The sequence below is a fragment of the Mirounga leonina genome, unplaced genomic scaffold (genome assembly GCF_011800145.1).
Source record: "Mirounga leonina isolate KUSES-001 unplaced genomic scaffold, KU_Mleo_1.0 Mir_166, whole genome shotgun sequence".
NCBI lineage: Eukaryota > Metazoa > Chordata > Mammalia > Carnivora > Phocidae > Mirounga > Mirounga leonina.
Window position 1 is genome coordinate 35,764,768 of NW_023270418.1, and position 135,008 is coordinate 35,899,775.

General features: G+C 60.0%; 3 protein-coding genes across 8 annotated transcripts in view; all 3 read left to right on the top strand.

Moving 5' to 3' along the window:
• The first annotated feature begins 31,101 nt into the window (after positions 1–31,101).
• OSBPL5 (oxysterol binding protein like 5) lies at positions 31,102–82,298 on the top strand. The gene is made up of 22 exons (XM_035013509.1): positions 31,102–31,210; positions 58,292–58,448; positions 60,640–60,722; positions 65,474–65,554; positions 65,830–65,931; positions 66,912–67,115; positions 67,803–67,887; positions 69,600–69,771; positions 70,029–70,224; positions 71,334–71,518; positions 72,144–72,225; positions 73,540–73,638; positions 74,009–74,105; positions 74,708–74,806; positions 76,567–76,664; positions 77,099–77,188; positions 77,288–77,424; positions 77,850–78,035; positions 78,236–78,362; positions 79,269–79,389; positions 80,008–80,125; positions 81,075–82,298. The coding sequence occupies exons 2-22, from the start codon at positions 58,313–58,315 to the stop codon at positions 81,211–81,213; spliced, it is 2,637 nt and encodes an 878-aa protein (XP_034869400.1). The 5' UTR covers positions 31,102–31,210; positions 58,292–58,312; the 3' UTR covers positions 81,214–82,298.
• A 5,509-nt stretch (positions 82,299–87,807) lies between these two features.
• Positions 87,808–106,606, top strand: LOC118016176 (tumor necrosis factor receptor superfamily member 1A-like). Of its 5 annotated transcripts, none has more exons than XM_035013512.1 (11): positions 87,809–87,937; positions 94,721–94,808; positions 96,041–96,169; positions 98,454–98,568; positions 99,767–99,846; positions 100,912–101,025; positions 101,203–101,412; positions 101,511–101,536; positions 102,653–102,943; positions 104,768–104,810; positions 105,729–106,606. In XM_035013512.1, the coding sequence occupies exons 1-11, from the start codon at positions 87,854–87,856 to the stop codon at positions 106,025–106,027; spliced, it is 1,479 nt and encodes a 492-aa protein (XP_034869403.1). In that variant the 5' UTR covers positions 87,809–87,853; the 3' UTR covers positions 106,028–106,606. The 5 variants fall into 5 exon arrangements, with proteins under 5 accessions (XP_034869401.1, XP_034869403.1, XP_034869404.1 ...); XM_035013513.1 differs by having other exon boundaries at positions 87,810–87,937; positions 101,371–101,412; XM_035013514.1 differs by having other exon boundaries at positions 87,810–87,937; positions 101,374–101,412.
• A 1,592-nt stretch (positions 106,607–108,198) lies between these two features.
• Positions 108,199–135,008, top strand: part of CARS1 (cysteinyl-tRNA synthetase 1) — a 45,295-nt gene continuing 18,485 nt past the window's right edge. Inside the window, exons 1-10 of one of the 2 annotated variants that reach the window (XM_035013516.1) lie at positions 108,199–108,281; positions 117,635–117,883; positions 121,784–121,875; positions 122,580–122,668; positions 123,146–123,242; positions 123,654–123,752; positions 124,562–124,711; positions 131,773–131,913; positions 132,142–132,230; positions 134,088–134,209. In XM_035013516.1, coding sequence (XP_034869407.1) covers positions 108,257–108,281; positions 117,635–117,883; positions 121,784–121,875; positions 122,580–122,668; positions 123,146–123,242; positions 123,654–123,752; positions 124,562–124,711; positions 131,773–131,913; positions 132,142–132,230; positions 134,088–134,209 — 1,153 coding nt within the window. In that variant the 5' untranslated portion in view covers positions 108,199–108,256. The remainder of the gene's footprint in view (positions 108,282–117,634; positions 117,884–121,783; positions 121,876–122,579; positions 122,669–123,145; positions 123,243–123,653; positions 123,753–124,561; positions 124,712–131,772; positions 131,914–132,141; positions 132,231–134,087; positions 134,210–135,008) is intronic. The other variant, XM_035013517.1, reaches the window with a different exon arrangement.

Consider the following 135,008-nt stretch of genomic DNA (forward strand, 5'->3'; position numbering starts at 1 on the left):
CACCATCATCACCATCATCACCACCACCATCATCACCATCATCACCATCACCACCATCATCACCATCACCACCATCACCGCCATCATTGTCACAATTATAACTATCACCATCTTCTGCACCATCACTCCTCCTCCTCCTCAAGGCACCCCCAACTCCCTGCCAAGGATGAAGGAAAGAAGAAGGAAGAAAACCATCCCACACCTCCACGCTCTACATCTCAGCTCATGACCTGCCCTACATCACCTCTGTGTGCCTCAACTCCCTCCCCGACCCCGTGCACACACATAGTCTACTCCATTGGGCCAGCCTCTGAATTCCCTGGATTTGACCTCAGCCATCTCTAAATCCTAATCTGATACTAGCCTACTCAGCAGGTATACTCACCTGTTTGCAAGCTCAGATGAGCATGGGCATCAGGAGCCATGTTCTAATTTGATATTCCCTATTTCGGGCAAAGGCCTGTTAGGTGCTCAGTAAACACCAACAGAAGGGGTGGAGGGTGGGGAAAGGGAGGGGAGAGCAGAAGAGAAGGGAGAGGAAGGAGGAGAAAAATGGGGGAAGGAAGGACACAGAGGGGGGAGAGGGAAGGAGGGATAGCTAAAGAATAGATCAAACTTTCCCTCTTGGCTGAGACTCACAAATTCCCTGGAAAATGAAAGCTTTCCAAGCCACACACAGCTTAAGGGCCTCTGCCAAACCCTATGGTTCTGAGAAGTTCCCTTCCTCAGAAAGGACAAAATGTTTGCCCTTTGTAATAAAAGGAAACCAAAATGAAAACACCTCACCTTGCCCCTCCTGTTTATCAGACTGGCAGTTTCCCTCTGCTCCTCTGTAAACAGATGTGCATCAGAGCAAGGCCACTTGAACTCTACTCCAAAGACTCTCGGCTCCTGGGTCCACATCACAACAAGGCGTGGGTCCCAGAGAAGGCCTTGGATGTCCACAGATTTCTGATGGCTGCAGGGAGCTTGAGAGGGCATGCACCTGGGCCACTCATCTGTGCTCCAGCCCAAGGAGCAGAGGTTCAGACCCCTGCCCCCACATCTGCTTGGGGTGCCCCCCTCCCTTGGTGGGAGTGGACCATCAGATGGCCCTATGCCTCGCATTGTCACTGGGACATCTGGAAGGTTCTAGCTGGCTCCTCCCAGCCTCTATTTGGCAGAGTCAGGGTTTCTACCCTGGGATCTACAAGGAGCTCTCAGGGGCAAATGCTGGGAGCCCCTGGCTCCAGCTGATGTGTACAGAATATCCTAGAATACCAAGAGCCCCCTAGATGGACGAGACAGACATGAACATGACAGGTACACCCACAGGTGAGCATCTCTGAAGCTAGGACAGTGCTGCTTGGTGTCTATTTGGGAGTTAAGACGTCATGGGCCCGGCCGGGGGGATTGTCAGCCTTCACTTCTCAGGGTTGGGTGTGGGGTGCTCCCCCCCACTCCTGTGATTTCAAGCCGCCATGATGTCAGGGTGTTCCAGGGGTCCTGCAACTCAGCCTGGTGCTTCCGGGCATCACCTTTCATCAGAGGGGCTGTAGGGCAGGTCCCAGTAGAGACCAGGGCTTGGAGGCTGAGGGCAGGGCAGCCCGCAGAGCCTCGCCTTCACTGGAGCCTGTCCTGGGTCTGAGAGGCCACACTGCGCAGCCCTGAGGCCGAGCCAGGGCTGGGGGCTCATAGCACAGACGTGTGGGGACAGGCTGGGGTTCTACTTCTGGAAAGGACTCAGCTCCAAAACGTCTTTGCTTGTGTGGGAGAGGGAGCTCGTGGCTTGTGTTCCAACTCACTTCCCCACTCCCGCCTCTGCCAAGCTGCCCCCCTCCCAGAGGGGTCCTGGTCCACAGGCTACCTCCAGCCTCACTGGTCTCCAAATGGGAAGTCACCTGCCTGGCCTACCTCATCTCAGCCACATCTCCTGGCAGCCCCTCCGAGTGCACACACACACACGTACACACACGTGTATGCACCCTCTCCCTGCACCCCACACACCGAAGGTCCCCACGAGCCTCCTTCGGCCACCGCTGCCGCTGCCCTCAGGGGACATCGGACACGAGGCTGAGGCTCACCTTCATCTGAGACATGCTCTCAGTGACCCGGGATAATTCAGGGAGCCTCGTAGGAACTCCGTGTCCACATCTGTGAAATGGGAGCTTGCAGCCAGCCAGGAAGCATTCTCATGAGGATCAAATGAGAGAAAGAATGCTTCACAGTGTGTTTATTGAGCACTTACTACAGACCATGAGCTTGAATACAACTCCCTAAAGAGATTCACTCCACATCCCCACGAGGTCAGGTAAACTGAGGCACGGGGAGGCTGAGGGACATGCCCAGAGGGTGGCAAAGTATGTCAACAAAGCCCAGGCCTTGGACCCCAAGGTTTTCTGCCTCCACCTCAATGTGATAAGTTTGGGCAAAGGAGCAGACCAGGCAGGGCAGAGGCGGACAGGAGAAGCTCCAGCCGCCCGGGCCAGCCGTCTGAGCCCACCACCCACCCCAAGCCCTGAACCCTGCAGCCCATAGGCCACTCTGGGCCAGCAGCAGAGCTGAGCATGTTAAAGAGAGGCTGGCCCCGGGAGGCAGAGACACCCATAGCCGGGACCCAGGGGTGGCATTGCTGACACATTCCAGATGAAGACTGTGCCCCATCGCCCCCTTCCCTAGCTCCCACGAGGAGTCGCCTGTATGTTGGGGACCTGCTGCTCTCCCACCCAGCTTCCCAAAAGAGACTTGTGAATTATTGCTCCCCCACAATGCTGCAGGCCTTCCCTTGGGCCCAGCTGGGCAGGGGAGGGGTGGCAGAGCAGGACTGGGCTGAGATGGACGGGCTGGCCCAGGGAGGGTGGACAGGGCGGGGATGAGCGGGACCCACCTGGGCTGGCCTGGCTGTGGTGCTGGGAAGGAGCGGGATGCCCAAGGGGATGGGGAGTTACACTAGAATGCAGGAAGACTCTCCGGTGCCCCTGACCTGCTGTGTGACCCGGGCAGTCACCCACCCTCTCTATGCCTGGTCTCTGCCCCAGGAGGTCATGTGGGCGCCTGTCGGGAGGGTCTTCTGGGCATTTCCCTGTGTCATCCCTAAGCAAACCTGCCAAAGAGAAGGCAGGACTGCGGGGCGGAGGGGGGGAGTGTTAGGTAACACCCCAGTGTGTCCCTCTGGCACCTCAGAAGGACGCAGCCAGAGCTGGAACCAGATCTGCCCGGCGCCCGGGAGTGGCTTCAGTGGCTGGTCCTGCTGGTGGCTGGGGCTGCAGGCTCCGGAGGGTGCACGCGGAGCAGCTGTGAGCCCAGCTCGGGTGCTGCTCCCCTCCACAACCCCTGGGAGCGGAGGGCCCCTGCAGTGACCCCCTGACCCTGCCCGGCCACCGGCCACGCACCCTGCTGCGCAGCCCCCAAAACGCCTGCCTGTGGCCCCATCCCCGGCCACCAAGCCGACACTCAGGAGCTGCAGGGCCCCCCGCCAAGAAGAGCCCCGACTGGGGCACCGGGGTCCGTGGCCCCGGGCGAGCCTTCTGCAGGCTGCCACAGCCCGGGGACAGGCGCTGGAGCTGAGGAGCCTCGGGAGGACCAGCCTGGAGCGGGGAGTGAGCCGGCGCCCACATGCCCTGCTGCACGGTGAGTGCCGCCCGGGGAGGAGGCTCCCCTGGGCCCGCGGGGAAGGGGCTTGCGGCAGGCGGGGGTGGTGGGCGCTGTGGATGCTAGACTTGGGGATCTGGAGCCGCGTGGGGAGGGGGCCAGGGAGCGGCAGGTGGCGGGAGCGCCGGGTGTTCTGCTGACTTCTTCCAAGTTCCTGGCGGCTGGCTCTCCGGCCAGGCTGGTACGAGCTCTGCCCGTGGCCCCCAGCAGTGCCCAGCGGGCGGGGACCTGCGGGCGGAGCCGAGTGGGCAGCGGGGCCGGGCGGCCCTGCGGTGCTGCATTGCGCCCACAGCCCGGGCGCTCGCTGGGACCAGCGCCACCTCCAGGGCGCCTCGGCCGGCCGGCCCCCTCCCCGGGCAGGGAAACCCGCGGGATGCGAGCTTGGCGACTTGTCAGCAGACACGCGCCCCCTTCGTGGTCACTTGTGAAGCAGCGCGCTCTCCCCTCCTCAGTGCCCGCGACTTTCCGCTTCTTTTGCTCTCACCAAATTCTTTTTAAAAAACCAAATTTGGGGCGCCTGGGTGGCTCAGTTGGTTAAGCGACTGCCTTCGGCTCAGGTCATGATCCTGGAGTCCCGGGATCGAGTCCCACATCGGGCTTCCTGCTTGGCAGGGAGCCTACTTCTCCCTCTGACCCTCCTCCCTCTCATGCTGTCTCTCATTCTCGCTCTCAAATAAATAAAATCTTTAAAAAAACAACAACAACAACAACCAAATTTGGAAAGGGCATTGGGCAGAATGGAGGACGAGGCTGAGGGGTGCTCAGGGTGGTGGGGGGAGTTCCTCTGGACCTGGGAGCACATCATGGGGTCCACAACCCCAGCTCCCCTGGTCCCCGAGGCCGGCAGGGGCAAGGCGTTTGTAAAGAGCTGAGCTCTGGGGACACAGTGCTGGGCCCAGACACCCCTCGCCCTGGAGGAAGCCTGGCCTCGGGCCTAAGATCTTCGGGAGAGCTGCCCCTCAGCCTGAGGTCCAGCCCCACCCCCCCGCATCATGGGGGGACAGTGTCACCTGAAGGCTCCTGTGTGGGGCAGCCGTGGGTCACTTGCAGGTGCTCAGAAGGAGCAGGTGCAGGTGCAAACCCAGCTCCCTCCCAGCTCCGTCTTTGGGTGAGCCCCTCACTTTTCTGAATTCTAGCCCCAGATCGCTCGCCCCGTGACATCACCAGCTGCCCAGGACGGTGGGTGCCTGCGCCTCGGAGCTGGCCCAATGCTGCACTCTCTTCTGCGTTACGCAACGAGAGGTGGCTGCAGCCCAGGGCCCGCGGTCGCAGCAGCCGGGAGAGGAGAGCACCGTTAGCGCTCACAGGGGCAGCAGGGCCAGCTCAGGCCCTCGGCGGGCCCTCGGGGGGAGGCTTCGGGCTGGAGCTCTGGGTTCCCCGGAGAAGAGCTAGTTGGACTGGGCTGGGCCGGCACTGGGCCTGGTGGGGCCTGGGCCTCAGTCTGGCTTCTTCCCCGCCGTGTGTCCTCAGCAGGTGCCCACACCCTCTCTCTCTGCCTTGCTTTCCCAGTCTGCCAAATGGGGGACAGTGGTAGTAATCATTGTGCCCAGCTGGCCGTCCTTGTGAGAACTGAATGAGCCCCTGTGTGGGGGGTGGGGGATGGCTGGCACGTCCCGACACAATGCTTCACGTGTGCTGGCCGCTGTTACCGGATATTTAACTCAACAGTCATTAGCTGCGATGCGTGTCTTCTACTCATCTTTGCGGGCAAACGAATTTATGTCTCAGGCAGTTATGGGGCAAGACAGGCTTATAGGGGTGAGATACAGTGCCCCCAGGCCAGGGGCTTAAAGCCCCTGTGCTCAGTGAAATGCCCCCTAAATGCAGGGCTACACAGAAGGCTCTCTGTAGGTACGCGGTGTCTCTCTGGGCTCTGCCCCCAGGGCGGCTGACCCCGTGGCCATGCTCTGCAGCCGCCAGCCGGGTCTGAGCCTCTGATCCCAGCAGGTAAGATCCCTCCACCACCAGAGGCCAGCAGGGGAGCCACCCGGACTTTCCCATAGGAGCTTCCCGGCCTCCACAGCAAGGGGATGTCAGGTCTGCTCAGCATCCCCGTCCCCTGAAGGAGCCCCAGGCTGGGTGGTCTCCGGTCACCCTCCCAGGAGTCGCTGTGTGCAGGTCCCAGGGCTGGTCCCCACCTGCAGCCCCTCAGGGGACGCGGCTCCCAGTTCCTCGACATTCCCACTGCCTCTGGCTGCTCCTCACGCTGGCTGCCTGCGTGGAGGAGGTGAGGAGAGGAATACTAAGTAGCAACCGCACATCCTCAAGCTCTGCCCCCGCAGCCAGGGAAGGAGGAGAGCGGCCCAGGATGCAGGGCGCTGTGCACACAGCCCGGCTGAGGCAGAGGCGGCAGGCGCTGGTCCTGGGCCCCTCCCCAGATGTTGGCCCCTCCCTGCCTCTTCCCCTGCACAGAACCCACCCGTGGTGATGGGCGGGTTGGGGGGCCTGGGAGCTGACAGGAGCCAGAGAAGGAGGTGAAGGTACTAGATACTGGAGGGGGGGGCCTGTGTGAGTGATGAGAGGGGGCTGGACAGCCCCAGGCTAAGCCTCCTGGCTGGGCTCCTGCCTCCATTCCCAAGGAGCCCTCCGGGTCCCACACAGGCCCTGATGCCCAGACCTCCCCCCACCCCCTCGCTGCCTCCTGCCTCCCTCCTGCCCCCCGGGGCGGGCTCTGGCAGGGCTGCCTCCTCTTCACCCTCCCCTGGGCAAGGCTGGGGCAGACAAGGATGCCCAGACCCTGCCAGTCAAGGAGCCCGCTCGCTGTCAAGCACGAGGGCGACCCGGGATGTGTCCCAGGGACCTTCTGGGCCTTGATTCCCAGTTGACGACCTTCACATCTCAGCTGGCTGACTGAGTCAGAAGCCAGCATCTTCCAGATGGCCGTCCTCGGCTGGCCCATCCATCCTTGTCACACACATGCCCGTCTTCCAGACCCCTGCCCTCCCCGGAGCCCTGGGTCCCCGGCTCTCCCTCTCCCATCCCTCGGGCTGCCCTGGCTCCTTCCCCAGGCCCGGCTGGGCCCCGAGGACTGGCTCAGCAGGAGGGTGGCTCTCAGGCTGGGGAAGGAGCCCCCACCTCACAACAGAACGACCTGAGAGACTGGCCCTTTCCCTCAGTCAGGCTTGCTCGGCGCATTAACAGCGAGGGCGTGCCAGACGCCACGTGGGACCCACACCCTTTCTCTGACCAGCAGCTCCTCTGTCTGTCCAGCCATGAATATTGTCACCAAACACTTACGGGCCCTATTCCCGTGTAAGGTCCTTCGGGGCCAGGAGACGCAGGCAAGAGCTACACAGGGAGCCCCGGCGGAAAGACTCAGGGCAGATGGGTAACGAATCAGTGGGGTTTGCAGTCTCTACCGCCCCAGCCAAGCCCAGGGCCAGCAGGGTGCAGGGCGCTGTCATGATCACAGTTCCTGAGTCCACTGTCCCCCGGGGCCCCTCCTTCAATCCCCACAACCACCTGTGAGTAAGGTCCTCAATGACCCCATTTTACAGGTGGGGAAACTGAGGCACGAGGCAGTTTGTATTAGCTAGTGCTGTGTAACAAATTGCCCCAAACTTAGCAGCTTAAAATGACCCCCAGCTACTATTTCCTGTGGGCTGATAGTTCCGGCAGACCTGCTGGGTCCTGAGCTCGGAGGCTCACAGACAGAAATCAGGGTGCCGGCCCAGGGCTCTCCTTCTGCAGGCTCGGGGGAGGAATCTGTGTCCATGCTCCTCTGGGTGGTTGGCCAGATTCAGTTCCTTGCAGCTGTAGGACTGAGGTCCCGTTTCCTTCCTGGCTGCCCGCGGGTCCACCCGAGGCCCCCTGCCACGTGGCCTCTCCATCTGTAAGCCAACCACAGACAGCCTCACACGTTCAGGAGCCCCGCTCCTCAGTCTCCGACCCCAACCCCCAGACCCAGCTGTAAGGCCCACCCGGAAAGTTTCCCTCATGAACCCAAAGTCAACCAACCAGGGACCTCAATCTGCAAAGATCCCTTCTTCGAGTCACGTGATGCCATCTCGGGAGCAGCTGTTTCTACTCTCCTACTCACCTGTTCCCACACCCAAGGCGGGGTCGTCCGGTCCTGGAAATCTGCCGGCCCCAGAGGTTCGGTCACTTTCAAGGTCAAACAGCTCATCCTGTGGTCACCAACGGAGGAGGCCGGGCTCTGGGGAACCAGCCCACCAGGGAGGGAGTGCCAAGCCCAGGCGGGCAGGCGCCAGGAGGCACATGCGTGTGGGAAGCCCGGGGGCCGCGTCAGAGCACAGAGTGTGGCCTGGAGAGCCAAGGAGGAGGCCAGGAGTGCGGCGAGCAAACACCCTGGCCGCAGAAGGGGGGGACGCAGGGCCTTTGGGCTCACACCCGCCTCCAGACCCAGCATGTGGCTGTCCAGACAGGGGGCCAGCCAAAGATCCTGGGAGGTGCCGGGCAGAACCCCTGCTTCCTAGGCCCCCATCTGCAGCGGTTCGTGGCGAGGCCAGGCCATTGAGAAGAGGCCCGGCTGCCTCTGCTGCTGAGGAAGTTTGGGAGCAAGGGGGTGGGGGTGGGGGGGCTGCTGGGAGAGGGTCTCCACGTTGACGTGACCTTGGGAGAGCTGCTGTCCTTCCGTCCACGTGTTTCCTGTCTGTCTGCCCAAATGGCCGCCCAGGAGGTGGGACCTCTCTGCTTTGCTCCCCGCGGGGCTTGGGGCTCGCAAGGTGCACACAGTGCTTGGTCCAGGGCAGCGTGGTAATGATACTGGGACTGACCAACTTCGAGGCCACTACCTGCCAGCCCACCTGCAGAGCAGACCGTGCTCCCAGGGCCCCTCCGGAGAGAGGCAGGCCAGCAGATGGGGCCAGGCCCACGCAGGCCAGCCTTGTCCTGGACCCGAGCTCCAAAAGTCCCCGTACCCTGGGCAGTGGAGGCCACAGCTGCAGGGCTCGCAGCCTCCTGCCAAGAGGCCAGGGTGGGGGGGAGCCGCCCCCGTCGCTCTCCTGACCCCCTGCAGCTTGCGGTAGCCACAGGCCTCCACCAGCTGTCCTTGTCAGGTGTGTGAAGGAGAAGGCAGGTGGCGCGGGCCTCCTGGCACAGATGGGGCCTGTCAGCTGCCTTAAATTACAGCTCGCCCCCCTAGCCTGCAAGGCTGTCTCCTCCCTCTCTCCTTGTGCAGGCTCTCACTCATTTCCCTCTGCCCCGCCGGGGTTCTCTGCAACATCCAGAGGGCACAGGACTCGCGGGTGGGCGCGGGCAGGGATTGCTACGGCCAGGGCATCAGCAAGGAGGCCTTTCCAGGTGCCAGGCCCCGGGTTCAGGGCTTCCTGCAAATGCCGTCGCCGAACACTGGTTGGACCACCTTGGAACGCCCCCCACCCCCTCGCCAGCCCCCAGCTGTGAAACACTCGAGGGGTCTGGAGAACAGCATGGGCACCGCCCCCTCTGGAGGGGCTCCCTCCCGGTCAAGCCGGAAAATCAACAGTCAGGAGAGCTGGACGGGTGGGGAGCAGCGGTGGGGTGGGGGTGCAAACAGGTGTGAGCAGGGGGCCAGGAGCTCAGGAAGCTACCAGAGGAGGTGGGGAGGACCTGGGGCCCAAGGCTGGGCGGGATCCTTGAGCTGGTGAGCCCCCCGCCTAGCCCATCTCCTCTCCAGCACCTGAGACGTTTCCTCCTTTCTCCAAGACGGGGAAGGGCCACGTTTAGTTTGGCCAATCACAGGCCACGTGATCACAACCTGGCATCAGGGCTCTTCCCACACCTGCTTGTCACCTGTCCCCCCGCTCGTGAGCCCCCCCCGAGAGCCTTGCCAGGGCCCCGGGATGCCTCTGTCTTCCACCTGGGCAGCAGCTGCGGATCCGCGTCCTGGGGCGGCTATAACCAAGCACCACAGACGGGGGGCTACCCGTCGGGCATCCAGTCCCTTCCAGACCTGGGGACTGCAAGTCTGAGATCTGGTGTCCGCAGGGCTGGTTCCTCCTCGGGGCTGAGCGGGAGTCCGATCTAGCCGTCTGTCCTGGCTCCTGGTGTCCCAGGCCGGCCGCTTGCCGCAGGGGAGCTGATCACCTCCCTCGCCAGGCCCCTCTGCCAGCCCCAGCTCCACATGCCCACAGGGAGACTTCCTGCCGGTTGTGACCCGTTTGAGAAGTCCCTGGGTGGCCCTGGCCTGCCGGGCAGGGGCAGATTCCAAGCTGGCCTGTTCTTGCCCCTGAGCAGGTGTGAGGAGGCTTTTCCTCCCCACTTGTCCCCAGAGCAACTTCCCTTCTTCCCAGCAGAAGTCGCTGTGGGGTAGGGTTTGCTAACCCGGTCCCTGGAGGTTCCGTTGGGGCCGCGCAGGGAAGAGGTGGGCGAGGGAGGAGCAGGTGCAGGTGGGAGGAGGTGCAGGTGGGCGGGGCTGAGAGCCGCGCAGAGCTCTGCTGGAGCCAGAGGCTACCATGTTCACCAGGCCCGTGCCTGCGGACAGGGAGCCCAGGGGGCAACTCTGAGCTGACACACCAATGAGGACTGTTGTGCTGGACCAGAGCCATTGTCAACACCGCTACCCACCCATCCTGACCACTGAGACGCGCGGAGCATTAATGGAGCGCCTACTGCATGCCAGGCACAGGGCCCTGCTGTTCACGAGCATTCTCTCATTGAACTCTCCTAAAAGCCTGGCCGAGGAAGTGGTGTTCAAACTTCCCTTTTATGGGACGGGAAGGCTGGGGCTCAGCACGATAACCCGCTGAGCTGTCTGCTGGAATGAAGCCTCAGACAGCTGATGATTGCTCCACACCTTTCTCCGCCCCCTCGCTCAAAAGCTATTCTCCGAGGGAAGAGATGCTTATCATACATCTCCTTTGGATCAAGATGATTGAGGTTTTGCCTCCCGGGGAGAATACAGAGCTTCTTAGTGAAAGACTCCAGATAAGCTACTGGCAATCACACGCTTAGTGTGAATGAGCAGGTAGCATGAGGAGCTGTTGGGACCAGGTCCGCAGAGCCCTGGGTGTCCAGGAGCCATCAAGCATACACAGAGAACCTCATACCGGACTTCAGGGGAGCTCCCTAAGTACGGGGGTGCACCCCGCAAGAGAGCCCCAGAAGGCAGCAAAAGGCTGGCTGGCCCTTCAGAAAGAGGAGCATCCACCCCCAACACTGCCCACCGTGGGACTAGGGGCTAACCGGCAGGGATGCCGAGATGAGCCCCTGGTTCTGCCTGAGCGTTCCCTATGCTCCTGTCCCATCAGGGGCGCCTGGTCAGCCTGGAGGCAGGGGAGGGGACTGAGGGTTGGGGTTGGGGAGGTGAGGAGGGTGCAGCAGAGAGACCAGGGCCCTACAGACACGTGGAGCCCACTGGGCCGGCCAAGAAGGCCGTCTCCGTCCCCAGAGGCCCTGCGGGAGGGTCCCCTTTCTGCCACTCCTCTCTCTAGCCAGGAAAGGGTGGCCTAACCTGGGTGGGGGAGGGCAGGGGTAACAGTTCCGGGACTGCCCCCCATCTTCCCTCAGCCTCCTGTTTGTCAGGAAGGATCTGACCAAGGGTCCCTAAAGACCTACATGGGCCAGGAGGCCAGAAAGTGCCAGAAAGAATACACGGGCCAGTGGGAAAGAGTAGGGCTGTCTGCAGGCCTGGGGCACTTCCCGGCCAGTCGTCCTGCCCGATCCCTGGCCACACCCCTCGTCTGTGGGGCTCCGTATCAGCTGCACCCCGAGTGTGTGTCCCCGGGGCTGGGGGCTCCTGCTCACTGTGTGCAGGGCCGACAGCAGACGCCACCATCCTCCCCAGAGGCCAGCTCTCAGACACACCAGCCTCCCCCCTCCTTTCTGGGTGCCAAGGGGGCCCTGGTGACTTTCTGGGGTAACAGAGCCCTGGCGGGTCCCCCCTACTCCTCCCTTGCATCCCCCCACCCCGAGCCCAGCGCTGAAATCCCAGCAGCCCACAGGGGTGGGGGGAGACGACCACTCGCAGTGCTTTGCTCCAAGTGACCTATTTCTAAAATAGAGAGGCGTTTGTGCATGCGTTGGGGGGGGGGGGGGTCATGTGCCCGCACCCACCAGGCCTCCCGCTTCTGTAAAAGGAAGTAGCCAAGTCCAGCCAGGCTGTCCCTCCCTCCCCGTTCCTTTCCATTCTGCGATCCTCCAAGGGTGGGGGAGACCTTCATGCCCCAGAACCTGGGGGTCTGGCCTTCAGTGCCCTGGGCCCTGGCTCAGCAAAAGAGCCAGCTGCTTGTGGCCACCTGCTGTGTTTGGGGCTGGGGGCTGCCCCAAGGACCCGATTCATCTGCCCGGCGGTGCATCCACATTACCTGGGGCGCTTGCACAACTCCCGAGGCCTGGACCCGCCCTGCCCTGCCACCAGTTACAAGGACTCCCTGGGGGGGCCCTTGGGGGGTCTGGGTGAGGCTCATAGGCTGCCAGGGAGGGGCTTTATGGGAGGGGTAGGGACTCCAGAGCTCAGGAGGCCAATGACCTGACTTGGAAAACAGGTTGGAAATGAGGAGGAGGGGGCTGAGTGACCACAGCGGGGCCGTCTGGGGAGCCACCCACAGAGAGCAGACTCAGCCACACGGATAAACAGAGCCAAACCTCCCTGACCAGGACCAAAGGAGAGTACAACATCCCAGGACCAAGGACATCGGAATCCCCTCTGACTCACCTGCTGGACATGGAGCCCTGCTGAGCCCCCCCACCCAGTCCTCTCGAGAACCTGACAGATGGGGGTGCCGCCCCCCTGGGGCTCGCAGCCAAGGGACTCCGGGGAGGCGAATGAGCCAGGGGATGCCTGGGAGGGCTTCCAGGAGGAAGTGAGGCCAGAGCCCAGAGCTGCAGTGGAAGCCGTGCAGGCTGGGAACAGCGGGTCCCAGTGGAGGGAGGATGCCAGGCGCACGCCAGGCTGAAGGACGTGCCTTTCCGTCGCTTTATTGTTTTCCCCTTAATATTCTTGGCCCACGTGCAGTCAAGTCCTGGCGTCAGCTCCCACATTCACACCCCTTGGCTTCATTGAGAAGCTGCGGGTTCCCGAACAGCTCTCGGCTCTCCAGGCCTGCTCCCTTCCTCGCTGGGAGCCCCCCCTCTGCACCTTCCGCTTCCAGCATAGACGTCCTCAGGAGCCCCGTTCCCAGGTTGAGTGAGCGTAAGAATCATCTGCCAGCCAAAAATGCCCACCCCCTGGCCCCTCCAGGAATGAGTGGGTCTCGCCCAGGACCCTGGAATCTGCATTCGGAGCTCTATGCTGATGAGCCCCCAGATCCTGGTAGCAGAGGCCGCCTCTCTGTGGGCACATCTGGGGCCCAACCAGCCCTGCAGACAAAGCCAGGCCGGTGAGCGGACACACCTCTGCTCCACCAGCCCTCTGCCCACGCGTGGGTATTTAGCGAGGACCTGCTGCTATGCAGGTGTGCACAGACCCCCCCCACACACAGCCCCCACGGCTGAGCATGGACACGCGGTAGGGCCCGGGGCTTCCGGACGCTTCTCCCGGGGATCAGACACTCGCCTTCACGCGAAGCAATGACCCAACGAATAAAAACGGTGATAGTCTGGTTGCAGCATGAGTCCCGTTCTGTCCCTCCTACAGCCGACGCTTTTAACCACGAACGCAGCAGACGAGCTACTTCTCTGTGTGACTTGCCTGCACTCAGGAAATCGCATTCCACTGCGCCTTTTTTTAGGCCTGATGCTCCTATTTACATTGACATCAACTACACCATGTAAATTCCTAAATCTGAACGCTTTGAAATCCATGGTTCCATTTCAAGCCAAGTTTATTTTCATTAATAAAAATCTTCAGAAAAAAAGTCTTCAGTGAAGAAAGTCCCCCTTGCACACACCTTCAACGTAGAATCCTGGAGCTGGAAGGATGCGCGGTCACGTCCCACCTTCCCGCCCCAGACGGCAACGTCGCCTGCGCGGGAGGCTGAAACGCCGGCTCGCCCACATAGACTCAGGAGTCAGTAGTCGAACTCTTACCCACTGAGCTGGCTGCAGCCTCTGAATCCTTTTAGAGAATGCACTGTGCCCTGGTTCTGCCCCTGGGGTTGCTCACAACAGGGCAGCACCTTCAAGCATTCCACTTCCCCACACACAGCCCACCCCTAGGGCTCTCTTCTAGGTCCACTCCTATTTGTGTCTTTCTTTGTGCCCACTGGTGATCTCAAGAGCTCAGGTGGGCTTAAGCAGGTTACAATACATCGGTATCATCACCTCCTATGATACACGCACTATACCTCAGTTAATGTGGCCTAAGAGTGTGTGTGTGTGTGTGTGTGGCATCTGTATCACGTGCCCCAGTAACAAATTAACGAGATTCTCCTTCAGACAATATTTGGATTTATTAAAGGCCCTGGGTAAGTCCTAGCCTGAGGGTCAGTGTCTGGGGAATTTGGGAGCTCACAGACACCAGCACCCAGGCTTCTCAGCTCACCTGTTCCCATCACAATGTTCATACTCACCTGTGCACATGCAGGGTCAGCTGCCCCCACGCCTGGGAAAGGCACCCCTCAGACACATAAGGAATTGAATCCTTCCTTTGTCACTGGGGCTGTGAGACCTCAGGCAAGTCACTGAACCTCTCTGAGCTTCAAGTCCTCATTCATGAGCTAGCAAATGGGTGCCATGGTGACAGCCCCCAGCTGGTGGGCACACAGGTAACTCCCCATAAGTAGCCTGTCCCTCCTGCCTCCCAGGCTGTTTCATTCCCGTAGACTTGGCCACTCATCAATTCTCAGTAGCTATGGGGTCCCAGGGATGACCCAGCTGTAAGCAGAAGGCAGGTGTCCCCTCCACTGTTGATGGAAAGGGGGAGGCTAGAGAGAGAGAGACCCCAGGCAGATTAGGTGCATATCGTGGGCCGTGGGACAGCACCTCCAGGAGCTGAGTTGATTGAGGATTTCCAAGCTATGAAATCATGTCTCCCTGGGCCAGGGTTAGTGAGCATTTTAATTGGATTTCCAAGCCCACCCACCCTCAACCAAGATGAATGGCACCGCCTGGTCCACCAGCACTTGTCCACTGACACGACAGAGAATCACTTACCCACTGGCCCTACAAACCACAGATCAGACTCAGAGATAGCAAACCGGGCCACAGCAGGTGGCAGCTCCTCCTCCCCATGAAACTCAGCGGCAAGTTGGCCTGTCGTGGGGCCAGCCAGGCTGGGGGGCTCCTCCCCAGTTCCCTGAAAGGACCTTGCCAAGGACCACCCTGCTGGACGTCCCTGCCCAGCCTGAGACCTGAGCACGGAGGTGCATTGCTCTGGGTGACCTTTCACTTCCCTGGGACACCCCACTGGCTCCCCTCCAGGCTCCCCCGCACGGGGTGTTATGCGCGTACTAGCCAGGGGTCTCTAGAGAAGCAGAATCAGTGGGGTGTCGAGAGGTCTATACAAGAGGAGACTTGTCGTAGGAATTCGCTCACGCAGTTGTGGAGGCCGAGAAGTCCCCTGATCTGTCGTCTGCAAGCTGGGAAGCCGGTGGTGTGATTCAGTCTGAGTCTAAAGGCCTGAGAACTAGGGGGTCACAGGTGTAAGTCCCAGAGTCCGGAAGCCCAAGAACCAGGAGCTCCAACCACCGAGGGCAAGGGAAGATGGATGCCTCAGCTCCAGAAGAAAGAAAGGGGCGCCTGGGTGGCTCAGTTGGTTGGGCAGCTGCCTTCGGCTCAGGTCATGATCCTGGAGTCCCGGGATCGAGTCCCGCATCGGGCTCCCTGCTCGGCGGGGAGTCTGCTTCTCCCTCTGACCCTCCCCCCTCTCATGTGCTCTCTCTCATTCTCTCTCTTTCAAATAAATAAATAAAATCTTAAAAAAAAAAAAAGAAGAAGAAAGAAGGAATTCGCCTTCCTTCACCCCGTTTGTCCCACTTGGGCTCCCGATGGACTGGATGATGCCCACCCTACTGGTGAGGGCCGGTCCTTTACTCGGTCTGCTGAATCCAATGCTGGTCTCTCAGAAACACCCTCCCAGACACACCCAGAATAGCATTGTGCCACCTGTCTGGACGTCCCTTAGACCAGTCAAGTTGACACATAAAATAGGCCATCACAATGGGCTTTTGTGAACATTTGTTTCTTCCCTGTCTGCCCTGGCCTAAGAATGAACGTGTGAGTAATGAAGATGCCCTGATGGTTCACGTGCTCCGTGGACGTGCGCGGGGACTCAGGGCAAGCTGCTCCTGCTCCTGGTGAGGGCGCCACTCCTCTGACAGTTGCCGTCCATCCTGGTGGGCGTGAAGTGGTCTCTCCCTATGGCCCTGATTTGCATGGCCCCGAGGATCAGTGATGTGCAGCATCTTTCCGTGTGCTTATTGGCCATTTGTATGTCTTCTTTGGAGAAGTGTCTCCTCGAGTCCTTTGCCCATTTTTGAATCTCATTTATTGTTGTTGAGTTGTAGGAGATCTTTATATATGCTAGATATCAACCCCTTACCAGATATGTGATTTGCAGATATTTGCTCCTTCAGTGGGTCGCCTTCTCCCTCCGGGGATGGTGATCTGTGATGCACAAAAGTTTTCAGTCTTAATCAAGTCCACTTTATCTATTTTTTTCTTTTGTTGCCTGTGCCTTGGCATCACATCCAAGAAATCACTGCCCAACACGGTGTCACGAAGCTCTTCCTCTGTGTTTTCCTCTGGAGGTTCTATAGTTTCAGCTCTTACATTTAGGGCTTTGATCCATTTTGAGTTCATTTCTGTATATGGTGTGAGGTAGGGTCCAACTTCACTCTTTTGCATGTGCATGTTTGGTTCTCCCAACACCATATCCTGATAATCCCCCCATTGAGTGGTCTTGGCAGTCTTGTTGCAAATCGTTTAACCAGATATATGAGGGTTTATCTCTGGGCTCTCTACTCCATTGGTCTGTACATCTGTCTTTATGTCAGGACCACGCTGTTTGAGATAAAGTAGCTTTGTAGTAAGTTTTGAAATCGGGAAGCATAAATCCTCCAGCTTTGTTCTTCTTTTTTAATATCGTTTTGCATGTTGGGGGGCCCTCATGATTTCATATGAATTTTTGGATGGATTTTTCTATTTTCTGCAAAGAAGTCATTGGGATTTTGCTAGAGATTGCGTTGCATCTGTAGATGACTTTGAGTTGTATTGACATCTTAATGGGCAGTTCCTTTTTGCCCTGGACCCTTTCCACCTGCTAACCAGGTATAGAGTCCTAAGGGAGAGAGGACACGGCAGAAAAGCAGAGAAACTACTTTTCTGAGTCTCGACCTGCACAGTCCATTACAGCAGCCGCTAGTCACACTGGCCCACTCAAACAGACACCAAATTCATTAAAAGTTATTTCCCCGTCACACAAGCCATATTCTGAGAGCTCGGCAACCACACGTGGCTGCTGGCCACCAAACCGGGTCACGTGGCTTCCCAGACATTTCCATCACTTCAGAAAGTTGGGTTGAATGGTGTCATCCTAGACTTTTTGTTTGTTTTCTCTCTTTATTCCAGCAAAGGAACAATAAAAAAATACATGAAATCATCCTGTCACCAAGTCTGAGAGTAAAAACCAAATACGACCATTTTCTCCCTTTTAAGGCAGAACTAGGAGACGATTTTTAAAAAAGAGCATTTCCAGTTCAATTGTATCTAAATACACTTTATTACCTGAACACATCGAGATTTACAAGGGTTAGAAGGGCTGGCTAATTGTCGTTACATACAGTGACTCGTGCAGTCCGTTTGCCCAGAATTAATCTTCTGCCGAGCATCTCCCGCCTGGGCTCATGTGACATTGATTGTGTGTTCTGTGTGGAGCTGGAATCGATAACTGGGAAAACAGGTCAATTCAGGGGCCAGAGAGCTACCACAGAAGAGGTGTTTGCATTAATTTCAGGGACTTGGGCCTTGTGTGCTCTTCTTTCAGTTATGTGTGATAAGTGAATCCACCAGATTCGACTGAGTTGTTTCTGTTTGAAGAGCACTTGCCTTCATCCCATGGGACACATAGAGTTGAGCAGTTGGGTTTCCCATTTCAGGTGACCCTACATTGGAGAACACTGGGCTGAAGCAAGACATTTGATAAAAATACACAGTAGGGAAGAAATGGCGTCGACCAAAGAGAAATAGATGATCAGTTACCAATAATTTAAGACTGAGACTTCAAACGGTTACCAGCATATTCCTTTTTCAAGCGTAAGTGATGCACATTATCCTCTTAGTTTCAGGAGTTCGTCATCATGATGCGCTCTGGCAAACACCGGTTATTTCTGTGGTCTGTTTCTGTGTTAGGTTGTTTGTTTGTTTTTGTTTTGAGTCTACATGGAAGTGAGACCGTGCAGTGTTTGTCTTTCTCTGACCTATTTCACTTGTCATAATACCCTCTGGGTCTGTGCATGTTGTTGAAGATGACAGGACTCCATTCTCTGTTATGACTGAATGATATTCCATCTCGTGTGTGTGTGTTTGTATACCACTTCTTCTTTATCCATTCATCTGTCCATGGACAATTAGATTGTTTCCAAATCTTGCCTGTTGTAAATAATGTTGCAATAAATAGGGCTGCAGATATTTTTGCAAATTAGTGTTTTCTATTCTTTTTATTTTTCAGATAAATACCCAGTAGTGTGATTACTGGATCATAGGGTAGCTCTATTTTTAACTTTCTGAGGAACTTCCATGTTGTTTTCCAGAGTGGCTGCACCAGCTTGCATTCCCACCAGCCATGCAAGAGGGGTCCAGTTTCTCCGCATCCTCGCCAAAACTTGTTGTTTCTTGTGTTTTTGATTTTAGCCATTCTGACTGGTGTGAGGTGGTATCCTATTGTGGTGTCGATTTGCATGGCCCTGGTGGTGAGGGATGTTGAGCATCGTTTCCTGTGCCTGTTGATCATCTGTGAGTCTTTGGAGAGAAGTCTGTTCATGTCTTCTGCCCATTTTTAAATCACGTTGGTTTTTTTCATGATATTAAGCTGCAGGGAGTTCTTTATATAGTTTGGCTACTAGCCCCTGTTGGATGTATGATTTGCAAAGATCTTCTTCCATGCAGTAGGTGGCCTTGTTGTTTTGCTGGTTGTTTCCTTTGCTGTGCAGAAGCTTTGGTTTGCTGTAGTCCCGCTTGTTAATTTTAGCTCTCGTTGCCCCTGCCTGAGGAGACCGGCCTGAAAACGCATCGCCAAGACCGATGTCAGAGAAGTTGCTGCCTCTGTTCTCTTGTAGGAGTTCTCAGGCTCCTGGTCTCACCTTTGGGTCTGCCACCCACTTGGAGCTGATTGGTGCATGCTGGGAGGTAGGGGTCCAGTTCTGTTCCCTGCAGGGACTGTCCAGGCTGGACTTCAGTAAGGCGCAAGAGGCCCAAAGTGGAAATATAAAAATCCGCAGTCTGAACAGGCTGAGATTCTTTCCACAAAGTAGGGCCTCAAATAAAAATCAAGGCAATTATGGTCAGTTGTTGGAAGGCAGAGTTACAATTCTGACGGAGGGTGTGGACGTCGAGGAACTGGTTTTCATTAGGAAGCAGGAAGGAAGGAGGGGGAGTGGTGGACACTGTTGGTGCCCACGGAGGACTTCTCTGGAGTCCACCTCTCACCCCAAGGAGCTGCAGGAGCTGCGGGCTCAGCCTGGCCCTGTGTGCACCCAGGGACAGGAGACCCAGACCCCGTTCTCTCCTTGCAAAGACCATCCTCGACAGCCCCAACTGTGTCTCCCCTACCTTCAGCGAATGGATGAGGATCCCCCTGTCCTCCTGTGGTCAGCACCAGGGGCCTGCACCCACTGCCCCTGCCCCCTCCAAAGCGGAGCCTCCTGCAGCAGCCCCCTCCCCCCAAGTCTGCCACATGCCCTTTCTTCTTAGGCCGACAATATAAGGTGTGAGCTGCAGGGCTGTGGCTCACTGGCCTGTCCCCGGATACTCCCAGGCCCTGACAGCTCAGGGGAAAAATGACGGCGAAGGGCCTGACTGCAGCACACACGCACGTCTGGGGACAGTGCCAGGTCCCCCGCCAGGAGCTGTGTCTGGGAGGACTGCCCCACACTCGCGGGCAAACTCCTCCGGAGAGGGCCAGATGGAGGGCCCCTCAGGCCTACAGTGACAGACACCGCTTCTCTCCCAGCCCAGACGAGGCCGTGGTCATTCCCTGGCCGGGCACACAACGGGTTCTAGGTACACTTTCAAAGACTTTGAAGGCACCGACGTTCATGCTCGTCCAGCTTCTGCCCTGCTCTCTGCAGTCCCATGGGCAGCCTGAGCATCCGCGGCTCCCTTGTCCTGAGCTGGACCCACGGGGCTGTCACTCCGGCCTCAGCGGATGACCTATGTCCAGAGGCATCCCCGTGTTCTGGGAGCCGTACCTCTGAGGGCTTGTGTCCCCTGGCCTGGCCCTGGCAATAAGACCTCAGGTAACCAGGACTGGAAGCATCTCTGAAAAGGGCTGGAGCTGATCCTGCACACGCTGGGCCCTCTCCAGAGCACTTACAAGGCCTGGCGCACGTCTCTGTGCAGGCCAAGCCAGTCCGGTCCCCACTCACTTCTTTCTGATGTGCAGACCATACTTACTTACTTTCAAATTGTTACTTACCAATTATGCGTATACACTTTTTCATTGTTCCACTGACACGCTTTTTGAAGTGTAATTGTATTCTGTGAAGTCCATCCTTTTCAGGGGATAGCTGTAAGAGTTTTGACAAATGTATAGAGTTGTGTAACCACCACCACAACTGAGGTGAAGAACCTTTGCGGCAATCCCCAGGATCTTCCTGGTGTCTCCCCGTATGGTCACTCCGTCCCCAACCCCAGGCCCTGGCAAAAACCAACGTGTTTCCTGTCCCTACACTTGGCCTTTCCCAGAACGTCACCTGAATCACACCATACGTAGATGTTCACATCTGGCTTCGTCCCCTTGGAGTGCATTTGGGATTCATCCATGTTGTTGAGTGTGTCTATGGTTTGCTCCTTTGATGGTTGGCTAGTTTTCCACCGAAGGGACGTGCCACACTTTTTTGACCCCCTCATGTTGAAGGACATTCGGTTGTTTCAGTCTCGGATGATTACGAATCAAGCCGCTGTAAGCATTTTCATGCAGGCTTTGTGTGGGCATAGGTTTTCATTCCACTTGGGTAAATACCCAGAAGTGGAACGGGCGGGTCCATGGTCAGCGTATGCTTTCCTGTATGTGGAACCATCAAACTGTCATTCCGGCTGGCTGCACCACTTTGCACCGCGTGCCCCCCCCACCCCCCCACCCCCCGCCGGCAACGTGGGAGGGCTCCTTTACTGCCCACCCTGGCCAGCCCACCCCGGCCAGCCCTGGGGCGTTCCAGCCATTCTAACGGGTGTGCATTGCTATCTCATCATGCCTTTTTTTTTTTTTTTAAGATTTTATTTATTTATTTGAGAGAGAGAATGAGAGACAGAGAGCACGAGAGGGAAGAGGGTCAGAGGGAGAAGCAGACCCCCAGCTGAGCAGGGAGCCCGATGTGGGACTCGATTCCGGGACTCCAGGATCATGACCTGAGCTGAAGGCATTCACTTAACCAACTGAGCCACCCAGGTGCCCCTCTCATCATGCCTTTTATCTGCAATTCCCTAATGACCAAAGCTGTCCCCTGTGCTTATTTGCCTCAGGTGTACCTTCTTTGGTAAAATGGTCACTCAAATGTTTTGCCCATTTTTTATTGGGCTGTTTGATTTTCTTGTTGAGTCTTGACAATTCTTCATAGATTCTGATCAGTCCTTTATCAGATACGTGTTTTACAAACATGTTCTCTTAGCCTGTGGCTTGTCTTCTTGTTCTCCCAACAGTGTCTTTGAAAGAGAAGTTCTTAATTTTTTTAAAAAAAGACTTTATTTGTTTATTTGTCAGAGAGAGAGAGAGCATGAGCAGGGAGAGAGGCAAGCAGAGGAAGAAGCAGGCTCCTTGCCCCGCAAGGTGCCTGACGTGGGGCTCCATCCCAGGACCCTGAGATCATGACCTGAGCCGAAGGCAGACGCTTCACCGATTGAGCCACCCAGGTGTCCCGAGAAGTTTTTAATTTTGATGAAGAGCTGAAGTCTCATTTATCATTTTATTCTGGTACAGATTGTGCTTTTGGTATTAGAGCTAAGAAACCACAGCCCAACACAAAGTCACAGAGATTTTCTCCTATGTTTTTCCTAGAAGTTGTAGTTTTATGTCTCACATTTAGGTCTATGATCCATTTCGAGCTAATCTTTGGTTAAGTGCAAGGCTTATGTATTTGTCCACATATATGTGTGTTTACTTTTGCATGTGGATATCCAACTGTTTCAACACCATTTGCTAGAAAGATTCTCCTTTCTCCATTGAATTGCTTTGGCATCTTTGTCAAAAGTTGATTGACCATATATGTGTGGGTCTGTTCCTGTCCCACTGATCTCTGTGTCTGTTCTTCTGCCAATACTGCACAAGATTGATTTCTTTAACTTTAGAGTGAGTCTTGAAATCAAGCAGTGTGAGTTTTCCAATTTTTTTTTTTTAAACAGTTTTGGCTATTCTAGTTACTTTGATTTTCCATATAAATTTTAGAATCAGCTTGTAACTTTCTATACCAAAAAATCCTGCCAGAATTTGGATTGAGATTGCATTGAACCTATTGACCAGTTTGAGGCAAATTAACATACAGTATTGAGTTTTTCTAATTCATGAACATGGTATGTCTCCATTTGTTTATGTCTTTTTAAAAAAGATTTATTTATTTATTTGAGAGAGTGCGTGTGGGTGCCTGAAAGTGGGGGGGGGGGGCAGAGGAAGAAAATCTCAAGCAGACTTCCCGCTAAGTCCAAGGGGGGTCGGGGGAGCTCAATCTCACGACCCTGAGATCATGACCTGAGCCAAAATCAAGAGTCAGAGATTTAACTGACTGAGCCACCCAGACACCCCTGTTTATGCCTTATTTGGTGTTTTTTCATCAGTGTTTTGTATTTCCAGCAGATAGACTTTTTGCGTATTTTGTTAGATTACATTTAAGATTTTATTTATTTATTTTTTTTAGAGAGCAAGCGAGAGAGAAACAGCATGAGAGGGGAGAGGGTCAGAGGGAGAAGCAGGCTCCCTGCTGAGCTGGGAGCCCGATGTGGGACTCAATCCCAGGACCCTGGGATCATGACCTGAGCCGAAGGCAGACGCTTAACCATCTGAGCCACCCAGGCGCCCCTAGATTACATTTAAATGTTTCATGTACTTTGGTGTACCAAGGGTAGATGGTGATTTTGACAATAATGGTGGCAGAGGGGATGATGGTGATGATGATGGTGGTGATGGGGATGATGGGGATATTGATGTTTGTGATGATGATGGTGGTGATGATGGTGATGAAGATAATGGTAGTAAGAGAGGAGTGAGTGAGGGGGGCCAACCCTGGATTCACACCCTGTTCTGACTCCAAAGCCCAAGCTCATTCCAGCATATCATACTGAAATCTTTATAATCCACCTTCCAGCATTCTCTATATCAGTGGCTTTCAACCTTTTAACCTCAGGATCCTCTGCATTTAAAAAAAAAATTATTGGGACCACAAAGAACATTTGCTTCTGTAGATTAGTCTTTCAGTGTTTACTCTAATTTTTAAAAAATATACTTAAAATCAAAACCACATTGAGATACCACCTTACACCAGTTAGAATGGCAAAAATGGACAGGGAAAGAAACAACAAATGTTGGAGAGGTTGTGGAGAAAGGGGAACCCTCTTACACTGTTGGTGGGAATGCAAGTTGGTACAGCCACTTTGGAAAACAGTGTGGAGGTTCCTCAAAAATTTAAAAATAGAGCTACCCTATGACCCAGCAATTGCACTCCTGGGTATTTACCCCAAAGACACAGATGTAGTGAAGAGAAGGGCCATATGCACCCCAATGTTCATAGCAGCAATGTCCGCAATAGCCAGACTGTGGAAAGAGCCGAGATGCCCTTCAACAGATGAATGGATAAAGAAGATGGGGTCCAGGGGCACCTGGGTGGCTCAGTTGGTTAAGCGACTGCCTTTGGCTCAGGTCATGATCCCAGAGTCCTGGGATCGAGTCCCGCATCGGGCTCCCTGCTCAGCAGGGAGTCTGCTTCTCCCTCTGACCCTCCTCCCTCTCATGTGCTCTCTCTCTCTCAAATAAATAAATAAATAAATAAAATCTCTAAAAAAAAAAAAAAGAAGATGGGGTCCATATATACAATGGAATATTACTCAGCCATCAGAAAAGATGAATACCCAACTTTTACATCAACATGGATGGGACTGGAGGAGATTATGCTAAGCGAAATAAGTCAGGCAGAGAAAGTCATTTATCATATGGTTTCACTTATTTGTGGAACATAAGGAATAGCATGGAGGACATTAGGAGAAGGAAGGGAAAAAAGGGGGGGGAATTGGAGGGAGAGATGAACCATGAGAGACTATGGACTCTGAGAAACAAACAGGGTTTTAGAAGGGAGGGAGGAGGGAGATGGGTTAGCCCGGTGATGGGTATTAAGGAAGGCACGTACTGCATGGAGCACTAGGTGTTATATGAAAACAATGGATCGTGGATCACTACGTCAAAAACTAATGATGTATTGTATGGTGACTAACATAACATAATAAAATTTAAAAAATATATATATATTTAATCATTCATTTAAAAATAACAATGGCAAACCCATTATGTTAATATAAATAATGCATTCTTTATGAAAACTAACTATATTTTCCAAAATAAAAGTATTTAGTGGAAAGAGTGGCATTGTTTTACATTATGTGAGAGACTTTTTAATGTCTGGCTTAATGGAAGCCAGCTAGATTCTCCCATCTGCCTCCACGTTCCATCTATTGCAGTATCACATGGTTGTAACCTCTGGAAAACTCCCCTGTAGGTTGTAAGAGAATAAAGGTGAGAAAGGCAAATAGCATCCTGGAAGTATAATAATTGCCATCGTGGGAGCGCCTGGGTGGCTCATTCGGTTAAGCATCTGCCTTCCGCTCAGGTCATGATCCCAGCGTCCTGGGATCGAGCCCAGCGTCCGGCTCCCTGCTCAACAGAGGCTGCTTCTCCCTCTGTCCCTCCCCCACCCCCTGCTGTGCTCTCTCGCTCTCTCTGTCAGATAAATAAATAAAATCTTTTTTAAAAAATCGCTTTCATGTTTTGGGCCCCTGGAAGGTCTCAGAGACCCCCGGGAGGGTTCCAAGCGCACACTTTGAGAACTCCTGCTCTAGATCCCCCAAAGCGAGTCAGACATTCGCAGCGGTGGGGTGTCCTGGTGCTTCTGCAGGAGCAGCAAAAGCACCCCAGGGCTGTGCGTTCTCGGTTACCTTCCCAGAACGTTGCTGGGCTTCTCGTCTGCCTCTCAGTGGACAAGTTATGTCTGCAAACCAAAACCGAGCCCTACAAGAGAGTGGCTGGTGAGCGGCGTCCCGCTGAGGGGAGCGGCGAGTGAGCCCACCACGAGAGCCGCACCGCGAATCTGCAAAGCCACCCTCCCCGGGACAGGTGTCCACATCCCAAGAGGAAAGGGCAGCACCCCGCTCAGTCACATACACCCAGCAACCGCTCCGCCCGCAGAGTCCCAAAGACAGGTCCTGCCTTGGACACTCTGCTTTCAGTGCTCACTGTCCGCATGTCACCAGGCAGCAGCCCCAGGCCCCCCCCGGACACGGAAGAGAGGATGTGCCACATTCGCCATGGGTCTCCCAAAGGCAGGCTGTAGAAAGCCGGCCCTCGGCCCCAGAGCGGGCTTGCCAAAACCCGTGCCTTGGGACGTTGGGTCACCCCCAGCGGAGCAGGGCTCACCAGACAGAGGGGGCAGCCCCCAGGGAAGGCTCAGGCCTTCGGGGCTCCAGGGAGACCCTCCCTGCTCATTCTATCCTATCACTGGGCAGTGAGGGCAGGGGATGGGCGTCCTGTCTGGATCTGCCTCGTCAGGGGCTTCCAGGACCCTGACGCTGTGTCCTCGCGTGAAGACTCCCAGCAAAAGCGTTCAGAACAGGAAAGAAGCCCCGCGTACCACAGACTAGCTCAGCAGCACAAGCACTGCAGGTGCTCACGGTTACCTGCCGTGCTGGGGTGACGTGCGCCCCCGGAAAGACACGTCCACATCTGGACCCCAGTACCTGGGAACGTGACCTTATTCGGACCTAAGGTGTAATTGCAAGTGCAGTTAAGGGTTGCCGGATGAAATCATGCTGGATGATCTTGGTGGACCCTAAACCAATGACTGTGTCCTTATAAGAGACAGGAGAGGGAGGTTCGAGACGCTGACCCAGGAGGTGGGCGGGGAGAAGGTCGTGGCCGACAGAGGCAGAGGTCGGAGGGATGCATCCACAGGCCGGGAGTCGCCAAGGACTGCCAGCATCTCTTCCAGGTGCATCCCAGCTTCTGAAGGCTGCTCTTTTTTTTTTTTTTTTAAAGATTTTATTTATTTATTTGACAGAGAGAGAGATGAGGAGAGAGGGAACACAAGCAGGGGGAGTGGGAGAGGGAGAAGCAGGCTTCCTGCCGAGCAGGGAGCCCGATGTGGGGCTCGATCCCAGGACCCTGGGATCATGACCTGAGCCGAATGCAGACGCTTAACGACTGAGCCACCCAGGCGCCCTCTGAAGGCTGCTCTTGCTGGGGGAAGAGGTCTCTAACAGGCAGTAGAAGTCCCCGCTCAGCTGCAGGTGGGCCCTGTGGGAGCCCGCGGCTGCAGGTGAGTGAGCTGGCCCTGCCCCTCCAGGCACCATCCACCCTCAGGGCATTTCCCCATGCACGCCACCCCACCTTGCAGCTGTGCCCGCCGTGGTCCAGCTCCCTTCTCAATGCCGACTGCTCCGGAGGATGCTGCAGGCACTGACCCCACGCAGGAGGGCCAGAGGACGTGTCTGCCGGCCCGGATTTGCACCTGCCAAGAACCGACCATTAGGTGCGCGCAGGGGTCCAGGCATGGGTACGTCAGCACGTCCACTGGCACTCGGCACCGCCTGTTCCTCATGAGCCCCAAAGCCACGCCAGCTTCCCCAGAGTCTGGACATGGGGGTGTGCCCTATAAATAGCACCTTCTCGTCCCCCCAGGTAGGAGAATGAGTACTGTCAGCAAGAGAGTGGGAAATTACCATCAGGTGTTTGCCTGGACCCTGGGCTCGGATGTGTCTTTCTGGAGGATGGGTACGTGTGTAAGAGAGACAGAGGAGAGGGAGGGCACGTGTGAGGGCCACGCAGGCAGCAGGCCTGTTCAGGGAGCCCCAGTGCAGTGGCAGCGCCCCCCCTCCCAGCCTTCCGAAGGGAGGTTCTGCTGCTGGACTTCCCAGGCTTCCCCGAGAGAACAGAAAACAGCCCCTGCTTAGTTAGCCCTGACACCTGCTGGGTGACTCAGCTCCTGAAGACATCAGCATACCGTGTCTCCGTGGGGAGAAGGAGAGCCACGTCAGGGGACACGGAGCCTTCCTGCTCCTCCCCGGGCCCCCACCTCCTGCTCCACCTTCCACCGTGGGACTTGAAGCCGTGGACACCAGTCCCGCCCAGTCTGGAGGAGTGGAGAGGGAGAGCCTGCCTCCTGCCCTGGGGGGGGGGGGGGGACACGACGCCAGGGGGCCAGCCTCAGCCTGTTCCCAGTTGCCTGGCCCGAGCTGATGGCCTACCCTCCCTGCTGCTGGGAGAATGGTGACCCCCAGCTACAGGGAGCGGGGGGTGCAGTGGGGTCACACGCGGAAAATGGGAACATGGTGCCAGGCACAGAGTGAGAGACGGATAAATGCCACAGTTGTTTTTATGATTAGCTGCCATGTTCTGGAGACCATGTAGGCTCCACATTCAACATAACACACTGGCTGTGGGCCCCAGGGCCCAGGTGAGGAAACAGACTAGGAAGTGAGGGGTCTCACAGCAGAGACGCTTCCAGAGCTTCCCTGAGTGGCCGGTAAGTTCTGCAGGCCACGCCCCGGGGGTGGACCTGCCCTTGGGGAGCAGGGAGGGCCGCTGGGCCCAGGCTCACCTGCCCCGCCCAAACCTCCAGGTTGTTCCACTGCTGCCCAGAGTAACAGGATCAGGGCCCAGCTAGGAGTAGGGGATCCCACGCATACCCGCATGACTTGGGCCTCAGTCTCCTCAGCTGAGAAATGGGGAGAAATCGTACTGCAGCCCCTGCTGGCTCAGAAAGCAAAGGTAAGGATGCGTCGGCACCGCACCTGGCTCAGCTCTCCTCCCCCCCGGGCCCTTGGCCCATCAGCGCCTGGCCCTGCAGAGGCCGGAGCGCCCGGCAGCCCCTCCCTGCACGCACCTGCTCTGAAACGCGCCCAGGTGTGTTCTGTCGTGTCTGGCTACCCTAACCCTCGCCAGGGAGTTAGTCAGGTATAGCGGGAGGGGTGGGGGCTTGCGAGAGTTGCTCCCTGAGCCTGACTAACCAGGCCACAGGGTGTAGAGGCTGGGAGTGAATCCTCACTCACTGTGAGAGCTTGGTGACTCACGTCCCTGCTCTGTGCCTCAGTTTCTCCCATTTGTCAAACAGAGCCGATCACGACAGCGCCTGCCCCATAAAGTGGCTGGGTGGTTTAACTGAGTCAATGTGTCTAGAGCCCCTCAGCATGGAACATGAGATAGGGTGGGGGTCTGTCAAAGGAGATCTTGGGGGGCTGAGCAATCCCCAAGGACCGGCCAACCACCCAGAACGAAGGCCTGACCCCAACAGTTAAAAGTTTCTTCATTCCAGAGCAGGGATTCTGGGACCAGATCGTCCCCGTTACGGGATGCAGTCCCGCGTGGCGACGGGTGCCTAGCGGCATCCCTGGCCTCCACCTACTAGAGGCCAGCAGTACCTGCCCCCCCAGGTTGTGACAACCAAGGACGTCCCCAGACATCGCCAGCGCCACCTCGAGGGGAGGCTGACATTGCATCAGACTTAACTTTCAGCTGTACCCTCCTTGCCCAGGAGTGAGGTCCACCTGTGCAAAGGCGCTGTACACGTCTTGCTTCTCACGGGCAGATCCGTCTGACCCTAAAACCAGAAGTGAGTAAGAAGCCAGTGGCTCTTGTGCAGAGACACTGCAAGTTCTTCCGGGGGTCAGCTCAGAAGTCTGTTCCCGCCCTGGCGACGCGGGGACGTGGGGACGCTCGGCCGGCGAGGAAGGGAAGCCACTCCTGTTGGCCCCATTTCTAGGTGAGGAAAGCAAGGCAGAGCATTGCAGGGCCTTGCCCACACCCCCGCGGCTCCTAGGCAGCTAGCCCCCCGCTCTGCTCAGCCCCGAGCCCCTCCTCAGTGTCGTTTCCTGCACGGACCACAACACACATACACCACCTCCATTTGACAGGTGGGTAAGCTGAGGCCCAGAGGAACAGGTCACCTGCCCAGGGACTGAGCTGCTTTCTGGAGCATGCTGTCCCTCCAAAACCAGGCAAGAACCCGGAAGGGGGGCTTTCTGGAAGAGTCCAGTGCTGTGTCCAGCAGGGTGGCACCTTCCTTGCTTCCCATGCAGCCACCTGCTGATCCATCCCAGCTGATCCGGCTCCACCCTCTGACCCACTCCCCCCTTTGTCATCTTGGGCTGGGGTCATTTGACCAGGTGTCCCTTTGACCTCTGCCCTCAGCAGTCCCATTTCGTGAAATCACGCTGGCTTCACGTAGCCAGCCACACCAGTGACCGGAAACTTTCCCTACGTTGGCCCCTGAGACCTCCGCCCCAGGGGAGAACAGCTTTGTTTTATTCCTCGGTCCCCTGTGCACTGGCCCGGCAACCAGCAATTTGCCGGGCTCCAGGCCACCACAGCCCAGCTTTGTGCAGAGGCTTCGGAGAGTGAAGAGTAGTCCCGGCCAGTGCCCGTCAGCCCCGCACAGGGCACGGAGCAGACCCTCTCCTGAAGGGGGAGCCGCTTGTCACAGGCCACTGAGCTGGGGCGGGGAGGGGGGGGGGCACTGTGGCCCTGAGCATCTTCTCTGACCAGTTCTGCATCCGAAGGCCTTGCAAGGTGACTCTAGGGTGGGAGCAGGCTTGTCCTGGGGATGAGCTCAGAGCTCAGGCAGGCACCCCACCTCCGCCCATGGCCCCTCTGATAACCATCAGTGGCTGGTGCTTCTATGCCCCCGGGGGGACCACCACCTGGTCTAAAGGGTGTGCATGGTGCTGAGGCTGGGGGAAGGGGTTTGGTCCAGGCCACCCACCTGGCTGGTTGGGGGCAGAGCCAAGGTAGACAATGGCTCCCCCCCAGTGCCCTCTCCAGTCCCAGGGCCTGAAGGGGACCCCACTGGGCAGCCAAATATCCCGGGCTTGTCCCACAGTCCTGCCTGGTGGTCCTGCTGCATCCCCCTGACCATCAGGCTTAGCGGCTACTCTTGGGGCACTCTTGGCCCAACATAAAATGAAAAGGTGGAAATGCACCTGTGGGCCAGAAGCTTCAGACGTGGGAAAGGAGGCTGGGGCTCAGCTGAGGGTCAATCCCATCCCTCGGAAGGGAAGGGACTGAGTGAGGGTTTCCTTTTGGAAAAGGCTCTGCGCCCTTGCATGTCCTACCTCGTCTGGGGATGCCTGGAAGGGGCCCAGTTCACCCCGTCTTGGCCTCCGAGGGATAGATGCTATCCAGAGGCCCCTGGCAGTTCTGAAGACTGAGGTCCTAGAGCACCTCAGCCTGGGGGGCCAGGGCTGGAGAGACCCTGGGGCCAGCGAGGAGCTCACACCACTTTAGGGCCTATAGGTGAGGGGCTGGGGAAGACCCCCACCTCCTCAGCTTCCACCCACATAATGAGTGTCTTTTCTTTCTTTTTTTTTTTTTTTAAAGATTTTTATTTATTTATTTGAGAGAGAGAGAATGAGAGACAGAGAGCATGAGAGGGAGGAGGGTCAGAGGGAGAAGCAGACTCCCCGCCGAGCAGGAAGCCCGATGTGGGACTCGATCCCGGGACTCCAGGATCATGACCTGAGCCAAAGGCAGTCGCCCAACCAACTGAGCCACCCAGGTGCCCAGAATGAGTGTCTTTTCTATACAAGAGGGCCTCAGGGTCTAAAAAGGCCTCTGGGAACAGAAGGATGAGGGGGCGTACACAGAAGGAAATCTGCAGGAGGGTGGGTTCCCAGCAAGAGTCCCGAGGAGGAGGTGCGGTTAGAAACATGAGGTGTGACCTAGGGGTCCTGTTTAGCATACCTGTAGGACAAGGACAAAGGGCTCCGGTTTCCGGGGTAACTCATGTTCTGGTGGCTTCTGTCCCCAGAGGAAAACTGATGACAGTTTCTGGGTCCCAGGAAGAGAGAGGGGGCACCCTGGACTGTGGCTAGGGTGGGCTGGAGGCCACCAGGCATCCGTGACTGTGGCACTCTCTCGCACCCGTAAATGGGAGGACCCCTCCAGGCTGCCCCCGACCCCACCTCGGCTCAGCACCATCAACCCTGCCCAGCGGCCCGAGCTGCGGCAGCGGGAGCAGCCCCCGGACCGGCTAGGGAGAAGGGGAGCAGTGGAAGCCTGGGGTCCCTGTGCCCCGCTCCAGCGCCGGGGATCCCGCCCGGGTTTTGTGGCCGCCGAGCCCTCCCTCCTCCGCTCCCCGCTGCGGCCCCCTCCCTCCTCCTCCCTGCTCCTCCCTGGCTCCTTCCTCCAGCGCCCTCCCTCCTCCCCGCCCCCTCCCCTCCCCTCCCATCCCTCCTCCCTCTGCCGCCGCTCCCTCCCAGGGCTCCGCGGTTGGATCAGTCCTCTGGCATTTCCTGCAGCCGGGCCGCGCCGCCAGCTGAGCCCCGCGCGCCCGGCCCGCCGGCACCGAGTCGCGGCACGGTAGGGGCAGGGGCGCGGCGGCCGGGGGGGCCGGGGTCGGCCGGGGAGGCGGCCGGGAGGGCCCGCGGAGGGGCCCGGCGGGGCCGCGGCCGAGAGGGCCCGGAGCGTCCGGCGGGCCGCTGGCGGCCGGCTGGGGGAGTCGGGGAGCCCCAAGCCGCGGCCCGCGGGGGCCGGGGGACTGGGGCGCAGCCCGGCGCGCCCCGACAGCGGCCTGGCGGGGAGCCCCCGGGGGGCGCAGGGCGCGTCCCAGGCTCGGGCGGGCGGGCCGGGGCGCTGGTGGGGCCCGCTTCCCGCTTGTCAGGACCTGGAGGAGCCGGGCCTCGGAGGTGGGGGGCCTGGCCGTGCACGCCCCCGGCCCGACCAACCCTGGGTCGGGTCTGCATCCCGCGACTGGCATCGAGCGCCGCTGTAGGCTCCTAAGGCGGGCGGCGGTGTCTGGGCCCACAGAGTGAGAGGCTGCCTGGGCTGAGGGAGGACCCCTGCCTCACCCACCACCACAGCCACCATCTCTAGGCCACTGACACCCTAAAGATGGGGTCGTCGCAAGTGTTGGGGGGCGGCAGGCATGAGTCTACAGGAGGGTCCTGTGCACCTGAGGATCCTCGGGAGGGTGGGAGGTGGGGGGGTGCGCTGTGAGCAGCCCCCAGGGGCCACTCACCAACCTGGGCTCCCCAGGCACTGCCCCTCCCCCTTGTGGGCTGCCTGCCGGCAGGAGCCAGCTGGACTTGGGATTTGGAGTGTCTGGGGATGTGGCCAGGTCCTCCGGTGAGGTAGGCTTCTCTGCCCCACACGTCCTTGAGCGGAGCCAGGCCAGGCCTTGCTGCCCCAGCTGGTTGGATTTCTGCTCTTTTGCCATCTTGGGATTTTACGAACTTGCTAGTCTGTCTACACAAGAATCTAGGTACGTGTCTGCCCTTCTGCCCGAACCCCTTCAAAATGCCTTTGACAGGCGGGCCGCTGGGATCGTCCCCAGGTGCAGCCCCCAGGCCAGGGACAGGCTCGGGGTGTCACAGCTAGGGACGTGGGCACAGCCTCTGGGTTAGATGTGTGTGTCCTTGGATCTGCGTGCACGGTGTGGATCCAGGTCCCAGAGCGCAAAAACCCTGCCCTCAGCAAGAGCAGGCTGAGTGGTCTTTCAGCTGTGTTTTTACCCCCGTTCCTTGGTTTTGCGGGGCCCTGAGGCTCCTCGAACTTGACAGGCTTTGCAAGCGGCAGGCAGTCCAGTCTGACGGCCCCCCTTCAGGCTTCAAGCTCCCAAGCTGCGGATCCTATTGTGTGTGGCACGTGTGCGGGGCAGGGGCCGCGGGGTGCCGGGGAGGAGGCATCCAGTGGGTCTGTCTGCTGTGTCTTACCAGGCTGGATTTAGAAAAGGTGACAAAGCAGATGGGCCAGGCGAGGGCCCTCTGACCCGCCTCGCCGTGGGGAGTTGCGGGGGTGGGGGGCTGTGCAGAGGCCTGGGCAGGGCGTCCTGGAAGCCAACCGAAAGCTCCTCCTTCCTGGGCCCCAGGGTTCGGGGTCTGCAACGAATCTGTTGTCTTCAAAGCTCTGCTTCTGGCTCTTGACAGAACGCCGAATGCAGCCCTTCCCCCTTTGCGTGGTATTTACTATGCTGGGAATGTCCGGGATCCATGTCCGTCTGAAAGCTCTCTTCCCGGAAGCTTCCTGAGCCGGGAGAGCAACCTGACAGGCTCCGCTCTCGAGGGTCTGCCCTCTGTGAGGAGCCGCTGGTTTGAAGACCCCTGTGCGTCTCTGACAGCTGTGCTCTGGGGGCTTGTGCTGTCTGCCGGTTCCGTGGTTGAGCCAGCGTGAATGTGCATGCACGCACATTGCGGTGTGCAGGTGGAGGGGATCTCACCCAAGGGGACAGAAGCACGCCCCGCCCCCTTTCCCATTCGTTGTCCCAGCGACAGGTGTGCGGCTGCAGCTGAGAAACCGTGCAGACCCAGCCCCCAGTTGTAGGGGTGAGGCCTGAACCCCAGGATGGGGGCTGCAGAGGGCCGAGCACAGGGTTGCACAGTGTGCGACAGGAGGACCCAGACATCCCGACACTAAGGGAACTGTCGGATGTGGTTCCCCCGTGGGGTCCCTGGGTCGGGTGGGAGTGGCAGGGTTGCGGTGGTGCAGAAGGACAGTGCTGTGACCTCCCAGTGGTGGCCAGGCGTGCTGCCCAGGAAGGTCCTCGAGCTGCTCACAGCCGCCCCGAAGGGGGCCGGATTTGCCCCGTGACCTACCAAGCCTACAGGTCTAGGAAACAGAACTTACCACCGAAGGATGAGCCCTCTGAGGCTTTGCACTGGCCTGGGCTGGGTTGGTGACCCTCACGGGGCCGGCTGCTCGTCTGGGGAGATGTCTAAGCAGATAGTGGATCTTCTGCATGGCAGGGTAGTGATGGTTGAATACAAAGAACTTGGACTTGGGAGCGGGTGGTTCCGAGCCAGGGCCCTGGGAGCGTGTGCGGGCGGGTGTGAATTTGGCTTCTGCTGGCCTGGCGTCTCTGCCAAGGGGAGTGGGCACCAGCCGTGTGGTCAGGACCTGCCCATCGGGGAAGCAGGGCTCGGGCAGGGCCGGGGGCAGAACAATGGGTCCGGCCTAGAGTTCTTTGTCTAGCAAGGTAGCTGGGGAATAAGCCGCCCAGCGCAAGGAATGTTGCGGGCCCAAGGTGTGGGGCAGCCAGCAAGAGCTTTAGGGATCCATCGAGAGGGACTCCCCACAACCGGGATCACAGATCTAGGAGATGCGGGAGCAGGGGGGTGTGCGATGACCCCTGGGAAGGGTCTCAGAGCTGTCCGGCCTGGCCCTGGGGAAGCCCAGGGCCACCGAAGGACTAGCAACATTATCTAGGCCATCAGGCCAGGGAGAGACAGTCCCCACCACTCAGGACAGGAGCTGGTTGGGTGGCTCTAGGGACTCTAGGACCCCAGGGGGCCTTTGTCGTGACTCTCCAAACCAGTGGTTCGCTAGCCTCCGGAGGCCACCTGACGGCCTCTCTTCTGTCCTGGGCTCTCCTCCAGCAGCTCAGACCGCACCAGCCACCCAGCAGGCTCCAGTCTTGCCCCTCTGGTCCTCCAGCCAACAGCCAGCATGATCTAAAATATAGACTGCATCACATAGCCTACCTGCTTAGAGTCCTCTGTGATTCTCACTGATCTCCGAATAATTCCAGACTCCCTTCTGGGCCCCACGAGGCCCTGAGCAGCCCGGTCCCTGCCTGCCTGTTAGCCCCCCCACACCCGTGCTCCTGTGCATGGGCATCGAGCCCCAGGCCCAGCCTCTGTTACTCTGGGGCCTTTGCATTCCCTGTTCCCTCTGCCCTGGGTGCTAATGCAGCCCTCAGCTCGGGTGTCACGAGCCCCTCTGTCCCTGACAAGGTGCCCATTCCGAGGCAGCTGTGCTTTGTTTTCTTAGCAACACTGATCCATGTCCGAATTACCTCCATTCTGTGTTTGTTTCATTGAATGACTAGATGTGGAGAAGGCAGTCGGCCCAGAGCCAGGCCTACGGCGGGCGCTGTTAGCATGTGTGGTCATCATGCCCTGTTGCCTGACTGTTTGCTCAGGGCCTGGCACGTAGTAGGTGCTCTGTGCTCATGTGAAGCCATAGGATTGTCCTTGTCCAGGGAGCCAGCGTCTTGAGCATGATGCTCGTTCTGCATCTCCCGTCCCGGTCCCCTGGCTTCCCCAAATGGCTCACATTCGAAAGGCCCAGCTTGCCGCCCTGCCCAGGGCGCCTGTCCTTCCGGAATTATAAATAGAGTGCATGCAGTGGCTCACCTGGGAGGGATGTCTGCTAGTGAGGAGGATTGACCTGCCCGGGCCCCCTCTGCTCCTGATGGGGATGAAGGACTCAGGGGGAAGATGAGGCCCCCACAACTGAACAGAGTCCACCCCATGATGGGGAGTTTTATGAGGCGTAATGAGACCGGGAAGAGGGATCTGGGAATACCCCGTCCCACAGGTTACTTCCCTGTCTAAGGCCACGGGAGTCTGGAAACCAGGCACAGGCCATGCTCTGTTGTGGAGACAGGCAGGTCCCCAGGAAGGCAGAGGGAGCGGGGCCCCCGCGGGCCAGCAGGCGGGCTGGGTGGCGCCTTTGTCCCTTGGCCACAGCCACACTGGGAACCGCGGCTTGCACACAGGGAAGGGCGTCCAGGCCCAGGGGAGGGAGCTCCTGTGGTGGCGTGGTCCTGCTGCCTCCTGGGGTGAACGGGCGCCAGGAGGTCGCTTAAAGGGCCAGCTGGTGCCGAGAAGGTGGAGGGGAGGGACGCCCATGGGATTTTCCTGCCTGCCTATCGGGGCAAATCCGGCAGAGGGCCCCTTAGAGGGCCCGCGGCTGCACATCAGGTTCCCTGGGCCACAGCGGCCTGAGGGGACCAGTGAGCAGCAGAACAGCTAAATGGGAAGGCCAGATCTGCCCTGTGGGACGGCCCCCACCCCACTTGTCCGGAAGACCCCCAAATCCAGAGCCTGGGCCAGGGGGCTAGACGGCCACACTCAGACCTGAAGTCCCCACGCTGTGGGACGAGAACCATCACCAGGGGCCCGTCAGGGAAGAGCCCTCCTTCCGTCACTTACGGTGTCAGCGGAATGTGGGTTTCTGCGCCTCCGCTTCGGGAGGCCGCTCCTTCGCCGTGGAGTGGGGGTGGGCTTCCGGCTCTTCTCGTCTGTACCCTGGAGGTGGGGAGGCCTTCGGGACGCCCAGGGGTCTGGGGCCCTTGCCAGCATGGCCCTCCCATGGACCTTGGGGCCGTGGGCTCCTCACCCCAGCCCCGGGAGTCGGGATGGGCGCTGCCCTACCCTCCCGCTTGGACCCTAAAGACCAGAGCGGCTGTTTGGGTTTGGAGGACTGTTTCCACCTCTCTGCAGTGGCCCCTTGAACAAAGCCCTCTCGGGGGCCCCTGGGCTAGCAGCATAATCCTGGATCCCCGCCCCCCACCCCGCCCCGACCCCGCTGGGCTGCTGCGCTGGGCTGAGCAGGGCCGTCAGGTGGCTCAGCAGCCTGGGTGTGGAGCCACAGAGATGCGTGGACCTGGGGCGTCCGGGTGGGGGCGAAGCTGGGCAGGGGGCTGAGGCGTCGATGGTGTCAGGGCCCACGGTGGATTTGGAGGCCTGGCCAAGGAAGTTTTGGCTCAGGGATTCTTAACCCCAGTGCTGGGGCAGGAGTCTCTTCATTAACCCAAGGCCAACTGCACAGTGGGACCGCGGGGGTGCTGGGGAGGGGAGGGAAGCTGGGACTGTGCATGGAAGCCGAAAGCTGAGCCATAGGTGTGGGGAGGTGGGAGGGGGAGAGGCCTGTCACCTGCACCTCTCTGCCTTAGCATATGCTGTTCCCTTGCCCAGAAAGCTCTTCCGACCCTAGGACAGACCAGATGTTTGGGGAAGCTCAGGCCCGGCCTGGCACCTTCTCTGTGGAGCCCGTGGTCTTCGGGGTGACCTTGCAGGAGTCCACCTCACCCCCTCTGTCCTTTCCCTTCTTATGTGTCGGGCCTCCTGCTCCCGGTCTGACCCCCTCCCATCAGAGCCCCCCCGGCTCCCGCTTCCCACTCGCTGGGAAAATGTCATTTGCTTTTTTCCTGGCCAGTCAGTGAACTGCTGTTTCTGTTTACTTGGTTTGGGTGTTTTGTTTTACGCAGATAGCTGGGAGCTCATTAAGCCGGATACCCTGGTCTTGTAAACACGGCCTCTGCAGAAGGTGCTCCCGACCTCCCATGGGGGCTCTGTGGATGCCCAGAGCCTGCTGGTTAGGATGTGGGCTCCACGGTCCACACTGGCTGGGAGTCCCTGCTCCTCCTCTGACACGTCTCCGGCCAGAGGGCCCCTGGGCAAGCCCCTGGAGCTCCAGGCCTTGGTTTTCTCATCTGTGAAACGGGCGTCTCAGTGGTGAGAACCGTGCGGGAAGTGCAGGGCTGGCCCACAGTGAGCACAGGACCCAGCCCGCCCTCCTCCGGGTTCAGGTGCTGCCAAGCCGCTGGGCTTTGGAACAGGGAGAGACCGACTCCTTATCATCAATTAAAACTTTGATTAATGGCTAATGCTTGTGAAATGTTTAAACACAGGGACCACACAAAAGAATACACCCAACCCCCACTCGACCAAGGTCGTGCTGTCTGGCTCTGTTTGCTTGGGGTCTAAGGCCTGGCAGGATGAGCAGAGCACAGAGCCCTGCTCCCCGGAGGCTTTCCCAGCCGACCGCCCAGCGGTGTTTTTATGTTTTGACTATATATGGATGCATCCGCAAACAAACGCAGGCTCCTCTGGCTGGTGTCCCCTTCATATCCTCTCATTCCCCGTCATTCTGGAGTTGCAGAGAACTTGCAAAAACACATGTACGCAGCCTTTTGCAACTTCTTTTGGGCGGTGCAGTCGCAAGCCGTGAGTCCCTGCTCATCTTCCTTGCTCTGTGTAAGGAAGGCACAGTTGATTTCCATTCTCCCGTCCAGGGACGTTCAGCTTGTTTCCATTTTATTCCGTTTTATCCCAGGAGCGTGTTTTGTGTTCTGGTCTCATTGAGCACATGGGTGGGAGCTGCTCTGGGCCATTGGCCTGAAGTGGGGTCTCGGGGTCGGAGGGTGGCCACCCGAGCAGCCCAGCTGGATGTGGCCAAGTGGCCACTGGTGATGCTGTTGGGAGAGGGGGGAAGGGTCGGCCTCCCCCCCCGCCAGCAGCTGGGGCAAAGGACACATAGCAAGTGTGGAGCTTACGTCACAAAGCTTTGTGCATCTGGGGTCTTCCCAGGGCCCAGGCCCAGGGTGGGTGAGCAGGGGCTGCGTCTCCTAGTAGGGCGAGGGTCCTGGGCTCAAGGCGTACTTTCTTAGCAAGTCTGCTCACTCTGCTGGCCCTGGGGTCCCACCCGGCGCACCTGTCCCCGTGGGAAGACCAGGGGCTCTCCCATCCCATTGGAGGGAGATGCCATCCCCCCGCCCTGCCCTCCGCACGGGGCTGCAGGTTGAATGGCTCTTCCCAGGGGGCACACGTGACAAAGATGTTTGCCAGGGTCCCCCAAGGGGTCTCTCAGTGACCAGCACGCCCTGTTAATCAGAAACAGCAGATATATGTAACATGATGACTCCAGTAGATGACACTATTGTAGACTTAAAATATGATAAGAGAGTAGAACTTAAACCTTCTCACCTCCACAAAAAAGATGAATACGCAAGGTGACAGATATATTAACTGGATGGAGGGAGTCCTTTTAGAACACGTGTGGATGTGGAGTCATCATGATGTGCGCTTTAAATATTACAATTTTATTTGCTGATTATACCTCGATAAAGCTGGGAGCAAAAGTAACCTGACCCAGAGCCGACCAGGGTCCAGGGAGCTGAGGTCCAGCTGAGTTCCGCTCCGAGCCGGTCAGAGCACCGAGGCCCCCAGGTGGAAACAAACGTGGCCACCAGCCAAAGGTGCGCGATGAGGGGCACGTGGGGGCCACACCCCAGACCACGGTGTTCCCCTCCCTCCACAGTGGCCCTTTTGAAACCAAACGTGGCCTTTCCTCCAGGCTGGGTGTAGACGATGCACCAGTGGGCCTCGCGTGCCCATGTTCGCTGACCTTTCTCTAGGGCAGCTGTGTGCGGAGTCCTCGGGGCCCCCAGGCTCGGCCCTCCTGCCCTGCGCTCTAGAACTCTGGCGGGGGCGGGGGGTCTTCCAGGTCCCCTGCCCCTCCCTGTGATCATGCCGCATGGGCGGCTGCCGCATTGCATCCTTGGCCCGGCGGTGTGGGGCAGGCGGAGACCCCCCCCCCCCACTCAGAGGAGGAGGAGGCACTCAGCTGCAGTGCCCGCGGTACCTGAGTGGGGCCGACCGCGGGAGCTTCCTAAGTGGGGCCTCTACTCCGCAGAGCCCTGCCCAGAACCCCAAGGGCAGCAAAAAAGGGGGAAAGACGTCGTCCAACCAAAGCGGACGTGGGTCCATCCCTCCTGGTGCACCGGCTGGGGGTCCCTCTGGTGCGTCCCCCACGCGGGCCCACCGCTGACACCTGCCGCGGGGCCCCCGTCAGCCTGCCCTCCCCCCGCCTGCCAGAGGGCCGCCCCGGCCGGCGGGCAGTTTTTACACCACGATGGAACGCATGGCAGGGGAAAGACACGCAGGCAAATGACTGTCCTCCCAACCCGATCATTATTTTGAACTGTGTCTGCTTCTCAGTTATTTTTAAATCTCGAAAGCACAAGGAATGCGCTGTTTATCTCCGGTGCGCCTGCTTCCCCCAGCGTGGCCATCCATCACGTCCCAGCCTCGGGCCCTTGGGGACCCACTCCTGCGGGGCTGGAGGGGGTTTGCCCCGCTGAGCAGCAGACCTTTGAACACAGTCAGTGGAAATCTTTCCAGAATGAGTTAACACCCACAGGATGCCTGGCAGCCTTAAGGTGTGGGAAGTCATTTAACCCTTTCCCGGCAACAATTCATTTTACAAGTGATGAACGATTTTTGAAGGGTTTGAGATGAACTCTCTTTTAACCCTTTGAACACGCCGATACAGCAAGCCCTCCTAGCATCCCTGTTTGATAGATGGGCACACCCGGACTCGAAGAGGCAAGAAAACCTGCCCGAGACCACCCAGCGATGGTGCCGAGGCGGCTGGGAAGCACCCGGCCACGTGCCCCCCCACCCCACCCCGACAACGCGGCCGGGACTGACCGTCTCTCTACTAAATGGCTGCAGACTCCTTTTCTTATGCTTCTTGTTGGAGGGTTGTTGGTTATTTTATTTTCTTCTTTAAAAAGCCTGTTTCTGCTTCTAGCCTGCTCTTGTCGAGGCAATGAGATAAATAAGATTGTCGGAAACGTGTGCAGACCACGAGAGCGAGGGGGTGCTGCGAGACAGCCTGAGATCTGTCTGCGAGTCGTGAGCGAGGCCGCGAGCGGAGATACTGACTTAGTGGCTGAGAGGCTTTGTTCTTGGCATGCTCCTCATTCTCGCCAGGGCCTAGCGGGGACCCTCACGGTTGTTAGCAGCAGCTGACAGGTGTGCAGTGCTCGCTCGGACGCAGCCCTTCGGTGTGATGCACAGGTGTCCGCTCCGTTCAAGCTCGGGAGAGGCCCGGGGGCTGCCGTTTTCCGGTGCAAAACCAGGGCTCAGGCGGTCCGCCCCTTGCCCACCCGGCCAGCCAGTGAGCGCCAGAGCCCTGGCTTGTCCAGAAGCTTCTCAGTCCGACGCCGGCGGCTTCGCGTAAAATGTGGGCCAGGGAGGGGACTGCAGAACAGAGGTGTGGAAGGCCAGCGTTTCCAAGCAGGCAGGACTCAAGCTTGGACCCTACAGGTGCAGCGTGCATGGTGGGCCTGGTTGGTCCGGGAGGGTGGGCGGGGCCCCGCCTGGGACTGGCACCCCGGCGGCCCCGGGTTCGGACCCAGGTGACGGGTACGGTGCTTGTCCGGAAAAGCTCATGGAGCCGAACGTCTGTGTGGTTTTCTGTATTTACATTATGTTTTATGGCTGAGACCCCGGGAATCGAGGCTGGGTCGGCTCCGGTGGAGGGAGCACAGGCCCCCGGCCAGGCGGGGACCCCACACTCTGAGCGGCTCCTGGCATTTTCAGGACAGCTTCCGGGGGCTTTCTGTGGCTTAATCTGTCCACCGCCGCCTCTACGGCTCTGTGAATCCACTCACTTCTTTTTACATAAGCAATTTGTATCTAGAAAGAACCTTTCAGTTGTTGCTGCAGCTAGGAAATCCTGTCACTTGTAATACAGAGCAGAGGACGGAACGAAGCCAGCAGCTGGCCGTGTCCACTGCAGGAGCCCAGCGCCCCAGCGGCCTGGCCCCCCTGACACAGAGGTCGGCAGGACAAAGACCAGACTCTCCTCCTTGCCATGGTCAGGAGCTGGAAAGAGAATGTGAAGAGAGGGACGCCGTCCCCAAGGCCAGCGAGGAGCAGTGTGGCCGCTGTCTCCAGCTTCGTCGGCTGTCTGCGCACGTTTCGGGGCGCGCAGGTGATGAGCGCATTTGGAGTCTGGCTCCGGGGGCAGAGGGGGCCCTCAGTGGCCCATTCCAGGGGCTTCCAGGGGCTGGCCTAGTGGGACAGACGGGCTGCCGCTCGGACAGCGGGAGGTGGCCCCAGCCGTGGGGCCGCGGTGTTGCTGCGTTGCCTGGAGACCCCTCCCCAGGTGACAGGCTGGCATCTGTGGAGTCATGGGCCGGTTTTCTGCTGGGTTTCAGCTGGGACGGTGCCTCGGCTGCACGGGGCTGGGAGGCGCGTGTGAGGGGCTCGCGGTGGGGGGCGCAGAGCAAGGGGCTGATTTGGACGTGACTCAGACGGGGAGCAGGGAAGGTGGTTGCGTTTAAGCAGAGCTGCCTGCTCTGTGGAGTGGTCACTCTCCTCCCGTCTGGATAGTGTCCGGCGGCAGAGGGGCCTCGGCCTCGTCCTTGGGGCAGAGGAAGGAAGCACCCACTCAGCTTCTGTTCACGCCGTCCTTGCTCACAGCTTTGACCTTGAACTGAGGGCCTGTGTGCTGCCAGGGGCTACTGTAACAAAGGACCACACCCTGGGCGGGGGCCTAAAACCACAGAAACTTAGTCTCTCCCAGTTCTGGAGCCAGGAGTCCAAAATCCAGGTGTGGGCAGGGCCCTCTTCTTCTGGAGGCTCCAGGAGAGGACCCTTCCTGCCTCGTCCGGCTTCCGAGGCTGCAGGCGTCCCTGGGCTGGTGGCCACATGGCCCCAGCCTCTCCCCTGTCTTCACGGGGCCCCTCCCGTGTCTCTCTGTGTCCCGTTCTCATGCAAGAGCATAGTCATTGGGTTGGGCCCACCCTCCTCCTGTGTGGCCTCGTCTTCACTTGGTCCCATCTGCCAAGACCCTATTTCCAAAGTTGGCCGCATGCACGGGTCCCAGGGCTAGGATGTGGACATATCTTTGAGGGGGGACACCATTCAACCCGGGAGAGAGTGGCCACAGCGGGCAGCAACCAGAAGCTCGCTGCGACCTGGAGAAGGGAGAGTAAGAGCTGGGCTCAGCTGACCGGGGTGGTGGAGAGGAGACAGATGGTTCCGGAATCACGGAGGTGACACAGGTCGGGTCACACCGTCTTCCCAGCATTCTTGGGTGTGGGCCCAGGGGCTGCCTTGTTTTACACACGAGAGGCAAGGAGCCAAGCAGGTGCCCAGAGCTGAGCTGGGAATGAACAGAGGGTGTGACCGCTGGGGGGACGTCCCACAACAAGGGAGGGGCTGTGCCCCGCTTCCCCTGCACCAGCGTGTCCAGTGGGTTTGCACAGCACCCACCCCCGCTGGGCACAGGCCACTGGCCCCGGCACCAGGGTGCGGGAGACTGCGGTCTTTGGCCTCCTGGCCCCTGACCCGCCCCGAGACACGAGCCCCTCCCAGCTCCCAGCTCCCCGCGTCCTGCTGCAGCAGCCGGCCGGGCCTGGGCGCGTTGGCCATGCCCACATCTGGGCGGCATCACAGTTCTGCCCCCAAGCCTCCGAGGCCAGGAGGGGGAACCCGAGGGCAGGGCAGCTGTGACCAGGGCGCTGGGGACCAGAGCACATCCTTCAAAGAGAGCCACCTCCAAACAGAAAAGGAGAAAACAGTGCCGTCTGCCCTGGGGCCCTGGGGCTCTGAGCCCTGAGAACAACTCCTCAGTGCCCCTCTGCTGGGGGGGCTGTTTCGGGCACACGCACACACAGATGCGCGCACACACGCACATGCACACAGTCTCGTAGTCCCGAAGCCCTTCCTGCCCAGATCCGGAGCGCTGACACCGGGGTGGCCGGGCTAGCGGGGGGCATGGCGGCTGGTCGGGTCACTCCAGATTAGCTGAGGGTGCGTGGCCCCGTGCACACACGCTGTGCGTGCCTGCGTGTGGGTGTGCGTGTTTGGGGAAGGGGCGGGTGCACAAGGGAGCGTGAGGACCCCACACTCCTGTGCGCCAGCACCTGGCCCCCAGAGCGCACAGATAGTGTCCAAGGACCAGGCTGGCCGGCTCCCCAAGCTGCCGGGCGCCTGGCCGGGGCAGTGGCTGCCGGTGGACACGTCAGGTCAGGGAGGGGTGGTGATGATCAGACAGGGAGGAAGGGAGAGGAGGCTGCCCTCGCCTGGGGGGAGCTCCGACGTGTGCTGGGCAGGGGTGCTCGGTGGCACTGATGACCTGCGGGGGGTGGGGGCACTGTTGGAAATCGCACCTGCCCTGGGCAGCCAGGCGACCGAGTGTTAGGGCCGGGGCCTCGGAAGGGGGCTAAGCTGAAGGCCTGGGGGGTCCTGCCGGTGGTTCTGCAGCAGGACCCTGGCTGGGCTGGGTTCCCAGCCACTGGGGGGGTCCACGCCGTCGGGGGGCTGCAGGCCACAGAGTGGCAGGCCACTGGGACGCTCAGTGGTGGCCACTTGCTCCTCTTCCCCGTCGTGGTTACGCCAGCTTTGGCTCTTCAGCACCTCCCCCGTCTCGGGGAGGGTAGGGGGCCCTTCACCTGGCTGGCTGTCACCTTTTCGGCAGAGGTGCCTGGCTCCTTTTTAGTCTTTGAAACTCTGAGCCTTCCTGGAGGGGAGGGACTCCAATGTGCTCATTTCTTCTCTTGCTTTAAGCCTTTTAAGAAATTCTCCCTTTACGCCTTCAAGAGAAAGCTTTCAGCGTCTCCTCTTTCACTGTAGAGCATGGAAAATGTCAGATACACACAGAAGCAGAGGGGACGGCGGAACGGAGGCCCCCTCGGCACCCCACTGTCGCTGACGCCAACCCCAAAGGCGGCTGCATCTCATCCACCTGAATGTGGTTTAAAATAGCCCTCTGTGCTCACCCCCCCAGCTCTCCCTCCACCCCCATGTTGCCCTTCTTGTGCCACCTGCCTTTATCCCCGCCGGCAGGGAGCGAGGCGTCCGAGGAGCACAGCCTGTGTCGCAGGAGGGGTGGGAGGGCGCGGGCCCCGCAAGGCTCCCCTCCAGGTCTGCACCCCGTTCCCAGGACAGGGCCCCGAGGCCATCCACACCCAATGCTGCAGAGCACAAGACAGCGGGGAAGGTTCTGGAGGTCACACCCCAGAGACCCCTCATGAGCTTGAGGAGCTCCCGGTGGGGTCGAGCCCATCCTCCCAGAAGACGCCGTTTCCTCCCTCCCAGAGCGGTGGGCTTGTGGGGCCAGGGCCCCCAGCCTCTGCTTCCTCTGGTGCCCCCCCCGGCATACCCCCAGTCTGTTCTTGGCCACTCAGGCGAAAGAGAGGTCAGTGGTTCAGCCCAGTGTGGATACTAAGCGCCTAATGTATACACATCCCGGTGGGCTGGACAGCCCCCCCAGGAAGCAGTCATTCGCACCTGCTATGTGTCCAGTGCTGGCTGGGCACTGGGCGCCCAACGGGCGGGACCTGCCCCCGGGCCCTCCCGCACCCTCGGGCCCCCTGCCAGGCCTTCCCTCCCATGTCCCCCGCGTCCCCCGCGTCTCCTGCAGGATACAGCGCCTCCACTTCTCCTGACTTATTTTCGGCCTGGTGATGGCTCCGCTGGGGGCGTTTTCCTACTGTAAAGCCACACGCGCTCATTGTGGGGCCCGCACAGATGGGGGGGCCCCTTGTCACACACACTAGTTTACACACAGACGGATGGCGACAGGCCTCGTCATCGGGGGCCCCCCGGTGCTGTGCGCAGCCTGCTCCTCACACTTGGCGCCCCTCCGAGCCCCCCGTTGCAGACGCCGATCCCGCTGCCCTCCTGTGGCCACGTTAGTGTCCTCGGCACGACGCTCCTTCAGTTGCTAGCACCCACCTGTGCGTGGTGTTTTCCCTCTGAAAATAACACCGCAGAGCACGTCCCTCAGGCAGATCGAGGGGATGGGATTTTATTCCCGATGCTAAATCTCTGGAAGTCGGATCACTGGCTTAAAGGATCCGAGCGCGTGATGGTTTGCCTCACGTTTACAAACGGTCCTTCCTCTCTCCCTCCATCTGTCCGTCATCCGCCGTCCACAGCGCCTACCTATGAGCTGGGCCAGCGCTCAATGCACTGGGCTGACCTGCAGGGTACAAGGGGGGGGTCCCCAAAGCGGAATGCTTCCCACCGACCAGCAGACCGTGATCTGTCACTGGGGTCGGGCCTCAGTCCGTGACGAGCCCCCCCACCCCCACCCCCAGGCAGCTCAGGGTCAAGGGCAGCCCCTCACCAGGCCCTCTGGGGACACACAGTATTAGACACGTCCAGCCTGAGGGCTGCCTCTGAGCAACCCCGCTCCAGCCTCTGCCAGGCTCCGCTCGGCCCTCAGGACCCCCCGTCCGGCCCCCGGCCCCAGGCAGGTGCCCAAGGCTCCGCAGCCAGGACGACACCCACCCCTGGTGCCCTCAGGACTGGGCGAGGCGTGCAGCTGGTCACTCGTGTGTGTTGGTGGGAAAGCCGCCTCTGCCAGGATCCGCCGTCTCTTCCCATTTTGGAGCTGGAGGAAGACTCGAGCTCATCAAGTCCAGCTGCCTGGATTTGCCTTGGGGAAAACTGAAGCCTGGGGGTCGTGTGAGTGGGCAGACTCCCCAGGAGCCGTGCTGGGGCCCAAACCCTCGCTGGTCTCGCCCAGCCTCGCCCAGCCACACTCGCCGTCCCCACCCCGAGGAGGTGCGATCTGTGTATTCATCATGGGAGACAAGGCAGGGGGCACCTCTGTCCTCCGCTGAGCCACGTCTGAAATCCCAGCCCCTGCGCGCTGGGTGTGGTGGGAAGGAGCGCGGGAGGCACGTGAGTGAACAGAGGTGCTGACCCCCTACGGTGAGGGGGGCTCCACGCGGCCTGATGCTCGTGCGGTCTGTGCTTCTCTGTGCCAGACGCTATTTCCCAAGCCCTGCAGGTGCCCCCAGGCTCACCCCACCTCCCGAAAAGAAATCCGCCCGCTCCCAGGAACCCCGGCATGTGGCCGGTGCCCACCAGCAGCTGAGCAGTCCCGCCGGAGACGCATGGCCAAAAGTATAGTGGAAACCCAGTGTGGAAACAGACAGGGCCAGCCCCGACACCCTGTCTCGGGGGTCCAGCCTCCGTGCCCATGGGGCCTCCTGGCCTCCTCCCAGGCTGGACGCTCTCCTTGCATCTTCTCTCACCCCTACTCTCAAGGGCCCCCCAGGTCCACTTCTAAGGCCCCCTTCCACCCTCCCACAGAGAGCACCCTGGCTCCCCTCCCTCCACGAGCTCCAGATGACGGCCCAGAGAGAGGTGACGGTTGGCTCTCTGGGCTCCTGGGGCCGAGGCGCTCGGGCTGTTGTGGCCCAGGCCGGGCAGTGGGCGGGCCTCTCTCTGGGAGGCCCGGTTCACAGGTGCAGCTGCACCCAGGGACTGTGTTTGGAGCGTGTTTTCTAGCTGATCCCTGGATAGCTCCCAGCCCACCCAGTCCCCTGAGTATGCTGGCGGTTGGCACGACCTTCCTCCGGTGACAGGTAAAGGCGTGTGATGAACCAGCACCCATTCCAGAAGGTCCTGGGCCCCCTCCCTTGCCCAGCCTTGGTGTTCTCACCAGTAAGTGCAATTGCTCTCAATGGCACTCGATTCTTGCTGGTTTGGGCAGGGTCTAAGGGCTCGAGTCTGGGATACTGCAGAAGTTCGCTTCCACCTGGCACCAACCCCCAGGATGCACCGACCCCCAGGATGCACAGGCCCCGATGAGCATGGCCGTTCCCAGCTGCAGGGTCCCGAGCTGGTCCTGGGCGGACGGAGACAGCCAGGCTCGGCACCCAGGGGCTTCATGCAGGGGATGGTTGGAGCCCTGAGGAGGTTAGTCAAGGGGGCAAGGGGGTAAAAGTTGGCTCTGCTGAGGGTGATCGGGGGCAGTGAGGGGAACTAGTGGGTCATTGGCCTAACCCAGGTGAGCACGGGGGGCCTGCACAGGTGGAAACGGGGTGAGGGCCAGGTAGGGTTCCTGCAAGCAAAGGGGAGCAGCGCGTACCTGCCCGTGGTGGTTGCATCATGGCAAGCCCCCTTCACCCCATCCCGAAGGTCTCCACTGGGCTGGGCGACCCTGAAGCCCTGCAGGGAGTTGAATGGTGACCTCCAAAAAAGATAGGTCATAGTCCTAACCCCAGGACCCATGAATGTTACCTTACTTGGAATTTGGAACTTACAGATGAACCGAAGTGAAGGGTCTTGGTATGAGGTCATCCTGGATTATCTGGTGGACCCTAAATCTAGTGACTTTTTTTTTTTTTTTAAAGATTTTATTTGAGAGCGAGAATGAGAGAGAGAGAGCATGAGAGGGGGAGGATCAGAGGGAGAAGCAGACTCCCTGCTGAGCAGGGAGCCCGATGCGGGACTCGATCCTGGGACTCCAGGATCATGACCTGAGCCGAAGGCAGTCGCTTAACCAACTGAGCCACCCAGGCGCCCAAATCTAGTGACTTTTAAGAGTTAGAAGAGGGAGTCTAAGACAGACACATAGGAGAGGGGCCACGTGACCTCCAGAGGCTGGAGGGACACGGCCACAGCCTAGGGACATGTGGGGCCCCAGGTGCTGGAAGAGGCAGGAAAGACCCTCCCCTAGAGCCTCCAGCAAGCGCGGGGTCCTGCCCACACCTGCGGTTTGGACTTTCAGCCTCCAGAACTAGGGCAGAATAAACTACTGCAGCCAAGCCGCCCAGCGTGTGGCCATCTGTCACGGCGGCCCCAGCACTCGCGTGCACCCCCTCTTTGGGGACACTTGTTAGTTCTCTTCCAAAAGCCTCGAGACCCAGTGGAGCCACCTCCCCCACCGGCCTCCTGTATTGTCAGCGGCTGACACGGGGCCCGGGACTTGGGGTTTGCCGCGGGGCTTCTCACCTGGAGGAGGAGGAGGGGGCCCAGGCCCTCTGGTGGAGCCCACCGGGCCTGACGCCTCACCTCCACTGGCCATCATTGGCTCTGGGGGGATGTCCAACATTCTGCCCCGGTTAGAGGGGAGAGCCTGGAGGGGTGGCCATGCGCTCTCCCCATGGGGGGCCCTTCCACACACCAGATGACCCAGGAGTCTGACCCCATGTGGGGCGGGGGAACCACTGGGAAGCTCCCCCTCCCCGAGCACCACCCCCAGGGGCTGGGACACGCTGCCCCTTGACACCGAGCTGAGGCTCTTCCGGACTGATGCAGGTCCCCAGGGCTGGGTTCCCTGGGGCGTCCCCGAAGGCAGGTGTAGATGGAGGGACCGACCTGGCAGGCAGGTGTCCGTAAAGCCCATCCTGACCCAAAAGGACATGTCATGACCCGGGGCCAGCCTCCTATCACTCTTGGTGTCGTTTTTAGCTGTCACCTGCTGCTCATGAGGTGCCTGTTGGTGCTTCATGCCTTGGAACTTGTCATCTCCTAGTGTGAGCAGTGTGTCCAGGAACAGACCCGAAATGTAGGGCTCAGAACGTTGGGGAGAAACCTTGCCTTCTCATCTCCCCTGGGGGTGGTTTCTTAGCCCTGACAGCTAGGGGGGGCCCAGCCTTGGGGACCCGGCTCTCCAGGGGTCTCTGGACCCTTCTCCGCGTCTCAGTGACTCCACCAGACTGCTCACAGGCGGCAGGATTTGGGGCTGGGTGGCCGCCGCTTCAGCATCTGTAAAATGGGCTCAGCATGCCCACCGCGCTCCCAGAGACAGGGTGGTGGGTCCTGGGTCAGCGCCACACAGCTTGGGGTTAGCCAGGGTCCCGCAGAGATGATGCTCAGTCGTGAAATTCAGCTTCTTAAAGAAGACACAGCGCCCCTCACCAAAAACTGCCGATGCCATGTTCCTGCACACCGCCCCCCACCCCCCCACGGCCCCGTGGAGTGATGGGGTTTCGTACTGTATCGCTTTCGTGGTTGAGTACACGTCCCCATGTGGACGGACCGCTGTGCGCTTCCCCATCCATCAGCCCGTGGGGAGCTGGGCTGCGACCACGCTTTGGCTATCTCGAACATGTGTGTTCACGTTGCTGTGGGGACCTATGTTTTCATTTCTCTCTTGGCCTCTTTGGGGACCCTCGGCATGCCCCCACCAGGTTTCATGGGTCGGGCTGTGACACTTTCTCAGCGGGAAGCTGGGCGCCCTCATGCGGGCTTTGCTCAGGGCTGGGGACGGTAGGCTCCTGGGTCCGAGGAGCGAGGGGTCTGGTGGCCGGGCCTGGGGGCCTGCGGGCTTGGCCACCACATCCTGGAGACGCCAGGTCACCTTTCTGGACCGCCCCCTACCATGGCAGGTCAGGAAGAGGGTGCTTGGCTCTGTGCCGGCCTGGTCCTGCTGGACTCGCAGGCCCACTTTCTGTGCCAGATACGTGACTTCTGACGGAACCGGTTTCCTCGTACGCCGCCAGGGAGGGGCAGGGGCAGGGGCGGCCGGGACTGCAGGCTGTCCACAGCCTGCCTCGGGGTCACCGGCAGCTGCCGCAGTTGGTTACCCCAGAAGGGCCCGGAAAGTAGGGCTCCCCCTCGCGCCCCAGCAGCCGCCTGCCCGGCCCGTCAGCAGGGGAGTAAGGCCTCATGCTAGAGGCTGAAGCCAGGGGGCCTGGGGCCATGCGAGACCCCATCGGCTTCACCTGGGAGAGGTGCGGACAGCCGCTCCCCGGATGAACACAAACCCAACGGGCCTGGCTGCACCGGGGTGGGAGTGTGCGGCACATAGTAGGTGCGCAGGGCTGTGGGAGGCCGCCACAGTTGGACCCACTGCGTGCAGAACTTGGAAGTGGAGGTGCGAAGGACAGCCGCCCCCCCAGCAGGGTTGTAGGCTCTCCTCCAGGGCCGGCAAGGCTGGGGGTACAGCAAGGAGTCCGCAGGCGGTGGTCCAGAGGACGTTCTGTCCCTGGAGCTCCTGTTCTGGCTCTCACTTCAGTCCCAGCAGATGTGGGGTGGTGCCAGGGGCCCAGCATCACCTGCCCCAGGCGAGCTGGGAGTGGGGGGCCTCCCCTAACCGGCCACGTACCCTGGGCCAGTCAGCCCCTTCTTGGGGCCTCAGTTACTTCCTCTGTGGAATGGAGAGGACAGGAAAAGGGAGCATTTGGGGTCTTTCTGCTTTCAGGACGTGGATCCTCCCAGCCCCTGGACAGAGTGGGAGGCCGAAGGGTGGGATCGTGCCTGCCGCCCACCTGCTGACTCATTCAGCATCCGGTGCCAGTGAGGACACAGTGCCGGGTGGCATGTGCACGTTGGTGGAGCGTCTGCCTTGTGAGAAGTGGGACCGATCGGTGAGGAGGGAGTTCCCAGTTTATACAAGGATTCACCTCCGAATCCCGGGAAGCCAGGCCTCCCTCCGGCCCCTCCATGCCGCTCAAGCAGTGACCGAACCCCCAAACCCCATATGAAACCCGTTTCCACCTCAGTGCTACGCAGGCATGAGCTTGAGCCCTTCTGGAAGCCCCACTGTGCGGGGGACCAAGGGCCAGGGGGTTGGACCCGAGCTAGGGCAGAAGGGAGTCCGGGGTCCGTGTCCCGTCCCAGTGCGGGTTCTCCTGGAGGAAGCCGGGTGCCGCCCATTTCCAGGTGAGCCCAGAGCAGGGGGTTCCTGGCCGCCCGCACTTGGGTTGAGAGACACGGCCTGCCATTGGCGGGAGCGGTCACCGCTCTGGATGGCGTTCTCACACGTAAGGAGTCCTCGGTGGCCCCTGCTAGCAGTGGAGACTCAGCGGGCCGTGTAGATCCAGAGGCTGGAGAGGAAGGCGGGGGTGCTGCTCCCCTAAATGAGCAGGCGGGGCACACAGGACCAGTCTTAAGGCTGGGAGAGCCTGAGTGCCATTTGTAGGAGCAGAGGGGACGGCTCGGGGCCACTGTTCTGCTCCGTCCAAGGCAGGGAGGTGCTCCCGCCCAGATCTGGGGCCTCGTTCCCTGCAGAGGTGAGACTGGGGGGGTTGGTTAGGAAAGGAGGCTTCACCCTGACCCGGGGACCCATGAGGCCATGGGTGTGTGGAGTCCAAAGCCAGTTGGCATGGAGGAGGAAGCCATAGAATGGTACCCGAACGGGCGGCCGTCGGGCGTGTGTCTTCTCTATGATATATTTTAAAGAGTTAGTTCTTGGCATAAGTTCAGTTGTTGACCTGGATTTCTGATCACGCTTCTGTCGACCTGAGCCCTCCAGGGGCAGGAGGCAGCTGCAGCTGGACGGTGGGGAGCAGGGCAGGGGTCTGCAGAAATCCCACAGTGTTCCAAGGACGTCCCACCTGGACCGTGCCCGAGGCTGGTTCTGGAACATGACTGCAGGGTAATGACCACACAGCGTCCACCAGCCCGGATATCCCCGGGCCACCAGCAAACCGAGGGTCCCCGCGTGCACGTCTGCCCAGCCACCCGGTCGCTCCAGCTGTGTCTGGAGCCCGCCCCTCCCCATCACGGCACCAGGGTGGTGGCTTCGCCGTGGACGGCTCCCTGCGCAGGGAGACTCTGCCGGTTCCTGCGGGCCCTGGCGCCGAGGCTTCCCAGGACCCTGTGCTCCTGAAATGCCAGGCTTCCTTCTTTAGGGCTTGGCGTTGCCCACAGTAATGGTTCACATGTGTTAGCAAGCAATGTACCCGACTGCCGCCGCCTCCCCACCTGCTGCACTTCTGTTCTCGCGGTGGGGCCCCCGGCGGAGATGGCGGCAAGAAGAGAGAGCAGCATGATGTCCAGGTGTATTGGTCAGGGTTCTCCTGGGCATGTGTCTGTGTGTCTGTGTGTCTGTGTGTGTAGGCTGCTGCAAGCCCAGAGGACGGGGAGCCAGGGGCCCCCAGCAGCCCCCCAGTCGCTGGCTTGATGCCGTGCAGCAGGTGGGTGGGAGGACATGGCCCATCCCCGGGGTCCAGGCTGCCCCTCTTTCTGACTGGGGAGGGCCCCGAGACCAGGCTGGGCTGGTGGACGTGGTGCAGTCATGAAGCTCCAGTGACATCCCAGACCCGGCCTCGGGCATAGCCCAGGTGGGATTTATGTTGTGGGAAGACCCCACATGCCCAGCAGCACAGGACCAGGGGCTGTGAAAAGGGGGTCCTTCAAGATCGGGGTGCGTCCCCCCACGTGTGTCAGGGCACCGAGCAGCTTGGGGCCAGGCAGGCTGGCATGTAATAAGATGACCCACGACAGCCCGTGAAGGACCACCTTTCCCTGGAGAGAGGGCGCAGAACCGTCCGGGCGTCCCTATGGGCCGCCCCATCCTGAGATGCAGAGTGGAACCCAGCCATCTGACCAGGGAGGGCCCGCTGGAACCATCCGCTCCCTCCTCCTGAGGGCTCAGCCTGCTGATGGAGTCCAGCTTGGGGAGCTGTGGAGGGGGCCTGGGCCGGCGTCCCCTCTGCACGGCGAGGTCCCCGACAGGGCTGCCACAAGGTGGGTCCCTGCCTGTGCCAGCTCCCGACTGCTCAGCCGAGGGCTGATGCCCCCTCCCAGGGCCCCAGCAGGGTTTGGTCCTGGCCTTAGTTCTCCGCGCCCCCCCACCGCCCCTGCCGCATGTCCTTGTCCCTTCTGTTTGCTGGCTCCTCCAGGGAAGGGCCCACACGCTTACCTACCTGCTGACCCCAGAGTCACCGGACAGGAGCCAGGGCAGAGGGTCCCGTGGGGGTGGCGTGGGGGTGGGCAGTGGGAGAGACCAAGGTGGAGGGGTCTGGAGGAGAGTACAGGCTTGCCCGAGCCCCCAGGGCTCCCCTGGGGTCAGCAGCGGCCCACCTCCCCCGGCCATGGGCGCCCCGCCGTCTGCAACCCCGGGGTCCCAGCCTCGGGGACAGTGAGGCGCACGTGAGCTCTGGCTCACGGCAGCCCATGGCCCACTTTGTCCAGTTTTCTTGTCGGAGCTGCCCGCCCACACTCCGGGCTCCAGCCCTGCAATGAGGGAAGATGAGCAGTCTTGGCAGCAGACGGCGGTGTGCCCCACTTTGGCCACGTGACCCCCTGTGGCAGCCGCCTAACTGCTTGCCTGTCCATCCCGCTACCAGGGCAGCTGCGGCCTGTGGGGATGGCAGAGGCCCCCCAGGTGTGCTGAGGACTTCTAGACAGAGGCCAGGGCCCCCCCCCGGCCCCGGCAGGGGCAGTGAGAGCATCTCTCCTTGAAGGGGGCGTGAGGTCACTCTGGGGCCCAAGCCCACCTCCCTGCTTCAGATGTGGACACTGAGAGTGGGCTGGGGACCCCCGCAGGCCCAGGTCTCCTGGCTGGGTTCCCCCTCCCCACCACGCCCCTGCCCCAGAGAGCACCCCCCACCAAGCTGCAGTCTACATCTGAAAATCAGTCCCCTTTCCATCAGGACAGTGGGCAGGGTCGGGGAGGGACATGGTGGGGTCAGGCCTGCAGGGGACCATGTGGAGTCCTGCCAGGGGACCGGGGCCCCCTAGAACTGGGTGGGAACAGTATGTTCCAGGGAGTGCAAGTGGGCGGTGCCCGGGCCGGCTGACCAGGGCACTCAGCTTGCGGTTGGCCAGGTGTCGGTCAGGAGGCCAGGTGGGCGGGTGCCGGGGCCTGGCCCTAACCCCCAGCCACATGACCCGCTGAGTCAGCCTGGGAACACCCAGGCCAGCAAGCCACTTCCTGCCCCCTCCCCAGGGCTCAGCCACACTCCGTGGCCATATCTGGGGAGTGTCCCGGGGCGGGGGGGCTTCTGCCCCCTCCCCCCAGCCTGGCCCCTCCCCTCCTTTCTGGCCCGGGGCTCAGCCCTCCAAAGTACAGAAGGGACTCGGGGCTTGAAGCAATAGCACTAGAGGGGGCCTGGGAACGGTTCACGCCCCAGGGCCTTAGAGTAGCTATTTTCCCTCTGGCGACCTTGGTTTCTTCATCTTTAAAACAGGATGGTGAGGTCTGCAAACCCCCCCCCCCCCCCCCCCCGCTCGGGTCCATAGGCATCACATCCGGTGGGATCACATGTATGAAGGGGCCCAGGGGCGCCTCGAGGGTCATCAGCACCACAGAGGGACTGGAGACACCCCAGCTCCAAAGCCCCTTAGGGCCTGAACACCAGTCCAGACGCAGGATGGGCGTCAGGTGGCCCTGGGGGACCAGCTCCCACACCCCAAAATGCAGTCCCGTGGGGGCTGCTCACGTTGCCCAGTTTGAGCCCAAGTGGTCGGTGCTGCCCGGGGACAGGGCCCCAACATGCTTCTGGAACCTCCTGCTGGTGTGTGCTCTCAGGAAGGGCCGTCGGTGCTGGGCTGGACCATGCCGTGGCCTCCGTGGGGGGCTCTGGAGCTTTCATCGTGAGGAGGCCCCACCTGTGGGGATGGCAGAGGCCCTCCAGGTGTGGGCTTGGGCCCCAGAGGTGAGGAGGCCCCACCTGCCCAGCATCGGGTTGATGGTCCCGGCAGTCTGGCAACTTCCTGGTGCCAGGCCCCCACCTCCACCCTGCCTCCTCCTAGCGCCCAGAGCACAGGGCTTGGTCCTCGGCTGCTCCAGGCTCTCTAGCGCTCACACCACACCTGGCTTGGTGGGCAGGCAGGAACAGGGCTACCTCTCCAGGGCTACGTTGGAAATCCACCCCAAACCGACCCTGGCCACCACTCCGAGGATCCTCCCCGACCTGCAGAAAAGGAGGAACGAGGCCCAGGGGTGTTTGTTGTGTGGCTTTCATCCACCCCAGGGACCTCCGGGGTCCCCAAGCCCTGAGCCATTCTGCGAGCCCCTGCTCGGGGCGTGCATGGGGTAGACAGTGAGCAGGACAGACAGATGCCACCCCCTCTCCTAGAGTGTGTGTCCTATGGGGAAAGAGAGTTAGTGAGAAAGGAACACCAGGGAGAAGGTTCTGGAACTCCCAGTGCTATGTGGAGAATTTGCCTGTGTGAGATGTAAGGGGGGCCAACCCTCCGGGAAGTGGCATTTAAGCTGAGTGTGGGAAGGACCCCACCAGGGAGAGATGTGGGCGAGGGCATTCCAGGGAGGATGTTCCAGAGCAGAGGCCCTCGGGCATGGGCTCTGCGTTTTCCAGGGACAGAAAGGGGCCCGTGTGGCTGGGAGAGTGAGTGGGAGGAGGGGCAGGGTCATGGAGGGGCCGGAGGACAGGGGTGAGTGGGGCATTGAGTCTGGACCGGGTTCAGCCACTGGGGAGATGGGACCTGGATTTACTTTTGCTGTGGATGAAACAGCATCCGCTCCCCAGCACCTCGCCCCGGCCTGGACCACGGTGGAGAGAAAGCACCCAGTGTCCACCGCAGCCAGGGTGGGCAGCGGGAAGACCAAGGGAGGTATGAATTCAGCAGAGCTGTGTAGACCCCGGAGCACTACTGAGTAAGAGTGCTGCCCTCCCTGTCTGAGCAGGTCACAGGGGGCTCGCGGGGGCCCAAGCACTGGTGTGGGGCGTCAGGACAGAGGGCTGTGCGCTGGTGCACACCAGCACTGCATTCGGATCAGAGGATATCCGCGCCAGTAGTTGGGCATTTGAACGTCCCCTCTGATGGGTCTGGTTGTTGAGCTAACGGGGAGCAAGTGGGGAGGGAAGAAGGAGTAGCAGGCTGCTCAGCTGACTGGCTGGAGAGATCCATGGAGGAGGGAGGGAAGGAGGGATGAGAGGTTGGGTGGACAGATGGTGGATGGATGGATGGATAGATAGGCAAATGGGCAGATGGGTAGATGGCTGGCTGGCTGGATGGATGGATGGGAGAGAGGGAGGGAAGAGAGAAGATGGTGTGGATGGGTAGGTGGATGGATGGGAGGGAGGGAGGGAAGAGAGAAGATGGTGTGGATGGGTAGGTGGATGGGTGGGAGGGAGGGAGGGAAGAGAGAAGATGGTGTGGATGGGTAGTTGGATGGGTGGGAGGGAGGGACGGAAGGGAGAATGGTGTAGATGGGGATGGATGGATGGATAGATAGGCAAATGGGCAGATGGGTGGATGGATGGATGGATGGGAGGAAGGGAAGGAAGAGAGAAGATGGTGTGGATGGGTAGGTGGATGGGTGGGAGGGAGGGAGGGAAGAGAGAAGATGGTGTGGATGGGTAGGTGGATGGATGGGAGGGAGGGACGGAAGGGAGAATGGTGTAGATGGGGATGGATGGATGGATAGATAGGCAAATGGGCAGATGGGTGGATGGATGGATGGATGGGAGGAAGGGAAGGAAGAGAGAAGATGGTGTGGATGGGTAGGTGGATGGGTGGGAGGGAGGGAGGGAAGAGAGAAGGTTGTGTGGATGGGTAGGTGGATGGATGGGAGGGAGGGAGGGAAGGAGAATGGTGTAGATGGGGATGGATGGATAGATTGTATATGGGCAAGTGAATGGATGGATAAATAGTTGAGTGGATGATGGGGAAGTTGGGTAGATGGATAGATAGGTGGATGGATGGTGGGATGGGAAGGAGGGAGGATGGTGTAGATGGGTAGATGCATGGATGGATGGATAGGTGGAGGGGAGGGAGGGAAGGAAGGAGGATAGGGTACATGGGTGGATGGTGGAGCTCACAGACCAGAGTCCCATGGCCGCTAGCAGTGCTGGGAGAAGGCATGAGATAGGGTCTGAGAAGGCAGCCAGGATCCTCGTGCCCTCCCTCTCTGCCCTGGGTGGAGCCGGCGCAGACGGGCCAGCTGGGGAGCCGAGCCAATCTCAGGCAATGTGGGCAAGACTTAACACCTAGGAGAGGCGAGGCTCCAGGTGAGGGAGGCCTGCCTGTGCCTTCAGCCCTCCTCGCTCTCCTGGGGGCCCCTCCGGGTCCAGTTCATGCCTGACTCACCTGGCAGGCTGCAGGTGTCCGCGGACACTGACGAGCACGGCAGGGCCGCCCAGACGCCTGCCCCGCTGGCCTAGCAGTGGCTTTGCTGGAAGCCAAGCCGAGGCCGTGGGAGTGCTGGCTGGGAGCCAGGCTCTGCAGTCAGTCCCAGGTGGCTCAAGAGCGTGCATTGCCACTCAGTAGCTGCATGACCATGGGCCAGAATCCCAACCTCTCTGAAACCAGTTTCCCCATCGGGAAAAGGTAACAAGCTTAGCCAGGTGACTAGGTTAGGAAGGGAGGGGCTGGAGGGGCTGGGAGCCCCTCGCTCTGACCCCAGGCAGGGGGCACAGAGGAGGGTCTGGGGTTGCCACGAAGGCCCCGGGGGGCCCCCCTGCCCACCCCGAAGCCCCGTCCAGTCCTACTCTCCCACCCCGTCACAGCCCCGTCCTGAAGGGCCCAGGGCCTTGGGAAGAAATGGGGCCTTTGTCCTGGGCTTGGCGGGAAGCCACGGGCCCACGCAGGGAGGCGCCCCACAGCCCCAGACCCGGAGGAGAGATGGCTCCGTGGGCCTTTCCGGAGCGGGTCCTAGGGAGTGGACAGAGCACAGGACTAGGAGCCCGAGTCCCTGCCTGCCACCACCCCCAGGCTGTGACCCCGCGGAAAGGCCTTCAGCTCCCCGAGCCTCGATTTCCTCATCCATAACATGGGCTGACGGCTCTGGGGACTTATGTCACCGGTCACCTGCTTGCGCCAGGCCTGGGGGGGACCGGGGTGCGAGGGCCAGGGATCCAGGAGGAGGCCCAGGCCCACTCGTGAGTGGTGGGCTGTTTTGGGCTAGGCCTGGGGCAGGAAGGAAGCCCATTCAGGAGTGCCCAGGGCTCGGGCAGAGCGTGAATCGGGGCACACCTGGCTTTAAGCACACCTGTGTCTCTCTCCGAGGGAAGCTGTTGGGGCGCCAGCAGCAGAGACCCCCGGGGAGGAGCCGAAGCAGACGGAGGACAGACCGAGGGGGTGCGGGGGGGCAGGGTCTCAGGGCAGCGGGGTCTGGTCCCAGGCCAGCTGCCCCTGGTGCCCTGGGCACCGTCCACTCTCTCTAGGCAGCTCTCGGCCACCCCCACCAACCCCCATGTGCGTCAGCGGCCGTCTCCCCACCTAGAGCTCTATCACCAGGGAGGGAAGCTCTGGTGGCCTGGCATGGGTCAGTGGCACGTCTCAGGTCCACGTGGCTGTGGCCGGGGTCGACAGAGCCAATTTAGTGCTGGGCCTGGGGGCGGGGTGTTTCCAGAGAGAGGTGCCTGCCACACCCATGAGGGGCTACACTTGGACAGGGCTGGTCTGGGCTGAGCTTCCGACACGGAATTGGGCACAGTCCTCCCTCGAGGGCTCTGGGAAGCCTGGGCATGGCCTTCCTTGTGCTGACCGCCCCCCCCCCCCCCCCGCTGGTCTGCAGGCCCCCCAGGCCCTCGTCTGTTTGAGACGTCCCAAGTGAGGGCCTGACTATAAGATGGGGTGACCCCTGCCACTGATCCCTGCCTGTGGAGTGCCTCTTGCCAGGTGGGTGGGAGGCTGCCCACCGGCCCCTAGGGCCGCCCCTGCTCTCCACGTAGGTGTGACCGCGTCTCTTCCTTCCTTCCAGAAGCCTCCCAGCACCCAGGCCATGAAGGAGGAGGCCTTTCTCCGCCGCCGCTTCTCATTGTGTCCGCCTTCCTCCACCCCCCAGAAAGTCGACCCCCGGAAACTCAGCCGGAACCTGCTCTTCGGTGGAGAGAATGAGCTCTACCCCCTCAGCCCAGGTCAGCGCCGGGATGGGCTGGGGCGGCCGCCGGGGCCTGGGTCCCCCCGGCTCTGTGACCTCAGGCAGGTCCCTTCCCCTCTCTGTGCTGTCCTGGCTAGGCGGGCGACAGCCTTGCTCAGCTAACCGCCGCCCAGGTGCTGGTACTGTGCAGAATGAACAAAGGGCTAGCAGGGTACTGAAGCCCTGGGACCCGTGGGGCCAGGTGACAGCCTTTTGGCCGTGGAGGTCAACAGGGGGCTCCCTCGCCTGGGCTCTGGGGGCAGCTGGTCGTTGGAGAGGCAGTGTGGTGGGGCTGTCCCAAACCTAGCCTCTCAGGGCAGGCAGCCTGAGTCCCAGCCCCAGTTCTGCTGGCTGGGTGACCCTGGGCCAGGGGCAGGACCTCTCGGGGCTCGGCGGTTTCCTCATCTGTAAAATGGGGATATTAGTACCTCCTCCTAGCTGCAGAGGAGTCCCGGGCTCTGAGAGGGCACAGTCCAGACCGGGGGGGACTCTCATGCCTCTGGTGCATGAAGCACTGAGCCCACAGGGCACAGGGTCCCCTGCACCTGCTGGTGCCTTCCCGGTTCCAGGTGCGCCCTGCGCCATCACCTAATTCCTCACCGGCCGCCCAGCAGAGTCTAAGCCGAGCGCTCCCTGCGTGTCTGTGACTCCTGCCCCCAGAGCGGCCTGCCTTTCCTCCCGTCCTGGGAGACCTCGCCTCCTCCAGCCCGCCTGCCCCTCGCCCGCTGCCTGCCTTGGGAGGGAGGACAGAGATGCCCGAGCCCTTCCCGGCTGCAGTGTCCGTCCCGACCCTGGAGACCCCAGGAGAGCCTCAGACCGACACACTGTCAGGACTTGGGGGGCTTCTGGGGACCTCCCACCCAAAATCTCACAAGCAGATATGGAAACAGGCCACATGGCATGCGCCTCATCAGGTGACATGGGCCAGGGGCACGGGACGCCTGGGGAAATACATCCGACCTCCGTCTCTGCTGCCGCGTCCTCTCAGGAGCAGGGGGAGGGAAAGGGCAGTCCCAGTGGGCGGCCAGGCCCTGGGGTATTTGGTCCCCAGGGCGGCTGGCCCATGCAGTGCAGGACCCAGCAGGCAGGGACCTGCTCCAGGAGGAGAAGAGTGCCAGGTCCTGGGGGCAGGGGTGAGGAGGGGGGTGTGGACGGAGGAGATGAACCGGTGCCCGCCTCCGACTGCCACAGGCCCCCGGTCCGCCCAGGCCAGCAGGCAGCACCCACACGGAGGTGACAGCTGCAGGACAAGCCCCCCAAGACAGGGGCCTGGAGGGAGGGGCGCCCTGGAAGTGCAGAAAGCCCCCTGCTCACCCCCAAGCCCGGGCGCTGGGTGTCGGGGCACAGGGAGCTTTGCGGATGCAGAAGCGGAGGCAGCAAGGAGGCCTCCCCGGCTGGGGCAGGAAGGCCATGGCCCCTGGAGTGGCCGCTGTTCCAGGGCCTTTCCTGCCCCAGGGGAACCTGGGTCCCTGAGGACAGAACCATTTCCTCAGGCTGGCTTCTCTGCAGAGCACGGCGCTCCGTCCCCAGCCCCCAGCCCCTTCCCAGGGCTCTGGGGAGTGGGTGTGCAGAGCCCCCACCAGGGCTGTCTCTGGGGGCGCCTGTCCTCACCGCCCCGCCAGGATGGTTCCCCCCTTTCCCAGTGCGGGGACCCAGCAGTAAGCTGTAAGGTCTGAGCCCATCCCTCGTCCCCCTGCCCGTAAACCCGAGCTTTGGAAACCCTCTTCAAAACAGATGGAGCTAGGGAAGGGTGACTGTTTCCCAGATTGAATCCAGACACCTGCCAGGTCGGGGAGCAGGGACCGTGTCCGGCTACCTCCCTCCGAGAGCCCAGCTCCCAGAGGGTCAGGGCGAGAGGGAAGGCCAGCTGTGGTCCGGGCACCCTGAACCCGCCATGTGCCTCGGAACCTGGACATCGCATTCTTCCTCTGAAAGTGGGGTGCCTGGCCTTATGGGACCCCAAAGACATGCTGCACCAGTGCCCCAGGTGCCTGGGCTCCTCCTACAGGTCGTGGGAGCTGGGCCTCCACTCCTGGGTCCCTCCCTGCAGGGACCCTGGCTGGTGTTGTTAGACCTCTCGGCTGGCTTCCTGCCCTGCCCAGGAGGCCCGTGTCTCACTCGGGGCGGCCAGCCGGAGGGACCGGCCCTCCTGCCATGCCCTGGTCCCCACTCTGGCCCCTCTCTTGCAGGGAAGGACATGGAGCCCAATGGCCCATCGCTGCCGAGGGATGAAGGGCCCCCGACCCCAGGCTCTGCCACAAAGGGGCCACCGGTAAGAGCCTGGCCATGGGAGGACTCGGACAGGGAGTCTGCCCAGGGGACAATGGAAAGTAGCTTGGGGGGAAGAACAGGGGCACCGGGCCTAGCCTGCCACCCCCAGCCCGCATGTGCCAGGAGGGGCAGCTCTGAACCCCGCATCTGGGGAGGCTGGGATGACAGACAGAGTCACAAACGGTGCTTGTTGGCTGGTTTATCGGAGCCGCTTCTTGGCATAACACAGTCCAGGGAGGCTGGGCGCTGGAGAAGGGCTGTGGGCTGCTCAGTGGCATTTAGGGACAGAAAACAGTGTAAGAAGAGGCCTTGGAGTCCTTCTCTCATAGGGAAACCACCGAGGGATGAGCCTTCCCTCCCTCTGCCTTTGCCTTGCTGTGCCCTCCACCAGGTGCGCCCCTCTGCAGAGGGGTGCTGAGTTCTGGAAATGCACGCACACCCCCCACCCCCACCCCCTGCGCGCTTCCCAGGCCAGCCCCTCTTGGCTCCGGCCCGGCTGTGCCCCTCCAGGCAGAACCTGGGTCCAGGGAGGGTGCCGAGGCCCCGGGCACCGCCTGCAGGGTGTTAGGCACTCACTTCTGTCCCCCAGAGGGTCTCAGGCCGGGGCAGCCGTGGCCCCACACACTGACGGAGGTTGGTGGCTCTGGGTTCTGGCGATGGGGCTGGGGAGCAGTGCAGACAGACCCCAGGTTCACCCCTGCCCAGCCACCTGCCGCCCCCTGTGTGATCCCGAGCGACTGCCTCACTCCTCTGGGACCTCATGCCCTCGTCCATCAAAGGAGGGCTTGCTGTGGTTCTCATGGTCTGTCCCATGTCTGCCTCAGGCGGAGAAGAAACCAAACCTTTGGTGGGCACCCCCCACTCTGGAGCCTGCATTTCCCTTTTCCCTTCCTGGGCCCCAGGGCTTCCAACTGCTGCAGGAGCAACCAGGGCATATTTATTTACTGACTCATTTTTATTTAATTAATTTTTTTTTCTTTTTTTCATTGCAGTATAATAGACATGCCCCAAATTTACCGACCTATCCATCTCTAAGCGCACAGCTCAGGGGCACTAAGCACATTCCCACTGTTGTGCAGCCGTCCCCCATGCATGACCAGAACGTTCTATCTCCCCAAACAAAGTTCCTTCTCATGAGACACCGACCCCCATCCCTCCCCCAGCCCCGGCTCCCACCGTCCACTCTCTGTCCCCCTGAGTCACCGACTCCCATCCCTCCCCTGGTGCCCACCGTCCACACTCTGTTCCCTGTGAATCTGGAGACTAAGGACCTCATTGGGGGGAATCCTGCAGTATTTGTCCTTTCATGACTGGCTTATTTCACTCAGCATCACGTCCCCCAGGTCCATCCACGCTCTGGCAGATGTCAGCGTGTCCTGCCTTTTTTAAGACTGAGGAATATTCGTTGCCTGGATGGACCACATTTTGTTGATCCATTCATCCGTCAGTTGGCACTTGGGTTACTTATTTTTTCAAGATACAAGCCTCTGGCATAAAAACACCAAAAACATAGTTGTGTCCTTCTACAACCCAATATAACATACAAACACCGTCACAAACACGTGACTTGGTTCGAACTTCAGATCCCATCCATTTGGTAATTAGGTCTGAGCGGCGCCTGAGCCGCACGCAGGGCCGTGGGTGCAGGGGGAGGGTGTGAGGAGAGCGCGGTGTCCTTGGGCGGGAGACCGCACCAGACAAAACGAGTTAAACCTGCAACATGTCAGAGCCCGGGGGCAGGGGGAGAAAGCTCCATATACCCCCAGATTCCTAAGGGCGACTTGGGGCTGCTTTGAGAGACCCAGCTTGGGAAAAGACACAAGCTAATAGAGATGCTGTATTTTTTGTGAAGTGAAATTCAGACATTCTAAAACCAGCCATTTTAAGTGCCCAGTTCGAGGGCATTCGGTGCGTTTGCTGTGCCATGCGACCACCACCTCTGTCTAGTTCCAGAACATTCCCGTCCCCCAGCCCGAAACCCCGTCAGAGGCTTCCCCGCCCCCTTACCAGCCCCGCGGCCCTGACGCCACCTCCTGTGTCCGTGGACTTACCAGTTCGGCACATTTCGTGGCGATGGAATCACGCACCGTGATCTGAGATTCACGCGTGTCGTGGCATGTGGCCGTGCCCTTCTCCTGTTTAGGGCTGAGTCATATCCCAGGTGTGGACGGCCCACCCCTGGCTGGTCCATTCACCCGCTGGTGGGCATCTGGGCTGTCTTCGTTCTTCAGCTCCGGTGACCATGTTGGAGCTCCTAAGAGCGGGATTGCGGGCCAGGTGGTCGCTCCAGGGTCACGTGGAATTCTCAAGCATTCTGTATTTAACTTCTTGAGGAGCTGCCAGACTCCCCTCCACAGCGTCTGCACCGTTTTACGACCCCACCGGCAACAAGGGAGGGCTCCCCTTTCTCACAACCGCACCACACTTAGATTCTCTGGGTTTTTCCTTAATCGCTGTTGTAGTGGTCCCAGTGGGTATGCGGTGGTGTCTCTCTGTGGTTCTGATTTGCGTGTCCCTAATGACTGATGATCTGTGCAAGTGCTTCTCGACCATCGTAGGACTCCTTTGGAGAAATGTCTGTTCCGGTCCTCTGCCCATCTTTGAATCATGTTGTTTGTCCTTGTTGTTGGGTTGTAAGAGCTCTTTATATATGCTAGACACCAGACCCTTGTCAGGTGTGTGATTGCAAATGCAGCTCCTGTTCTGTAGGTCTTCCTAAACGGCTTCTTGAAGTCCCTTTCAGAGGTTGCACGTTTGTGGTCAGACGCTGGGGGTCCTGGCTCTGAGCCATGCTTCTCGAGCGTGAGTGCTGTGTCTTGATGTGCAGCAGCGTGCAGGAGGGTGCGGAGGGACTCAGGGCTGGGCAGGGTCCTGGGGTGCCCCTGAGGACAGAAGAGCTGGCGGGCAGGGCTGCAGTGACTGGAGCCCGAGTGGCCTTGTGGGACTGAGGCCCACGGGGATGCAGGGCACAGACGCTCCATCCCGCCTCCAGGCCGCTAGGTCCCCAGGCCCCAAGCACACCTGGAGGAGAGCTGGGCCTCAGGTTCACTCACTCACTCACTCATTCACTCATTCATTCATGCAAGATGCTTACCAGGCTCCCCGCTCCCGTGCCCGGGGTGTGCCGGGATGTCTCTGCCCCTGGCAGGCGTTGTAGATGACAAGCAGCCCGGTCCGCGTGGCTGTCATCTCAGGAGGTGCTGGGCGGCCAAGGGCAGGTGTACGTCCTCAGGTCTGAGGTCAGCAGGGCGGGGGTGGGGGGGTGGGGAGGGTGTCTTCCCCCTGGGAAGTGGCTAGGTGGGGCCTGAGGAGGGAGCAGGGTCTTCCCCGCAACAGGGAAGAGCATTCCAGGCTGGGGGCACAGCCTGTGTGAAGGGGGCTGAGGCGCTCCCCAGGAGGACCGCTGGGAGCACCTTTGTGGGTCAGCCCCGGCCCCCAGAGACCTGCCACCGGACAGCATCTGGCCTACACTTCTGCTTCAGCTCCAAGACTGCTTCTAGAGCAGAGTCCCCACCGCACCCCCATCCCTCCTGCGGTCAGTCCCAGCTCGGCACCTCATGAGCTGTGTGACCCCGGGCAGGTTCTGAGCCTCTCTGAGCCACAGTCTCCTCATCCGCGGGACGTGGAGGATGAGTGAGCCCCGGCTGTGGCAGCTCTGGGATTCGTGGGTGGCCTGCTTTCCACACCCAGTGCCCGACACCGTGCCTGGCACACGGCACTGTGGGGATGACCAGCCTGCTGGACGATGCGAGTCCCAGCCCTGCCGCTTCCTGGCTCGCAGCCTCGGGTAGCTGCTTACCCGCTCTCGTGGGCCTCAGTTTCCCAGTCAGTCAAATGGGACAATGACTGGGCCCGTGCCTCCTGCAGGCCAGGGGGCTCAGGCCATCGGGCCTTCCTCCCTTGTCTGGGGGCTCAGGGCGGCGCTGGTGAGGACCCCCCGGGCACGCCGCCTGGAGAGCAGAGCCGGGCAGGCCGACTCTTTTGGGCGAGTCCGAGAGCGAGTCTGTGCGGCTTCGCGGTCACCCAGACTCTGTCTCAAGTATTCACGCTGCCGTCACAGAAAAAGGAGCCACGAATCATGATTTTCACGTCTCACAAAATATTATTCTTTTGACTTTTTTTCAACAACTTAAAAATGCGAAACAATTCCGAGCTCACAGGCTGAGCAAAAACAGGCGGAGGGCAGGATTCGGGCCATGCTTTACTCTGCCCTGCCTTTAGCCCCTTAATCCTGCTTCCTCTCCTGGCTACCCTCACCACCCCCAGGCCTCAGTTTCCCCATCTATTAAAGGACCACGGCCCCTTCCAGCCCCAGACCCCTGATTGCTGCTCTTGGCCCACGGAGCGCGTCCAGCCTTCTCCTCGGTCCACCTGGCTCCCCGCAGCCGTGGGCAGGCCCCGGAGAGCGTCCGGGCATGGGACCCGTGCTCAGCAGCTCCCAGGGCGCCAGGGAGGAGAGTCTGCACTGCAGCGTGGCCCCCCGCCCAGAGGCTGGGCACATGGTGGCTGGGGTGGACACTTCCCGGGCACCTCTGAGCTCCCGCCCACATGCTGTCCTTGGCTACCCCGAGTCCTCCATCCCTGTACCCCCCACCCCTGGCATCGCTGGTGAGCCGAACAGAGGGTGTTGCGTGGTGAAGGACAGGAGCACCTTTCTCGGACCTCAAGCCCCCCCGGCCGCCCCCCAGGCCTCTGCAGCCCCAGACCGCACACTGATGCCCCTTCTGCCCCCGACTTGAGTCTCTCTTGCAGGCAGAATACAGGCTGTACAATGGGTCCGACAAGGAATGTGTGTCCCCAACAGCCAAGGTCACCAAAAAGGAAGCTCTCAAGGTGCGCACGGGCCCAGGAAGGGGACACAAGTATGTCACGTGCCAGAGGAATGGGCCAGTGAGGTCACCACACCCCAGCCTGCCAAAGGGAGGGGGCAGGCCACGTCCTGGCCACCTCCCGCCCCCCCCACTTCCTCTCCTCTCCTCTCCCTGCCCCTATCCTCACCACCCCCCACCCCGGGCTGGACCGTGGGGGCGCGGCAGGTGGGAGGAGCCGGGGCGGGGGCCAGCCCGGGCCTTGTCCCTTGACCTGCCCGCTGGGTGCCCGGGGTCCAGGCACAGAAAGAGAACTACCGGCAGGAGAAGAAGCGAGCCACGAAGCAGCTGTTCAGCGCCCTGACGGACCCCAGCGTGGTCATCATGGCTGACAGTCTCAAGGTAAGCGGGGCAGGCAGGTGGGTGTCCCGGGCTTGGCCACCTCCACCTCCAGTCAGGAGGCAGTTCGGCGTGTTTGGGACTGTGATCTGTGTCAGCGTCCTGTGGCAGCCCTGACCAGGGACCACGAGCTGGGGGCTTCGAGACCCACTGTCCCCAGGCCTCCGGAGGCGCTAAGGGGGGACACTTCCTGCTCCTCCAGCTTCTGGGGGCCCAGGCTTCCCTGGGCTGCTGGACGCGCCCCTCCACCCTCTGCCTTCGCGTGGCCCCTGTGTGTCTGTGTCCACATGTCACCCCACTTCAGTGTGGCCTCATCTTCACCTCCTTAAATCTGCAGAGATCCTATGTCCAGTTGAGGTGGGGGTCCTGGCCCGCAGATGGGGTCCCAGGATGCGCACGGAGCCCTGGGCTGGGGCACAGAGCGGGGGAGGCTGCACTCTGGCTTCTCGGCTTGGGGTTCAGACCTCACTGAGCCCCAGGGACTTGTCTCCATGCCCCCCGTGGTGGAGGGAAAGCTGCCGAATCCTGGGGTTGCCTCAGAGGGCAAACAGGACAGGCCTGTCAGCACTGGGTCATCTGCCGAGGACCTGGGTCCCCATGGGCTCCTTTTCTCCCCCCCACAAAATTATGAATAAAAAATGAGGTACAAAAGTGAATTTTTTTCTTTGGAATGAGAAAAGAAATGACAAGTTTCACGATTTGCAGAGCTGACGACAGTCACGTCACGTCTGTGGCTGGCTCCTCCCGGGACCCCCGGAGGGCCTTGACCCTGGCCTTGAGCCTCCCCAGTAAATGCGTTCCTGGCTTCAGTGCCTTTCTCTGGATTCGCTGTCGTTTATGCGCTCCTTGTACAATTCCCTAGCGTCTGTGCGCCCCTCGTACAAGCCAAAAGAGGACTCTGCCCGCCCCCCAGCGCCGCCCCCCACACCGTCCAGGTGCCCCTGGGGTGTCGGCCTCCCCAACAGCGGCGCCCCTCCCCGCAGATCCGGGGGACCCTGAAGAGCTGGACCAGACTGTGGTGCGTGCTGAAGCCGGGGGTGCTGCTCATCTACAAGACGCCCAAGGTGGGCCAGTGGGTAGGCACAGTCCTGCTGCACTGCTGTGAGCTCATCGAGCGGCCCTCCAAGAAGGACGGCTTCTGCTTCAAGCTCTTCCACCCGCTGGACCAGTCCGTCTGGGCTGTGAAGGTACGGCAGCGGGGCACCCCGGGGTCAAGGGGGTCGGGCCCCGGGGGAGGAGTGAGGCCTGTGGACACCGTGTGGGAGGCCGGCGCTGGGGGGCGGGCCAGGAGGCGAACCTCGGGGTTCCGGATGGGCCCGTCACCACCCAGCTGCGGGGGGCCGTGGGGTGGGTCCCTCGGGGACTGGGGATCAGATGTGGTCCCTGGCCCTCCAGGTGGATCCTCGGTGGGGCTGAGGGACGGGGCCGTGTGAGCAGCTGCTCCCAGCCCGGACCTCCCCGACCCAGCCTCCTAACTGGGAGCTGCCCGGCCCAGGACCAACGGGAGTCAGGTTACCAGATGAAAGCCAGAATGTCCAGTTAAATTAGGATTTCAGACACACACCGAATAGTTCTTTTTAGTATAAGTATGTCCCAAATATTGCATGGGCTACACTCCTACTGGACAAAGCTGTATTCTTTCTTGAGATCTGAATTTAAGTGGGCATCCTGAATGTGCGTGTGCTGGTTCCGGCCATGCTAAAAGGGGGAGTCCGGAGCTAGAGAGCCGTGGACGGAGCCACCAGCTCCCTCTCCTCTCTTGCTCCCGGGTGGCTGGCGGGCCTGCGGCCACGTGTGTGTCAGTGGGGGTTTGCGTGAGTCTGCGTGACCTGGGTGTCCCCCCCCCAGGTGACACCGGATCTCTGTCTCCCCAGGGCCCCAAGGGCGAGAGTGTGGGCTCCATCACGCAGCCCCTCCCCAGTAGCTACCTGATCTTCAGGGCTGCCTCTGAGTCGGACGGTGAGTCCCCGCCTGCCCTGCGGGTCTCCCTGGTGACCCCGCACAACATGGGCGCCCTGGCCGACTTACAAACGGGTGCACGTGACCACTATCAGTCCCTTCCAATGCCCCCCAAGAAAGGAGATGGCCAGATGCCACGGGACAAGCCCGGGCTCGCGCCAGGCAGGCCTGCCCCTTGCTAGTACCTCCCTGAGCCTCAGTTTCCCCAAAGTAAACCATGAATAGTAGCGCCCGGCTCCCCACTTGTCAGGACAACCTGATGACCTGATTTAAAGTCCTCAGATCACAGCTACTGTGCGCCAAGCGCTTGCCGGGCACCACTGAATCGGTGGGTTCTCCCGGTACCGTCTACATGTAATGTGTGACAAAAACGGGGCCCCGGCCACCTGCCAGCAAGGAGGGCCAGGCCTGGGTGGGGAATCCGAAGTGCCCCGATGCAGTGCACGCTGTTGGAGCGCCCTCCAGTGGCTGCTCCGGGTAAATGCGGCTGCCCCCGTCCAGGCCCTCAGGGCCCAGAGCCCGGAGCTGGTGGCCCGCCCGCTGGTGCTACACCAGCCCCTGGTGGGCAGACGCCACGTCCACGCTCCGGGAGGGACCGCCCGCGCTCTGGGAGCCCGCAGTCGCGGGGGAGAGAAAATCAGCTGTCAGACGAGGCCGATGGGGCTGAGGCATGAGCTGGGTCCCTGATGGGCTGGGGGCCGTGAGCGGGGAGGGAGGGCCCACAGCCCCTGTGGGTATGAGGGTGGGCTTCCTGGAGGAGGGGGGGGCTTCAAAGGATGCAGAGCATTAGGGTGTCTAGTCCTTTGTGGTAGCCACGAGGCGTGCCCCGCTCAGGGGTGTCCCGCAGGGCCTGCTCCTGTCACCCCCTCCTCTGCCCCACGAACGTTCAGCCCAGGCTGGGCCTGCAGTGAAACCCTGTAGAACCAGGGCCACCCTCCCCGCAGACGCTTGCCTCCCCATGCCAGGCCCCAGCTGTGCTCCCCAGAAGAGCACTTAATGGGGCGATGCCTCTGCGTGGAGGGGCCGCCGTTAGTAATCACACCGGGACATCGGGGGGCACCCTGGTGGACACATGTCCCCAAAGCTGCTAACACCCCCGGGGACACGGAGGTGGTGCTGGTCGAACCCTCTGGCAGCCTCCACCGGGAAGGCAGCAGGGATGGGAGGATTTGGCCGGCTCTGCCTCGGGTCGCCCACTGCCCTCCTGGTCCATCCACTCTCCACCCTCTGGAGCTGCCTCTCTCAGGCCCTGGCCAGCCCTCCCTCCACGACGCTCCAGCCCCCTCCCCAGCCTGCCCCCCACCCTCCGGCTCTGTGCTACAGGCCCGCGGGGCCCCCCGTGCCCCCTGAGACCTATGGCAGGCAGTTCTCATGACGTAGGGCCCTCCCCCCCAACTCCATATACAGAAGCTACGGGTGTCCGGGTGGAATTGAGGCTCTGAGTCTTGCTAAGGTGTGACCTTGAGGGAGTGCCGTGAGCATCCTCCGAAGGGCGTCTTCCTCCAGGCACGCATCTCTTCCTGGCTCGGGCCTGCCGGCTAAGGCCTCGTCCTTGTTCACATCTGCCCCCCCCCACACACACACTCACATGCATGCACACCTGCGCGGCAGCGGTACCCATGCCCCAGGAGGACGGGGAAGGGACAGGGGTGTCTCTGGCAGAGGGGGGCCTCCCTGGGCTTGCAGTGGACTCACCCCGTGCCGCCCTGCAGGCCGCTGCTGGCTGGATGCCCTGGAGCTGGCCCTACGATGCTCCAGCCTCCTGCGACTCAGCACGTGCAAGCAGGGCCGTGACGGGGAGCCCGGATCCTCGCCAGACGCGTCGCCCCCCTCGCTCTGTGGGCTGCCCCCCTCGGCCGCCATCCACGACCAGGACCTGTGCCCGTGAGCAGGGGTGTGGCGGGCAAGGGCTGGCCCCTCCCAGAAGCCCAGGTCCCCTTCCTGCTGGGGACCCCCAGGACCCTGGCTGTCTCTGGGACTGATATGAGGGGTCTCCTTGTATGTGGGTGGGGGGACCAAGCACCGTGGAGTCTGGCCACCCCAACCTCAGATCAGGAGGCAGGCCTCCTTCACTCCCCAGGGGTGGAGGCGCCCGGGCCGCGCCTCTGACCGGGGACCCACAGTGCCATCTGCCCCTCCAGGCTGAACGGGTCCTCCCTGGAGAACGATGCTTTCTCAGACAAGTCGGAGAGAGAGAACGCCGAGGAGTCGGATAACGAGACTCACAACCACAGCGGGAAGACCAACGAGAGCGGGAGCGCCCAGTCAGAGACCCTGGAGGGCCCCGTGCCAAGGGGGACCATGTACGTGGAGCAGGTCCACGAGGAGTTCGGGGAGGTGAGAGCCCGCCCCCCTGGAGAGCTGGGTGTCCCCCTGTACCTCACTGGCCTCCCCAAAGCAGACGGAGGCTGCAGAGCCTGGCCGGCCCCTCGGGCGGTGGGGGGGGGCCTGTAGCGCCCCGGGGGCTGGGGGAGCAGATCAGGGTGGCCACAACTCGGGGAGCACAGGTGGTCCGTTAGGGCTTGGCTGAGGGTGTTGGGAAAACCACTGGGGGGGGTTAGGTGGGGACCCCTGGGGTCCAGGCGAGGCCTTCAGAAGGCTGAGGGGCGGAGGTAGAAGCCTGGGGCCCGCTAGGGAGGAGCAGTTCCCCAGAGGCCTTGGTCCCAGGTAGCCATGGAGAAGGGCCAGGTGGCGGGTTCAGGACACATGGGAGGTGGACGGACGGGTCCCAGTTCACCTCTGACAGCACCGTGGGGCTGGCAGCTGGGAGTAGGGACGGGCCCGTGATGGGGGGAAATGGTGCCCGCGAGGGGCTCGAGGCAGAGAGTGGGCAGCCCGAGGGACCCTTCAGAGGCTGAGCACAGATGAGGCTCGGCTCCATAGGGTAACCTGGGGAGACCCGGCAGGAAACCTCAGGACAGGCGTGCAGGCACAGAGAGGCAAAGCAACTTGTTGAAGGTGGCCCAGCAGGGTGGTGACAGATCCTGCTCCTCCCTGGGGGTGGCTGCCGTCGGGCCACAAACACAGACAGCCCTGAGTTCACATCCCACCTCTGCCTCACGCCAGCTCTGAGAGCTCGGGCAAGTCAGCTGTCCCCTCTGTGAGGCAGGGGCGCCCACGGCAGGGGCCACTTCAAGGAGGCGGCCTAGGGAGCAAGAAGGGGGGTGCACGGGCAGCCCAGACACGCCCTGCCTCCTGTGCCCGAATCCAGCTCCAGGCCTCCTCAGGAGCTGGCCTGGGCCCGCACGGGCCCCTCTGGGCGGGGGTGGGACCCTTGCCAAGGGAGGGCAGGGGTCAGACAGGGCAGGACTGGCTGGCCGGGTGGCGGGGGCCGGGCCGCGGAGGGGCACCTCCTGCAGCTAGAGCCAGCCGCCGCTGTCCCCCCCACCTGGCGGCAACCCGGGCGGCGCGGAGCTGGGGCCTGACCGCAGCCCCTCTGCCAGCAGCTGGGCCAGGCATCCCAGGTAGAGACCGTGTCGGAAGAGAACAAGAGTCTCATATGGGTCCTGCTGAGGCAGCTGCGGCCGGGCATGGACCTGTCCCGCGTGGTGCTGCCCACGTTCGTCCTAGAGCCCCGCTCCTTCCTCGACAAGCTCTCTGACTACTACTACCACGCCGACCTGCTGTCCAGGTGAGCGAGCGGGGGTGCCCTACGCACCCATGCACACCACAGACCCCAGCCTCCCTTGGCCCCTGCCCCTACCCATCCCCCCCGGCCATGGATGTTTCCGGAGGGGCCCTGGGGCCCAGGGCTGAGCTCCATCCATGGTCCCTGCTGGCTCAGCCTGCTAGTGGGCCCAGTCTCTAAGACCAGGAGCAGCTCATGGGGGCGGGGGGGGGGGGGGGGGGGGGGCAGCTGCGTGTCAGGTCAGGGCCCCACCATCAAAGGTGAGTGTGGGCAGCCCCCAGCACCTTCTGGTGTCCTGAGTTCTGGGCCCTGGCCTCAGTGCCCTCAAGCTGAAGCCCGAAGGCTGGAAAGGCTGGAAAGAGCCCATGCAGAGGAGCTCCCGGAGGCCTTCCTGAAGGCAGAGGCACCCTGCCAGCCCTGAGCCGGCAACACCCTGCCTGCCCAGGCCCTCTGGTTAGGTGGAGAGTTCGGGTCCCTGTGGGAGGCTGGGAGACTCCCCACGGCCCTGGGGCTGGGCAGGACAGGAGGGGCCCGTGACCAGCGGGTGGAGGGCGGGATGGAAGGAGGATAGGGAAGAGGGTGGCCGGGGACCCGGCCCGGGATGAGTCGTTCTCCCGTGCTGTCCCAGGGCTGCTCTGGAGGGGGACGCCTACAGCCGCATCAAGCTGGTGCTGCAGTGGTATCTGTCTGGTTTCTACAAGAAGCCCAAGGTGAGAAGGGAGGCCCAGCGCGCCGTCCCCCCGGCCCCATAGCTCCCTGCCCCTCGGAGAGCCTGGGGCCACCCTGACCCCACACGGTCCCCGCCGCGGCCCCCAATCCTCAGACATGGGGGCAGCACCCTGACCTACCACCCAGGGTCCTCCTAGCCAGGCCAGGCCCACAGGGGTGGTCCCAGTTCCCTGCAGGGCCCAAGCGGGACCTCCACACCTCAGAGAAACAGCGACCACACACAGCGGTGCTGGGAAAGGGGCTCTCGACCCTGCACCTGGAGGAGCCCCTGGGACCTGTGGTTTTCATGGTGTGTCTCGTAGTCATAGAGACTTTTTGAGAACCCAAAACTCAGGCTCTGCTGAGCGCAGGGTGCTGGGGGGAGGGGGGAGGTAGTGAGAGGAGGGGCCCGCAGCCCCACCCCCTCCCCTGGCCACCGTGGCGCCCGGTGGTTCCGGGCTGTGCGAGCGTGATAGCATCGTTCTGTTTCCACTTCACTGTGCATGTGGGGAACTGAGGCCCAGGGCTGGGCAGGGGCGGGCGAGCGACGGCCCAGAGTCACACTGAGGCCCGAGCGCAGACGCGGTTCTCAGGGGCGGCAGCAGGTGTCCTCCCTGGGCATCTGCAGGCACTGAGTGCTCGTGGAGCCTCGTTTCCAGGGGGAAGCACACGTGTGCACACGCACACAGATTCACACACGCGTGCGCGCGCGCACACAGCTCGAAGTGATGCGCCTGGCGGGTGGCGCGAAGGGGCAGCCGGCTGCTTCCAACCCGATCAGGGGGTCTGAGCCCCAGAAGGAGGGCTCTCCTGAGTGGGGGGAGCTTGCTCCCCCTGCAGTGGGGACGAACTTGGGCCATTTGGGGAGCAGAAAGGTGGTGAGTGGGGCTGAAGGGGAGGCGGGGGACAGGGGAGAAGGCCTGTGGGATTTGGGATTTTATGAAACGGTCAGTAGAAGCCACTGGGGCCTTGAACAGATTGTGCACCAGTTCTGTCCAAAGTTCAGGGACAGCACGACCTAGGGAGGGTCTCAGGTCCCCCTGGGAGCCAAGAACCAGACAGGACATCTCATGGGCTGCCCCTCAGAATGTGAACCACGGGCAAAGCATGTTCTCTCCAGAGCACAGTGGGGTGCAGTCCCCAGGTGCTGGTGGCAAACCAGGCCCTCCCATCTAGAGACTGCCTCCCTGTGGGCACCTGGGGGTGTGGGCAATGGGCAGCCAGCCTCCCACGTTGCCCCTCGGTCCACACCCCATCCCACGTGGGTCCGTGGCCCACCTGGTTCCTCACATGAGCTTTCCATTTGTTGCTTGCAGGGGATCAAGAAGCCCTACAACCCCATCCTGGGGGAGACCTTCCGCTGCTGCTGGTTCCATCCCCAGACCAACAGCCACACCTTCTACATAGCGGAGCAGGCAAGGCCCCCACCGCCCCCAGTCTGGACACCGGGCTCCTCAGCCGGCAGAGTCTGAGCCCTGTGCGCGTTCTGGGTGCCCCCCCCCACCCATTGAGATTCCCCCAGGAGATGCAGGCCCAGCACTGTGACAGCAGGAAGGGTTTCCTCGGGAGGGGTCCGTGCATCCCGTCCCCCCAGGGCATTCTGCAGATGGCCACTAGGCCCACGACTCAGTGTCCGCTTCCCTAAGCAGCAGTGAGAGCGGGAATGGCCCCGCGCCACTCCGGGGGCCCGGAGGGACAAGGTGGGCAGGGGGAGGGGGGCTGCTCATCAGGGAGCCGGGCTCTCTCCTCCCCCGGGGCCATTCCAGAGTGCCTCTCTGCCCGCAGGTGTCCCACCACCCTCCCGTGTCCGCCTTCCACGTCAGCAACCGGAAGGACGGCTTCTGCATTAGTGGCAGCATCGCGGCTAAGTCCCGGTTTTACGGTGAGTGGGGGGCGGGGCTCCCCTGGGATCTCCCGGGGCCTGGGGGAGATGGGGGGAGGACTGGGCCCCCGGATGCGGTGGCCAGGTTTCTCTCCCTCCCCACCTCTCCGGGTCAGGGACCTGGAGCCAGGCAGAGCCCGCAGCCCCCCCCCCCCCCCCCGCCGAGCCGTAGAGGGGGCACCGCTTGTGGGCGAGAACCTGCGTGATAAGACCCTGCTGCGCGGTTGGCCCGGCCACATCACACGTGCTGTGTCAGCACAGAGCGGAACCGTTCCGGGGCCACAGGAGTTCCATGGTGGGGGGGTGACAATCAGAGCAGGGGTTTGCATGCAGCCTCTAGCCTCAGAAGCCCTCCCTGGGAGCCGGGCCTTGTGCGCCTTGGGTCAGGGCGCTTTTCCAGAATCTGAGTGTCAGGGAGGTGAAGTGACCCACAGCTTAGGTGAGAGGCCCAGCTGCCCCACGGTCACCCGGCTGGAGGGACCGGGAATGCTTTGCACCTGCTAGAAGGGAGCTCAGACCGTGTGACTTAGGGGGTGGGCCCCCGGGTCCTGAGGTCCCATGTCTGCTCACTGGTCCCACCCACCACCACCCCATCCCTCCAGGGAACTCTCTGTCGGCTCTGCTGGACGGCAAGGCCACGCTCACCTTCCTGAACCTGGCAGAGGACTATACCCTCACCATGCCCTATGCCCACTGTAAAGGTGAGAGGCCCCCCACCCACCAGGAGGGCAGAGCCCCGGCCGGCGCCCTCAGCGGGATGCTCTTGTCCTTGTTTGTTTGTTGAGGGTTCACCCTGGCTCTTTGATGACTTCTTAGCCTGGAATGTTGTCTGACAATGTTTTCAACTCAAAACGCCCACTTCCTGTCACAAGAGCCCACTTCTGTCACAGACCGCAAACCAGATCTGCTTCTTAAGAGTGGTTTTGTCATTGTTTCTAAAACTTTCCAGTAAAAGAAACATAAGCATCTTTTTTTTTTAAGATTAAAATGGATCATGAGTTTACAGGTTTCCAATCCGGATCCAAGAGGGTGGGTGTCTGTAACCCATTGGCCTGACAGCTGAACCGTCTCCCCCCTCTCCCCTTGCGTCCCCCCTCCCCACCCCCAACCCTGGCGGGAAAGCCCCTTTGTAAACAACACCGCTCTGGGCTGTTGTTACTCTCCCTTAACCACTTCCCACACACAGTCAGAGTAACACTAACCAGCCCTACCCCCAACAAGCCGAGGCTGCAAACAGCCGGAAGCCGCCGTTTCCTTTTGGGGATTGATTTGTCCTAAGCATACCCCAATGGGATTTGTAAACTCAGCAGGAATAACCCCCCTCCAGTATCACACCACCAGGCAGACACCCACTTCCTTTTTGTTTTGTTTCATTTTCCTTTTGCTCCCAGTTGCTTTTGTGATTTCATTTTGTAGGTCATTATGGAAATGCAGTATTTACCTGGATCCAAAGTTCGAAACTACAAAAGCAGGTGTAGTCAGAGAAAGCTGGCGTCTCTCTCTCTCTCTCTCTCTCTCTCTCTCTCTCTCTCTCTCTCTCGATCCCCGCACCCCCTGCCCTCCAGCTGCCTCTCCCACTTCGAGCATCCTGGACGGCTCCCGGGGAAAGCCGCACGCAGGAGCATGGGGCTCCCATCCTGTGCACTGGTGGGATTTGGGGGCACCCCCAGCCCTTCTGCTCTTTCCCTGGGCTTGCCTTTTTTATCTTTTCATTCTATCCCACACGTCCAAGTGTTTTATAATACACACAGCTCTTCTCTTTAGTTAGATTAAGTCCTCCACATGGCAAGAAACATAAGATTCGTTCTTTCTTTCATTAATTAAAAAATATTTGTATTAGGGGCGCCTGGGGGGCTCAGTCGGTTAAGCGTCTGCCTTCTGCTCAGGTCATGATCCCGGGGTACTGGGATCGAGTCCGGCATCGGGCTCCCTGCTCAGCGGGGAGTCTGCTTCTCCCTCTGCCCCTCCCCCCTGCTCTTGTGCTCTCTCTCTGTCAAATAAATAGATGAGTGTAATCTTTAATAAATATATATATAATGCATGTATTAGTTTAAACAAACACACCGGGCCAGTCCTGGGCGCAGCAGCGAGCAGGGAAGATGGAGGAGCCCACCTTGGGGCCCGAACTACAGAGCAAATGACAGATGGTAATGAGCGTTTCATGGGGGCAGTGGGGCCCCTGGGAGCCTGGAAAGGGTGTCCTGGAGGAAGGAACCTGCCAAGGGCAGGACATTCCCTGGACAGAGCAACTCTCGGGCAGAGGCCCTGGGGGCAGAGGGTCACTGAGGAAACATGCGTGGGCCGGGTTCTGCCTCCCGCCCCCACCAGCTCCTCTCCATCCCAGAGACTCTGCCCCCGGGGGCTCCTGTCCTCTCCCCCAGGCTCTGACACCGGCCTCCTCCGGGTCAGCGGTGCTGTGTGGGGACGCAGTGCCAGGACTGAGCAGGAGACTGTGTTTCAGGGATCCTGTATGGCGCCATGACCATGGAGCTGGGCGGGAGAGTGACCATCGAGTGTGAGAAGACCAACTTCCAAGCTGAGCTGGAATTCAAGCTCAAGGTAGCACTTCAGCCACTGGAGGGCCTTGAGCAGAGTGGGCTCGGGCCGGGGGGGCCCCCTCCGCACCCCAGGGATGGTTTCTGGAGCAGATGCACTCAGGAGGGGGCGGCTCTCCGTAGCATAGCCAGGGCCCAGAGAGAGGAAGGGGCTCCTGCAGGCCGCACAGCGGAGCCAGGACAGGCCCAGACCCCTTCCCAGCCATGGGACGCACAGGCCTGGTAGGCCCCCTGCATCCTTGAGCTCAAGCTGAGGCATTGGGCGAGTGTGGCAGCCTCCAGCTTTGGGTCCCATCCAGGCCGGCCTCCCACGTCCCAGGGGCTGAGAGCCGGCACCTCGTGAGGAAGGGGCCTCCTCCTCCCCAGCTCACTGCGGGCGCCAGGGCGCTGGGGAGGCCGCCGGCCCCTCACCAGCCCTGTCTCGGGGTGTCCCCACAGCCTTTCTTTGGGGGCAGCACCAGCATCAACCAGATCTCGGGGAAGATCACGTCAGGGGAGGAGGTCGTCGCGCGTCTCAGCGGGCACTGGGTAAGATGCTGCCGTCCGGGGCAGGCACAGGCGGGCCCGCGGGCATAGGAACAGCCGCGGGGCCAACCTCTCTGTTCCTGCCTGGGCCGTCTGGGGCAGGACCGAGAAGTGTTCCTCAAGGAGGAGGGCCGAGGAAGCATGGAGCTCTTCTGGAACCCGAGCAGGGAGGTCCGGGGACAGAGGCTGAAGAGGCACACGGTGCTGTTGGAAGACCAGACAGAGCTGGAGTCGGAGAGGTGAGGCGCCCGCGGGCACCTGTCGGATTCCCAGACCCAGGTCTGGCGTGGCTGGGCAGGGTTTCTGTGCAGCGAGCGTGACCTGGGGTGCCCCTGGCAGGGAGGGGTGGACCAGAGGGGACCCCCCCATGACAGACGCCATGTCCTGCTGGGGCAGCTGAGGGAGAGGGAATGAGGCCTGGGAACAGCAGATGCCCAGCTGCTCCACAGGGAGTACCCTGCCGGTGGGGGTATGAGCTCAGGGTCGAGGAGAACCACCTCACTTTGAATCACCAGCGCTCTAAGACACTCAGGCTCCCCAGGAGAGAGTGAGTTCCCTGTCCCTAGAGGCAAGCAAGTGGAGGTTGCTCTCTAAGCCTCCCCTCCGGCCCCCAGGGGGTGGGACCGTCCAGGTCACCTGCTCAGAGCAGGTGCCCCACCCCCAGGCTCTGGCAGCACGTCACCAGGGCCATTGGCGAGGGCGACCAGCACAAGGCCACACAGGAGAAGTCTTCACTGGAGGAGATGCAGCGGCAGCGGATCCGCGAGCGCCAGCAGAACCTCGTGCCCTGGAAACCACAGCTGTTCCGGCTGGACCCCGCCACCCAGGAGTGGCGCTACCGGCATGAGGAGTGAGTGCGGCTGGGGGGCTCCCCTGGAGGGGCGAGTGATGGGGGAGGAGGGGTTCCTGTGGGGGCTCACTGGCTGGCCCCGGCAGTAGGTCCTCTCTGGGGCTCTGGCCACTGCTGGGAAGCTGGGGCTGGGCCGAGATGGGGCCCCCTCCTCCCAGGGGCCACTGCCCCTGCCAACAGATGCCCTCTGGACCCTCCAGTCGTAGCCCCTGGGACCCCCTGAAGGACATCGCCCAGTTTGAGCAAGATGGGGTCTTGCACACAGTGCGGCGGGAGACCATGGCCCACCAGACCACCTTCCTGGGCAGTCCGGGGCCCAGGCACCAGGTCAGCTCCCCCAGGGTCCCTGCCCGGGGTCAACTTCCGCAGTAGGAGGGGACTGTCAGGCCGTCTCTCCCACCCTCACTCTTACCTGCCTGCCCCTCCCCCACGCACTCCCCCCCCCCCCCGCCCGCCCAGCCGGGCCCCCTGCTCCCTGGAGCCGCCCTCCGTGGTGCCAAGAGCACACGGTGCCAGTCTGCAGAGGAGGAAGCTGAGGCTCAGGGCAGCCTGGGGGCTTGCTCAGCCAGGAGAAGGCGGAGCCTGCATTTGCAGGGGTGCTGAGGGGAGGCAAGGCGGGAAGCGGGGAGGCTCCAGGAGGCCTGCAAGAGGTCTCCTGAGACAAACACCAGGGTGCAACTTGTGAGGAGGCCTGGCGTGTCCTCCCTGGTGCCACGTGGGCGGAGGCCACAGGTTCTGTGTGAGGCCAGCTGCCTCCCCTGCACATGGTGGGAGGCCAGTGATCACGCGGGCAGAACGGGCATGACCCTTCTTGCCCGGTGGCCCCAATTTCCCAGCAAGCAAGGGTCACAGTATCTCACTGCCCATGTGTCGTCCCCCCCCACCTGCTGTAGCCCCTCAGGCCAGGCGGCCCCACCCCCTCCACAGGCCCCCACCCACCTGGATGCCCCTGCATCCCCCTCACCCCCTCCAGTCAGCCACGGCTCGGCCACCCCTGTGCTCTGGGGAGCTATCGGAGGTCCCGCTGGAGAGGTCCCCTCAGCATTGGGGGAGGCCTAGCTGTCAGCTCAGACGGTGGGACGGGACCTGCTGTCATGGCCCCCGAGTCAGAACCGTCCACAGCCACATCTTCTAGAGCGGCCCTGTCCCCAAGGCCGGCACATCCTGGCCCCGCGGGCGCAGCTGTGGTGGACCTGGGTGAGCCCCCGGCTGCAGTGGCTCGTCTCTCTTCAGGGGCCTGGCCCAGACCGGCGGCTCCGCAAGGCCAGCGACCAGCCCTCTGGCCACAGCCAGGTCACCGAGAGCAGCTCCACACCCGAGTCCTGCCCAGAGCTCTCAGACGAGGAGGAGGAGGAGGAGGAGGAGGAGGAGGAGGAGGAGGAGGAGGAGGAAGAGGAGGAGGAGGGGGAGGGGGACAGCCACGACTTCATTTCCGGTGAGCCCTCCCGGGCCGGCTACTCTGCAGGGTGGGAGAAAGCCAGAGAAGCACCTTCCCTGGGCAGGTGTATGGCGCACCTTGACCGTCCTCCCAGGGTCCTCCACGCCTCCCTGAGCCCAGGGGCAGACCAGGGTTGCGGAGGGCAGCGGTCCCCAGCCCTGCACTCATACGGCGCGGCGCCCCCTTTGGCTGGCAGGGTCGGTGCAAGGGGCAGGGCTGACCATCTGATTGTGCCTCCTGTCGTCCTCATGGGTGTGCCGGCTCCTCCCCGACTTTGTCCCCGTCTCTAGGTGCATGAGCTGTGCCTTGCCATTTCTGTCTCCCAGGGCTTATTAGAGGGCAGCTGAGCTTGGGGGTTCCCTCTATGCCTGCCCCTCGACTCCCCGTGTTGTTAGCTTCACCTGAAGGCTCCCGAGAGGTGGGGCAGGGGCCAAGCCGGGCACGACCCCGGGACCCCGCGTGCCGGCTCCCCAGACATGCCGGCTTGTCTTTGATTCTCCCTCCACCCCCTGTCCCCTGGGTCCCGTGACCGGTGGCTGGACATCCCAGGCGGCGGGAGCCCATGCCCACGGTGCGGGAAGGAGGCGCGGCGGCTGCAGGCACTGCACGAGGCCATCCTGTCGATCCGGGAGGCCCAGCAGGAGCTGCACAGGTAAGTGTCGCTCCCGGGGACGGGGCCAGGGAGCTGCAGAGGCCAGGGGGCCGTGTGTCACTCAGAACTAGAACCCTGGGGGTTTGCAGAGGGTCTGATGGATGGAGGACAGGAAGAAGGCAGCCAGCTCTACCCTGGGCAGGCTGGTGGAGGATGGGGCGGGAGTTGAGGGTGCCACACTGTAGGGGGGCTTGCTTAAACAGGATGAGCCAGCCCCTGAGCTCTGTACAGGGAAATAGCAGCTGGGGGCCAGAAGTCCAGGCATGGGCTGGCCCAGCCGCACTGGAGTCAGAGCGAGTCAGCCGCCTGGCACCACAGAGGAGGCCAGCCGTGAAGCAGAGAACCAGGAGAACAGCCAGACATTTCTGCAGACACACAGTACAGCCAGAGTCCAGGGCGAGGATACGAGTGTCCTGGGTGTGGCCCTGACATAGTCTACAGACGGGGGCTTATGCAATAGACGTTCACTGACCCCCGGTCCCAGAGTCCGACACCTGGGATGCAGGTGCCGGCAGGGCCGGATTCCCCCAAAGCCTCTCTCCTTGTGTGTGGACGGCTGTGCTCTCCCTGGGTCCTTCTTCACGGGGTCGTCCCTCTGTGCAGGTCTGTGTCCTGATGTCCTTTTCTTATAAGGACCCCGGTCACCCTGGATTAGAGCCCACTCCCATGATCTCACTTAAACTGAATAGCTTCTTAAAGACCCCTTCTCCAAATAGAGTCACATCTGACCTGTTGGGTCAGGACTCCAACATGAGACTATTGGGGCAGGGTGGTCCAGCTCAGCCCGTCACAGCACGAGTGGAAAAGAGGCTGCAAGAGGCCCAGCTCCCCCAGCCATGAGCCCCTTTCCCTGGAATCTGTGCCCAGGGACCCCTGCGTACTAAGCCATCCATTGAAGGTAGGGATGCACGCCCACCCTGGCTCAGCCACCATCCTCCCGTCGTTGCAGGCACCTCTCAGCCATGCTGAGCTCCACAGCAAGGGCCAGGCAGGTGCCGGCGCCAGGCCTCCTGCAGAACCCCCGCTCCTGGTTCCTGCTCTGTGTGTTCCTGGCGTGTCAGCTGCTCATTAACTTCATTCTCAAATGAGAGCCCTTTGGGGGCAGCGTGGGCGTCCAGGCCCACCTCTCCCTCCCAGGCACCTAGCACTTTCAGCCAGCCCGGGGAGGCAAGAGAGAGATGGCGAGCGTGGCCACTGTGGACAGAGGGGCCCACGGCAGCAGGAGGATAGTAGGAGGGACCTGGGGGGCCACACCGGCTCCTCCAGGGGAGGTGCTGACCTTCCCTGTGGGACCCTCCACCCAGTGCCGGCCTTAATGCTAAAGCCAAGTGCAGCTTTCGTCATGCCTCTCGCCCCCTGGTCAACTTGCCTGCTCATTCCCGGTCCAGCATCCACTTGTCCCGTGGGAGCGTCGGAGGCAGGGGCGGACTGCCTGCCCAGGCATTGCGCGGTCACTCCCCAGCCGGGGTGAGTGGGGAGCTTTGGGGGAGCAAGCCGTGAGTCCCAGAGGTTCCCAGAGCCTCCTCTGTCCTGATGCAGAGGGCTGTCCATCCTGAGAGCCTGCCCACACTGCCCGAGTCACGCTAAGAGGGGCCTCCCTCGGACTCTAGGGTAGACTGGAGCTACTGCAGAGGGAACATTTGGATTTTACTCTGCTTCTGTGCTGGGTGGACGGGACCCCCACGATACACCAATGGAACCCACCCTCACCTTGCACAGCCTGGGCGTGCCAAGGGGAGCGGGCACAGCTGTACCTGGGCACAGCTGTGCGTGCGAGGGCAGGGGTGCGCAGGGGGCGGCCGCACGGGCCCCAGCACCCCCTGGGACAGGGAAGCCCAGGTTTGCCACTTTGCTGGGACTGATCCACGGTCCTCCCGTTTTACACTTTTTTAATAAACGCAATTGCAATATCGTAGGCAGGCTGCAAGCAGCGTCTGGCGTCTCGCCTGTTTCTGTGTCAAGTGCCGCCGTGTGCGTGCGTGTGTGCGTGCGTGTGCGCGTGAGCATCTGCACATGCACCTGTAGATACACACCGAGCCTTAAATTATGTGGGGGAGGTGCCACCGGGACCCACCGTCCCATTTTCCAGATTTTGTATCCATGTTCTCGTTCCCTGCCGGCAATGTGGGGACGTGTCTGTGCTCCAGGCCTTGAAATAAACGGCACACACACACTTTGTGTTGTCTTCTTGGGGGCTTCTGGAAACGGGGGTGGCTTCCCAGGGAGAGATGCAATGCCAGCAGGGGCCTGCCGGGAGGGACCCGAGGCCCTGAGGACGGATCCGGGGGAGGATGGGGGCCAGGGTGCAGGCACCCCCTCCCTCGCGGCCTCTCCGCCTCAGCCCCTGCGCTTCAGGACAGGGTGGGGCTCGGGCTGGGCAGAGGAAGGGGCAGGTGGGTGCTGCCCCTCCAGGCCCTGTGGCTGGCTGCCTTGGGCAGAATGGGCTCCAGGACTGGATCACCCGGCGGAGGGCGGTGCCCCCAGACTGGCCCTGCCCCCCCTTCCCCCCCGTGTAGGGGCCACCCACTGTTGGAGAATGGGTGCCCTTGAGGTCCTAGCTTTCCACATCTCGATACCAGGGCCGGTTGCTCTAAGAGGAAGCTCGGGGCCACCTCCTCTTACCGATCCACCCACGTGTGGCCTGACTCACCAGCTCCACCACCACGCCGCACAGCAGCCTCAGAATCCCTTTCAGAATTCTGTTTATGTCCTTGGTATGCCAAAAGTTCTGCCAAAGCAACAAGGAAAAGAAAGATGGGTGGGCATAACCCCGCAGGAATAGCTGGCCCAATGCCCAGATGGGTGGTGACCAGGGCGTCCCAGGGCGCGTGGAAATAGTACAAGCCCGGGCAGGATTTCTGGGTCCTTTGGGTTGTTAACTCTTGGGTATATAGACACCAGTGATGATATTCTAGGCTGATGTGGGTGTCCAGAGCTGCGCCTCCCACCCCCCTCGCCAGTACTGCGCCTCCCACCCCCCTAGCCAGTACTGCCCTTCCCGGCCCCCTTGAAATGTGCCTGGATGGCCCCGGGGCCGTCGGTGCCAGCCCTGGCTGGGAGGGTTGCAGCATGGGAGTGCAGGGTGCCCCAGGAGGCAATGAGCCTCTGGCCCGCCCTGCCCCCCCACAGGACCCCAGGGCAGGAAGGAGATGCACTTCCCCAGCGACACGGTGACGGTCACCGCACGCTGACTTCTCATCCCCTTGGATGGATCACCAGCAACTTCTAGTAGCAGGAACTTTCAGTAGAAGCAAGCGGGTCTGGGTAGCACTGGGAGGTCCCCCGAGGAGCCCCGAGCATGGGGGCAACAGGCAGCTGCCGGCTCCCTCCATGCGTTCCGGGGTCCTTGCCCTGGACAACGTCGTAGGAGGGTTAGGGGATGGTGGGGGGTAGTGAGCCCAGGGGCCTCAGTAGGCATGACCGTTGCCATACATTGAGCAGGTCCTCCGACCTCTGACCCCTGCTTAGGCCTCCGCAGCAAGTGTTCTCATCCCTCTTCCACAGATGAGGAGACCCGCTGCAGACGTTCAAGACCCCCCAGTACTCGTGAAACAATCGCTCCCCATTCCTCCAATCCTAGCGCTTCACTCTGCCCCCCCCCCCCCCACTTGCCCCGGATCCTGGAAAATACCAATCAATTTTCTGTCTCTCCGGATTGGCCTACTGGGACATTTCCATAAATAGAATCATGCAACAGGTGTCCTTCTGTGTCTGGCTTCGTTCAGGTAATGTTTCAGGTGCCCCTATGTTGTGGCAGGGGCGGGAGGCAAGGTATCCCCCAGACTGAGAAGGCACTTTGAGACCAGAAATCGGAGCCAGCCATCCCCACGGTTTACTCAGTTTGCTCAGGGCGACTCCCTGCCGGGGGGGTGGAGCAGTCGACCATCCTCGATCCTCGCTGAACAGGACGGAGGCCAAAGACGGATCGGTGTTGTCCACCCTGCTCCACCTCTTCCTGTGTGGGGAGTGTGTGGTGCCACATTGTATTTGTTCATGTCCCCTGTGAAGGGCGTTGGGCCTGTACCCACTCTTCGGCTACTGTGGATAAAGGTGCCACGAACATCTGTGTACAAGCTTTGGTGTGGATGTGTGTGTTCACTTTTGACACATCCATTTTTCGTCAGCTCAAACCCTCTCTGTGGTTCTAAGTACTTCTAACGCCATGTGCTGTCACCCCTCTTCTGACTAAGACTTGTCAAACAGTGTCAAAACCAAGAAAACCCCAAGTCCTGTCCTAGATGATAAGGCCGACCCTACAACACTTTCTTTTTGAGGTTTGTCTTTTTTTTCCCCTCAGAGATGGGGGAGATTGTTTTAAATCTGAAGTCAGTTGGAACCTGAATTCAAGCTGAGCAGGAACAGGGCCGTCAGCCACAGCACGGGAACCTCACGCTCCGGTCGGCAAAGCAGAAATTGTGGTTGTCTGGGGACACACACCCTGAACCGGGCTTCACCAGGAGGTGCGGGCTTCACCATGAGGACTCCATAAAATTCTGGGTTTTGCTCCTTTACCTGCTTCTACTCTTGCGAGGACCTGAACCCCCACTTCACACAGGCCTCATAGTGCAGATAGTTGTCTGTCCTCCCTGTAAGGACAAGGAGCTCATGATTTCCTTAGAGTCTTCCAGCACAACAGACAACACCTAAGGAAGGACTGGGTGAAGCCATCGTAGGCACATTCCAGACCACCAGCTCTGGACAACTCCACACCGAGTCCCCAGGGTCCCAAGCAATCATTGTTTTATGAAGGACACCTGGGCCCTTGTCCTGGTTCTAACTAGTTCCAGAAAGGACAGGTACACCAGTCCATAATCCTCGATAAAAACCACAGACCCTGAGCAAAGAAGAGACGCTCTCTCCTTTCCTTTCTGGATCTCCCAGACACTGCCTGTACCTGTCCTCTCTCCATACCGTCAGTAAATTCTGCTCGCCTCCTGCTGGCTCACGTTTGACTTCTATCCTGCACGGTGCCGGGGACCCGCTGGGCTGGTCCTGCGGGACTCCCTCTGGGTTCTCGGACCCGGCTGCCTGCGTCAACCAAATGTGACTGCAAGTGGGCAGCATCCAAACCACTCCCCTCTGTCTGCTTTGGGGAGCAGGTCTTCCCGGAAGCTGGCGCTCTGGAGCTCAGATCATGCTTCATTCTTTTAAAAGTATCACGACATTGTACTCCTGAAGCTAGTATGACAGGGTATGTTAACGATCCTGGAATTAAAATAAAATCATAAAAGCTGGGGAGGGGTGGTGTCCTGTTCGCCTCCCTCCCACATTGCTGCACCTTGTCCTCACATTAGCCTTATTTCAGAGGAAGCAATCCCCCTTCCCCTGGGATTGCTGGAGTGTTCCAGACCAGACTCAGTCACACCTGGGGTCGTTCCATCGTTTCCTGATTCCGCCCCAGGATAGAGCCTCCGAATTGAGCCATGCTTTCAAGCAGTTTTAGTTTTCAAATTGTGACTGGATCATTCGAGGCCAGGGATGCGCATGGGGATCGCTCCAGTGCTCGCTTCCTGGGGCTTCTGGGGGAACTCCCCGCCCTGGTCCACAGTGGCTGTGCCCCATGAGGCCTGGGTCCCTGCCTCCCCTGCCCCCTGCAGGAGGCCCACCCCAGGGGGCCTGGGGCCCAGCCCAGCTCCCTCCCGCCCAGCCCAGCGCACCTGCGCAGGACAGGTTGCCCCCAACGTGGGCTGCGTTGCGGGCCTCAGTTCTGGCTGTGATGGCCCCACTCTGCAGAGCCCCACCAATCGCTGCCTCTGAGATTGTGGGATATGATGGTCCACCCCATCAGGCTCTGGTCCAGACTTTATTAGCTCCAACGGACTGTGGTTTGCTCAGTGGCATCTCTACGGTTTTCTGCAGTAAGGTGGTGACCTCTCTGAACAGAGAGTTTTGCTGCTTCTGTCCAGTCTGGATGCCTTTTTTCTCCTGCCCACCGCTCTGGCCGATGTCTGGGCTTTGAAACAGTTGGGGGGTAGCGCTTTGGGCGTCCCCCCAGACACGCGACGGAGTCGTGCTCTAGGAGGAAACGTTATTCATCAGGACACAGAAATGCTAAGTCATGTTGCCGAAGGTCTTGAAACTAGTAAAAGTCTCTTTTCTCAGTCTGACTGCGCCCCGGGGAGCGAACCTAGACAGCCGGCTGGGGAGCCTGCCCCACCTCCTGAAACCGGTGCTCAGGCCGAGGTCTGTCTCCCTTCCGCTCCTCGAGGCGGGTGCTGCACAGGTGGTAAGGGGGCGGCGGGGCTCCGCGGGGACACAGAGGGAGGGGCGACACGGCGGGGCCCAGCAGAAACTGCACAAACGCTGAGGCCGACGAGAGCGGAGACACGCGACCCCACCCAGACCCCTCGTCGGCCTCAAACCTCCGACGACACGTTCAACGGAGCCGCGGTCGCGCCGCTCCGCGGGGACATCGCACGACTGGAGCTCCGGGTGGTGGTCCTTGGAGAAGACCCAGCAGGAGCGCCCCCAGTGGCGGCCCGTCCCGCACCGCTGTCGCCCTCGAGCTCTCGTCCGGTTCTCAGCGGCGCTTACTGAACTATCACTTCGGCCTCGTGTGTCCGCGAGACGAGACCCCGCCGCCCGGCCCCGGGTGCGCCGGACATCGCGCTGCCGCAGAGCTGCTCTGCTGGGTTTTTCTTTAATGACTCTGCTTTTATTGCGGTAAAACGCGTAACATTTTCCATCTGACCCAGTGCTGGGTGCCCAGCTGCGCAGCCTTAAGGACGTCTGTGCGGTCGCACACCCATCCCCGCCGTCCGACTCCGGAACTCTCCACCTTCCCGAACCGAAGCTCTGTCCCCCGAAACCCGAGCCGCCCCGTCCCCACGCCGTCGTCGGCTCCCCGCTCCCCCCGCTCGGGGGTGCTCGCTCGCTCTGTCAAATTAATAAATAAGAGAGCGCGGGGGCGCCTGGGTGGCTCAGTCGGTTGGGCGACTGCCTTCGGCTCGGGTCATGGTCCCGGAGCCCCGGGATCGAGTCCCGCGTCGGGCTCCCTGCTCGGCGGGGGGTCTGCCTCTCCCTCTGCTTCTCCCCCTCTCATGCTCTCTCTCTATCACTATCTCTCTCAATAAATAAATAAAAATCTTAAAAATAAAATAAAAATAAATAAACTTATAAAAAAATAAAATAAATAAATAAATAAATAAATAAATAAACTTAAAACCATGAAACAGAGGGGGCGCCTGGGTGGCTCAGTCGGTTAAGCGACTGCCTTCGGCTCGGGTCATGGTCCCGGAGCCCCGGGATCGAGTCCCGCATCGGGCTCCCTGCTCGGCGGGGGGTCTGCTTCTCCCTCTGACCCTCCCCCCTCTCATGTGCTCTCTGTCTCTCATTCTCTCTGTCTCAAATAAATAAATAAAATCTTTAAAAAAATAATAAATAAATAAGAGAGCGCGCACGAGGGGGCGGCGGGGCAGCGGCAGAAGGAGGAGCCCCGCTGCGGGCGGACCCAGAAGAGGCGGCCGCTCCGTCTCAGCACCGGGGTCCCGGCGCGGAGCCCACGGCCGGCGCTTAGCGATGACGCGGCCGCGTCCGTCTACGTCCTCGCCCGCCCGTCCGGCCGCGAGCGGGAGGCGAGGCTCCGCCCACCAGGGGCGCGGCGCTCCGATAGGCTCGCGGGAGGGAAATTCCTCCGGGCTCCGCCCCCTGCGGCCCCGCCCCGCGCCGGGCGCCGGCGGAATAAAGCCGGCTGAAGCCGGCCTCGGCCGTGTAGTGCGCGGCGCGGCGATGGGCGGCGGTCGGAGCGCGCTGTGCGCCCTGTGGCTGTGCGCCCTGCGGCTGTGCGCCCTGCCGCCGATTCGCGGAGCCGCGGTGAGCCGCGCGGGGCTGCGCGGGGCGGCCTGGGGCCGGGGGGGCGCGCGGAGCGGGCAGGGCAGGCCCATGAAGCGGTGGCGGAAGGGGGGGTGCTGGCACGGGGGGGGGCCCGGCGCGGCGGGTGGAGCGGGGGCGGGGGGGGGTTGGGAGCCGGAGCGGGCGGGGCGGCCGAGGCGCGTGGAGCGGTCCCGGAGACCCTGCGTGCCCGGACAGGCCGGCCGCGGGCGGGAAGGGTCCCGGGGCCCGGGAGGGGCCGGGCAGGCCGTGCAGGCCGTGCAGGCCGCGCGCGCTCCCCCGGGGCCGACGGAGCCGGGCTGGCGGGGCGCCCGGCTGGCAGCGGGGAGGGGAGGGGGCTGCGCCAAGTTTCGCGGGAAGCGGCGTCTTTAATCTGCTGCCGATCACTTGGGCTGTGTTATCAGCCAGCCCACGTTCGCGCAGAAATGGGTTGGGGCCGAGATTGTGGCACTGCCTCGGGACCCATGATCATGCTTGATACGGTATCCGGAAACCGCAAGCTCGGAGAATCGGATTGCCTCAAACCGCAGTGTGCAGGCGTGCGTGTCGCCGCTCCCCCGAGGGGCTCAAAGTCCGAAGTGGGGCTGGGGGCTGCGTCGTCCTCTCTGCCGGAGGAGGACAGGAGGCCCAGGCTCTCCACACCCAGCGATCTGCTGAGTTTCCTGGAAGCCGGTTTGGCTACAGCGTTGCTGTGTTTCTCCCCTGAAAAGGATGTCCTTTCTGATTTTAGTGCTTTTATTTTCATTTCTTGATTTTTAATTTTATTTAAATTCAGTTAATTAACGTATATTACCGTGTCAGAGGTGGAGTTCAGTGACTCATCCGTTGCGTATCACACCCAGTGCTCATCACATCTCCTGCCCTCCTTGATGCCCGCCACCCAGTGACCCCAGCCCCCCACCCCCGTCCAGTCCAGCAGCCCTCAGTGTGTTTCCTAGAGTGGAGAGTCTCTTATGGTTTGTCTCCCTCTCTGATTTCGTTTTATCTTTCCCTCCCTTCCCCTAGGATCCTCTCTGTTGTTTCTTAAATTCCACTTATGAGTGAGATCATATGATCGTTGTCTTTCTCTGATTGACTTATTTCACTTAGCATAATATGCTCTAGTTCCATCCGTGTCGATGTAAATGGCAAGATTTCTTTCTTTTCTTTCCTTTTCTTTTTTGATGGCTCAGTAATTTTCATTGTACATATGCCACATCATCTCTCTCCATTTATCTGTTGATGGACATCTGGGCTCTTTCCATAGTTTGGCTATTGTGGACATTGCTGCTATAAACATTGGGGGCCGGTGCCCCTTTGGATCACTACTTTTGTGTCCAATTGCTGGGTGTAGGGTAGGTCTATTTTTAACTTCTTGAGGAACCTCCATACTGTTATTTAATCTTAAAAAAAGATTTTATTTTTTTAAAGATTTTATTTATTTATTGGAGAGAGAGAGCAGGGGTGCGGGCATGAGTAGGGGGAGGGGCAGAGGGGGAGGGAGAAGCAGACTTCCCTCTGAGGGGGGAGCCCCACGTGGCACTGGATCCCAGACCTTGGAATCATAACCTGAGCCAAAGTCAGAGGCTTAACCCACTGAGCCACCGAGGCACCCCAGATTTGATTTCTTTGTTTGTTTTTGAAGATTTTGTTTATTTATCTGAGAGAGACAGCAGGAGCAGGGGTGGAGAAGAGGGAGAAGCAGACTCCGCACTGAGCAGGGAGCCCAGTGGGGGCTGGATCCCGGAACTCCAGGGACATGACCTGCATTGAAGGCAGATGCTTAACCAACTAAGCCACCGAGGCGCCCCTTGATTTATTTGAGAGAGAGAGAGAGAGAGCAGAGCAGAGGGGGAAAGAATTCAAGAGACTCTGTGAGCTGAACGCAGAGCCCATTACGGGGCTTGATCTCACAACCTTGAGATCCTGACCTGAGCCAGAACCCAGAGTCAGATGCTTAACCGACTGTGCCCCCCAGGCGTCCCTGATTTTAGTGCTTTGTAAATACGATCCGTGTGTCAGTTTCAGGTTGTTTGTCGAATTCCTGAGTTCGGTCCAGTCTTGGTGTTTTCCTGACCGGAGGGCATTCCTACCTAACACCTTCTAGGTGCCCTCCGCCCCTGGGGCTGCCTATTTCTGCCCGTGTATTTGCCAGGTGTACATAAACAAATTTTTCCAGAGCACGTTCAGAATGAGATCAGCCAGGTCCGATGGCTTGTCGATTTCTCTGTCCTCGTTGTATTTCCGCCTTCCACGCTGGTGGCTCCCAGATTCCTCGATGGGGGGACTCTTTGTGTCCTGTAGTCAAGCATGTCTGGTGATGTCTGCAAGACCACGTTGACGCACTGAAAAACTTGACCCAGAGAGCCTTTTCTTTCTTTTTCTCCTTTTTTATTGTGAATTTCGTTATTTTTTGTGGCGAATATTCCACTGTGTATATATACCCCATCTTCCTTACCTGTTCATCGATCACCGTGGACTCTCTGGCTGTTTTCCTATCGAGGCTGTTGTAAATAATCCTTCCAGGAACACAGGGGTGTATATGTCTTTTCACATGGGTGAGGTTAATCCCAGAAGTTGCATTGCTGGGTCGTGGGGTAGTTCTATTTTAACTTTCTTGACGAACCTCCGTCCCGTTTTCCAGAGGAGCTGCGCTAGTCTGTACTCCTACCAATAGTCCGGGAGGGTTCCCTTTTCTCCACAGCCTCACCCCAACACTGGGCTATTTCTTGTCTCTTTGATCCCAGCTCTTCTGACAAGAACCAGGTAAAATCTCATTGTGGTTTTGATTTGCATTTCCCTGATGATGGGTGATGTTGAGCATCTTTTCTCGGGTTTGTTGGCCATCTGTGTCGTCTTTGGAAAATGTCTACTCGGATCCCGTGCCTATGTTTTAAGCTGGTTGTTTGTTTTTTTTTTGTTAACGGAGTTGTATGAGTTCTTTGTCTGTTTTGGATGTTAAGCCCTTGTTGGGTCTGTCGTTCACAAGTATCTTCTCCCATTCGGTCGATTGCCACTTCATTTTGTCGATGGTTTCCTTTGCTGTGCAGAAGCAGAGAGCCTTTGATTCCATGAAACTTGGTCATGCATCAGAATGTGTTGCTTGGTGCTTAGTCAGGGTCCGTTCTTCCATCAGCTCCTTGTCATACATGCTGAAGCTTTAAGGCGGGGAGAACTTGGAACCTGCACCTTCTGGAAATTGCCTGCCAGCCTGTCTTCGAAGGTGCAGGGGAAATGCCTCTCTTCTCAGTGTGGTTGCAATATACCCACTGGGCTGGGCTCAGGGTTCTCAGGACCCCTTCCTGGACCTTCCTCTCTGTGAGGCTGGGGTTGCCCGGAAGGAGATGCTCACTTCAGATCGGTGGCATGTTCTTGTTCACCGAAGGGTTAAGCTTCTCTCAGGCTCTTCAGGGCTTCCCCACTGGAGTGTTGGGGGTGTGCAAATGCTGGGTGGCTGTGGTTCCCACATGCCATTGCAATTCCTTAGGGATGTCTTGACACAGAAGTGAGGGGCTGGAGGGGCCTTGGGGCCTGAGGGGAGGGCGGAGAGCAGGGGGACCTCTGGCTGGGGCGAGCCCCATGGGGGTGGGAGCATTGCTGCCGGTAGGTGGGCCTCCGGCGGGACCATGGGGAACCCTTCGTCCTCTGGTTCCAGGAAAACTGTACTCAAAACAGTTGGCAGCCATCTGCTGATTCAAGTTTTTTTTTTTTTTTTTTAATTCTTATGTTAATCCCCATACATTACATCATTAGTTCTAGATGAAGTGTTCCATGATGCATTGTTTGTGCATAACACCCAGTGCTCCATGCAGAATGTGCCCTCCACAATACCCACCACCAGGCTAACCCATCCTCCCACCCCCCTCGCCTCTAGAACCCTCAGTTTGTTTTTCAGAGTCCATCGTCTCTCATGGTTCGTGCTGATTCAAGTTTTTAATTATTGCATCATGTAGCTTTATCTTGGTTGCTGAGTTCGGGGTTGGGGGGCGCTTACATTTTGCCCCACCCTTGTCCTGGGCCTGGGTGGTCAGGGCACACAGGAAGGGTCCCCAGCGTGCCACCAGCGTACAGCTGAGACCACCCACCCTCCCAGCCCCACTTGCCTTCTGGCTGGGGGGTGGGAGCACCGGGTTCGACATCCCAGAGCTGACTTGGGGCGGAGTGGGGGTGGGGCGGAGGCCAGTGGCCCCGACACCACAGTGGCTGGGGGACAGGACAGGACTTTTTTTTACTGTTTTTTGCCACTTGAAGTGTCCCCTTGCTGGCTGGACCGGTGAGCCTCATCCGGACAGAAGGAAATGGCCTCCGTTAATGTTATTGACCAGGCTGAGTTCCAGAAAGGAAAGCCGCTTTCCTCTTGAGATTTTTTTTTTTTTCACAAGGTTTTTAATTTTTGAGGTTTGATTTTGAAGTACCTTTGGACTTTTTAAGTTACCAAAATAGTCCAAATGGTTGTGCAACAGCGTTCGTGGGCTGGAGGCCACCGTATTCTACACTTTCAGACGGTTACTTTTGAGTGCCCTGCATGTTAGCCTGATAGAAAAGAAAAAAACGATACCTCAAAAAAAAAAAAACCTCCCGCCAACTAAAATAGCACAGACTAAGAGCACTGGTAGTGACCTTGCAGACCTCCAGAGGAGGGTGTCTGCACTCCATGCTTAGAATGGGGGCAAAGGTTGAAACAGGTGCTGTCCTTCTGTCCCCAGACTCCCTTCAAGTCCCCTGCTGTCCCACCCATCCTCAGGCTGAGTTGTTCTCAGTCTTTCTTCTCTTCCATGATCTTCACAAGCTTACAGAGTACTGACCCATCGTTTAGTAGAACGCTTCTCAATTTGGGTCTGTGTGCTGGCTTTTTGTGAATAAATGTGAGTTTGGCATTTTTGGGAAAAATACCATAGAGGCGACTTTGTGTCCTTTCAATTGCACCATCTCAAAAGACACGTGACACAGGACATCGATTTGTTCCTAACGTGGCGACGCTGACTTTGACAGTTCAGGTGGTTTGCCAGGTGTCTTCCCAGTAAACTTAATAATATTTTCTCCGTCTGTAATTAGCAAGTATCTTGAGGGGCATTGCCTTTGAAAGTGTGTAAATATTCTGTTTTCGCAGGAGCTTTCGTTCACGAACGTGCATTCATTGATACGTTCTTGCCTGAAACAGTTATGACTGTGGTGTTGGCAGACGGAAGCCCATCTCAATCTGATTTTGTTCCTTTATGTTTTGCCCAAATTACAATGTACCCTAAACCACTAGAAACCAGAAATGGAACCTCATCGGTTTCCGTGGGAAGGGAAAAAAAGGGATGTGGAGACGAGGAATAAAGGAAGCAAAAGCCTGAAAAGCAGGCAGAAAAGAATCTGAGAAGGTGGGGTATTAAAAACACAACATGAGATGGCAGGGGGAAACGTAAATACGGTGATGGTCCAGCACCTGCAAATAGCTGGAACTCGTTTCCGAATGATCGGGTTGGCGTCGAGGGGAAAGTCTAGCGAGGTGGTGTTTTCAGAGCCCTGCCTCAAAGGAAGTAGCATGGCTGGGCGGGAAGCAGACGGGGTGAGGGTGGACGGCAGGCCCTTCTCGGCTGGAGATGCGAGGAGTGGTAGCAGCACGGTCCGGCAAGAGAGTCGTGCAGTTGTGCGCGTGCCGGGAGCTGCCGCGAGGGGCTGATTCGGGGTTCCGGAGGAGTGTCACGGGGCGGGCCGGCTCGCAGGCCCGAATTCCGCGGACGGCAGGGGTGCAGGGCTTTAAGTGCAGCGGTCGTGACGTCGCACGCGTCCGCCCGAGCTGCAGCAGCGCACCCAGCCGAAGCTGGCGTGATCGTCTGGCGAAACCTGACATCCGTGAACTTGGTCGGGCTTTTACTGTACCTCAGACACCAACAGAGCGAGCAGAAAACAGCCAGTAACGATGTAAAGAGTCAGGACCACAGCACGAGGGGCTCTAGTGTGTGTGCACGGAGGCGGCAGGTGCACTCGCTCAGACCCCCTGTTCCCAGCCGACAGGTGATGTGCTTTTTTTTTTTTTTTAAAGATTTTATTTATTTATTTGAGAGAGAGAATGAGATAGAGAGCATGAGAGGGGGGAGGGTCAGAGGGAGAAGCAGGCTCCCTGCCGATCAGGGAGCCCGACGCGGGACTCGATCCCGGGACTCCAGGATCATGACCTGAGCTGAAGGCAGTCGCCCAACCAACTGAGCCACCCAGGCGCCCGATGATGTGCTTTTTTGACACATAAATACGTAGTCGCTGAACAGATGAACTAGAACAAAAGCAAATGGTCGGGGCACCTGGGTGGCTCGGTCCCTTGAGCGTCCGAGTCTTGCTTTTGGGTCAGGTCACCGTCTCCGAGTCGTCGGGCTCGCACTCAGCGGGGAGTCTGCTTGGGATTCTGTCTCCCTCTCCTCCTACGCATCCCCCTGCTCGTGTACTGCCTCTGAAATAAATAAATAAATCATTTCAAAAAAAGCAATATTCGGGCCAGACGATTCAGTCCTGGCCGGGCCAGCAGGTTAGACAGCAACAACAGGAAGAGTGGACCTGAGTACATGCTTTGGGAAACGAAAGAACGTTTTGCCCCAGAGTAGCACTGGTCCAGATCCCAAGTGCAAAAGCACAGAGATACGTAGGAAGTTCCCAACATGTGCTCCCCCAACAGAGCCCACCCCCGTGAGGTGGCAGGTGGCTGTCCCCGTGTGTGCTCGCACGTGTCCATCTGGAGGATGTGTGCGGCTCCGTGTGCAGCAGGGGCTTCTCTCGATGACCCCCATCTCCTTTCTCGGATCGAAGGTGCCCCTGCCAGGCGGTGAGCCCGAGTGCAGCCCCAATGAGTACGAGCCTGAGGGTCTCAGCTGGTGCTGCAAGCAATGTCCTGCCGGTGAGTCCCAGGGGATCTTCTGGAGCCTTGGAGGGCGGCCCTCCCAGGCTGGAGAAGGGCGGCTGTGGGCCCTTGGAGCAGACAGAGCTGGAGGCTGGGCGGGGAGACCCCTGCTGGCTCAGGTGGGTGGACCGCTCCTTGGCAGCCAGCCCCCCCATCTTGGCCCCCCTGGGGGGCCTCTCCTGTGAACAGGGTTGTGGGCTTGTTTTGTTCAGGGAGGTCTTTCGGCAGACTGGAGGACAACATGGGGGTGCACGGCCAGGCCAGATGCTCCTAGCTGTCCTCCCGTCGGGGTAGTCGACCGCGGACCCCTGACGAGGAGGGTCCTAGCGGGGCAGGGGCGACCACGGAGCTCAGGCACAGCACGTGCACGGAGGCTTACTCACCTTCGTGAGGATGCTCTGAATGAGCCCCATAGAGCAGGAGGGGGCCGCAGGCCTCAGGTGCCTGCTCTGCCCATCCCCCACAGCATGTACCTCATCTCCACTCGCAGACGGATGTGCACATGCCATCCGTGAGAGTTCCTTCACGGATCTCGTCTTTGCGCGGGCCAGCCACATCCCTCTACCCATCGCCACCGGCGTCACCCACTGCCCCGCACGCTCCCTGCCCCCGCAGGGCTCCCGTTCTGGGTACTGAAGGTCCCCACCTGGCCCACTCCCCTGACACGCTCCCAGCACAGCTCTGTACGCACCAGGCACGTGTGGGTCCGCGCGTGTGCGCACGTGTGTACACGCACGGCTCGTGTGGGCATGGATTAGACGCGGGTGCTTTGACTGGGAACCTTGTGAACTCAGCCTGTGTGCAGGTCCAGGGTGTGACAGCCGCCTCCCAGCAAGGGCTGATTGTCTCAGCTACGGCCTTTGCCCGAGGCAAGCGCTAGACCGGGGTGCTCCTCCGGGACTGGTCAGAGACTCTGTCTCGAGCCCTCCGGCGTTCCCTGTAGATGAGCCGGGAGCTGTCAGCCCACCCCGGGGGCAGGGGCGGACACGCAGACGTTGTCGGCCACAGGAGCCTCCAGTGTGTATGCTCAAAACCACCTGCTGACATGTGTTCCAAGATGTCGCTGAAAGCCGTGGGGCACCAGGTCCCCAGTTCCTGGGACACCGGAGGCCAAGTGTCAGTCCAGAACGTTCCAAGGAGTTAGTGGCGAGGTCTGGTCCTCCAGTAGAGGCCTCAGGGTCGGGTCCGCTCTGGGCTTCCACCTCACCTCTGTGTTCCCTCCTTTACAGGCTATCATGTCAGCGCGGACTGTGGTGTAAACCATGGTGTTCCGAAATGTAGCCCATGCGAACCTGGAAGCTTCCTCTCCCACCCAAACGGGGAGACCAGCTGCTGGCCGTGCACTCAGTGTCGGGCGGGTAAGTGCGCCGCAGTCCGGCACAGTGGGATCTCGGGGTTTGGAAACGTAGCCTCCTGGCCTCAGCTAGTCGGCGTTGCCCCAAACAGAATGATGTCAGATGAACACAATGACAGAGCTGCAGGGTACCGATCTCGGGGTGTTCTTATCATGATGGTGGGTGCACCTGCTTAAAGAATCAGCCTTCCGGGAGTCAGGATCTTAGGAGACGCTCGGGGCAAGGGTCATATACAAAAGGTTCTCTCTTTCTACGTGGGAGCATCAAGTTGTTTTAAAAGATGTCATTCTTTAAAAAAATACTGTTTGGATTAGCAAAGAAAAGATGAGAAACTTTGAGAAAATCTAGGAGAGGATGTATAAAATTTTTGTTTATGTGAAAAAACAACATTGAAGAAAGTCTACTTACGCAGAGAATCAAGATTATAAGTAAGAAGACTCTCTGTTTTAAAGGTATCAGATCTCTGTGAAAGGATTCTTAGAATCAGTGGATTCCCAAGATATCCTGCTGTAGATTTTATTTCATTTTCTTTATTTTCTTAAAGGTTTTATTTGACAGAGACACAGAGGGAACACAAGTAGGGGGAGTGGGAGAGGGAGAAGCAGGCTTCCTGCTGAGTAGGGACCCCGATGCGGGGCTCGATCTCAGGACCCTGGGATCATGACCTGAGCCCAAGACAGATGCTTAATGTCTGAGCCATCCAGGCAGCCTGCTGAAGATTTTAAATAACAATTTTTATTTAAAAAAAAAAAATCAGAACAGGTATTTTCATGCAATCTAACACGCTGACAATTGTCAAAACTCTCAGGAGGAAGAGAGAGAGTGTACTCCCTCTCCCTCATGTTACGACTCAGTGCAGAGAGGCAGGAGGACAGCGTGTGATGGTCAGGGCAGGGTGGACGGTTGGGCCAGCGGATCAGCGGACAGCGCCGTGGATGCGAACGGTGGCATGTGGCCCGGTGACCGAGCCCTCCCCAGGAGCAGGGCTGGCATCTCCAGCGCAGACCGCCGGCCGCCCCCCGAGCCGCTGCCCGTGCAGGACGCAGGCCGGGAAGCTCCCGCCGTGCTCACGAGTGTGCTCATGGTGCAGCTCAGGCTGCGTGGGAAAAGTCAGACTTTGAGAGCAGAATGTAAAGCGTGTTTATGCCCTGGTGGCAGTGGAAAAGCATCTTACGGGAGCCCTAAAAGTCATAAACCGTACCCGTGACTGCATTCAAACGGCCAACTTCTGTTCGTCACGAGACACCCAGGTTTGGGAATTAAGCCATGAAGTGGGAGAACGGATTGATGATACAACTCCGGGAAATTCACATCCAGAAGAAACACATCAGTAGGGAGGTTTGAAAACATACTCGATTTAAATGGAGACACAGACGCGGCCAAGACGACGGGACATATGTGACCAGAACGCATGTAAAAAGCATGGGAGTAGACGGACAGACATGCTGTCCTCCTGGCAGACGGACAGATTTCCGGCGTGGGGGCCGAGGACAGGAAGGACTCACCCCCAGGGGCGTGCAGGAGTCCGTACGCTCTGGAAACAGTCTTGGCAGAGGTGGTGAAGTTGAAAATGCGCCTAAGCGGCTGCCCACTCACCCCATGTCCTGATCTCGACCCGGGCAGGCGCTTGCTCGTGTGTGCTGAGAGCTGGGGAAGCGTCTGCAGTCGCATAAAGCCAGCAGCAACCCAGATGTCCAGGGACGGAGAGATGCGTCCCCGAGGGGCCAGCCCGGCGTGGGGTACGCGGCGGGATCTGGTCCCGTCGTGTCTAGCCCAGCGCGTCGGGCTTCAGGAAGCTCCAGAATGTAGTGATGGGCTGCGGAGGGCTGAACCCGGGCTGTGGGTCTGGGACATGGTACCCGGCGGGGAGTGTGGTCCCGTTTTGTTGTCATTGTCTCTGGAATGCTGTTCTTGGTCTCGAGCACCGCGGAAGGGCTCTGGGTGTGGTGGTGAGCGCGGCCGCGGTGGGTATTGCTGGAGGAGGAGGGGTCCCCCTGCCTACCGTTCTCTCTCTGAGGTGTCACTCAGGCGGCATCCCTGGCGGCGCTGTGCTCTTCTGTGTGGGGCAAACAAGGTGAACGGAACGATGGGGGTGGCTTCTGAGCAGGTGGCCCTGGCCCCTCGGCCGGGATGCAGGGCTGAGGTCTGGCTGTTGGCCCCTCTCCGCCCCTGCACAGAAGGGAAGGGGAGGCCGGGTTCCGTGCTGTCCACCAATGTGCTGGGTGCAGCCCGGTGTGGGCGGGGACAGTCCTGCCCCCAGCGCTGACCCTCAGCCCTCCCCCTTCAGACCAGGAGATGGTGGCCGCGTGCACACGGATCCGCGACAGGCAGTGCCAGTGTGCGTCGGGGAGCTTCTTCTGCGACTCACCGAGCTGCGTGGAGAATTGCTTCCGGTGTCGAAGGTGCTGGGGGCACGGGTGTGGGCCCCCCCTGTACTCATAGTAGCAGACCCTAAGCGCCCAGCGTGGTGGAGACGGTGCAGACACGTGGGCAGTGACGAGTCCACGTGGGACAGAGCGCGTGGGGGGGGACTGGTCTCTTGAGCAGAGGCCCAGGGAGGGAGGAGGGAGCCGTCGAGGGTTCTGGGGGAGGAGCGGTGTAGGCAGATGGAACGACTGCAGAGCAGCATGAACGCATCACCGTGAGTGACCTGTGGCTGCTGACACATGGCCACACCTGGGTGGTTGTGAGAAAACCAACAGAGGTGTGTTCTCTCACAGTCTGCAGACCAGAAGCCTGAAGCCAGGGGTCAGCGGGGCCAAGCTCCCTCTGCAGACCATGGGGGAGGACCCTGCCTCGCCTCTTCCAGCCTCTGATGGTGCCGGCACGCCTCGGGGCTCCTGGGCTTACCTGCCTCTGCTTCTGTCCGCTTGAGGTCGTCTTCGCGTGCTTGTGTCTGTCTGTCTGCACCTGGCCTTCTCTCTGTCCCGATACCCTCTTCCCTCCTGTAAGGACAGCGGTCGTGGATGAAGGCCCGCCGTAGTCTGGCGTGACCGCATCCATCACGTGAGCATCTCTGCCAACCCCCTTCCGAGGTTCTGGGTGGACACCGACTGGGGAGGACCTTCTGGGGACGCCGACAGTGCAGAGCCCCTAAAGAGATAGCTCGCCTTTCCTTTGTGAGGCACGTCATGAACTGACATGACCCAGACTATGTCGAACGGTAGCTTCCTGGACCTGCAAGTCCAAAGCGAGGACTGCCTTGAGGTCCGGTTCGATCAAGCCTCTGGCTTCTCTGGATTCGCTTGCACGTCCCCTTTTGCACGCGCTTCACCTTTGGGCTACCTTCTTTCTTGAGGGAGGTCGAGCTGCAGCTACAGCAGGGCCAGTCCTCCCAGCACACACAGTGCTATCCAGGAGCAGAGGGAGGCTCTGCCCCACCCCCCACGCGTCACAGAGCATGGGACAGAGCTTTACTCCTCAGTGAACCGGTTTGGGCCAGGCAGCCGGGGAGATGCCCGGCAGTGAGAGCCCGAGGGCTGGCGGGCCATCCTGGGAGCCGGGGCTCCTCCTGACCCCTGACCTGTGGGTGGTGCGAAGGATGTTTGGGACCGTACCAGGCAGGGAGGAATAATGCTCCGGGTTTCCTCCCTCTGTCAGATGTCCTGGCGCTGTCCTTCGGCCCTGCAATGTCACACACAATGCAGTCTGTGACCCAGAAGCTGGTACGGAGGCACCAGGTAAGAGCCGGACGCCACCTCTCCCTTCCAGGTCCGCAGACCTGCCCTGTGAACGTAAGATGTTAGGCTTGACAGGCCTGGGTGCCATTCAGACTTGCGGGAATGGGCAGTGGGCTGTGTTTGGCCCGTGGGCCACGGTCACGGCCCTGTCTTGAGTAAACGGAAGGCTCGGAGCCGCGCTGTGGCTCGCGTCCTAGGCTCCCGCGCCGGGCTGCGTGGGCCGGCGGGCACGCTCGCTGCTGGCGTCCTGCCTGGCATCCCGCGCGCAGCGGAGCAGGAGGGGAGGGGAGCGGCTGGGTTCCGTGAGGCCCGCGGTTTTCTCCCGGTTAGTCGTCACCTCCTCCATCTCTCCTTTCATGGGATCCCCAAAAGCAGGCCAGGTCGCTGCCTTCAGGGAGGCTCAGCTGGGACCCGAGGCTGTGAGGCGGGCAGCAGCCGAGAGCAGAGGTGAGGCCCCAAGCCTTTGGGCCTCTTGTGCTGAGTGTCTCTAGGAGACTCTTGCCTACTGTTGAGTCCTAGGCGGGGTTGCTTGCTTAGTTTTGGTAGTTAGAGCGGAGCCCTGAACAACGTGGGGCGAGGGGCGCCGGTTCCCTGCACACGGGAAAATCCCCAGAGAACCCTTGACCCCCCCAAAATCTTATCTACTGATAGCGTCCTGTTGAATGAAGCCTCCGTGGGACCGGGCAGTTGAATAACTGCTCTCTTGTGTGTTACGTGTATCCCACGTGCTGTATTGTTAAAGTAACATAGAGTAGAGAGAAAACGGTAATAAGGAGATCATAAGGAAGAGCAGACACGTTGATGGTTCCCCTGGCCGTGCAGACCTCCTCCTTCCAGCCACCTGAGCAGGACCCCGGGTCCTCGTCTAGGACACAGGAACCATGAGCCTCTCCTGCCTCCCACTAGGGCCGTTCACGACCATGATTAGCGGGAGAGAGGGCTTGGGGCTGGGAGAGACCACAGTGCCTCCTTGCCTCCCGGAGCGAGGATTTTTTGTACTCGTCACTTGGGCGAGGAACGTGAGCCTGACCCTGCTCCACCATCCTCTGTTTCGTCTCCTTCCAGGAAAAGAATTACCCAAGGTTGTGTTCATCCTTGGGCTTGTTTCATCCTTCATCATCTTGGGCATCCTCCTCATCATTGCTGCCTTCTTCGTCATGTACCGCTATAAGAAGAAAGGTAAATTAGGGTCAGGTCAGACCTGGAGGGCCAGCTCCGAGTCCCCATCAGGAGCTCCGAAGTGGACCCCCTGGGTTGGGGGTCCCCCGGGAGGCTTTTGTTGTGAAAGCACAGCTGTCTTGATTTTCTCCTTCTCGTGTCTGAGCTCGGAGCTCTTCGCCTGCTCCCCGCACACAGGTCTTAAGACCCGAATCTCCGGTCAGCTGGCTGGAGGTGTCGTGTCCGGGGTGCTGTGGGCCATGGGGCAGGGAGAGACAGGCGCTGCGTCAGCGTGGGGGCGCCCGGAGGGAGGCAGGGAGCTGGGTGCGGCAGAGCCCCGAGGACGCTCCCCTCCTGTGCTCCTAGCAGGTGTGTGGCCTCACCACTGGTTTTTCAGCTTCTTGAAAGGTAAGGACGCTTTGTCGTGAATTCAGAGCAGTTTCTTCCCTCGTAGAAGTCACTGCCCCGATTTCAGTTCTGATCTTTCTCTTCTTCTTGGTCTTCAGGAAGGCTGGACGGACCTGACAGCGCTGTAAGTATTGTCCTGCGGTTTCCCTAACAGTGGCACCAGGCTTTGGTGGCAGCCGAGTCCCAAAAGTCATCCGGGGTGGGTGAGTGGTGGGCGCACGGGAGCCCTTGCTTTCCAGCCTCACGTGTGCCTGCTTATCGGAGCCCCAGAATGGGCTGGAAGAAGACTTAAATCCTGTCGGTCTAGAGCGGGGTGGAAAACGAGGCTCAGAGGGGCAGAGGGGTGTGCGTGAGCGTCCCAGGGCTGCCGAAACATCCGGTGTCCGCTGGGGAGCACGAAGCAATAGAGCTGGTGGCCTGCAAGTGTGCGGGCGGAGTCTGGCACCAGGGGCGGGGCGGCGGGAAGGGGGGGCTCTGTCAGAGGTGCTTGGGAGGGTCCTTCCTGCCTGCCCCCTCGGGCTGGAGACCCCACTTGTTGTAGGGCCAAGGTGTCAGCCCGTGTCTGCTTCTCTCCCCGCGTCCGTGCGTCTCAGAGTCGGCCTCTCCGCGCACGCTCACTGCTGGTGTAGGGCTCACGTTCCTGCAGTGTGAACTCCCGCAGTCAGGTGCTTCGTGCGGGCGCAGAGCTCCGGCTGCGGACCCACGGGCGCAGTGCGTGGTGCGGGGCGGTGGTCCCTCCCCACGGCCGTAAAGCACGTAACGCGACGGAGCCAGTCACATGGATTGCTCACTTCCCTGGTGTGTGCAGAAGTTGTGCTCACACCAGCGAAGACTGTTAGGTGTGCAGCAGTGTTCTGTGTCCAAACCAGGGTCACAGCCTCCGTAAACGATGATGCTGTAGTGCCCGGGCGCCTGGGGGCGCCCGTCGGTTCAGCCTCCGGCTCTCGATCCCATCTCATGTCTTGCACTCGGGGTCGTGAGTTCAAGCCCGCCATTGGGCGCCGTGCTGGGCGGGGTCTACTTAAAAAAGACAAAGAGGTGCCTTATTGCTAATAATTGCTACCGGCCACCTGAGCTCCCCGCTAGTTGCGCAGGTCACCAGGCAAATACAGTCCTCACGAAACGGTCTGCCATTTGGTAGGAATTACCAGGTATTTCTCCCCCCAGAGTCGTGGCTTGGGAAGCCCCTGTGATGCAGGCTTCCGTGACCAAAAGACACGGTTTTGTCCTTTACTCACAGATGGGCCATCAGCAGAGTGAGTCGTCGCTGCTGCCCCTGAATCCTGAGACTGACGGGCCAGCCCCTGCCACAGAAACGTCCTCGTCTTGTCGCATGCTGGAGGAGGGGGGCTCAGCCGTGAAGCCCGAGGCTGGGCCCCACGCAGGCCCCTCCGAGGAGCCGGCGCCCGCTGAGCTGGCGCAGGTGACGCTCGGGGGGAGCCCCGCGGCCCCAGAGCAGGCGCTACCGACGGCCGCCCCCGGGTCGCAGGACCGGCCCAAGGCGGCCCCTTCCCTCAGGACCCTGGAGCAGGTGGGTGAGCTTTCTGGGGGGTTCGAGGAGCGAGAGCCTCTGCTTGCTTGGCACTCACTGTGCGCAGAGTCCGTGCTCAGGGCTAACACGCGCGCTCCGCACGGCCCCTGTGTGCGTTTCCCGGGGCGGCTTCTGCAGCGGGCTGTGTGCTGTCTCCGCGTCCTGGAGGCTTGCAGTCCAGATCGAGGTGTCGGAGGCTGCGAGGGACCAGCGGGCCAGGCCTCTCCCCCGGCGGCTGCTCGCATCTGGCTGGCTTCGGGCTCTGGGGCTTGCCGAAGCGTCGCCCCAAGCTCTGCATCTGTCCTCACGGGGTGTGTCCCTGTGTACGAGTCCATGTCCAGATTTCCCCTTTGCCTGAGGACGCCAGTCAGGATGGAGTGAGGCTGACCCTCACGACCTCGACAGGACTGTTGTCCGCCTGGACCCCATTCCTAACTAGTCACGTTGAGAGGTTCGGACTCAGCGTGTGGGGCTGCGATTCAGCGCACAGGAGCCCGGGCCCACCTGCTGCCCGAAGGGGCTCTGACACCGAGGAGGGCGCCGAGGCTCAGAGCGTCCTAGTCCAGGGCCCGAGGCTGGGATGTGCTGGACACCACAGCCTCCGGAGCGCGAGCGGGTCTCAGATGGGCCTGGCGGGCCTCGGCCAGCAAGTCCTGTGTGCCGGGCATGGCCTCTGTGCAGCCGGGGCGGCGGGGGGAGGGGCAGGCGCATACTGCGCCCCTGGATGGGCCGTGGGGTCGGGCTCGCTCGCGGGACGGCAATGGTCCCCATCCTCTGTTGCGGGGCTGCGCAGCCCGTCCAGCGTGCGACACCTGAGTTTGACGAGATGAGCAGACGCGCTCCGTGGCTCAGGGGGGTAGGGCTCTTCCGGAAGCGGGGACAGCATGTGCATCGAAGGGACAGAGCCAGGGTCTGGGGAATGATAAGGGCCCGTGTCTGAATCCTGAAGGCAGGGCCCAGGCGAGGATTTGAGGGACAGGGTCCCAGGGAGGAGATCACGCAGCTCCTGTTCCGATGGCCGTGGTCCCTGGGGTCCCCTGGCGTGGGCGTGGAGGATGCCAACTCCACCGTGGAGACTGGGTTCCTGGGCCGAGTGTCCGTAGGCACCACTGCAGGGAGAGAGGCCCTGCCGTTGTTCAGATGCCCTGCCGGCTCGGAGACGAGTCAGTAGAGACGTTAGGACCCTTGCCCATCTCAGCGGGAGGCCCGGGGGTCCCTCTCAGCCCGCTCTTGCCCCATGTTATGGCCGAGCAGCCCCTGCCCAGAGCGGGGAGTCCCGTGCGGGGCCAGCCGTGGGCGGGAGGCAGAGCTGGGGGCTGAAGGCGCGGCCCTCGGGCCTGCAGCAGGTGGCCTGACACTGACGGGCAGCCTGACCTCGTGCGCAGGAGAAGCGGGCGTTGGGGCTGCCGCTCTCGGGCACTCAGTGTTGGCTCTGGCCTCCGCTCGGAGCCTCTCTGGAGTCCCGTCTCGCGTTCCCTGTGCATTTTTGTGGACAGGAGTGCTGTCCGTTCGTACTCCCTGGAGCAGAGCTGGGTATCCCCAGGTGACACAGCTCAGCGGGTACCTGCCCGCCTGCCCACCTGAGCAGGGGCCACTGGGCCGCCTCTGGGCCCCGGCCGTGTCTTGGGGCAGCGAGCCCCGGAGGACACACGTGGGCTGTGAACTCTTGGCCCCCGGTGCGGGACTGACTCCCTGAAGGCCTTTGTCCGTCCATAGAGGCCCCATGCCCTCACCCTGCTGCTCCCTCCAACCAGACTGTGGTTGGGCTTCGGCCACACGGATTCTTCCTTCTCCTGCAACAGCGTTGTTTTCTTCTCTCCACAGGAATATGAAACTAAGTATTTTGTAACAGATACATCCAATGAAGGTATGTCATCTGCATCCCTCATTTCTAGATGCTGTGAAGGTTTCATCTTGTTTGGTCTGAATGTCAAGGCCTGGTGTCCTTGTTTCTGAGAGGGGGACACTTGCCTGCGTCAAGCCGCGGGCACCATCTGTCCCCTTGGGGTGCACTATTTCGCGCTCAGGAGTGACATTAGGGGAAACATCATTTGTCAAACACGAGTTTTGTGGGATTCATCGGCTTTGACTACCGCTCTGATTGGAAGATGCGTTCATGTTTGAAGGAGAAATGAATGGGGGGTAGGAATACTGGATGCAGCCTCGACGAGCAGGCCCGCTCTTGGCTAGGACTCTGTGCTCTCTCAGGCGTTCAGGGAGGGTTTTGGGGGCCTGCTACATGACAGGTGCTTTTTTACATCTCCTCTTCGCTAACAGCTCTGCAAGACCACCCCTCTGGATTGGTTTAAAGAGACGGTAGTCTGAAACCCGGAGAGGTTACAGAACCTGCGTCCGGTCTCAGATCCTAGCCACGGTCCCCAGCCGACAGCTGGGGAGGCCTTCTCAGTCTTGTGCGTCTTACAGCCTCTCTCTGGGTGTTGAGGGACAGCAAAAGGGCAGGTGACCTGCAGCAGACTGGGGATCCCATGCGGTTCCCGACTTCCCCGGATCTTTGGCTCCATCTCCCAGGTTCCAGTAATGAGCCACAGGCAGGGCAAGAGCCTTGGCCCCACCTCGGTCTCCCGGCCCCTGGACCCAATTTCTGGGACATCGGCGGGGTCCCACAGGACCTTCCACCTCCTGGGTGTGGCGTGCTGGTTGGCACCCAGCCCTGGGGCACGCCGGAGACACCTGGGACCTGTCCCTGGGGAGCCGTGACAGCAGGGGCCACACGGTCCTCCCAGAAATGGAAACAGTCCTCCTTTGTGCTTTTACTTTTTTTCAGACAGGATCTACTACGAATTTGAAAACAGGATTTCTGATAAACACTGGAAAACATTTATGAGGTTTATCGGGCTGCAGGATCATGACATTGACATTTGTGAATGCCAAAACCCCGGCAATTTGATGGAGCAGCATCACCAGATGCTGCTTAGGTGGAGAATCCAGTTGGGAAGGGAAGCCTCTGTTTTTAAACTCTTCGCCGCCCTCCATAAGATGCAGCTACACATGTACTTGGAAAATATTATAAACGGGTTAGTTGCCGAAGGCATCCTGGTCAGACGTTCGGAGACCACGGATTAAACTTTGGGCTCGGAATCATGCCGTTAAGCCGGATCCTGAATGGACATGATCTAACCTCCTTTCCCCGTTTGCATCTTACTGGAAACTTCTGGAATCCCTGATGGGGCTGTGCACATTTTCTCCATAGATTGTACAGATAGTTTGTAATGGGGCGGTCAGTCCTACATGCCAGCAAGAGTGCTTCCTGCGGGGCCAGACCAGCTGTGGGGACTGTCTGTGGCCAAGGCAGCAGAGGTGGGCAGGATCTACGTGGATCCCAGTGAGTCCTGAGCTGGTTGGGCCGGGCGCTGGGACTCTGCTGGCTGCACTCACATTGCCCAGCCCTTTCCCCAGGCACTGAGGCAGGAGGCCATTTTTCTGCCCTGATCAGCTCCTAAATCTCAGAGATCTGGGATGTCCCCATGACCTGGAACACACTGTGCCTGTGACTGAGGTTCCCCTATTAAGTAGGAATAACTTAATGATTTGACATTATGCCGTATTTATCACAAGTAGAGATAATATATCATTACATTTTTTTCTATATTTATAGTTGTTTTTTTAAATATTTTTTTACTAGAGAGAGTTCAAGCAGGGGGAGTGGCAGGGAGAGGGAGAAGCAGGCTCCCTGCTCAGCAGGGCTCGATTCCAGGACCCCGGGATCATGACTGATCCAAAGGCAGATGCTTAACCGTCTGAGCCACCCAGGGGCCCCTACAGTTTTCTTTTCTCTTTTTTTAAGATTTTATGTAGCTTCGAGAATTTCTGTGAGCAGGGGGAGGGGCGGAGGGAGAGAGGCAATCCTAAGCCGACTCCCTGCCCAGTGCGGAGCCTGCCATTGGGCTCCCGTCTCAAACGCTAACATCAACTTGAGCCGAAATCAAGAGCCAGGTGCTTAGCCTACTGAGCCACTTCAGGACCCCTGCGATTAAGTTTTAATAAAACTTACATTTTAAATCGTGTTTCCTTTTATTTCCGGTGGGTGCACAACGTGGGTGTGAATCCTTGGCAGGGGCTTCATGCACAGAGGACGATACGGACCTCAAGGCTCTAATTTGCCAGAGGCAGGGCTCTGGACTGAGGATCGGAGGCTGGAGAAGCCTCTTCTGGTTTGTGGTGTTCCTCCCATTGCTTGCCTCAGAAGGTGAGCTCCACTCTGCCCCCCTCACCCTGAACATCACCGGTCCCTGGAGTTAGGCACAGATTTGCCTGCTTCTTCCCATCCAGCACCCAGCCTCTTCAACTCCCAGTTAAAGTAAATGCCATACCCGCTCCGTCATCTGAGAGGTTGGTCACCACCCGCTCCCTTGTCCCCCTCCCCCCCCATCTCCCCATCTCCCCCGCCATGCCAGGGTTTGCTGCTTCCTGGGGCTCTCCCCGGACTATGTGCTCACCCCGCTAGTCCAGGCCACCATTCACTGTCCTCTAGACGACTGAACGGCTTCAGTCTGGCTGTCCTCCGGGTCTCTCTAGTTCGTTCTGCCACCCTGGGCATTCTGAGCGTTCTAAAGCACAAATCCAGCCGTGCCCGGTCCTGTGGGAACCCTTCAGCGGCTCCGTGCCATTCTTGACTCTGCTTACAAGATGCCTCCAAAAGGTCGAGCCCTGGCCTGTGCCTCAGGCCCCATCTCTTGCCAGGGCTGTTCTTTGCGTTCTGCACTAACATGCAGTTTTCAGTGGCTTGCTTTCTGCGGGGGTCATCTGCTGGACAGCCCTCTCCCTGGCATGCACTTCCCACCCATCCGCAATCCCATCCTCTTAAGCTTCCTTCCAACTAGTCCTCCGTCCTGGCCAGCCCATTCCTGTCTCTGGACGGCCCTGTCTCTGGACCAGCGGGCTGGGGCTGGGGCTGGGGCTGGGGCTTGTCCCCACGCCCCTGGGTGCAATGCTAACTTCAGCAAGCGTGCGTGAGCTGTGTCCTTAATGCCTGTCTCCCGAGGCCGAACTGCAACACACACACACACACATCACCCCCCCGACCCCCCGCCGGCACCGAACCCCGCGCCCGGGCGGCAACGGGTCTCCTCCTAGGTCGGCAAATGGAACGGGTGTCCCCCCGGATGCTCTAGGGAGCAGGGAGAACTACAACTCCCAGCATGCCCCGAGGCGGCGGCGGCCCGAGTCCGCGGTGGTTGCCCGGCGACCGGGCGTGTCCCGGAAGCCGGGCGGGGCGGTGGGTGGGACTTCCGGGGCGGCGGTTGCATCAGATTCTGGGAAGCTGTGGCCTTTGGCAGGTTTGGGATTTCTAAGATGTCAGGTGCCTCTGGGGAGCAGGGTGAGTGCGCGCGGCGGGGCGGCGCGACGAGCCCGCGCTGGGGTTCCGGCGGGTCCCCGGGGTGGGCGGAGCATGGCCCCTCGCCCTGGGTCGGCGGGTCTCCTGGCCGGGCGGGTGAGGACCCCGGGCCTGGGGTGTCGGCGGGTTCCTTCGGCCAGCGTGCGGACGATGGCCCGGTCCTGGGGGTGGCCTTCTCCCCGGGGCGGGCTTGGGGGTCGGCGTGTCCCCGCAGCGACCTGGCGGACGTTGAGCCTCCCCGGGTCCCCGGCCCGGGCCTGCGCTCCCCGCGCTCCGCTGGACATCTGTGCGCTCCGCGCGGGTTCGAGGCCCCCGTCCTCAGCCTCTCGGTCGGGCTGCGCGGGGGTCCTCAGGCGCCCCACCCCGGAGCGCTGCCCCACCTCCCCTAGCTGGTGTCTGCGCGGGATCTGGGGACAGGCAGAGCCCCGGGGGTGTTTCAGTTGGCGTCCAGCCTGGCAGCAAGCCGGGGGTGGGCGCAAGAAGCGGGGGTGCGCAGACACCCACATGAAAGGCGTCGGGTTTTATGAAGGCTCTCATCTGGGGCCCCACACACGGTGGCCACTGGGCCCTGCTTGATCAGTGCGTTATTACCCCACTTTACTGCCTGCCTCCCGGGAGGCTCAGGGCGCAGCTCTGCCCACCCCGGGCTCTGATGTCACCAGCGCCTGGACCAACGCGTCCGCAGGCCAGCTTGGAAGAGCGCTGGATCTTTTCCCACAGACCCGCAAGTAGGGCTGTGACTTCTGGCAAGTCGAGAGATTGTCGCCGGGATTCCCGTCTGGAGATTATTGACCTAGAGTTTCACTGCTCTTGGCTGGTGAAGATGATGTGGGAGTGTTCCAGCCTGCCCACACTTTAGGCTGTGTGTGTGCCCTTTGCCGCTGGGTGCTCTGGGCCCCCAGGTGGGGAGCTCCGACCACCCGGGTGACCCTGTGACGTGGGAGGCACCCACGTGACGGGCTGCTGCCCCACACCAGCACCCACATACCAGGCTCACTGTACCTCCCCCGACAGGCGTGCCTGGATGCCAGGACTGTCCCCACCTTCCCTAGAGCCAGGCAGCCTGAGGAGTCACCCCGCCTCCAGTGAAGCAGCAGCCCTGAGCCCAGAGCCGGTGTGGCACGCCTGGGCTCCCAGCTCTGCCCCTTCCTTTTTTTTAAATTTTTTTTTATTTTAAAGATTTTATTTGACAGACACAGTGAGAGAGGGAACACAAGCAGGGGGAGTGGGAGAGGGAGAAGCAGGCTTCCCGCGGAGCAGGGAGCCCGATGCGGGGCTCGATCCCAGGACCCCGGGACCATGACCTGAGCCGAAGGCAGACACTCAGCAACTGAGCCACCCAGGCGCCCCTCTGCCCCTTTCTCAGAGCACGGGGGGCCAAGCGTGCCACCTCAGAGGATGTGGACCCTTAAGGGGTCATCCCTTGGAAAGGATTTAGAGTAGCACCTGGCACAGGACAGACGCTGTGTGTCTGGATTGAAACCTGGAGCTTGTTTCTCTGTTCTTTTTTGTTTTTTAATGAAAGCGTGGTTCTGTTTCATTTGTGGACATAAATGACATGTTGGGTTTTTTCTTTTAATTGCTTTAGCAAGTCAGGTGTTTGGAGGCTTGGTAAGAATTGGCCTGTTTTTGGAGATTGCTCTATAGATTGGAATTGAGCCCCCAGTTTGTCTGGACAGCTGATGGATTTTTCTAGTCCTGTGCCGTAGGGTAGTACCTCTCAGCCAGTGCTTGGGCCCAGGACGCAGCCCACCTGCTCTTCCTTTCCTGGTGCCCCCCACCCACCTGTCCCTAGGCTTCCTCCGAGGTCAAGAACCTGTGGTCATCCCCTGAGGAAACAGGAAATAAAATCAAATAGGAAAGGGTGTGTATGGGTGCTAGAGTTGTAGATATGCTTGGTTTCCAGTTTCTGAAAGTTTTTTATTCCTAAGGTTGGATTCATCAAAAGTGACCATCTCCCCAGGCTTTTTTTTTTTTTTTTTTTTAAGATTTTATTTATTTATTTGAGAGCGGGCAAGAAAGAGAGAGTGTGCATGAGCCAGGGGAGGGGCAGAGAAGCAGACTCCCCGCTGAGCAGGGAGCCTGACATGGGGCTTGATCCCAGGACCCCAGGATCATGACCTGAGCCGAAGCAGACGCTCAACCCACCCGACTGAGCCACCCAGGTGCCCTCCCCAGGCTTTTCAAGGACATCCTCGTTTAGAATATTCTTCCCATTTCAGCTCTTCCTTAAGTAGATTCAGAACATCTGTGTGGTTCCCTGTGCGGACACTGGTTTTGCAGCTTCTCCTTTGTTGCTCGAAGGTGCGCATCCCATTCCAGGTTCCACTTGCTTTAGAAAGACAAGTCCCCTCTCTGAGGACGCCTGGTCGCACGGAGCTCCTCTCAGAGGCCTTGTGCTGCAGGCTCCAGGCAGTCTTCAGTGGTTTTGTGTCAAACTTGCTGTTTGATTCTTTATGCTCAGTACTTCAAAGGGTCTTTGTAACCCTCGTATAGCTAGCATTTTTCTTCTCCAGGCATCCATCTAAATGCATCTGTTGTGGCTTCATCCTGAGAGCAGCCTTGTGGTCGATACTGCCCTTATCTGCCTGTCCAGGCGAGAAATCCTGACGTTGTGAGAAGTTGCGTGATTCGTCCAGGGTCACACAGCTAGCAGGAGGCCGAGCCAGGCTTCCAGCCCTGGCAGTTTGACCGCAGCGGGGATCTCAGCCACCATCCTGTGCTGCTTTTGATGATAATCTGAATGATTCCATTCAGAATAACAGCCAGAGCCCCCAGTCCAGAGTGTGTGTAAGGGCACATGAGATAAAGCCAATAGGCTTTGCTGCGTTTCCCGAAGAAAAATGAAGCATCCGTATTTATAGACTACAAATGTTTGCTTGTCTCTGAACTTGTGTTTCCATGTTTGCGAGTATTTACTTTTATGTAAGAGATGGTGCCCTTGGGGTGGAGCTTAAGCCATCTCAGTGTCGTGGTGGCAGTGGTGCCGTCTGGCCGCCCTCTCGTCACCCGGGCAGCAGACTGTGATTCTAACGAGAGGTCTGTGAAAGACGCGGGAAGTGAAAGCGCCAGGTGAGAGCATTATGTCGTCCATGTCAGTGGAAAAGTGTCCCGGAGCAGTTCACAAAGATTCCCTCGGATATTTATTTCCTCACTAAGTATACGTTGAGCACCTGCTTTGCTAGGCAGTGCTGGGTGCTGGAGGTCCAACCGCAGACGAGGGCGATCTGTCGCAGCTTCTCCGGGGCTTTCCATCCAGTAGGGAGGTGGGTTACACCAGTGGAGGGCGAGACCCGTAAGACAGGTCAATGTCGGGGTGGGCTGGAACGGATGGCCTCCCTCCTTGGTCCCGTCCCAGAGCATGTGCTGCTTGGTGGGCCGAGAACTGCGAGCTCGTTCAGAGTACGAGCTCTGTGACTGTGAGCTGACAGAACCTCGGCGGCGTCCTTTTCTGCCAGCCAGCCCACGGGCAAGATGGGAGTGTGGGGAACCACGGGGGCGGCTCCACCGGGCCAGACCTGCAAGCGGCAGCAGTGGGCAGTGTTCTGCTGGCCAGGCCCAGAGCCCGGAGACGGAGCCCCCAGCACTCTGCTCCTGAGGAAGGGAGGGAGGGGCAGGCCAGATCCCAAGTGGGGTGGAGGCTGAGCCCCGAGGAAGAAAGCGGAGTGGGGATTCCTGGCAGAGAGCTCTGCTTTCCCCCAGGTTCCTGAGGCCAGGGGGCGGAGGAGGGCCAGACATGGGCCGCAGGGCCGGGTCTGCAAGGGCCTTGCGCACATCTTTGGAGTTTAGGTCTTGCCTTTGGGTTTTGGAAAGATCATCTGCCCCTCCCCCACGTGCAGGCGGAGCAGGACAGCGGCAGCCATGGCAGCCGTGGCATGAGAGGGGCAGGCTCAGGGGCCAGGGCTGGTGCTGGGGGTGGGTGGTGCGGGGGTAAGAGCCGAGCACCCAAGCTTTAGCCCAGTAGGGGACGATGGCCATGCCGCTCCCCGGGACCTGCGCCCAGGTCTGGGGGGCAAGGCACGATGCCTAGGGGTGCCCGTGGATGAGTGATAGTCGGACTTGAGGGGCTGGTGCTTAGGAGAGGGCGCTGGAGGAGACGTCAGGAGCCCTTGGCCTGTGGGAGGACACCCTGGGCTCTGGGAGTGGGTGGCATTCCCTCAGGTGGTGGAGAGCAGGGGTGTACGTGCCTCTCTGCTCTCCGAGATTCAGTGTGGAGAAGGGATACGTTTGGGAAACCTTGTCCAGTCCCCTTTCTGAGAGCCACTTGGGCAGCTGAGCATCCCGACAGGAAACAGTGTGGAGGGGACCCAGGAGGGGGGCGCTGCAGGAGGGCAACCGGGGAGCCAGAGGAGTGTTTGTGGAAGGGGCGTGGTTTGTAGGGCTGGGTGCGCGGAGCACTGCAGGACGAGGCCCAGAGTGGTCCTTAGCCACGTATGCAGTGCCAGGGAGTGGGTGAGGGGTGCTCACCTCCCAGAGCCCAGGCTGGTCTTTGAAACAGACAGACCTGGCCTGGGAGCTTATGAGGAAGTTGGGCCTGCTGCGAGGGGTCTGCCCTTCAGCAAGCTGCCTGGGGCTCTTCGCACATGGAGGTCTACAGGTCCTGGGCCAGCACAGGGGCCCCCGAGGAGCTGGTGTAGGTACCCACTGTGGGCCCACCTCACCCCCCAGGTTCTGATTCTGAAGGGTTCTGGTGGGCCCGGCAGATGCACTGGGCCTGGAGCAGAGGAGGAAGACAGAGGCAGGTTTAAATGCTGGCGACAGGGACCGAGGAGAGGGAGAGGTGACGCACTTCGTCCTGTCAGGACTGCAGTTCATATCATGTGGTTTTTGGTTCGATACCCGTGCTGAGAGATTGCCTGGCTGTTCTGTTTGTGTGATCTCGGGAGATGTTTTATAAAGGCTTCGGCTGCTTAAATCGGAGAAACTGGATAACAGATCAATCCAAACTGGATACGCACGTAATGACATTCCCGTGATCGGTAGGTGTCTCTCCCTTGGCGTTTGTCTGAGCGGCACGGCCGCCGCAGGCTGACCTGGAGGCGGACGTGCCCTCCACAGCGGCGAGGGCCGGCGTGTGCACCAGCACGTGCTGCCGCCTCAGCGAGGGCCACCGCCTCGCGTGCGGCTCCTGCGTACCACCCGCCATCTGATCTCGCCTCGGGGGTCTGGCCGAAACCATGACCATTTCAAGGCTGACTTGGTCTTGTTGGTTTCCTCAAGACACGCTTGAGTGCCCGGCCACAGTTGCAGCTCAGGGACTGCCCCGCCCGCAGCCCGGGGGCCTTCCGTCTGGCGGTGCGCCCTGGCACTGCGCCTGCCCATCCCGAGAAGATCCCTCCCTTGCGACGGCCTCGGCTGCTCCGGACGGTGGATTTTAAATGCGTGTGTAGTCTCTGATTTCAGGGGCCATTATAATAATGACACAGGGCAAGCGTAATAAGTGGCAAACTGGGGCCTGGCTGTGTGCCAGGTGTAATTTCACAAGACGCAGTGGCTTTTACGAGGCGTGTGTTGTTCTGAGCCTATATGACGGAGGCGGAGAGAAGGCCAGGAGCCCCAGCGCTGCGCCCCAACGCCGAGCCCCAGTGCCTAGCCCCAGTACTGCATCCCAGCACTGAGCCCAAGGGCTGAGCCCCAGCACCGAGCCTGAGCACTGAACCCCAGCGCCGAACCCTAGCACTAGAGCCCCGGCACCGAGCCCCAGCACTGAGCCCCAGCACTGCCATGTATGGTGCCCTGCCCAGCCGCTGCCCTGCAGCTCAAGAGTTCCCTAAGTCCCTCACCAGTGTTTTAAAGCCAGCATGGTGGGTGGGATGTTTGACCTGTTGTACTTATTTTAAAAATAGCGTATATTTATTGGAGGACACGTGGGAAAAAAGGCGGGAAATACCAATCGGCTGTAAGCCCGCTCGACGTTGGGCGCGGGCCTGGGGGTCTGCTTTGTTCACTAGAACACGGTCCGAGCGAGAGGTGTGTGTCCCTGTCTGCTTGCTGTGGAGGAGACGGGGCGGGCCGGATCAGAGTGGACTGGCCTCGCTCCGTTGCCCGCCCTCCCGGGGCTCGGCGGCAGGGTGGCTGTAGAGGAGACGGGGACAGGGAGCGCTGGGGGCCGGCGCAGGGAGGACAGCAGATTGCAGGAGAGCCTGCCCCAGCTCTGCCCACACCGCTGGCAGGTCCTCTCCTTGATCTGACTGGACTTAATCTTCACCGAGAGCGTGCCAACAGCCGCCTGACAGGCCGCTCAGCTGTTGGAGGCAGCTGGCCAGGTGAAGTAGAAGTTCCCTGGGAGCAAGATGCTGTGCGGGAAATGCTCAAGAAGCCTGATACTTAGAGTTAGGCTTTCCTGGAGCTCTCAGGCAAGCACGGCCTCCCTTCTCCCTGGGTTTCACCTCCAGCCCGATTCCCCGCCTAGGGCTGTGAGGCGGGGTCACAAAGGCAGGCCCCTCGATAGGAGAGCGGGGGGCACAGACCCGCCTGGAACTTTCCTCCTGGCCTTAGACAGAATCTGAGCAACAGGGATGCAGGGGCCACTCCCCGAGAGCCCTTGGGCTGGGTCCTCAGAGCCACCTGCTCAAGGGAAGGAGGGAGAGCGGGGGGCACTGGCACCTTCAGCAGGGAGGGGGCCGCCTCCGGGTCTCTCTCTGCTTCAACAATCCCAAGAGTGGACACGGAAAGTGGCTTGTTCTCCTTGTAGGTCTAGAGTGAACAAAAGCAACGTCCCCTGTAGGTGTGCACCTCTGGGCAGCAGGGCTCTGGCTGGGCAAGCCCTTCGGGGTTCAAAGCAACTTTAGACTCAGCCTATGGGAAATCTGGTTGCTGCCGTGTGCTGTGTGGGTGGGTGGGTTGTGTCCTGGGAGAGGGCCCCTGAGGCCCTGACACAGCGGGTGACCCCCAGCCCCTCAGGCAGGGCTGTCCTGTGAGCTCCCATTCTGCTGCTTGCTCACCTGTTCATGCAGCGAATGCGTTGAGTATCTAGAATGTTCTGGGCTTAGCTCTAGATGCTGAAGGTATATGCTGAGTGAATAAAGTGGGGTGTGGGGCAGACATAAAGAAGTGGCGTGAGGACAAAGAAAGCAGGAAGGGGGTCCGGGCTCTGGTTGGAACAGCATCCAGGGAGACCTGACAAAAAGAAGACACCCAGCAGAGCCCTGAGGAAGAGCAGGAGCCCGGCGATGTCTGGGGGAGCATTCCAGGCAGGACAGTGGGATGAGAGACCCCAAAAAGAACAGGCCACGCTCTTGTGGAGTGAGTGGGATTGAAGTCAGGCCTGGGGGGGTCCCTGTGAGGTGGGGGCGGTCTGGAGGACGAGGAGGGGGGATGTGATCTTGCACCTGTCAGCAGTCCACTCTCGCCTGCCTGTGGGGGAGCCTGCATCACAGAGATGATGGGCTGGGCCCCTGTGTGGCAGCCGTGGGTGACAAGGGCTGCATTCCGGACGTGTGTGCAGATGGGGCTCCCGGACTGGCTGGCGGCTTGGCTGTGCCCTCAGCAAGGGTAGTTCGTGAGGGGCAGGACTCCAGCCCAGACGGAAGGGTGTGGCTTTGGGGAGTGGGTGGCCGATCAGACGGGGTCGCATGAGCCAGAGCCCTCCTGGGGGTGCACTGGGGAAGGAAGCACGTGGGCTTTGGGGAAAGCCTGTGTTTTAAGCACAGCATTCATTTGAGGGCTCAAGGAGGACTTTTACCCTGGGTGCCCACCCCTTTCCTGTGCATGAAGAGCTCGGGGTTCAGGACATCCCCGAGAAGCAGGCCATGTTGCGTGCCGGCTGCTTGGAAAATGCCGCGGGCCTTCATCCTTCTGCCAGTTCATTCCACCTCATCCTTGCTTATGGCACTGCGTCCAGGAAGTCTGCGGGGGGCCTGGCCTGCAGTGGAAGCAAGTGCAGAAAGGCCTTTTGTGTGCGCACAGGCCCTCCACATTCGTGCTGCCCTGTCTGCTTGGGTGGGTGCTGGGGTGATTTTCGGGCTCCTGTACCGGGCAGGCACACCCGGATGGGGAAGAAGAGGGCCGGGGCGGGGGTAGCGTGGCTGTGTAGGGCCACGTCACCCCCCTGTCTGCAGCTGTCCTTGCTGTGGGTCAGGCACAGTGACCGACCCAGTGACCTTGTAGTGCCAGGCAGCTAGCTTGGAAGGGCAGGTGCACCGGCAAAGAGAGAGGGGACGGGCTCGTACTTCCCCGCTCTGAGTGGGTCCCAGGCCAAGAGCGTGTCTGTGGAAGCGAATGAGCACTGGTCCTTTCTCCATGGTTTGCTCAGAAAATTAAGGAAAAAAAACCAACCGGGATGATCAAGGCTTAGATGCAGCTCAGTCAGACTCATGGGCTGGGGTACCAGGCTCCTTCCCGAGGCTAAAGGGTCTTTGGTTTAGTGCCCCAGCCTGGCCCCTGCCTCCCTGTTCCAGGGTGGGGCTGGCTCTGTGCCCTTTGCTCAGGCTCGGGGCAGCTCCTGTCCCTGAATCCCCCACACCAGAGGTAGACACAGCTGGGCATTAGTTGGCATGGTAAGAACAGGTTTTACCCAGTGACTGATACCGGGGACGTGAAGGGGTGACAGGCGATGGCTCCCAGGGGAGAAGAGGGTGGGAGGGGTGAGCAGAACTCAGTACCGCGGAGGAGGTGAGCAATCACGGAGGGCTGGTGAGTGCCAAGGCCATTCCGGCCAGCTGTGCCTGCTGGCTGGTAGGGTTCTGTCCTCCCACAGAGATGGGAGAGGGGGCCCATCCTTCCTGATGGTTCCATGTTGGAGGAGTGGCCTGCAGGTCGCGGGAAGTCCCTTCTGGGTTGGAGGAGAGACATACTCACAATGCTAGTCCTCCCAGTAATTGCTCTAAGTGGGGTGGGCAGGGCCTGTGGCAGGTGTTCTCGGGGGCGGGGCTCTGATCCTTCCAGAAACACAGGCTTCAGCTGCTGGACACCATGCCGGTGCAGGGGTTTGGCCCGAGCGTCCTGTGTCCTCACCCGCCCTCGGCGCCCACTGGGCCTGGGAGGTTGCTGCTGCCGAGAAGGGGCTGTGGGCCCGGAGGGTTGTTTTCCTTCAGTTGAGGCAGAATTCACCTAACGTCAGGTTCACGGTTGCAGTCGCACGGAGATGGCACGGTGCGGAGGTACTTAGCTCCCCCGCCCGCCCTGGTGCTGTGCAGTGTTCCACTGTCCTGTCCCAGAGCTGTCCCGTCCCCGCGACGCGGAACCCCACTCGTCTCTCCCCAGCGCGCCTCAGCAGCCCCGGCAGCCCCTGGCCTGCGCGGATGTTCCGTACGCGGGGAAGCCCTGCCCGTGTCTGGACTCCGGCCCAAGGCGCCCGGGCCCCCGACTGACGCTGTGTGCCTCTGTCTTTGCAGCTCCTGCCTACAGGTCCATCCTGAGCATTAGGGACGAGACAGCCAGGGTGCAGGCCCTGAACGAGCACCTCAGCACGCGTAGCTATGTCCGGGGGTACTCCCTGTCCCAGGCGGACGTGGACGTGTTCAGGCAGCTCTCGGCCCCTCCCGCTGACACGCGCCTCTTCCACGTGGCTCGGTGGTTCAGGCACATAGAAGCGATCCTGGGTGGCCCCTGCGGCAGAGGCGAGCCCTGTGGGCGCCAAGCAAGTGAGTAGCGGAGTGAGTTCCCCGGCTGGTAGCACCTCTCCCGCCGGCGGCCACCTCCAAGGTCAGGGCCCCGAAGCTGGCAGCAGACCCCACAGGGCTGCTCCTGTCCCCGCGTGTCAGCACGTGGCCTGGCAGCCCGGCCCGCGCGCCCCGAGTGGAGGTCAGGACAGACTCTGCCCAGGAGTCAGCCCGTGCGGGTCACGCCTGCCTGTGGCCGCTGTGACAGAGCTGCCCAGGCCGTGGTGCAGAGCCTCCGCCAGAGCGTGCCGCCCGCAGCGGGGCTGGGGGGGCCTGGGCACAGGCTCCAGCCTGGCATTACAGCTAATTGCTGGCCTGGCTTTACTTTGATTGGCTTCTTCTCCTTTATTCTGTCCATGCGCCGCGGTGTGTGTGTGTGTCCGCCACGTAATTAACATGTTAAGTTAACAGTCACTGAAGTCTCTGAAAATCAGAACGAAGTCAGTTCTCAACTTTGAGCTTGAGCCGCAGCCTGTGGGTGCTGGCGTGTCTGACAGGTGACGGTGGTTACTTTCGGGGTCCTTCTGGAACATCCGAGGGCTCAGGCCCTGTGTGGTTTCTCTCCTGCGATGAACCCCTGGGTGCTTCGTCCCACAGTCGCCCGATGCCCTTGAGCAGCTCAGCTTGGGCGCTCGCGCGGCTTCGTGGGAGGGGTGGGCCGCCTGCTGCCTCTGCTGATCCTCGCAGGGCAGGGCAGCCTCCTGGGGGCTTTTCCATACTCCTTCAGGTGGGGCGTTGGAGCATCGCCCAGCACCTACGCCGCTCTCCTGGGCTGGGTCCCCTGCGGGAACAGGCGGAGGTGGGGGCATCGTTTCCCCCCGAGTGGGGTGTGATTTGGTTTTCTGGGTAATCCTTCCCCAGCCCAGGGTGGGAGCTTTGTGGTACACTGTCTCCTCCATGGGCACGGTGACCCTGCTGATGTCCATGGTGTCAGGTGCCATGTCGTCTCCCTGGGTCCCAGCTCCTAAGACACAGCGTGCAGGGGCGGAGGTCAGGGCGCATCCGGGGCTCCCAGCTCGTGGTCCATCTAGGGCCTTGTCTAGAGAACGAGCAGGTGCCTTTTAGCCGTGCAGAGGAAGGGCCACCGGAGGCAGAGAGCCGCCCTGTGCGTTGACGAGGCTAGGCTGGCTGGGGGCCAAGGAGAGAGGCACCCTGGCTGGCACCCATAACGTTTCCTGACTCCTTCTGCCTGCAAGTCCCCTCGTGTGCCCGGCCCATGGCCGCGGGTGGCCTGCAAGCGGGGCCGCTCCCGGGACCCTCTCCCACGTCCCTGGGAGCACAGGAACCGAGCACCTGCTGGCCCGCTTGTTGCTGCCAGAATTGAGCACTGCTCCGTTCAGGGCTCTGATGTCCTGGCCCCGGGCACGAGCACTGCCTCTCCCAGCCCCCCGCTTCCCGGCACCCTGTCCCCACTCCCTCCGAGCCCGTCCCAGCGGCGGTGCCCATGACAGCTGCCCCTGCTGCTGGCGCCCGGTCTGTCCCTCCATGTCCCTCCCGGGCTGTGGGCCTCAGAGCCCGAGCCACCCTCTCAGGCACAGAAAGTGGGGCGGCCCCTGTCCCTGCCGCCTCCCAGTCCCATCAGCACCCCCCACAGCCGCGGCACAGAGGGACCACTCCGCCCAGGGCCTGGCCTGCGGTCAGCGTCTGGAGTGCTGCCCCTCCCTCCAGGGACCCCTGTGCCGCTGTGGGTCCCAGCCCCCCGGCAGGGGGCTCAGGCCCCGTGGCTGTCGGGGCGGCCCAGTGTGGCACCCCTCTCTGCCCCCCGGCCCCCACCCGTGTCCTGGGGGAGCGTTTCTCCTCTGTCGGAGGTGGGATGGGCGCAGCGCCCCTAAGCGGTGTGCGCGTTTCTGTCGGGTCAGGGCTGTGGCTGCGCAGTGACCCCGTGCCCAGGACGGGGCCTGGAGGGGACTGGCTCTGTGTTGGATGAACGGGATGTGTGTTAGTTCAAGCAGAGGCGGAAACAAGGAGTTAGTGCACGGGGTGGTGAGTGCTGGGGTGGAGGCGCGGGCACGGCGTGGGGAGACTCGGCTTAGCCTTGTCGGGGCGTAGAGGGTCGCGGGTGGGCTGCTGTCCTGAGCGAGCCGTGTTCGTGCTCGGGCACGGCGCAGCTGGTGGTGGAAGGGAACACTAGTGGAAAATGTCCTCACTGAACCAGGGTCCTGTGTGGTACCTGCCCGAGTCCCTCGAGCCTGCCGCCAGCTGCGTGGCCGTGGTGGCCCTTCGCGGCGCGGCCAGGCTCCCTGGGCTCCACCGCCGGCTGTGTCCCGCCACCCCCCGTCTTCTTGCATGGGCCTCCCGTGCTGTGAACCCCGAGCCTTCCTGCCTCGCAGGACGAGCAGCGCTGGTCCTCCGGCTCGCATCTGTGTGGCCGCTCTGGCCGATGCCCCCGCTCAGCTCAGACAGCAGTGGTGTCTGTCTCAGGAGCTGTGGGGTGTGAGTGAGAGAGGGGATGCATGGTGTCATCTGCAGCACATTGAGCATCACTGAGTCCCAGACTGAGAGTTCCCTTCACGGGCACTTGCTGCATGTAAAGTGAGCCTGTGAGACGCGCGCCTGACCTTAGGAATAAGCACCCCTGTCTCATTGAGGGTGTGGGCCTTCCCACGCACCGGAGTCTGTGGCCGCCTCGTTTGCTGGCCGCCACCCAGAGTAAGGAGCTCCTGTTGAGCGCCGGCTGCCTCTCTCCCTGTCTGCCCGCTCCCCTTCCCACCTGCACGCGCTCACGCAGACATGCACGCGGAAGCTGCCTTCCTCCTCCGCTCTCCTCCGCCTGTCACTTCAGGCAGCCTCTGTGTGGCTGATGAGACACCTTGGGCAAATAGCCAAGCCCAGGACTGACTGCTCTGTGATCCCAGCAGGAAGCAGCGAGTGGGGCTCTGTGGGGTCTTGGTCAGCAGGCCATCTGGCACGAGAGGCAGAGGCGGGGAGTGGATGGGAGGGCAGCTCAGTGAGCTGCAGACCCCTGCTTGGGAAGACGGGTCAGGTAGCGCGGAGGCTTCCATGGGCCCAGCCTGTGCACTGTGAGTGAGGCACAAAGCTGGCTCTGTGAGCGAGAGCTGGGGGGGACAGCTGGGCTCTAGGCGCAGGATGCTAGATGCCCAGGACGGAGCCACACCCTCTCGGGCTCTCAGGCACCCACCACATAAGTACTGCTCTCTGTCCACCTGGAAGTGTGGGCCTGGGACCATGGAGCCGCAGGGGCAGCCCCCGAGACAGCGCTGGGGAGGGGACGGTGCTGGTGGCAGGAGCGGGGAGGATACGGGGTCCTGGAAGGCAGCGAGGGACAGAGCCACCCCACACTGTTCCAGAGTTGGTCAAGCACCCGTGTGGAGCTGGAAGCCACAAGCGTCTTGTCCCAGTCGAGTCAGGGAGTGATCCACATGTCGCAGGGGGTGGGGACCAGAATTGAGGGGGAGCTGGCCATTTGCCCCCGTCTAATGGAGATGGGGCTGGGGTGGAGCCTGTTCTTACTGAGTTTCTGGGGCCGTGAGCTAGTTGCGGCCTGGCCAGTCCCGTACTGCTCTGGAAAGTGGCCCATGTCCCACAAAGCCTCCACAAGGCGTAGAGTACCCCCACTTGTCTGCTGCATTTGAGTCTGGCACTGCAGGGCCCATGCCCCCTCCTGGCCCATAAGCCGTGTCCACCACGGTGCCCGTAAGCGGCCGGGAGGGCCTGGGTTTGGGGAGCAAGGGATGCAGTGGGTGTGAGCACGTCTCACAGGTGCTCCCAAGCTGTACTGCGCCACAGACTGTGAGCAAAGCAAAATAGAGACGCCGTTGCATTTGACATGGGTGATGCTGACGGAGACCCACACCCTTAGCCCTGTTCGTTGAGAAAGACCAAGTGGGTGCAGCGTGACTTGCGTTCTCTCTGCCTTGGCAGGTAAAGGCCGGCGAGGGCAGCCTCAGTGGTCTCCCCCGGCAGGGTCTCCTCCGTGCAAGCTCCGTCTCTACAACAGCCTCACCCGGAGTAAGGTAAGGAGGGAGCGTGGCGTGTGGGGTGCAGCGGTGGCCGCGGGGGGGTGGGGCGGGGCGCATGTGCCCTTCCGGACCACTGAGCTGGAATCTGTGGGCGAGCTCTGCAGCCATCGGTCCAGACGGGAGTGAAGTCTTAGCTCTTGCCACGCATTCTGCACGTGGCCCGTGGGGGGCACAGCTGACCTCTGACACCAGGCATGCCCAGGGGCAGCCTGCCTGTGGGCTTGCGGGCCTGGAGCGCCCGAGCACGTGTCGCTCAGAGCCAGGCCAGGTGCCGGCCTGCTTCTGGGGAGGACACGTGGTGGTGGTTGTCACCGCGCATGCCAAGCACAAGAGGCACAGCGGGGCCCCGGCTGACGTGGTTGGGAGCCAACCAGGTTTTGGGAAGAAGGCAGGATTGGATCCCAGTTGAACGGGGTTTGCTTGGTGTGTTCTGCTCAGCGTGGCCCATGGCTCCAGCTGTGGGCTGATTGGAATTTCATCAGTGAGCACAGTGGCGGACGGGGAGACAGGGGTCTCAGGGAGTCCACCCAGAGTAACTGAGCTCCTCCACCCCCAACGTCTGTGACTTTTGTCAGTAAAACAAAATCGTTCTTGTTGAATTTTGTATAAACAGCCATGCTCTTTGTTGCTGGTTGGGGTGATCCTGCACAGCACCTCTTACGCGGCTGATGGTTGTCATTCCTTCATTTTTAACAAAGGACGTGTTTATACCTCAGCATGGGAAAAGGGTGACGTGGTACAGCTGTGGACCTACCGTCTACGACGCATCTCACATGGGGCATGCCAGGTAGGGGCTGCTGCCGGGCGCCCAGCACGGGCCGGGGTCCCCGGGTGTCTGGGGGGTGTGGGTCCTACAGGGAGCATCTCAGCCCTTCCGAGATCTCCGCTCTGCTCCAGGGACCTGAGATTTGAAAGGAAAATCAGTCCTGGACTTTTCCTTTCCTGTTTTTGAGATAAAATTTTCATTCCATGAGTAATCCATATTGACGATGGAAAAGTTGGAGAATATGCACGGGCCATGAGCTCGCTGTCTTGTTGCCCTGTGGCTGGCGTCCTGGGACGCACACAGATGTTTTGTTCCCCGTGCCTTGGTTCTCCCAGGCCGCAGCTCTGGCGGGAGCCCAGGCGCAGAGCAGGCCCGGCCCCACGGTGCTCCTGGCTCCTGTGCGGGGCCCGCGGAAGCCTTACCCTGGTTCTTGTGGCCGTGGCCCCGTGGGCCAGGGTGTGTGGCGGGCCGTGGGACAGGTCTCTTCCCGCACTCTAGGTCCTACATCTCCTTCGACATCCTGCGGAGGGTGCTGCGTGACTACTTCGGGTATGACGTCTTCTACTGCATGAACATCACGGACGTGGACGACAAGGTAGGGCTCTCACCGGGACGTCCTCAGTACGGTGGGTGACAGGGAGGAGGAAGCGTCATTTGTAGATGAGATCAGGTGGGCCTTGGCCCAGCTCAGGTCTGGACCTGATGCACACGGCATGAGTCCCCTCCACTCGGTAGCTTGGTGGTGTATACTGATGACGTCATATAGAAGCCGGGAGAAACCTCGTGTCCAGGGGCCCAGTTGATAAAACGTCAGCCCGTGGGGCTTCGTGGCAGCAGGACCCGCGGTCACGCGTGCTCTTGTGTGGGGAGGGCGCGGGGGGTGGGGGCGCAGCTCATTTCCTCGAGATCAGCAAGGTCATGGGAACAGCCCCGGCGCGGCCGCCTGGGACTCGGAGTCTGCCTGCTGCGTGGGGCACGACCCCCAGTTTCCCTCTCCTCCCTTCAGATCATCACGAGGGCCCGGCAGAACTACTTGTTCGAGCAGTATCGGGGGAAGCGGCCGCGGGCGGCCCAGCTCCTAGAAGATGTTCACGCCGCCCTGAAGGTGGGCCCCTCGCTGTCTGCTCCTTGACTCCTGACTGTCTCGAGAGCCGTGGCCGTCCTTGGTGGGCTTCACACAGTAACCAAAGCCAGCCCCATCGGGGGCCCCGGAGTTCTGACCGATGTGTCCCCTGGCCGCTGGGAAGAGTCGCCAGGAAAGACACACTTGGGCGGGGCCTGTGCCTCCCACTTACGGGAGAGTGTCCGAGTCCGTCACGGTGGCCCTGATGGATGCTTGCTCGTTAGATGCTCCAGACGCCCCTGTGGGCTCATCCATGTGGCGGTCTCAGCCACGCAGGCGCTGCACCGAGCCGCTTAAATCAGGAGTACTGGAAATTTTCAGGACTTGAAGAAATCAGTTCTTTCCAATATAATATTGTCATTTTGAATGACAGTGCTACGAATTACTGTTTTAACGGAGTAAGGTTAGAATAAGTCCTTTGATGCTCTGTAATTACTATTTTAGTAGCTGCAGTAGTAATCACGTGTGCTTCTGTGTTTTATCTCTAGAAGAAACACTAGGAATGAAATCAGAGCTTAGCCGGCTTAGGCCAACCAGAGGTGGGCCTGCCAGGTCGTGGGTGACTTCGTGACGGTCACGAAGTCCCCAGGTGACGCCCCCGTGACCCCGAGCACAGCGTGTGACATCAGAGAACCAGGCCTGGGGGGTTGCGGGGAGCAGGCTTTCAGGGGAAGCTGGGCCCACGCCCTTAGGGACGCAGACTGCTTTCTTGTCCCCAGCGAGGGCCCCCGGGGGAGCGCGGGGCTGTGCTGAGCCGCGTCTGATGGGCCCGCCCTCTCCTGTGCTTGCAGCTGTTTTCGGTCAAGTTATGCGCGGCCACGGACCCCGACAAAAGGCAGATGCTGGATCGCATTCAGCGCGCGGTGAAACTGGCCGCAGAGCCCCTGGAGAAAGCTGTGCAGAGCGACCTCCCAGAGGAGGTGGCCGACCGCCGTGTGGAGGTGAGGTCTCCACGGGCCCGCCACAGCCCCGCTCGCTGTTCGCGGGTCCCAGCCTGCGCCTCTGCGGCTGTGGCCGCCCGGGAGGGGGCTGGCCAGTGCCCTCCCGCCCCGCACCTACCTCCTACCCCCGCGCCGCCTCCTCACGGGACTGGGGGCCCACTGGCGTGTGTGCAGCAGGTCATTCCAGCGTCCTCCAGCCGGCGCGCCTGTGTTTCTTGGTGGCACATCGGCGCAGAGAGCCGAGGGAGGTTGAGGTTGCACTGGGCTGTGGGGCGCCCCGGGCCGGCTCTCCTGCCCCTGGGAGAAGTTCGCCCCCAGACGGGGTGAGGGCACGGGGTGCACGGGGCCTGACTCCCTTCCAGCCTTTCCCCTGCCGGCGGCCCTGGCCTCAGTGGCCCTTCTCCTTCACGCCGGCGCCCTCTGCTGGCCACCCTCTTCAACACTCAGCAATCGAGAAGCTCCAGAAAAGGTGTGGCCACCGCTGTCTGTCCGTCTGGAGGCCGTGGAAGAGATGCCCCCAGAGCTCGGCCGGCTTAGGCTTTCCTTTCACTTTCCTCCTCACTTAGCGTGGATTTCCGGCGCGGGCTTGTTCTGAGCTTAATGAGAGAGTCCCCCCTACACGGGCTTGCGGATGCGCGCTTTGCTCAGCGTGCTTCCGAGTGGGGCCCCCGCATGGTAGCTGGCCTTCCTTCGATGGGCGTCCTGGGCCCAGCTGTTTCTCCCTCTCCTCGGACAGCAGTCATGTTCCCGTTACCAACAATTTACCATCTTAACCATTTTTAGGTGTGGAGTTCAAAGGTATTAAGCACGTTCACATTATTGTGCAGCCGTCCCCACCATCTGTCTCCAGAACTTTCCATCTTCTCAAACAGAGACTCTGTCCCCATGAGACACCGACCACCATCCCTCCCCCGGCCCCAGCACCCACCGTCCACTCTGTTTCCATGAATCTGGGGACTCCAGGGACCACATAGAATGCTATGGTGTCTGTCCTTTTATGACTCGTCTCTTTCCCTCGGTTTGACGGCCTCTAAGTTGTGGCAGCCCCCGGAAACCACGGATCTTTTTGCTGCCTCCGTGGTTTTCCCTTTCCAGAATGTCACAGAGTTGGAATCCTGTAATACGTGGCCTTCTCAAATCGGCTTTTGTCACTGAATATAGGTTTTAGGGTCCTTCATGTCTTTTCATGGCTTGATAGCTCCTTTCTCTTTAGTTCTAGATAATACTCCATCATCTGGATGGAACGCAGCTTGTTTATCTTTCCATCTACCGAAGTGCGTCTTTGTTGCTTCCAAGTTTAGGCAATTGTGAAGAAGCTGTGGGAAACGTCCATGTGCAGGTTTTTGTGTGGACATAGTTTTCAGCTCCTTTGGGTAAATGCCAAGGAGCATGACTGCTGGGTGATACAGTAAGAGTATGTGTAGTTTTGTAAGAAGCCACACACCGTCTTCCAAAGCAGCTGCACCATGTTGCGTTCCCCCCAGTAGCGATGAGCATTCCTTTGGTTCTGGGTTTTCCCAGCGTCAGGTGTTGCCAGTGTGAGTATTTGGGCCATTCTAACAGGTGTGTGCTGGTATCTCGTGCTTTGCATTTCCTGGAGACATTGGATGTGGGGCATCTTGTCATGTGCCTATTTGCCTGTCTGTGTGTCCTCTTGGGTGCAGTGCCTTTCAGGTCATTGGCCCATTTTTTATCAGGTGGTTTGTTTTCTTACTGTTGAGTTTGTGTATTTTGGGTAATAGTCCTTGATCAGATGTGTCTCTGGCAAGTATTTTCTCCCAGTCTGTAGCTCATCTTTTTGTTTTCTTGACAGTGTCTTTTCCAGAGCAGACATCTTTAATTTTGATGGCGTCCAGCACGCTGAGCTCCGTGAGCGGTGTGTGGCAGTGACTTCTTCACAACCACACTGATGGCATGGGTGTTGGATTTTGTCATATGCTTTTTCTGCATCTAGCAACGCTATTATGGCATTTTACTTCTTTGGTCTGTTGACGTAATAATTTACATTAATTGATTTTATACTGTTGAACCAGCCTTCCATACCTGTGATAAATCCCACTTGGTCATGGTATGTAATTCTTTTCGGACTTTTTTTTTTAAGATTTTTATTTATTTATTGAGAGAGAAGAACGATAGAGAGAGAGCACATGAGAGGGGGGAGGGTCAGAGGGAGAAGCTGGCTCCCCGTGGAGCAGGGAGCCCGATGCGGGACTCGATCCCGGGACTCCAGGATCATGACCTGAGCCGAAGGCAGTCGCCCAACCGACTGAGCCACCCAGGCGCCCTATTTTTTTTTTTTTTTTAAGATTTATTTATTTATTTATTTGAGAGAGAGAGAGAGAGAATGAGAGACAGAGAGCACGAGAGGGAAGAGGGCAGAGGGGGAAGCAGACCCCCCGCCGAGCAGGGAGCCCGATGCGGGACTCGATCCCGGGACTCCAGGATCATGACCTGAGCCGAAGGCAGTCGCCTAACCAACGGAGCCACCCAGGCACCCTTTTTTCGGACTTTTGTGGATTTAATTTGCTAATATATTGTTAAGGATTTTTCCATCTATGTTCATGAGGGATATTGGTCTGTAGATTTGTGTTCTTGTAATGTCTTAGCTTTTGGTATTAGAGTAATACTGTCTTCATAGAATGAGTTAGTAGCCCCTCTGCTTCTGTCCTCTGAAAAACTGTAGAAAACTGATATCATTTGTTCCTTAAATGTTTAGTAAAATTCACCAGTGAACTCCTCTGCATCAGGTGATTTCTGTTTTGGAAAGTTATAAATTCTTTTTTTTTTTTTTTAAGATTTTATTTATTTTTTTGACAGAGACACAGCAAGAGAGGGAACACAAGCAGGGGGGAGTGGGAGAGGGAGAAGCAGGCTCCCCGCCGAGCAGGGACCCCGATGCGGGGCTCGATCCCAGGACCCTGGGATCATGACCTGAGCCGAAGGCAGATGCTTAACGACTGAGCCCCCCAGGCACTTGGAAAGTTATAAATTCTTAATTAAATCTCTTTACTAGCTCATCTTGTGTGAGTGTTGGTAGCTTGTGTCTGAATTTCAAAGAATCGGTCCATTAATCCAGGTTATCAAACTTGGGGGCACAGAGTTGTGTGTAGTGATTTTTTATTAAGTTTTTAAATTTCCGTGAGGTCTGTAGTGATGGCCCTCTTTTGGGTATTAGTATTAGTATTCGTACCCCTTTCTTAGGTAGTAGCCTGGCTAGAGGCTCATCAATTTTATTCATTTTCTCAAAGAACCAGTTTCTGGTTTTGTTGATTTTTCTCTATTGATTTCCTGTTTTCTGCTTTAATTTTTATTATTTCTTTTCTCCCATTTTGGATTTAACTTGTTCCTCTTTTTCTAGTTTCATAAGATGGAAGCTTAGATTAGCTTGATTTTAGACCTTTTTTCTTTTCTAATCTGTGCACCCAGTGTTATAGACGTCCTCTAAGCACTACTTTTGCTGCATCTCACAAATTTTGATAAGGTGTGTTTTCATTTTCATTTTGGTTCAAAAATTTTTAATTTTTTCTCAAGATACCTTCTTTGACCCGTGTGTTCTTTCGAAGTGTGTTGTTTGATCTCCATGCATTGTGGGAACTTTCCAGCTCTCTTTCTCTTACTGATCTCTAGTTCAGTTCCACGGTGGTCTGAGAGCAGACACAATGTATGATTTCTATTCTTTTGAATTTGTTCAGACGTGGTATATGGCCTAGCCTGTGGTCTGTGTTGGTGAACGTTCCCTGTGAGCTTGAGAAGAATGTGTGTTCTGCTGCTATTGGACCAAGTGGTCCATAGATGTCCATTAGATCCAGCTGACTGAGCGCGTAGTTGAGGTCAACTATGTCCTTACTGATCTCCTGCCTGCCAGGTCTGTCCACGCCCAAGGGAGGGGTATTGAAGTCCCCAACTACCTTCACGGATTCATCTGTTTGTCCTTGCAGTTCTGTTTGCTTTTGCCTCATGTAGTTTGCTGCCCTGCCATTGGGCCCATGCACCGGAAGCACCGCTGTCTTAGAGAACTGACCCCTTTGTCTGGCCAAGCTCTTCTTTATCCCTGATGACTCTCCTGGCTTTGAAGTTGGCTCTGTCTAAAACAAGCTACTCCTGGTCTATTTTGATTTGTGATAGCATGGTACATTTGTCTCCATCCGTCTACTTTTAATTTATACGTGTCTTTATATTTAAAGTGGGTTCCTTGTGGACAACATACATTTGGGGCTTGTATTTTGATCTACCTGACTGTTTTATCTGGTGCATTTAGACCACTGACATTCACGGTGGTACGGAGACAGCTGGATTCCTAGCCACTGTGTGTATTGTTTTCTATTCACTGCCCTGTTCCTTGTTCCCATTGATTTCTTCCACTCTTTTTCTGTCTTTTGTGGTTTTAATTGAACATTTTACATGATTCCACTTTTTCTCCTCTTACGGCGTATCAGTTATACTTTTTTTTTTCCTTTTTTTTAGTGGTCGCCCTATAGTTTGCAATATACACTCACTACTAATTTCAGTCCACTTTCAAAGACACTATACTGCATGGTCCTAGGGGTGCTTTACAGTAACAGAATGATCTAGTTCTGCCTCCCGTCCTCGTGTTGTTGCTGTTGTCCATTTTACCTATCTAAAAACCTGGGGTGGGGGGGCTATGTGTGCATAAAGTATGTACGTAAGCGTGCAGATTGATAACGTTCTTTTTTTTTTTTTTTTTAAGATTTTATTTATTTATTTATTAGAGAGCGAGCGAGAGAGAGCACATGAGAGGGGGGAGGGTCAGAGGGAGAAGCAGGCACCCCGCCGAGCCGGGAGCCCGATGTGGGGCTCGATCCTGGGACTCCAGGATCATGACCTGAGCCGAAGGCAGTCGCTCAACCGACTGAGCCACCCAGGCGCCCCGATTGATAACGTTCTTGCTATAAACTGTTACTTGTTAGATCAATGAAGAAAAACAAAAGTTTTGGGGCACCTGGGTGGCTCAGCCGGTTGAGCGCCTGACTCTTGGTTTCGGCTCAGGTCATGATCTCAGGGTCATGAGATCGAGCCCCACATCGGTCTCCATGCTCAGCGGGGAGTCTGCTTAAGATTCCTTCTGCCCCTCCCCTCTGTTGACACACACTCTCTCTCCCTCTCTCAATACATAAATACTTTTTCTTAAAAAAGGAAAAGCAAAAGTTTTCATTTTACTTTTGCATCTTCTCTCCGATGCTCTCCCTCACTGTGCAGACCTGTTTCTGACCTCTATTATTTTTGTTCTCGCTAAAGAACTTCTTTTCACATTTCTTGCAAAGGAAGTCTACGGGCAACAAGTTCCCTCGATTTTTGTCTGCCTGAGAGCTTTTGTTTCCCTTTGCTTTTGAAGGATAAGCGCGCAGGGTCCAGAGTTCAAGGGTGGTGAGTGTTTTCTCTCAACATTGAAGCATCCCCCACATCTCTTGCTTACATGCTTTGTGAGGACGAATTGGGTGCGGTTCTTATTTTGTTCCTCTATGGGCAAGGTTTTTGTCCTCGGACTCCTTTTGGGATTTTCTGCAGCTTTCCTGTGGAATGCCTGGGTGTGGTGTCCTGCCTGAGGTTCCCTGAGCTTTCTGCGCCTGCGGTTCAGGGTCTGCTGTGAGCGGGGGGCTCTCAGTCAGTGGGGTTCAGATGTTTCTCTGCTCCTTCCCCCCTCCTGTCCCTCTGGCGTCCCCACGAGCACCCGTCGCACCTTCTGTGCTTGTCCCGCGGTCCTTGGCCATTCTGCTGCGCTGGGTGTCTGAGAAGGCAGACCGTCTGGTTTGACGTTTCTCTTCAGCTGGCCTCAGGCGCCAAGATTCTTCCGTCGGCCGCATCCACTCTACAGATGACCCCATCAAAGACGTTCTTCATTACCGTCCCAGTGTCGTCGATCTCCGGCGCCTCCTTCCCGTTTTCTCAGACTTCCTTCTGTCTGCTCACCTTGCCTGTCCATCCTTGCATGCGGTCGACCGGCCTGATGCATTAGAGCCCCGAGCGTGTTCGTCCTGGTCGTTTCAGAACGCTGGGCTGAGCGCTGCCGGAGCCCTGCCGCGTCTGGTTCTGTTGCTGCTCTGTCTTCGATGTTTTTTGCCTTTTGGTGTGCCTTGTCATTTTTTCTCCATAGCCAGACGTGAGGTACCGAGTAGAAGGGCCTGCTGTGAGCACGCAGGGTGGGGTGGCCGGGCTTGAGGGTGGCCCACCGGCCGTGCGTGGGGCTCAGTCTCCAGCGCGCCGTGCCTCTGGCCCAAGCATCCTGGCGGGTCCCCGTCACTGCTCGCCAGCCCAGCAACAGTCAGCAGGACAGTTCTCCCTGGGGGCTTGGCGGGACGCCCGAGCCGCCCCTTCCCTGTCAGCGCCATGCGTACAAACACGCCCACCCTGCGTGGCCTCCCTTTGTCTTCCACATCTACTTTCCCTGCACTTTCTCCCTCCGCCCTTTGTTCTTTGCCCTCTCGCCCCCACGGGTGGACTGCAGACCGCCTGCCCGTCCCCACGTGCCTGTCACTACAGTTCACGTGCTGGAAACCCCGGTTCCTCCAGAGTCGGACCTCAGGGTCCCCGCAGCCTGCAAGGCTCAGGCCGCGGCCATGACACTCACATCCCATCACAGATGGACATTTCTCCCAGGTGACGTGGGTGCTGCGATGACAGGACAGGTCTTGTACCAATGCTGCACTGTTGTGGTGCGTGACACGGGGCTGGCCTCTTCGGTTGATGGCCCCTGACTGTCGGGGCACCATGGCCTTGACACCTCCCTCCAGGACGGGACTCTGCCCATCGCCTGACCACCAGCACCTCCAGCGTCCCGTGGACGCCCGGCCGCATGCTGGCCACAGTCAGCTCTCCTGAACGTGCCTCTGCGCCTCCCTGTCACGGTCTGGTGTTTGTCTTAGTGCTGAACCGTTCACAGGAGTGTTGTGGTCTCGCAGGGATGGCAGCCCTTCGTGGAGCAGGGCTCTGTGCCGCACATCTTTGAATTCGAGGCCATTATTAACGCAGACCACCTGCGTGAGATGCAGTCTTACGTGATCAACTCGTACGTGTGTGTGGACGTTCGCTTTCTTTTTGTTCAGGTGCTGTTGGAAGAAGCAAAGGACTTGCTCTCTGACTGGCTGGACTCCACCCTCGGCAGTGAGGTTACTGACAATTCTATCTTCTCCCAACTGCCCAAGTTCTGGGAAGAGGAATTCCACAGAGACATGGAGGCCCTGAACGTAAGTGCGGCCGATGAGCCCATGCTTGCTCTCTGCGCCCCGATGCCCGAACGGCCTCACGCCACCCGGGCCATGTTCCTGATCGCTCGCTGAATGCGGTTTCACATGCGAGCCGAGGGCGCAGGGGGCTTCTCTGCCAGCATTTGGTTCTGCTGGTTTCTTGGGGCGTGCTCATCTGAGGCCGACATTTCTGAAGGAAGACCTGGGACCTTCTCTGGCCGTCCACAGGTTCTTCCTCCAGACGTCTTAACCCGCGTTAGCGAGTATGTGCCAGAGATCGTGAACTTTGTCCAGAAGATCGTGGACAATGGCTACGGGTGAGCTGAGGGCCCTCCTCGGGTCAGTGCACCGTTCAGGGGAAGGTTTGCCAAGGAAGGCAGCTCTCCGTCTCTGAGAGGGGATGCGGAGCAGGGAAGCCGCTGGGCGTGTGGGTGCCGCTGGGCATGTGGGCGCCTCGCGCTGCCGTCACCGAGCCCACAGACCAGGCGGCTGAAGCAGCAGAAGCGGATTTGCTCACAGCTCCAGACGGCAGCTGTCTGAGGCCGCCAGCATGCCAGCAGGACGGGTTCCTCTGAGGGCCTTGAGGGAAGGGTGTGTCCCAGCCCCTCTCCTTGGCGCAGACAGTGGCCGTCTCACACATTTGTCACTCTGCACATGGGCTGCTTGGGCTCCTTTTGTGTCCCGATGTCCTCTTCTGCAGATAGATGCGTAGGGGTCACCCTGGGTCAGGGCTCATCCTGCTGACCTCACCTTCCTTCTGGGAAGACCCTGTCTCCAAATACACTCCCACTGGCAGGTGCTGGTGGCTAGGACCGTACGTATGAATTTGGGGAGGATACGGTCGAGCCCGCGACTTCCCCATAGTAGCATGCCTTTACACACTGACCTCCTAGCAGGCCTCTTTCCTCCGTGCCGCTGGGTCCTCAACTTCAGGGCTGCTTTGTAAGAGAACTCCCCAGGCTTTCCTTGATGTTGGTCGCCATCCAACAGGTATTTAGCCGTACAGATGCCATCTCTTTGTTCAAGGCAGGCAGGAAGAGCAAGAGGGTGGTGTTGGCTGTGCCCAGCCTGTCCCTGAAGCCCCCAGCAGACTTGCTGGTGCAGCCCGGGGCCTGGGGCCAGCCCTGCCAGGTGGGCCTGGGGCTGTGGCCAGGATGGGGGTGCTGTAGGGAACCCCTGCCTGCAGTCCACCAGGGTGCCCACAGCTCAGACCGTGAGCACATGGCCTGGCCTGGTGAGCGTGGACTTGCCGGGTGTCTGGAGGCATCGGCCTCACTGTGTGAGCAGAGAGCACTTGTCCCCGAGTCATCTCCCAGGGCAGGTGTGGTTCCCTCGGGGCCCTTCGCCCGGCTGTGATTCCGCACACTGCCCCGGCCCTGGCCTCCGGTCCTAGCACCACCTGTCTGCGGGAAACATGGTCCAAGTGTCTGCAGTGAGCACGGTCAGAAATCACCAAGAAATGGAGGCATAAACGGGAGCGTGGTGTCTACAGCACATGGCGCCTGTTGGCGGCGCCCCCACTGTAGGAGATTGCTTCCCGCCTCGTGGGGCAGTCGTGGCGTCTGCTGGACCAAGGGAGGAGTGGCGAACTCCTGGTGTGGGCCTGGAGCAGCACAGGTTCTCCAGAAGTGACAGGCGCCTCCTCTCTGCCCCACTTAACACGACCACTCAGGACGGCACGAGATCGTGTGCCAAACTGAGTGCCGTGGGCAAGGCCAAGGTGGGAGAAGACAGATCATTCCGGGCTGGAGTAACCTGGAGTGCTTCTGGGAGGCGGAGAGCCTTGGCTGGGCAGGTGGGTAGAATGTAGCCAGAGGGAGGGCCTGGCGGGAGCACGCCGTCGCTGAGGCGAGGGACCGGGCGGGAGCTGCAGGGCCATAGGACGCGAGGCAGAGGGTGTGCAGAGGGACCCGCTGCCGGCGAGGGAGGAGTTGGCTTCCGCGGCGTGAAGTGTCCTTGGCAGGCCCGCTCGGCCTGCACAGCAGCCGTGGTTGTGAGTCGCTGCACCACAGAACCGGTAAATGGCCGAGCCGGCCCCGGACGCAGAAGGCAGAGCAGATGGAAGCGGCTCGCGGGCCGTGTAACCCTCGGCTCTTCGGGTCATCCTCCTGCGAGGTGCTCTGGGCTGTCTTTGAATCCATCCGCTTTCCCACAACCTCGTTCTTATTTTCTAGCTACGCCTCAAATGGGTCCGTCTACTTTGATACGGTGAAGTTTGCTTCCAGTGACAGACACTCCTATGGGAAGCTGGTGCCTGAGGCTGTTGGGGACCAGAAAGCCCTGCAGGAAGGGGAAGGTAAACTGAGCTTGGTGATGGGGTGGGGGGCTTCTTCCCCCTCCCTAGCCCCGGCCATACTCCCCTGGGCGCCTGGGAGCCTTGCCTTGGTCCCTCGGGATTTTAGGAGCTTTCCACGAGAAGCAAAAAAGCGAGTGTATCCAAGAGCATCTTGAAAGCACAGCAGATTCGGGCCCGGGTCCACGGGGCTGGCGTTTGTTGTGCCGAGAGCACCTGAGGGTCAGGGTGGGACATGCTGTGTGCCCGTGTGTCAGACACCCCACGCTGGTGTGTTAGCCATATGCAGGTGGTGACCTGCTGAACGAGGGCACAAAAGCCATCCACACAGGGTCGGCAGCAGCCCCCTCGGCAGCTGAGCTCCCGCTTTGGGCAACCGGAAACCCCCGGGGCCGTTTCAGTTGAAGGCACTGTTTCAATAGCCCCACACGGAGGAAGTGCACTCCCAAGGTGTGTTACTTACAAGTTCCAGAACGCGCGTCACGAGTTGGGGAGAGTAGGCGCCCATTCCTTACACGGCGGTGGGGGCAGCGGTCACTGCCTGCCATGGGCTCAGCTCTATGTGGTTATTTTGAAAGGTGCCCTGGGACAAGCCAGGCAGGAATTGTGTGACCGTCCAGGTTCTGGGTGTGAGCAGGGGGCGGGGGGCATCACACCATCAGGTCCTGTGTGGATGTCCCAGTTCTGGGTTGAGCGGGGGGCGTCACACCGTCAGGTCCTGTGTGGATGTCCCGGTTCTGGGTGTGAATGGGGGGGTGGGCATCACACCGTCAGATCCTGTGTGAACGTCTCGGTTCTGTGT

Bases quoted from the DNA above. Each gene is read 5' to 3' on its own strand.
- OSBPL5 (XM_035013509.1), top strand. From the start codon at position 58,313: ATGAAGGAGGAGGCCTTTCTCCGCCGCCGCTTCTCATTGTGTCCGCCT. The intron at 74,106-74,707 runs GTGAGTGGGGGG...CCATCCCTCCAG, and splicing joins GGCTAAGTCCCGGTTTTACG to GGAACTCTCTGTCGGCTCTG. The intron at 76,665-77,098 runs GTAGCACTTCAG...GTGTCCCCACAG, and splicing joins AGCTGGAATTCAAGCTCAAG to CCTTTCTTTGGGGGCAGCAC.
- LOC118016176 (XM_035013510.1), top strand. From the start codon at position 87,854: ATGGGCGGCGGTCGGAGCGCGCTGTGCGCCCTGTGGCTGTGCGCCCTG. The intron at 94,809-96,040 runs GTGAGTCCCAGG...CCTCCTTTACAG, and splicing joins CTGCAAGCAATGTCCTGCCG to GCTATCATGTCAGCGCGGAC. The intron at 102,944-104,767 runs GTGGGTGAGCTT...TTCTCTCCACAG, and splicing joins CCCTCAGGACCCTGGAGCAG to GAATATGAAACTAAGTATTT.